The 123,591-nt window shown below is 40.3% G+C and overlaps 3 protein-coding genes across 6 annotated transcripts; 1 reads left to right on the top strand and 2 right to left on the bottom strand.

Moving 5' to 3' along the window:
* Nucleotides 1–34,909: 34,909 nt before the first annotated feature.
* Nucleotides 34,910–77,681, bottom strand: LOC125086058 (torsin-1A-interacting protein 2-like). 4 transcript variants are annotated; one of them, XM_047705109.1, is made up of 5 exons: nucleotides 77,528–77,681; nucleotides 48,056–48,234; nucleotides 44,444–44,923; nucleotides 41,612–41,713; nucleotides 34,910–38,659 (listed from the first exon to the last, which is right to left on the bottom strand). In XM_047705109.1, the coding sequence occupies exons 2-5, from the start codon at nucleotides 48,087–48,089 to the stop codon at nucleotides 37,893–37,895; spliced, it is 1,383 nt and encodes a 460-aa protein (XP_047561065.1). In that variant the 5' UTR covers nucleotides 48,090–48,234; nucleotides 77,528–77,681; the 3' UTR covers nucleotides 34,910–37,892. The 4 variants fall into 4 exon arrangements, with proteins under 4 accessions (XP_047561065.1, XP_047561064.1, XP_047561063.1 ...); XM_047705108.1 differs by lacking the exon at nucleotides 77,528–77,681 and adding an exon at nucleotides 72,920–73,224; XM_047705107.1 differs by lacking the exon at nucleotides 77,528–77,681 and adding an exon at nucleotides 72,916–73,044.
* LOC125086059 (torsin-1A-interacting protein 2) lies at nucleotides 56,723–59,023 on the bottom strand. Its single transcript, XM_047705110.1, has one exon. The coding sequence runs from the start codon at nucleotides 58,516–58,518 to the stop codon at nucleotides 58,123–58,125; it is 396 nt and encodes a 131-aa protein (XP_047561066.1). The 5' UTR covers nucleotides 58,519–59,023; the 3' UTR covers nucleotides 56,723–58,122.
* Nucleotides 76,485–119,697, top strand: TOR1AIP1 (torsin 1A interacting protein 1). Its single transcript, XM_047705104.1, is given in 12 exon segments — nucleotides 76,485–77,427; nucleotides 77,430–77,687; nucleotides 79,289–79,366; nucleotides 83,183–83,242; nucleotides 84,168–84,212; nucleotides 94,285–94,326; nucleotides 95,156–95,242; nucleotides 97,707–97,763; nucleotides 101,068–101,109; nucleotides 101,633–101,701; nucleotides 114,381–114,437; nucleotides 117,294–119,697. Coding segments are annotated over 12 exon segments (1,797 nt in total). The 5' UTR covers nucleotides 76,485–77,210; the 3' UTR covers nucleotides 118,079–119,697.
* Nucleotides 119,698–123,591: the final 3,894 nt, after the last annotated feature.

Here is a 123,591-nt window from a genome sequence, read left to right on the forward strand (position 1 = left end):
CGTTTCTCAGGTGTCCCTCAGTGAAGAGTACCCCAGCCAGCCGTCCCGCCCAGCCTCGTCCTGTCAAAGCAGGCCAGATTCCTCCAGCTTTACCTTTGTTCTGTGTTAATTGGCATGATTTCAAATCCACTTTTTTATGACAAAGACAAGAAGTGTATTTAGAGGTTGTTTTCCTAGAGGAATGAAGTAAGTCGTGCCAAGATGTCATCATCTCCTCGTTCTCACTCATGAGAACTCAGTAGCTCAGCTGCTGAGAGACCCCTGTGAGGGACTTACCGATAAACACCTAAGAAGAGGCAAATGTGGCAGGACGCTCCTGCTACAGATACTGAGATTTGGGAGAATTATCCAAGAGACTTCAGTCTGGGCAAGGCTACCCTTTGCTGATCAAAAATAGCTCTCCAGGGGCACCTGAGTGGCTCAGTCGGTTAAGCATCTGCCTTCGGCCCGGGTCATGATCCTGGGGTCCTGGGATCGAGCCCCGCATCAGGCTCCCTGCTCAGTAGGGAGTCTGCTTCTCCCTCTCTCCGCCCCTCGCCTTGCTCATGCTCTGTGCTCTCTCTCTCTCTCAAATAAATAAATAAAACCTTTAAATATATATATAAAATTTAGTCTTTTACCCCCCCCAAAACATGACCAAGGCTAAAGTACAGTTTTAAACTATCCCAAGCATGAGACCTTTTTTTTTTTTTTTTAAAGTAGGCTCCACACCCAATGTGGAGTCCAACACAGGGTTTGAACCCACAACCCGGAGATCAAGACCTGCACCAAGATCAAGGGTCCAACACTTACCACCCAGGCACCCCAAGATGTGACCTTTTAAATATCAAACTGAAATTTGCTTATTAGCACCAAAGGAGGTAATCTGCATGAGAGAAAACCAAGATGTTCTCTTCCCCATGAAAGATGTCCTGGCCTGAAACATTCTTTTCCTTTGTAAATAGCTTCTTTACAATGCCTCCTTCCTATAAACAAACAAACAAACAAGGAACCAACCAAGCAACCAACCTTACATGTGTGCAACGCCTCCCAGCATCTCTCTACTTGCTGGATGGGATGCTGTCTGATACATGAATTGCTTACTATAGCCAATTAGATCTTCAAATTTACTCAGTTTAATTTTAACAAAAGGTACAGCTCAACTAAATTTGAACTTTGTTCCTTTCACTTCCCCTTGCTGAAACAATAGTGTGATTAATCTTTCATTTGTTTGGAATATGTTATTTCTTTGTTGGCTTATTAAAAGACATTATCCTTAATGCTATTGGCTCATGAAATTCCACAGTGAACCTGTGCTGACTATATTTTTGGCAAAGACAAAATCAGTCTCTGAGTGTTAATTTGCCTCCCGAAATAAAACATTTGGCGATGTCAGCAACCCAACCCAAAGTAATAATTAGCATTGGTCAGTGCCATGGGATATATCATACTTCATGCCAAATATGAAATTATAAATATAAATGATGAATTATCTTAAATTTGTAATTGACCAAAACCTGCTAGAGCCCATTACTGGGGTTTGGGTTTGCTATTTGGGTTTGGGTCTTGAGTTTGACAAACTTTAAATTTAATATACTGTTTACCATCTATAGCAACCTCCTGAAATTATAAACAGCTTTTGAATAGGCAAAACTGATAGAGCTGTTTTATAGCTTGGATGCTAATGTTGACCACAATAATTTTTTTTTAACAAGACTACATCAGATTTAAAAGCATACAGACAGAAAATCCACACAGACGTGGAAACTCCAAAGACAGGCAAAATCAATTATTTATGTCATCTTGAATTAAGGAGAAGTTAAGGATCTGTGTCTTCAAAGATAAGGAATGTCATCTTCAGAAAGAATTAAAAAGAATAAATGGTATATAAATGTTTGCTGGGTGACTCAGAAACAATGAGACAGAGAGAAGACCTTGATCTAACAGGCCCTGCTGGGTTCCTCCCTGTCCGCCATATCTAGCTCATAATGTAATGTAGTTATCTCTGGTGATAGCCCTCTTCCTGAAGTAGGTTCTCCATTTAATTTCTTTTTTAGGCAGTTATGGGGGAGGTAGAACTTTTCCTGAATCTGCTGGGATTTGAATGCTTTTTGCTTATTTATTTATTTATTTTTAAAAATTTTTACTTATTTATTTATTTGACAGAGAGAGACCCAGCGAGAGAGGGAACACAAGCAGGGGGAATGGGAGAGGGAGCAGCCGGCTTCCCACAAAGCAAGGAGCCCTATGTGGGGCTCCATCCCAGGATCCCGGGATCATGCCCTGATCTGAAGGCAGACGCTTAACGACTGAGCCACCCAGGTGGCCCTTGATTGCTTTTTAACTCAAAATAATCTTCATGCCAAAGTGGCCTGTCTTAGGGTAGCCCACCCTTGGCCCCTACAGTCCCTACTCCAAAGCATCCTTGAAGTTTCACAGATAACCGATTGAGCTGGTCAATAGCTTCATCTCGTTGAACCCACAGAAATTATCTTAATACTGCTTTAGTATATTATAAACTATTTGGAACTTTCTATTAAGTGTCTCTGTAGGAGTGCCCACAATACTGACTCCATTTTTGTCCCTCCGTCTTGCTCATGTTCACATGATGACCTATCTTTGGGCTATGTGTTCTAGGCCCCTTGGAGATTAGTAGACATACTTTAGAAATATCCACCAAGGCCAGGATGGGGAAGCTTGCTTTGATCTCCCATGAATCTGTTAGAGATAACATAATCTTTCCCCCTTCCTGATGCACAGATGGTGCCACAAGATCTAATTAAAGGTTAGCTGTCAATTAGGTGTGTACAAACTCTTTAATCTCACTACAGTGCCCTTCTGCATGTCCCCTCACTCTGTAAAATTGTTACTGAATGATCTATCACAGCCACTAACTTAGGAAACAAATGGTAAGTCTTGGCATGCTGCCCTGGCCAACTGCTCCATCCTAGAGAATCCCAAAATTCTGGACAAATAAAAACATGGTTCTTGGATGGGTTTGCCAACAATGTTACTGAACAAACTTGGAAAAAAACATTGCAACAGAAGCCAATGACTCAAGAGATAAGGGTTTGGAAAAGAGAAAGGGAGCAATTTATTTCATGTGCCCCCAATCAGGGGAGGTGGCAGGCTCAGGCCTTAACAACCAATGCCTCCACCACCAAGATGGACACCTAGAGTTTTATAGAGATAGGTTTGGGGAGGGGGATGTTATATGCAAGACAGCAGCCAGAGAGCATAAGATCGTGGGTGGGTATCAGTGTATGTTCAGCCCATAATCGTAGGCAGGGAAGGGATCATGCAGGGTGTGGTCTTCTAGACATTCAGTCATTGCTATCAGGGAATTTACAGTCTGGTGGGTGGAATGTTCTAGTCATTGCAAAACATCTTCATCAATGTCTTAAGGTCTTAAGTGCGATATGAAGTATGCACAATGGGTTTTAGTTAGAACATGAGTTAAGTGGTCTTGTCTATTTGTGGTTCTAATTACTAGGGACTATTTGAGTAAGAGGGTCCATTGACAAAATCTGTGGACTAAAGTCTTGACTTTGCAGAGAATATGCAGCTGCCACGGAGAGCCATCTGCCTGATTTCCTGTCAGTAAGTTACCTTGAATAAAACTCTGTGCTAAGTGTACGGGGTTATCTGCTTCGTGTTCTGGTCTCAAAGTGCCTTCTCAGCTTGGGGGATACATTACTGTCTCTCCCCCACCTTCTAACAATCTTCATAAGAAAACGTATTTGGAGCACTATTGTTAAAGGCAGGAGGACAATACCAAATATGGCTTCCTCATTAACCCTACAAAATTATTCAAGAGGTGGTTAGAGATAGAACAGACTATGTATATTGATTTCTGAGAATCCCTGGAGTCTAAAGCACATGACTTCATCATTCTTTCACTCTCAATTTCATTATTGGGTCTCCATGCACATATAACCAAATTTGGGGGGTTCTTCCTCCTATTAATCTCTTTCATGTCAATTTCTTAGACCAACTAGAAGAGCCTTGAAAAGTAGAAGAAATTTTCTCATCCCCAAAATCTGGAGTCAAGACTCCCAGTTATCTCTTAATGAAGGGTACCCCAGCTAGCCTACTTGGCCCTGCCCTAGCAAGATGGTTCAGATTCCTCCAACTTTGCCTTCAGAGGAAATATGCGCATTTGTTGAGTTTAGGGCTTGAAATAGGAAATGCCATGGAACCCGATGGCCCATTCCTGAGATCTGGCCTCACCCTAAACTTGATCTGTTCCATCCCCTGCCTACCATGACCTGTATGACCTACCATGACATATGCACCCTACATACCCTGTCAGCTGACCCTTGGCTGCCATGGTACATTTGTACATTTGCAGGCCTGGCAGAGATTTATTATGTAAATGTAATGTCACTCTAAACTGCAATGGAAAGAGTGTTTTTATTTCCTTGCCATCAGACCAAGCCCCAAATTTTGTTTTTACTGTGTTAAAAAGAAAACCACAGGCCTAAAATGACATCACTTAAGCCAAGTCCAAAAACCAAGACTTACTACCTAACTGAACTGCAAGTTCACTCCCAGGAGGGTAAACTTTCATTAGTCAGCAAGGAAAATCTGGGCCAATACCAGCATAGACCACTTCCACTCCACTTGAGGAGGACAACCTTTCCTAAAAAATGCATTCCTTGCTAACAAATTCCTTCTTTCTTCCTTTCCTTTCCTTTCCTTTCCTTCCCTTCCCTTTCCCCTTTCACCTTTCTCCTTTCCTTTCCTTTCTTTTGCCTTGTCCAAGGAACACTTCTTTTAATAACTTTCTTGTCCCATCCTTCTTCTATAAAAACCTTCCATTCTGTACAACTCCTTGGAGCTCCCTTCTCCTTGCTAGATGGGATGCTGCCCAATTCATGAATCATATAATAAAGACAATTAGATCTTCAAATTTATTCAGTTGCCATTCTGTCCTTTTAACATATTTGGTGATGGCATTGGGAACCAAAGTGAACTTCTGTAGGCATTTGGGGATAATAAGAGACACAGGAGTGGTGCCTCAAGAACCCTTGTAAGTCCATTATCTTTCTCACCATTTCTGAGAGCTGTTGGTAAGCCCCTCTCCATTTCAGCTCTGTTATTTTGCATTCAAGCTACCGATCTAATTGGCTTTCCAGTCTAGGTTAATGGGTGAGTCTAGATTCTGACAGGAGGCTCTAACAGAGTCCTGGTCCTTAGCTCTTGGTTCAGTCCACAATTCCACTTTGGAATCTTTGTCCCAATTTCCCATCTGCAGTCTCCCTGAAGGGAGTCTGTTGGTGTAGCCCATATTGGGAATTGCTCGTGGTGCCTATGGCCTTCTCTTGGCCAGCCTGCCATGACATTTTGGTTACTGGTGGTATGGTGAGGTGTGCATGTTTGTCTTGTGTTGTGTAAATAAAGGCTAGTGCTAGCTGAGATCTCAGAGGTGAAAAAGCCATAAAAATTGGGGAACACAGCTACCCATCTAACTGGTAACAATTAGCTAACATTTAGGAGTTATTAGAGGGCCTATAACCTCCAGAAAACTCCCATGTTAGATTAAGTTTATCACGGACTGGATTAGATTGACATTAGGTCATCCACCAACTAAGAAAACTACTGTGCAACAAGGCGCACTATAAAACACGCGCGATCCCCAGCCCCACAGCAGCTGTTTCCTAGTTTTAGTTTGCCTCCAAGAAACCCAAAGACCTAGCTAAAGAACATGGGATTCTTTTTATTCGGAAGTGAGGAAAGGGATTCTTTATATCCAGTACCTTCTGGCACACTTACTTGTTTTTTGTCTCAGAATAGAAAAATTGTACTGAAAACAACATGGAATTACAATGGCCATTATGGGGAACATTCCAACTAGATAAGATCATTTAAAAAGTGCACTTGAAAGCCATTCCCAAATTAAGTGGAATGGGACACCTGTTTTAACTGGCAAGCAGAAGCCTCCCGAAGGTTTCAAAATTCGAAAAGTTTCATTAAAAGATTCATTGCAAAAAGTGAATGAGAAAGGGAAAGGACACCTAAACAAGACTATAGGACTGACATAACTCCTCCCACTGCTCCCCTCTCTCCTTTGTTACAGGCTTTCCTTCTCCTCCGGTGCCTGCAGTTCTTGGTCACACCGATTCAAAGAGAATGAAGAGGTAGACCAGACAGAGTGGAGGGCAGCAAAGCAAGGTTTATTAAGAGATAGTAAAGTTTGGGGCGCCTGGGTGGCTCAGAGGGTTAGGTCTCTGCCTTCGGCTCAGGTCATGATCTCAGGGTCCTGGGATTGAGCCCCACATCGGGCTCTCTGCTCGGCAGGGAGCCTGCTTCCCTTCCTCTCTCTCTGCCTGCCTCTCTGCCTACTTGTGATCTCTGTCTGTCAAATAAATAAATAAAATCTTAAAAAAAAAAAAGAGATAGTAAAGTTTATTGAATGATAGGGTACAAAGCTCCCAAAGGGGAAGGGGACCTGAGAGGGCTGCCACTGGAGTTTCTAAGTTTAGGGGTTTATAGTGGGCTGGTTGGCAGGTTATTTTTTTTTTTTTAAGGATTTTATTTATTTGACAGACAGAGATCATAAGTAGGCAGAGAGGCAGGCAGAGAGAGAGAGAGAGAGGAGGAAGCAGGCTCCCCGCTGAGGAGAGACCCCGATGTGGGGCTCGATCCCAGGACCCTGGGATCATGACCTGAGCCGAAGGCAGAGGCTTTAACCCACTGAGCCACCCAGGCGCCCCTTGGCAGGTTATTTTAATCTGATTCGTCCTCCATGTGCCTGTCATCCAATTAGGTTTTTGTCATCTATCTGTCACGTGGGAGAGGATGGGGGGCTCCTTCCAGGAGGGTGTTAGAGCCTTGTAAGGGTGGTTTCCTCTTAGGGTAGGGGCCTCTAGTCCCTGCCTGCTTTTCTTCCAACTATCTTCATCAATATTCATCCTAGGGATCCTGTCTGAATTGCTTTTCTACTCTTGAGAGGCTGGTAAAGTTAATGTTTGTTTGTTTGATTGTAAGTACGGTCCACACCAGCATGGAGCCCAACCTGGGGCTTGAGTTCATGACTCTGAAATTAAGTCAGATGCTTCCCAGACTGAGCCACCCAGGTGTCCCAAACGTTACCTTTTAAAATAAGATCCTGTGAAGAAAAAAAAGACAAAAGAGAAAATTTATTAATTAATTTGTGGATTCATTAAAATAAGACCCCCTCAGGCTACAGGTGCTCTTCAGATCTATGTTGCTTAGTCAACTTAAAGAATTTCTTAAACTTCAGGAGGATTCTCACAAGCTTGGGGGCGGGGGGTGGTTGAGGCTTTTCTTTTTTAATTTTTAAGTAATCTCCACACCCAACATGGGGTTCAAACATATAACCCAGAGATCTAGAGTCACATGCTGTACTGAGAGCCAGCCAGGCACACCTAGCTGTTTGTCTTGTTTGTTTGTCCCATTTTACACCCTAAGAACATGACTTGGTTTCTGCCTGCTTGGGATGGGTTCTGTCTGTGGCTGCCTTTGGGAGTGACTCTAGATCTTACAAAGATAGTATCTTTCACACTCTCTTTAAGGACACCTCTTTGGTTCATGAGGTTGTTTGATACCACCAGAAATATTAACTATTTGTCCTGGTTGAAACCTGGTAAGATAGTTTAAAGGATTTAATAATTCTATAATCAGAAATCTGGCCAAATTGGAAGCTGATATCCAGAGCCTTACAGGAGGTTGGGGTTTTTTTGTTTTTTTGTTTTGTTTTGTTTTGTTTTGTTTTGTTTTTAGGTCTTCTTCCCTAAATTGTATATACCCAGAGGGAAAGAAGGCATTTTCATAGATGGATGGTCCTTTGATACCACTTAGGTGGCAATCCAGTTCTTTGAGGAATTAAAAAATAGTTGTCCTTGTTTTACAAATCTGGTGTTCAAGCAGGATCAGAGGTGTAGTTCCAGAAACAATTCAAAGACCACATATCCTTTTTACAGATTCAAAAACCTTGCCTTTTTTAAATCTCAAACAGCTTGGGAGTATAAAGATTCTGGTCCTAAGGGAACACAAGTCCTTCTAGGGAAAAGTTGCATTTTTTCCCCCTGTGCTTTTAAAATGTAAATGTTCAATATTCTGCCTGGTACTTTCCAGGAACCCTATCTAGTGCACCTCTTTTAAATGCAAATTACAAGGAGGTAATTCTTATCAAGAAAAAACAAACAGGGGGGGAAATTATTTTGGAACTTGACTTGCCAAGGACAAATATGAATCTTAAGTGTCTTCTCTACAAATGGAAAAATAAGAAAGCTTTAGCCATCTAAACAGGTATTATCCCATCCACCAGAAAAACAAACTCAGATCCAACTTCTGTAACTAGTAAATTTTGTACCTATTTCAATATGGCAATAATTTTAAAACAGAAGCTGTAAGTTCTCTATATCTGTATGTTCATCTGTGTATATATATATATATATATATATATATATATATATATATATACACATTATAGTTACGTGGTATTTTCTACCTCTAGATGGTATTGCTAAAATTAATTTGTAAAAGATCTCTATTTAGTTGGTTTGGAGGCAAATGCTTGTAAGGATTGGGCATTCTGAAACTCTCAGGCAGTCACCTGGGTGGCTCAGTTGGCTAAGTGTCTGATTCTTGATTTTGGCTCAGATCACCCTCTCAGAGTCCTGGGATAGAGCCAAGTGTCAGGCTCCCCACTCAGCAGGGAGTCTGCTTGAGATTCTTTCTCTCCTTCTTCCTCTGCCCCTCCCTCATTTGAAGCCCCCCCCCCCAAATAAATAAATAAATAAATAAATCTTCATTAAAAATAAAACTCCAGGGGCACCTGTGTGGCTGAGGTGGTTGAGCATTTGCCTTTGGCTCAGGTCATGATTACCAGGTCCCCACGTCAGTCTCCCAACTCAGCGGAGAGTCTGCTTCTCCCTCTCCCTCTGCCTCTCCCCCTGCTTGTGCTGTCTCTCTCTCACTCAAATAATCAAAATCTTAAAAAAAAAAAAAAAAACAAGAAAAGAAAATACACTCCTTGTACTAAGAAGTAAAAAGACATCCTTCTCCCCAGAGATAAGGACTATGAAGCTAAGAAAACTATAGAAAAAAATTTATGACCTTTTTTCTAATCTACGACCTCAGCCCAAATTCTGCTTAGAATTCCTTATGAATAAAAGCTTCCAAACATGCTTTCTTTATCCTGCCAATGTCTCACAAATTTATTGTCTCTTTGTCTAAAGTGCATAAACACTGCCTACCTTGGTCATTTCTTTAGATCTCAAATTCATTATCTAGCCTCTGGGGGCATATAATAAAACTTTGGGTTGTTTTTTTTCTCCTATTAATCTTATATGCATTTCTTACTCCAACTGGAAGACCTTGAAGGGTATAGAAAGAATTTTTCCTTCCCTGCGTCTTAAACTAATCAGCCACACACACACACACACACACACACACACACACACACTTTTTTCTTTCTCCTTTAAATAGGCTCTAAGCCCAAAGTGGGGCTTAAATTTGCAACCCCAAGATCCAGATTTGCATGCTCTACTGACTGAGTGAGCCACGTGCCCCATCAACTAATCAGGCATGATATGTAGATTACACGGAAAACATTGTCAAATAAGTAATACTAAGCCTTCTTTCTACTGTATTTTTGAGACGTGGCACATGTGGATAAAGTCATTCTGTTTCTGCAAAAAACGGCCCCTTGTTGCCAGACTTTTGCCATCCTGGTGTCCTGGTAACAGTCTCCTTCTAAATTAGAAAAAATAAGGTACATAATCAATAGCTACAAATTAAACAAATATTTGGAGCTATGGGAACCCCTAGATGGCCACTTGGTTCTTCCCGGCTCCCTGGCAAATACTATTTTCCAGTTTTTGCGTTACGTTACCTTCCACGGGGCATTAAGATGAACTCAAATTATGAACTGACGTTGGTAGAGAGACTTCTGTAAAACTGTAGAAATAGTTTACCAGCAATGTCGGATCTGCCGGCCCATAGGCCTCCTCCCTCTGGACCCCTGAAATGCCTACAGTGGGACTTCATTCCGTTGCCACTTAGCATGGGTTATCAATATGCTTCTGTTATGATGCGTGTGTTTTCTGGATAGATTAAAGCCTTCCCCTGCTGCAAGGCTGTTGCCCCCACAGTAGCAAAACAACAACAACAACAACAACTTAAAAGTATGTTTCCCACTTGGGGAAATGATCTCCTGTGATCCAGCACCCACTCCCCTGGAAAAATCATCTGAATCGTAACAAAAACCTTGCAAACTTCTTGAAATTCTATCAGGGTACAACCTCTCACTGACCCTTCTTTTTTTTCTTTTTTCTTTTTTTAACATTTTATTTCTTTATTTGACAGAGAGAGACACAGCGAGAGAGGGAACACAAGCAGGGGGAGTGGGAGAAGGAGAAGCAGACTCCCCGCCGAGCAAGGATCCCAATGCAGGGCTCAATCCCAGCACCCTGGGATCATGACCTGAGCCGAAGGCAGCCTCTTAACCAACTGAGCCACCCAGGCACCCCACTGCTGACCCTTCTTATCTCCTGCTATGATGCCCAGCTACTGTAACTCTCTAACATCTTATCCTCAAGCCAGTCATCCACAGGTCAGAGAGGCCTCTCTGGATCCCAGTTCAAAGGAACCTGTTGGTCACAGCCTGGAGTCTGGTGACTGGGTATTCTAGAAACATCATCAAAGGAAGACAGCCTTGAAGCACACTAAGAAGGGACCTTAACAAGCGCTCCTGACCACTGACACTGCAGCAAAATGTAAAGATGCTGGAGACCTAAATAAAATTGATGAGGAAGAGAAGGAGGGGACATCAAGGTAGACTCCTTCCAAGATAGGTCCAAGATGACACATGAAGACTTCATACTTTATTTTTTTAATTTGTATTTATTTTTTATAATTTTATTATTATTATTATTATTTTAATTTTGAGGGGCCCCTGGATGGCTCAGTGGTTTAAAGCCCCTGCCTTCAGTTCAGGTCATGATCCCAGGGTCCTGGGATCTAGCCCCGAGTTGGGCTCTCTGCTCAGCAGGGAGCCTGCTTCCTCCTCTCTCTCTGCCTGCTTCTCTGTGATCTCTGTCTGTCAAATAAATAAATAAAATCTTTAAAAAAATTTTTTTGAAGTCTTCATACTTTATTTTTTTAATCATTTTTTTTTATTTATTTTCAGCTTAACAGTATTCATTGTTTTTGCACCACACCCAGTGCTCCAAGCAATCCGTGCCCTCTCTAATACCCACCACCTGGTTCCCCCAACCTCCCACCCCCCCACCTCTTCAAACCCTTCAGATTGTTTTTCAGAGTCCATAGTCTCTCATGGTTCACCTCCCCTTCCAATTTCCCCCAAATGCCTTCTCCTAACTCCCCATGTCCTCCATGCTATTTGTTATGCTCCACAAATAAGTGAAACCATATGATAATTGACTCTCTCTGCTTGACTTATTTCACTCAGCATAATCTCTTCCAGTCCCGTCCATGTTGATACAAAAGTTGGGGATTCATCCTTTCTGATGGAGGCATAATACTCCGTAGTGTATATGGACCACATCTTCCTTATCCATTCGTCCATTGAAGGGCATCTTGGTTCTTCCCACAGTTTGGCAACCGTGGCCATTGCTGCTATAAACATTGGGGTACAGATGGCCCTTCTTTTCACTCCATCTGTATCTTTGGGGTAAATACCCAGTAGTGCAATTGCAGGGTCATAGGGAAGCTCTATTTTTAATTTCTTGAGGAATCTCCACACTGTTCTCCAAAGAGGCTGTGTACTCGAGGAACTATGGAACACTCATGAAAGAAATTGAAGAAGACACAAAAAGATGGAAGACCATTCCATGCTCTTGGATCAGAAGAATAAACATTGTTAAAATGTCTATACTGCCTAGAGCAATCTATACTTTTAATGCTATTCCAATCAAAATTCCACCAGTATTCTTCAAAGAGTTGGAGCAAATAATCCAAAAATTTGTATGGAACCAGAAGAGACCCCGAATTGCTAAGGAAATGTTGAAAAACAAAAATAAAACTGGGGGCATCATGTTACCTGATTTCAAGCTTTACTACAAAGCTGTGATCACCAAGACAGCATGGTACTGGCATAAAAACAGACACATAGACCAGTGGAACAGAGTAGAGAGCCCAGATATGGACCCTCAACTCTATGGTCAGTTAATCTTCGACAAAACAGGAAAAAATATACAGTGGAAAAAAGATAGTCTCTTCAATAAATGGTGCTGGGAAAACTGGGCAGCTATATGTAGAAGAATGAAACTCGACCATTCTCTTACACCGTACCCAAAGATAAACTCAAAATGGATAAAAGACCTCAACGTGAGACAGGAATCCATCAGAATCCTAGAGGAGAACATAGGCAGTAACCTCTTCGATATCAGCCACAGCAACTTCTTTCAAGATATGTCTCCAAAGGCAAAGGAAACAAAAGCCAAAATAAACTTTTGGGACTTCATCAAGATCAAAAGCTTCTGCACAGCAAAGGAAACAGTCAAGAAAACAAAGAGGCAACCCACAGAATGGGAGAAGATATTTGCAAATGACAGTACAGACAAAAGGTTGATATCCAGGATCTATAAAGAACTCCTCAAACTCAACACACACAAAACAGACAATCATATCAAAAAATGGGCAGAAGATATGAACAGATACTTCTCCAACGAAGACATACAAATGGCTATCAGACACATGAAAAAATGTTCATCATCACTAGCCATCAGGGAGATTCAAATTAAAACCACATTGAGATACCACCTTACACCAGTTAGAATGGCCAAAATTAGCAAGACAGGAAACAACGTGTGTTGGAGAGGATGTGGAGAAAGGGGAACCCTCTTACACTGTTGGTGGGAATGCAAGTTGGTGCAGCCTCTTTGGAGAACAGTGTGGAGATTCCTCAAGAAGTCTTCATACTTTAAACATAAAACCCTTTCTCTTTCTTTTCCTTTCTTTTACTCTGACGTTGCCCTGGAAAGATAATGCCCTTATCTTTATCTGCCAAGCCATTGCTGGGGGCAGCGCTGGGGGCGGGGGTAGGGATTAGAAAGTGGGTGACCTCTGGAATTTAAAACAACCTTTTATTTTAGCCTAGGAGAAAATCTAACTGTGCCCCTAACTTTTCACAAGCAAAATAAGACATCTCATTGGTCACCTACCCTTAATTTACATTGTTGAGCTTAAAAGGACCTACCAGGAGGCTTTCCGGATTCAGGATTCACTCCTTTTGGCAGGTCCTTTTGTCCCTAGTTAGACAAAGGTAGATGAGGCTATGATCAAGAACTTCTCCTTAATCCTGAAATTATTGCAAAATCTACCGCTAGAGCAATCGCAGCCCAGCAAAGGGCCTCACACTCTCTAGCCAAAGTCATCCTTGATAATCGAAGAGTCTTGCTTGTCTGTTAGCTAAGCAAGAAGTTATCTGTGCTATGGCTAGTACCTTCCAGGCCTGGATTAACACTTCAGAAGAAGTGAAAACTTGATTACATAAAACCAAAGAGTAAATCACTTGGTCTAAAAGGGTGACTCCTCCTGTAGAGAGCAAGATGAAATGTCTGATGTCCAGCAGGGGCCGGGGTCAAGCCGTGATAGCAGCAGTTACGGCACTGCAGCCAGAGATATCGCTGAGACCAGCGCCAGTTGCAGACACCCCAGGGCTGATCGCGAGCACAGGCACAGGAGGTCCGCAGGGGCCCCAAACCCATTCAATCCCTTTGAAAAGGAGAAGGTTTTTGCAACAAACTGTCAGCCTCTCCAGACACTGAGCCCACTATGTCTGACCATTAAAAGAAAAGCAGCTGCCCCGAAGGCTCAGCTCCATGGATCTGTTAAAGAGCCCAGACCGGTCACTGCCTGAACATCAGAAGCAGTGTGTGCCCAGCGCTGACCCGGACCGGACCGAGGCCTCATCTCCACTGCGCAGCCACAGATGGACTTTGCACTTGGTTCACTAAGTTCCTACACCCTTCTGTTACCTTGCTTGTCGCCTGGCTTGTCTTAGGTTCTGCTCTGTGCGCCGTGTAAGAAGTCAAATTTAATTACATGGTGAAATGTCATTGAGTTTGGAATCCCGAACCTGCTTTATAATTGTGGTTCAGTTTCCTTTACGAGGGAAAAAAGCTGTGGACGTTGTGGGAAGACACAGCTCATGTGTGTGCCTTCCTAGAGTGCTTATGACACTTTCCATGAGTCTCTCTATGATTATTTGATTTTGATTTGTTTGGGTCTTGAGACTATGGCTCTCAAGTGCAGCCCAGGGATGCCTGGGTAGCTTAGTCAGTGATGCGTCTGCCTTAGGCTCAAGCCCTGATCCCAGGGTCGTGGGATAGAGCCCCGCCTCCGGCTTCTTGTTCAGTGGGGAGCCTGCTGCTTCCTCTGCCTCCCCTCCCCCTGCTTGTGTTCTCTCTCTCTTTCCCTGACAAACAAGTAAATAAATAAATAAAATCTTTTTAACATTTTTTAAAAAGTAAAGTGCACTCCAAATATTAGGAGTAATCCTGTTTATAGTAATCATGATAATCCCACTCGCACATCGCCTTCTCTCACAAGCTGTAACCGCCTGATTGCCATCATTAACCCTCAAGTAAATGATCTGAGACGGTAACGTGTAAGGAACAAAAAGAACAACCAACTTAATATGAAACTGAAGCCATGGGGCACCTGGGTGGCTCAGTGGGTTAAGCCTCTGCCTTCAGCTCAGGTCATGATCCCAGCGTCCTGGGATGGAGCCCCACATCGGGTTCTCTGCTCAGCAGGGAGCCTGCTTCCTCCTTTCTCTCTGCCTGCCTCTCTGCCTACTTGTGATCTCTGTCAAATAAATAAATAAAATCTTAAAAAAAAAAAAAAAGAGAGAGAGAGAAAGAAACTGAAGCCATGACCTGTGAATATCAAGGAAAAAAAGTCATGATCCTGATGGGAGTTGATATTAGGGTCTGAAAGTGAACTGTCAAGAAAGAATTCTTGAGACGGTTTTGGTGCAAAACCGTGGTTTCATTAAAGGATGGGGGCGGGACCTGCAGTTAGTGGGAGTTGGGGATAGGGTTAAGTCTCTAAGGAATTTGGAAGGAGGGCTCCCAGGACCTTGAAAGGCTAGCTGTTGCTAAGATAAGGTTATTTACTACTGTCTAGTGAAACATTCGGCATGAAACCCTTCGGGAGTGTATCACTGGGTGGGCCATATGCTTGGAGGATGACTCCTAACATACATCTTGGGGGGGTGGATACGGTTATCAAAGTGAAGTTACATTAAGCAGAGCAAAGCCGCAGTAGGTCAAACATGAAGGGAAATCCTTGAGGAAGGTGTAGGAGTGTTAGAGTCCGAGTGCCTCCAGAATCCTGCTTGGAGACCTTGCACCACAGCAAAGTCTGGCCTTTGTCCCATTTTCCCGCATCAATACCGCTCAAAAGAACAACAAAAACAGTGAGAACTTCAGTGGTAGCCAAGAGGGACGCTATGCCTTAAATTTTTACAACGTCTTTCAGTTAAGCAGAGAGCTGATCAGAAGGGGTGAATTCCTAAAAAGAAAATCACAGACCCAAAATGGTATCACTTAGGCTGAGACTCCAAACTGGGGCTTAATACATCATCTCACTGTAGTCTCAACCTCCCCCAGAAAAGTAGTTTCAACTGGTTAGTCAGGAATTTTTTTTTTTTAAGATTTTATTTATTTAACAGACAGAGATTGCAAGTAGGCAGAGAGGCAGGCAGAGAGAGAGGAGGAAGCAGGCTCCCTGCTGAGCAGAGAGCCTGATGCGGGGCTCGATCCCAGGACCCTGAGATCATGACCTGAGCCGAAGGCAGAGGCTTAACCCACTGAGCCACCCAGGCGCCCTGGCACAATGGGTTCTTAAATTCCGCAGGCATTTCTATCACTAATGGGCATATAATTGCTATTTGCCTTCCTTCTAAAATCACTGTTGTTCACTGTTCAGCCCATACGAAGGAAATGGATGCTAAATCTTTAGGAAACAATAGGGCTGACAGCTGCTAAGTATGAACCCCAGATGGGCCCCCTTATCCTTTCTCCACTCAATTTTCAAACCTACCTTCATCCCCGACTAATACTATTATTAGGCAGGTGCCCCACAATCTGAGAAAGACAGTTGGATATAAAAGGGTGTTGAACAGTTATCAGATGGATGACACGCTGGGCCAAGCAGAGGCCCTATTGCCTTCTTCTGTTAACCTATTGACTCGCCACCAAATGGGATACAAGCACTGATAGGAAATAGTTAAGGAACTAAAAAAACAATTGGTTTTGTCTCTCATACACACGATTTCTGACCAAAATACTTGTCAAGTTGTGTACGATCTCACCAAAGTTCTGGAAGAAATCAGCATACCTCAGGAAAGTTTTCCAGCACTCCAAATGGATTTGAAAGGTTTGCCACCAACCAGTCTCAAGGCTATTCTCACCGTCTGGATATTGTCTGTCTGTTTAGTGGATGGTCTGACGCTAACCAATCAGACATGCTCGTGCCACAGCAATGGTAAAGAAATTAGTAACTGAGAGGTGCCTGGGTGGCTCAGTGAGTTAAAGCCTCTGCCTTCGGCTCAGGTCATGATCCCAGGGTCCTGGGATCGAGCCCTGCAGTAGGCTCTCTGCTTGGCGGGGAACCTGCTTCCCCCTCTCTCTCTGCCTGCCTCTCTGCCTACTTGTGATCTCTGTCTGTCAAATAAATAAATAAAATCTTAAAAAAAAAAAAAGAAATTAGTAACTGAGATTATTCCTCATGTTGACATTCCTTTATGGATTGAGTTAGACCAAGAAATTCACTTTATGACAGAGATAAACCACTTGCTTACAAAAACTTGGGGTCCTCATGAAAATTTCATACTCCATATCATCCTCAATCATGATGGCAAGTAGAACATTAAAAATCTAGACATAAAAGGGACATCAGGAAAGTTCTGTCAAGAAAATTGGACTAAAATGGCCAGAAGCATTGCCATTGGCCCTTACTAAGACCCAGAATACTCCAAACAGGAGACACTATTTTGAAACAGTGTTTTGTTCCCCCAATACCTACTGACATGGCTGAACCTGTCGATGTGACTACCTGGTGGATGAAATATAGAAGATGGATAAATGACAAGGTATGATGTCCATGACCAGAAGAACATTTCCCCTGATGAGCTACTTGGGCTTTAGACAATCTCTACAGAAGCTCAAGGATTATCCCTTGTCTTAATAATGACAACAGTCAAATTTTTTTTCCCTTTGCATTGAAAACAGACCCACCATTGGACTTCTCCTAAGTGATACACCAAGACTATATTGCAACCAAACTCTGTGGTTTGATGCTAAAAATGGCATCTTCATTTTTTTTTAATTAGATTTTAAAACTTGGGTATAGTTGACACACAATGTTACATTAGTTTTTGGTTTACAACTTAGTGATCTGGCAAGTTTATACATTATGCTACATGTACCAAAGTATAGCTACTATCTGTCCCATTACATTGCTAATATGATATCATTGACTATATTCCTTATGCTCTGCTTTTTATTCCTGTGACTTACTACTCATTCCATAACTGGCGACCTATATTCCCCTCTCCCTTTTATCCATTATGCCCAATGTCTCATCCTCCTCCCCCCATCCACCATGTTTGTTCTCTGTATTTGTAGTTCTAATTCTTCTTTTCACCTGTTTATTCATTTTTTAAAGATTCCATTTATGAGTGGAATTATATGGTATTTGTTTTTCTCAGTTTGATTTATTTCACTTAGCATAATACCTCTAGGTCCATCCATGTTGTCCCAAATGGCACAATCTCATTCTTTTTTATGACTATGTAATATTTATACATACACACACACACACACACATTTTCCTTATCTAATTATCTATTGATGGACACGTTGCTTCCATGTCTCGGTTATTGAAAATAATGCTGCAATAAACATAAGGGTACATTTATCTTTTTGAGTTAGTATTTTCATTTTTCCTGCATAAATACCCAATAGAGCAATTACTGGATCATATATTTCTATTTTTAATATTTTGAGGAAGCGCCATACTGTTTTCCACAGTGACTATACCAATATACATTCCTACCAACAGTTCATGAGAGGTCCTTTTTCTCCACATTTTGCCTATAGTTACTGTTTTTTGTCTTTTTGATTTTAGCCATCCCCACCGATGGTGAACGTGACGCCTTCAACTCTGACAAGAGTAAAAGTAACTGTAGCATAGAAGTTTGCCAAATCACCATCTATTTTACGGATCAGCCCTGTACAATATGGGGTAGCTCAGCTGATGCCTTGTTAGATGGCCCAATACCACAGATTATATTTGCCTGGATCAAAATTCTGGTCTGATTAGGCCAGGGGACAAAACTAAGCTGTACAGCTGCCTGAACGGAACCACAGGCCTCCTACATCAGATGTTTCCCAACTGGTTTTGCTCTCACAGATTGACAGAAGCACATGGAAAAAAGGAGATGTATGGATGTTAACATTATCAGTGGAAAAGGTCATGGAATGCTCTAGACCTTGAAGAGTATTGGTTCCAACCTAACCTTCTATAAACCACACTAGTCTTTTTTATTTCATGGATCAATCATGTATATACAGAGTTCCCATCTAAATGGTCAGAGTGATGTGGAGTTGGATACCTAGCTCCTTCTCTCACTGCATACTCCTCTCCAAATGCCAGCCAAATTACAAATGTGGGCTCCTTTATTCATGAAGTTGTGCCACATGGATGTGCCATTTGAGAACTTATAGAAAACTGCTCGTGTATCACAACTCCAAGGTTTTGTTTTGTTTTGTTTTTTTTTCAGCCTTAAGCTTCTTACTCCCAATCTTCGGAGATTATGAATCGAAACAAGCCATTCTAAATCTCTCTATGGTAACGGAACAAGAGTCAATATCACCATGCAAACTTTGAAAATACTCTAGTCAGAAGTTAACAGCTTAGCCTCTGCAGTACTTCAGAATTGTCACATCTTAGCTACACTAACTGCCCAGCAAGGAGAAGTTGGTGCAATTGTCAGTGAAAACTGTTTCTTCTGTGTAAACTCAATGGGACAATATCTAACTTAAATCTACTAAGGGAAAGGATTAAAAATTTTCATCAGATAAATGAAGCACAGACATTCTATTAGACTAATTTATTTCCAGGGTGGGGGGCGGGGACTGATTTAATGGGGTGTGGGGAAATGTGTTTTGGTTTGTTCTTTTCTTTTGTTCATTTTCATTCTAATTGGTGATCCTTTCTCTCTTTGCCAATCTCTTACCACTCAATTACTAGCTCGATTTCTTTTTCCACTGTGACCTCCTCTGCTTTCAGTATAGGAAACTTCCAGGAAAGTTTCAGAGGAGAGAATTGTCCAGTCCCAGGGCGGGCTGCCTCAGGAGGTGCCCCAAAGGCATATTGATTATGTTGAGTTCAAATTACCTAAGAAATGACCGGTGCAGGAAGAGCACTCTGACCTTCCTTTTTTTCTAGGAACCAAGAAATAGATCTCTCATGTGAAAAGTACCCTTCCCCTTCCCCTTCCAAGAGGTAGAAAGAAATAGGGAATTCAGGGCTGAGAAGGCTGTATAAACCAACCTCATTGCTTTACCAATTTACAACCCAGCCCCAAATCCTGTTTAGAATTTCTTACTATTTGAAGCTCTCAAATATAAGTTTTCGTTGTCCTATCAATTCTTTACAAATGTATTGTCTCTTTGTCTAAAAAGTATATAAGCTAGATGTCCTGGTTATTTCTTGGTTATTCAACTTAATTCTTAGACAAGCTAGAAGAATATTGGAGGGAAGAGTAAAAATTTTCCTCCCCAACAGGGATAATAGTAAGACACGTTTATGAAATAACAGAGAAGAGTGGGGAATTTAGATGGACAGAGGCTCAAAAAACAGCCTTTACTTATTTGAAAAATGCTCTCAGAACTGTTACTACATTGGCACCGACTAATGAGGACTTTAGTACCTATACTCGCAAGAGTTTGCAACATGGTCACTGTGGACTAAAACAGCACAGGACCTAAAATCTTATCCAATTGCATTTTGGACTCAGAAATTCCCATGGTCCAAGAACAGATAACCCCCAATTCAAACATTCATCTGGGCATCCTATAAAGTCCTACAAAATACAGAGCCACTAACAGAAAATAAAGTAATTATACTTGAACTGCAACACCCCATCCTGGAGTGGGTAAAGCAGACCCCTGACAAACAAGGGGGAACTCTTCCTCACAATAAGGTCCTAACATGGAAATGTTATATTTCCAAGCAAGGCATACAGATGGGGGGTTGACCCTCCCAAATAAATAAGGAAATCTCAGCAATGCTGTTGGTAGATTTTTCTGGGATATCTAAGCTCAGGCCATTGGGCAGTTGGGACTATCCTGGTCCATGACGCTCAACAAGGCATGGTTTATAGATGGGTCAGTCCCCATAATGCCACATGGAGTACACTGACAAGCTGTGGTCTTAAGACTAATGATGGTCTGCTGAGGAGAATCAGTTCAATATGCTGAACTAATAGCCATAAAATTGGCTACCAAACTATTAAGGAGAATCAGAATAAGATATTTCTTTTCTTAGACTCATGAGCAATCACTAATGAAATAACTCTTCGGTCAGGAACATGGTCAGAAATCAAGTGGAAAATAGGAAATAGGAAAATATAGGTAAGGACATATGGCAGAAAATATGACTGGCTGAATGCTCAGTTTCTTCCCACGAGTCTCTGCACATCAGAAGAACAAGTCTGAAGTAACCACGTTTAATAACCAGGTAGACAAACTCACTAGGAAAATGAGTGAGGTGAAGATTCCTAAAGTTTATGTTTAAAAAACACACTGAGGGACACCTGGGTGGCTCAGTGGGTTGAGCCGCTGCCTTTGGCTTGGGTCATGATCCGGGGGTCTTGGGATCGAGTCCCACGTCGGGCTCCTTGCTTGGTGGAGAGCCTACTTCTCCCTCTCTCTGCCTGCCTCTCTGCCTACTTGTGCGTGCTCTCTATCTCTGACAAATAAATAAATAAAATCTTTAAAAAACAACAACAACAACAACACACTGATTTGTGACTGAGGAAACCAATTAAAAATGTAACCACGCATGGGGGCATCTGGGTGTCTCAGTCGCTTAAGCATCCAGCTCTAGATTTCGGCTCAGGTCATGATCTCAGGGTTGTGAAATTGAGCCCCTTATGGGACTCTGTGCTGGATATGGAGCCTGCTTGAGGTTCTCTTTCTCTCTCTCCCTCTGCCCCTTCCCCCTGCTCACCATATGCATGTGCACATGTACTCTATTTCTCTCAAAAAATACATTATATATACTGTATTTTATGTAGGGTATATATAAAATACATTATATATACATATTATAAACTGTATATTATATATATAGATAAACCATACACAAGAAGGGCAAGGGATCATGCAACCTGAACAGAGATATGCCAAATGATAGGGTCCTTGCCTGGGCACCTCAGCAAACAGCTCATGCTGGCACACGTACCACTAGAACATGATTAGAAAGAAGAAATATGTACATACCTACCAAATACCTCCAAATTCAAATTAAGAAATGTGATTGCTACTGAATATTTAAAGCTTGGAGTCCTTTAATGAATATTCCAGATGTCATGAAAACGGCAGACCCCTCCAAAATAAACAAATTGATTCTATAGGAGCCCTGCCTATATCGGGATAGAGTATACACGTGCTCCATTGTAGACACGTGGTGAGGAATAGGATTGCTCAATCCCTACAGGAAAAATGATCAAAAATGCACCATCAGAGCATCAGAAATCTAGATGCTTGCTGTGGTATCCCAGCCATCGAAAAATCAGACCACAACATCCACTTCCCAGGAAGGGGAATATAAGAAAGTGCTATGGAACCAGGCCTAATATGAAACTCCCTCTTATCCATAACCCAACTGTCTTTGGAGCAACGAAACGGTATAATGGTTTATTTGAGCAGAAGTTCAGGTTGCTTACTGATAATCTAGATATGAGAGCTTATACCAAAACAATCTGGGAGGTGGCAAGAGCTTAAACCACAGATATAGAAAGGATGGAAAATTCCTATTGAATTAGTACTGCAGGCACCCAAGAGAAAAGAATTAGCACTAACTAATTAATCTAAATTAATACCCTAGAATCTAAATTAAAAGGTAAAGAACTGATTGTTATTAGCAGCACGCGCAACTCATAACACCTTTAGGGAGATCAAAGGAGAAAGCCTATTACATCAATTAAAGAAAATAATTTGATGCCACAATAAAAATTTCAGGCATGAAAAACCCCATCTTTGACAGTAGACGCCTAATATTTAGCCTAGCATGATGCAGAGCAACTGTGCTTGGGCCATCATAACAACAGATTTTCTTGGGCAGCAAGAAGAATAACAATAAAGAATAAAAAATGGACACTATTAAAATAGGACAGTCCCTTGGGCACCTGGGTGGCTCAGTGGGTTAAGCCTTAAGTTTAGGTCCTGTGCTGTTTTAGTCCACAGTGACCATGTTGCAAACTCTTGCGAGTATAGGTACTAAAGTCCTCATTAGTCGGTGCCAATGTAGTAACAGTTCTGAGAGCATTTTTCAAATAAGTAAAGGCTGTTTTTTGAGCCTCTGTCCATCTAAATTCCCCACTCTTCTCTGTTATTTCATAAACGTGTCTTACTATTATCCCTGTTGGGGAGGAAAATTTTTACTCTTCCCTCCAATATTCTTCTAGCTTGTCTAAGAATTAAGTTGAATAACCAAGAAATAACCAGGACATGCTCAGGTCATGATCTCAGGGTCCTGGGATCGAGTCCTGCATCGGGCTCTCTGCTCATCAGGGAGCCTGCTTCCCTCTCTCTCTCTCTCTGTCTGCCTCTCTGTCTACTTGGGATCTGTCTGTCAAATAAATAAAATCTTTTAAAAAAATTAAAATAAAATAAAATAAAATAGGACAGTCCCTTGATGTTACAGGCATGAGACTATGCTGCACGGTTAGCTAAGCTACGCTTGCTATTAGCTGCCATACCCACTGCGGCTACCGAGACTCTGGCCATGCGGGCAAGAGCTGTGCGCCATGGTTCCAAAGTGCAGCGCCACCTTCTGGTCCAGATTCAAGGCCACTGTCTGTGACATCCTCACTTCCTTCGCAGATCACCGTCCTGATCACCTGATTGCCAATGAGGGCTCAGCATCACCGACATCGCCAGCATCACCAAGCCCAACCCCCCCACTCCACCCTTCTTTACCAGCACTGCCGACTTGCTGGGAAACCTTCACTCAGTGGAGAAACCAGATACTTCGGGAAGCTGATGGAGCAGGGCAAACCTCCACTTCAATAGGGATCCCGAAAGTGGAAAAATGTCTACTGGATTAGTACTGCAGGCATCCACAGTGGTAAGAATGAGCACTAATTCGTTAATCTAAATGAATTCCCTGGAATATAAATTAAAAGGAAAAGGGTTTTGTGGTTTTGTTTTTGTGTTTATGTTTGTTTTTGTTGAGAGAGAGGGAGAGTACATCAGCATTAAGCGGCAGAGGGAAAAGGAGAGAAAGAATCATAAGCAGGCTCCATGCTCAGCATGGAGCCTGATGTGGGACTCAGTCTCAGGACGTGATGTCATCACCTGAGCCGAAATCAGGAGTCAGAGGCTTAAGCAACTGAGCCACCCAGGCACCCCCCAAAGGAGAAGTATTGATTAAAAAACATAATGATACATATAGTACCAGGGAAATTATAGCACCTGCTGCTATAGTACCCCCAAAGGATACTGAGGTGTGGGATGAAGATTGGCCTGAACTACTAGCTGGCTTTTGGTGGTATGACCCAGCCCAGATACCAAGACGACAGGCAGTGACCTTTGTACTTCTCCCTCATCTTGCTGAAGCAAGAGGCACACAGCACACATGGCAAGAGACTCCATAAAAATGACCCCAACTTAATTCCCAGTTTTCATTACGTTCTAGCATTTCGTTGGTAAAAGAGCAGTGGCTGATTTTGCAGAACGGGCAATTAGATCTTTAAATATAAATAGGCCAAAAAATGGATCATATATGCACTTTTTAATCTATATCCACTGTTAGAAAAATAAGAATAGATCCTTAGTCACTATATGGAGACATTAAAAGAGCAGGGTCACCCTATAAAGTGTATGGAGGACTCATAGGAAATGCAGCATAGAACACATATCTTCTGTCATGGTACTTATCAGGCTCCTCACACCCCAGATTTCTACCCCAATACTTATTATATTGGAACCTACAGTGGTAGCCTATACCTTGAAATTTAATATAGAGAAATTTCAAGCCAGATATAGATCTCCAAATGTTGCTCTATTTCATCTACATTTGTTTATGTCCAATTTATACTCTACGACCAAACCAGATTTGCTAAAAGGAAAGAAACGCGTATGGGCGCCTGCATGGCTCAAATGGTTGAGTGCCTGCCTTCAGCTCAGGTTATGACTCCAGGGTCCTGGGATCAAGTCCTGTATTGGGCTCCCCACTCAGCAGGAAGCCTGCTTCTCCCTCTCTCCCTGCCTGTGCGTGCTCTCTCTCTCTCTCTCAAATGAATAAATAAAATCTTTAAAAAATAAAAATAAAGGAAAGAAACACTTATAGTTCCTTATTGGACTTGTAGGAGGTTTAATTGGAGGAACAATGACAACCACTTTTTCTCAATTTCAAATTGATCAAATCACATTTGATTTTAAAAATTTTGAAACCAAACAATCTCAGTTGAACATATATGCATGGCAGCTTTGTCAACGTTGTATACACAGATGGATAAAATTAGCAATACATCACAGAACAGAAATGAATTTCACATGGAAGTAAACAGAGCAATGGAAGTTTGACATAAAGCAGTTGGAGAAAATGCTAAAAAAAATGAAACACTTTTAAAAAGTTCATAAACTATGTTTCTCCAAGTGTGGATTGTCAATGTGAAAGTTAAGCTTGGTTGATATATGAAATCTTTAAAAAGCTATAATCTCAGGGCAGTATTGGTCACCTGAGATCATAGACAGCCCAACGAGAAGCAGAGTAGACACCACACATCCCTAGTGGTTCTGATTCCTTGGGCAACTGTGAAATCAGATATTGACACCTGAAGGATGAAACGTGACATTGGGTCCCACACTTTTGCAGTTCCCCAGTATCGAAAGCGAAGGTGGAGTCTACAGGCCACAGAAAGAGCCCTTACGAGAGAAGGAAAACACATTCCTGAAGGTATGTTGTTGGAATGGAACCAAAACACCTTTATGACTGTTGGACTTTTGGATATTCATACCTACGAAACAAGGACTGGTGATCATGGCCTTGGTGCCTCCTCCACCAGTTAATACATAACACAGAAACTAGACCAGGATAGTAGGCTCTAAGCCAAATCTCATGCTAGCCTATTGGGGTCAGGAAAACATAAGGAGCATAACATGATAGGATGTGTAAAAATAGAATAGGTAATGAACACATCAGTAGAAGAAAAAATATATTTGAGGTCAATGGGTGATAAAGGAACTATTAAAATAACCAGAGAAATATTTCACATTAGACCTCCTAAAATTAATCTAGTAAATATAGGGGTATCTGGCTGGCTGTTGGTGGCATATGTGGCTCTTGATCTCAGGGTCATGAGTTTGAGCCCCACATTGGGTATGGACATTAAGGGAGAAAGGAAGGAAAGAAGAAAGAAAGGGAGAAAGGGAGGAAGGGAGGAAGGAAGGGAAGAAAGAAGGAAGGAAAAAAGAAAGGCATTTTGTTTTTAAAAATATCTAATAAAGGTAAATCATACATTAGAAGTAAAATTGTTTTGCAATTGATTAAGGAAAACTTCAACTTTTAAATTTTTATTTATTTTTAAGTTTTTATTTATTTACTTGACAGAGAGAGAGAACACAAGCAGGGGGGGAGTGGCAGGCAGAGGGAGAAGCAGACACCCTGCTGAGCAGGGAGCTGGATGAAGGGCTTGATCCCATGACCCTGAGAAGGTGATCTGAGCTGAAACCAAGAGTTGGGCACATAACAGAATACACCACCCAGGCACCCTGACATCTTTAACTTTTAATATTTGCGGGCTGTGTTCCTAGACTCCCAGGGAAGCTTTACTTCAACATTTAACAAGATCACAGTGACTTGGCAAAACCTCAAAGCATGGGCTCTCATGTCTCCCCTGAGCACACAGTGTTCATCTACTACGTTAAAGAAAGTAATCAAAAAGGAACATTCTGAACACAAAAGAAAAAGGAAGAAAGTTCCCCGGTTTCCCTACGACTGAAGTCATTCAGCCCCGCGTATACTAGAAACTTAAGGTCTGCAACTTTATGAAATGTTCTTTGTCTAATAGTTTGTAACTTTTTATGTAAAAAATGTGGATAACCCTACCCCCAAATGTTCTTTTCCTGGATCTTTGTGAAGATTGTGTAGCCTGAGCAGCAGCTTGGCTGGGCTTGGGCTCCAACAAAACTCTCTTCTTTTTTTTTTTTTTTTTTAAGGCATTCTAGAAGGGTTGTTCACTTGGCACTGGCAATACAAACACGAAGTAAATGGTGTCAGGATGTCCTCATCACATCTGTCCTCAAGGATGAGATCTCAGTCCAACAGCTGCTGAGGGGCCTGCTGGGGTTTGTCAAAAGCGGATGAAGTAACTACGGCAAGGGGACATGTAGACGGCAAACACAGAGTTTGTGAGGACCAGCCGGCAGTTTTTGGTCTGGGCAAGCCTACCATTTGCTCATCTGAAATCACGACCTGAAAACCACGGGTCCCAGGGAGTAAAGGCAGTTTTTTCACGAGCAGTGGCCAAAGCCATGCTGCGGCTCCTGGCAGATTCTCTCACCCTTCAACACCATCCCCCTCATTCTCTAGCAACGGGCGCTGCACTCGGTCACGAGGGACATCTACTTCTGCACGGGCCGCACCTGCTCCCCCAATGCCAACTCACGTAAAGGAGCATCTCAGCTAAAGCTGGACTTGATCCCTTTCATCTCCCTTTACAGGAGTGATTAGTGTGATTAATCGATCATTGGTTTGGATTAGGTCTTCATGGTTTATGAGGAGGCCTCCAGTAGGCTTGTGAAATTCACAAACACAGTGTGTGGTGTACATTAATTTGCCTCCCCAAAGAAAATGGTCTTCAGCAGGAATATGTGCATTTGTGTTTAGGACCCAGGATTACTCAGCTGCCCGGTGCCATCAGCTGCATCAGTGGCCTGCCCTCACTCAGCACTTTCTCTATAAATTGGTTTCTGGCTGCTGTGAACTGGGAGGCCCATTCATGTACCGGGCATGCTCCTTGGGCTGGCCAAGGGCAATCAGACCCTCCACGCCTGCGGAGCCTGGACCATCCCCAGGCATCTGCATAACCTCCTGGACAAGGGATTCCCACCCCCCGCCAAAAAAAAAAATCTTTCTGAGGTGGTACCTTTAAACTGGTGACAGTCCCATCTGGACTGGCCGCCTGGTGGGGTCCCAGACTTGCCAATAATCAAGATGCCCAGGTGTCTTTTATTTATTTATTTTTAAGATTTTATGTATTTATTTATTTGAGAGAGAATGGGGAGGGGCAAGGAGAGAGAGAATCTGAAGCAGACTCCTCGCTGAGCTTGGAGCTCGACCCCTGAGACCACGACCCAAGCCAGAATCAAGAGTCAGACACTCTGAGTCTCTCAGGTGCCCCTAGACTCTCAGGTGTCTTTTCGTGAAGGACCCCCAGAGCAGCCCACAAGGCTCCACCCTGGCCAGGTGGTCCAGATTCTTCCAGCAGAGTCTTTTGAGAAAGGAACATCTGTGTAGATCAGGGCTGAGAATCAGGCAGGTGGCGTGGACAACCAAGAGCCCACTCGGAGTCCTAGATACTCCATACACTTCCCCAGTTCCGAAATCCTGCCGGCCCTGTCCTGCATAGCCTGCCTATGAGCGACACACATCCCATTAACCAGATCTGGGCATCAAGGCCCTCAGCCTGAGAAACTCAGGCAGTCCCAGCCCTCTGTAGAGGCTCCGTGGCAGAGTAGCCCACTCACTGGATGTCTTCCTAAAGTAGCAGAGAGAGAGAGCACACATGCGAGAGCAAGCGAGGGTACCATCAGGGGCAGAGGGACGTGGGACTCGATCCCAGGACCCTCGGATCATGACCTGAGCTGAAGGCAGATGCTCAGCTGACCGAGCTGCCCAGGTGCCCCTAAAGCAACAGCTTTAAAGGGCCAGCACTCAGGCCCCACGTGGCCTGACTGCCGAATTTCTGTTGCAATCAAGGTGCTAGGTGTCTCTGAGGTGCCCTCAGAAAGCAGTGCTGGCCAGGCAGGCCAGATTCCCCCAGCTCTGCCTCCCACCCTATTCTAGATCCCCGGCTGTCCTGACCTGTGCAAACTGCGTGCACAGCCTACCCTGTGTCATTGGACCTTGGGCTGCAGGGGGCTCTCCCGGCCTGGGGGGCTACACCTGGACCCTAACCACCTGGTCGGCCTCATGGTAGAGGGAGCCCACGCTCTGAAATCTTTCTGAGATGACAGCTTTAAACTGGTGACAGTTGATCCCCCTGTGAACTGGCTGCTTGAAGAGATCCCAGGCTTCTCCAGCATTCAAGGCTCCCAGGCGTCCCTTATTGGAGGGTACCCCAGCCATCCTGCCCAGCCTCACCATGGCAAGGCAGTCCAGATTCCTCCACCACTGCCCCAGGGGAATATTCACATTTGTGTAGGTTAAGCCTTAGGATTAATTGGATGCCATGTTCTCCCAATACCCCGTCTTGTGACCTCGCATCACCCGACATGGCCCTGTCCCAGGTCACCGGCTCTCCAGGCCTGCAAGGCCTGCTCATGTGCAGTCCGCACTCTGTCAGCATTTCTCTGGCTACTGAGGCCCTCTGGCCCCTGGAGCTCAGGCAGGATGCCCACCATCCAAATAGACTTTACAGCAGAGGAAGCCACCTTCAGCAACCACTCTTGAGCCCACAGTTGCAAACGGTGCTAGTGCGTATGTGGACCTGCTGCCCGATGCGGTGCCAAGCTTCTCTACAACCCAGGGTTCTCAGGTGTCCCCAAATGGAAAATAGACTTTCCTGCCAGCCTGGGCCCTGCCTGGCCCTGCTGAGAAACCTCCAGCTCTGCTTTCGAGGGAAATATTCCAGCATGGGTGGATAGGCCTTGTGCATCAGGCTCTGCCTTCTACCCCCCACGGCCTCCTCCTCTGACCTGGCCTCACCCAGCCCTGCCCTGCCCCAGATCACCGGCCCCACTGACTTCCATACTCACACAGCATACATCCGGGAAGTTGGCCTTGGGCTGACCTGGCCCTCCGAGCTTATGAAACTGCCACAAGGCCCCAGCCTTGGGAAAATTGCTTCAAGCAAACAGCTACAAATGAGAGACAGTGAATCTCAACATGGACTTGCTGCCTGATGGGGTCACAGGCTTCACAAAAACCAGGCCTCCCGGCTGTCTCCCCGACAAGAGCTTCTCTGTCCTGCCTACCCAGCCCCTCCTTCACGAGGGAGCTGTAAAACTTCCATATCGGCCTGTGGAGGAAGATAACACAATGGTAGGTAAGCCACGTGATTAGGCCAACATTCTGGACCCCTATCAGCCCTCTCCTGGACCTCGGCCTCTCCTGATGCCTGCTCTGTTCCAGGTTCCAGGCAAGCCTCACCTGCACGTCCCCTCACCCACCACTGGGTAGCCAGGGCCCCCCAGGCCTGCGGAGCTAGGACCCAGGCCCAATCACCTGCATTGCCTCAAGGGTGGAGGTAGACCACCCCCCATGAAAATCGAGGGGACTGAAATGGGCTCCCCTGGAGGACCAGCTGCCTGATGGGGCCCGGGCTACAGTGGCTGCCCAGCTCCCAGGTGTCTCGTAGTGGCAGATGCCCCAATCAGCCCACCAGATCCAGCCCTGGCAAGGCAGCCTGGATGAGCCCAGCTCTGCTTTTGGGGGACCATACCTGTTTGTGTAGGTTAGGGATCAGGGTCAGGAAGAGGCCAGTTATCCCCATAACGTCCAGGCCTGTCCCAACATTGCACTGTTTCAGACGCCTGGCTATCTGACCTTCAAGGTTTACTCACATGCAGTCTAACGTCTTTCAGCTGACCTTGGCCTACAGGGCCGCTCCAGGCCTGCGGAGTTCCACCCGGGCCTCAACCACCTGCTTGGCCTCAGGGTGCAGAAAGCCAGCCACCCGAAAATCTTCGAGAGGCACCGGCTTTAAACCAGCCACAGTCAGTACCTGTCTAGACTGGCAGGCTGAGGAGGTGAGGCTCCCACAGCAAGTAGGGCCCCCAGGCGGCTCTGACTGGAAGGTACCCCAGCCCTCCCGCCCTGCCGCCTGAGCCCGAAGCACACATCCCTCCAGCTTGGCCTCTGGAGGGAATATACACATTTGTGTAGAGTGGGACTTGGAGTTAGGCAGATGCCAGGTACTACCAATAACCTGGTCCTGTGACCAAGCCTCTCCCAACACTCGCCCTGGTCCAGGCCCTGGGCCAGCCTGCGCTGTGTGTCCCGTGCATGTGCCGTCCAAATCCATCAGCCACTCTCCAGCAAGCAGGGCTCTCCACGCTGGTAGAGTAGGGCCCATCCCCAACCGCGTGCATAGCCACAAGGATGGAGAGAATCCACCCCCCAGGCCTCACTGTGGCAGCCGCTGAGATGGGTGAAAATCAATGTCATGTAGTCTGACTGTCCTCAGGGGGCCCTGGCTTCAGCAGCAGGCCAGGCTCCCAGCTGTTCCTCTTTGGAGGCGACCCCGGCTTGTACAACCCACTCCGGGCAGGCAGCTCAGGTGACCCTGGTTAGGTCTTCAGTAGGAACATGCACATTTGTGTAGGTTAGGTCTGAGCACCGGGCAGTTGCCCTGTCACCCCAGGAGCCCACCCCAGTGCTCTTGCCCGGTTCGGATCCTTAGCTCCCCTGATCTGCACCATCCGCGTACGTGCCGCATGCACCTGTAAGACGCCCGGCAGCCCCGCCCTGCAAGCCTGGGCACCCCAGCCCGGCCTCACTCACCATCGCTCTGGGGTGGCTGCGGCAAGAAAATGGGTAACAGTCAGTCCCCGTGCGGTCTTGCTGCCTGACGGGGTCCCCGGCTTCACAGGTGACTCCTAATGGACCAATACCCCGTCCTGCCTGGCGGCCTCTTCCTCACAAGGGAGTCAATAGACTCCAGCTGTGACTTAGGGCGGGGCAGGGGCCATACCCCACCGGGGTAGGTAAGCCTTGCCCTAAGGCCGAAGTTCCGACCCCTAAGGGCCCTCTCTTGTGACCTGGCCTCTCCTGACAGGTGCCCTGTCCCAGGTCCCAGACAACAACGATCTGCTCATCCAGGAGATGCACATTTCATATCGCATCAACCGCCCTTGGGCGGTCGGGGGCCCCCACGCCTGTGGAGCTACAACCCGTCCCCAACTACTTGCTCAGCCTCAAGGATGAAGGGATCCCACTGCCCCCCTGGGGACATGGCTCTGTGGCGGCTGCTGAAATGAGCGACAGGGCCCACCTGGACTTCCCGGGACTCCCACATGGACTTCCTCCCAGGTGGCTCTTAGTGGAGGCTACTCTGGCCCATTTGGCGGATCCGACCCCGGCCAGGCATTACAGATGATGCCAGGGAGGCATTCCTGGGGAATAGGGACATTTGCATTGGTTAGGCCTTGTAGTCAGGCAGTTGCCTCGTAACCCCAAGAGCTCTGAATGCCGGAATTCCCCTCGCCCTGCTGGCTCACTGGCTACACTGACCACTGGGATCCACGCACATGCACACTTACACTATCAGGGGCCTTTGGCAGCCTTGGCGCTCCAGGCCTGGGAGCTGGGCCCCCACCAACTGCATCGCGTCTCGGGCGTCAGGAGCCCACCGTCCAAAATCTTTCTGAGTTGGGGCACCACACTGGCCACAGTAAGCCCCTATGTGCAATTTATTATGCCTTTTGGGTCCTGGGTGGATCCGTTGTCAAGGTTCACGGGTGTCCCTTAGTGAAGGACACCCAAGCCATCCCGTACCCCCTGCCACACCCTGGTAAGACCGTCCAGATTCGTAGAGCTCTGCCTTCAGGGGTAATATGCGAATTTGTGTGAGTTGAGGCTCACAATTAGACAGGGGCCTTGTATTCCCAACAGACTGTCCTCATTACCAGGATTCTCCCAACGTTGCCCATCAAGGGCCCGGCTTCCTGACCTGCAGGGCCCACCCACGGGCAGTCTGCCCTCTTTCAACAGTTTTGAACAAGTGGGGGGCCACTCCTAGTCTGTGGAGCTCAGACTGGTCCCCAACCATGTATATAACGTCCTGGGTGTAGGGAGACCACCCTTTGAAAATCCTTGTGAGGCGGCAGCTTTATCCTGGCAACGTTCTGTCCTCATTCACGCTGGCTGCAGAATGGAGTCTCTGGATTTCCCAGTTATCAAGGCTCCAAGTGGCGCTCAGTGAAGGAGACCCCCACTGGGTGGGCCAGGACCAATCCTGGAAGGGCAGTCCAGATTCCTGTAGTTTCATCTTCAAGGGAAGTATGCCCATTTGTGTATGTTAGAGCTTGGAAGTACGGAAGAGACCACGGACTCCCAAGAGCCAGCTCTGGACCCTAGATTCCCCTGATGTTGCCCAGTCCCAGTCCCTGGTTTTGCTGATCTATATGATCTGCGTGTGTGCAGTGTCCAGCCCATCAGCCCCCCCGTCTGCATCATGGGCCTCTGGGAGCCATGGCCGAGGCCAGCCACCTTCATGTAGTGTCAGGTGTGGAGTGAGGCCGCCCACCATTCAGTGCTCTGAGACAGCTGCTGAAATGGGTGAGCCTGTCCCTTTCAGACTTCCTGCCAGCTGGGGTCCCAGGCTTCTGCAGCAACAAAGGCTCCAGGCGTCTCTGATGGAGGATACGTGGGCCAACCGCATTTTCCACTCCCTGCCCTCCACAGCCCTGACAAAGCAGCCCAGAATCCTCCGTGTGGCCTTTGCAGAGAATATACACATCTGTGCAGGTTAGGGCTTAGAATCAGGCAGATGACTTAGACCCATGGTAGCCCGCTGCCATGCCTGGCCTATCCTTACACTTACCCTGTGCAAGTGCCTGGTGACCTTGACTGCCGTGAACTGCGCATGCACAGTACATGCCCTGCCATCCAAACTTGGGCAGCCAGAACTCTCCAGAACTGTGGAGCTCGGGTTCATCCCTAGCCACCCGCATGGCCTGAAGTGTGGAGGGAGCCCACCTGAAAATCACTCTGAGGCATCAGCTAAAATGTGTGGCAGTCCCCATGTGGACTGGCTGGCTGTCGGGTCCTGGGCCTCTGCTGTGATCAAGGCTCCCAGTTGTCTCTTACTGGAAGATACCCTGACCAGGCCTTGAAATCCAGCCCGGGCAAGGCCATCCACACTCCTCCAGCTTTGCCTTTGGGGGAAATATTCACATTAGATGCCACGGATCCCCAAGAGACCCTCCTTGCGATCTTGTTCTCCTGACACTGCCCAGTTCCAGTGACCTTGGCTGCCCTAATGAACACAGACCTTATCAGCAGTCCTTCCCAACCACCTGCACAGCCCCCGGGCAGAGGAGAGTGCCCCTCGGAATCTTTCAGAGGGGACAGCTTTAAACTAGCAACAGTCCCCATGTGGACTGGATGCCTACTGGTATCCTGGGGGTCTCTCAGTGAAAGCTATCCCAGCCAGTGTGCCCACCCCACCTTGGCAAGGCCGTCCAGGGTCCTCCAGCTGTGCCCACAGGGCAGTATGTGTATGAGCATAGATAAAGGCTCAGAATTAGGCAGAGGCTTTGTGCTCTCAACAACCCACTCTGGGAGCAGCCTTCACCCAGCACTGCAGGGAGCCCTCGTGAAGTCCGTTACACCCCTGCAGCCTGCCTGGGGCAGTGGAGACCCTCCAGCCCTGCAGAATGCCTACTGGTCTTTAACCATCTGTATGGGCTCCATGGTGGAGGGAGCGTGCTCCCTAAAATCTTTCTTAGCCGGTTGGTTCATACTGGAGAAAGTCCCCATTTGCTGGCTGCCTGATGTGGTTTCGGGTTTCTCCAGCAATCAAAGCTCCCAGGTGTCTCTGTGTGAAGGCGAGCCCTACCAACAGCCCTCCTTGGCAAGGCAGGACTGAGTCCTCCAGCCTTACCTTCAGGAGAACTACTGAATTGCAATTGTGTAGCTTAAGGACTGAGAATTAGGCAGATGCCATAGTGCCCCAAGATCCTGCATTTTAGACCCGGCCTCTCCCAACACTCGCCAGTGGCAAGTTCCATGGTTTCCTTGACCTGCACCGCCCATACACGCACAGCACAAGCAGTTGGACAGTCTTGGGCAACTAGAGCCTCTGGGCCTGTGGAGTTCAGGCCCATCCCCCATCACCAGCCCTAACTTGATGTAACATCAAGTCCTCGTTTTGACTGCTTGATGGAATCCAGGGCTTATCAGGAATCTAAGCTCCCAGGAGTCTCTTGGAGGATCTCCCCGATAGCTTGCCTGGCCCTGCCCTGGCAAGATGGTTCAGATTCCTCCAGCTTTGCCTTCAGGGGGAATATGCATATTTGTCGAGGTTAGGTCTTGAAATAAGGCAAATGCTGTGGACCCCCATGGCCCATTTGTGACATCTGGCCTCTCCCTACCCCTGGCCTGTTCCATGCCCCTGCCTACCATGACATGCACGGCCCATGTATGCACCCCCATGAGTTGGCTCTGGCTGCTGTGGTCCTGCAGACCCATGTTGCTCAGGCTGGTCTCCAACCACAGTATAGCCTTGTCCAGTGGGAGCCCACCTACGGAAATCGTCGAGGCTACAGCTTAAAACTGGCAACAGTCATTCCCAGTTGTGGTGGGCTGCCTGATGTGGTCCCAGGCTTCTCCAGAAATCAAACCCCTTGGGTGTCTGTAATCAGAACACACCCAGGCCAGCTCTGCAGGTTCAACAGGGTCATGAGCTGGAGGGGGATAGGTCACAGGCTTGCTGAGCCTTACCACAAAGCTTGGAGGCTTTCAAAGGAAATACATTTAAACTATTTTATTAATTTTTAAAAAATACAAACAGAAACAATAGCATTATTACTTTCAGTGATAGGAAGTCCCTGGAACTTCTCTGCCAATCTTTGAAAACGAACTGGGAAACGTAAATTTACCGCAAAGATGAAAAACCTCCAAAGTCCAGAGACAGTGTCTGATTCTACACCAGTTTCTTCTAGAAGTCTGCGATCACTCAAGAAGTAATTCGTCTTAATGCAGAATGTAATTAGAGTTTTTCTGTGATAATAATTAAACAGTGACGTCTGGTATCATGTATGGTATCATATGCCCACAAGTCCCTGTTCTAAGTCAAAGGAACAGACTCCGAAAGTAATGAAAGATTAACTACCAGATACCCAAAAGAAAATCTAGAAACTTGAAAAACAAAACAACTGAATAAAAATTAACTTAAGAGGACATTAGATAATAAATTTTAATTATTTCACATTTAAAAAATATAAAGTTTTATGTTTTAAAAATAATCACTTTATTCATGAACAGAGCCAAAACTAATATACTGCTTCTTTTTAAAAAGTAAGTTTTGAAATAGTAGACAGAAAACTGACAATAGTTTTAGTTGATTGCACTTATACAAGGAAGGAAAAATGTTTTTTTAACAAAGCCTGAACATTAAAAAAAAAAAAAGTGCCATTTTAAAAGCTTTTGCTAAATTATATTGAAAGGAAGTGATGAAAAACCACATTCAACTGAATGAAGAAACAAAAATTTTTGTTTCATTGGTGATTCGAATCACTGATAGAGGAAATAGTTATACACATTTCATACTGGTTCTTCATAGATCTGAGGTAGCACAGGTCAGCAGGCCAACAGAACAATTCTACAAGGCACCATTGGTTTTGTGTGACAGAATACTAGCTGGCACCTGAGATCTAGAAATACAGAAAAAAATTCAAACGTGGTATATAATTTTTCTTCAATTTTCTCTGATTTTATATTGGATTGATACTGATATGATATTTACTATGCTTTGTCTTTTTGTTCAGGCAGGTCTTTCCTCAAATCTACTTGAGAGATTCCTTCACAAAGTTGCAAATGTAAATAGCTCTTTCAGGTACGTCCCTACACTCAACTGAACACCACCTTAAGGCCCTGGTTAGAACAGATTTGTATGTTTTTCCTGTGACAGATATTTTCCAATAGGTTCCTCTCCCATGTCTCCGTAATCTCCTTTTTGGGATCAATAAAGATCCCTGTATCTTCCTAGTGTTTCAAAAAATCCTTCCATGTTTTAATCATGTGACTTCCTTCATGCTTTAATCGTCAAAATGCTTAAAGCATGAAGGAAGTCACATGATTAAAGGATGGAAGCATTCTGGAAACACTAGGAAGATCTATATACATACACACACATATATATTATATATACATACATATTCCACTCTCACAACAGCAGAGGCCAAAACTTAGTTGCAATATTCCAAGATCATGGTAATAGTCCCCAGGTATGCCGTGTCATGGAACAGACCTTTCCTTAGGTCAAGATAATTTTAGTAGAGTTCTGCCTTCAGAGCTGCAAGGCCCATCAACTACTATCTCCATGAACACTGTTCTCAATCTTTCTTATAATCACAGAACACGGTTCAACAACTAATATTGGTCACTAAAACCTCTTAGAATCTATTTACCATGTCTGCTTCCTTTTGCAAAGTATAATACCTCTTGCATTTCTTTAATTGTTAGCCTAATGGTATTTCTAACCATCTAGTCAAGAAATGAGCTGCATTATATAATGTTCCATCACTGTGTAACAAGTAAACAGCATGGTGCAGTTAGTTACTGTACCCATATAAAACCTACTGTTCAATTAGTTCTTAAAAAATCTGCGTTCTGCTTAAATGGCACTCAAACTCTCATCCTAGACAATTATAAAATTCCATTCAGGGGAGACAGAAATGATGATCAACAGAAACTAACAACAGCGTCAGAAATATGCTTACCAAATACTAACTTATACATTCTTCTTTTCATCTGTACGTCTTTATCTTTCATAAATAGCATGTCTGTACAATAAACCTATATTTCATCTTCTTCCAACTCATAAGATTTAATACATTCATTATTTTCCTATCTTCTAAGTTTTTTTTTTCACTTAATCAGCAATTTTCAAATTTCATTATCAGTGGAACTCTTTGTTCCAACGAAATCTTATGGAGGGAGACTTCCACTGTATAAAGTGGTCAAAAGCAGAACTGCTCTGATCAGAAGGGGAGGGCTGTCAGTAGACACAGCTTAGAAACCACTGCTCTAAAACATTCAAGAAGCTGAAGAAAAGATATCGTCCACTGGAACTTCTTCATTTCCAATGATTATAAACAATCTGCCCCTTGTTTCCACTTTTTAAGAACATTTCTTAAGGACAGCTACTTTTACCTCAGCCCATTAATGGAATAAAAAGCATAGAGCCTTACATATAGCTAAGTATTTGAATTCATATTTCTTTTTAAACTATTCAAAAATGCAAATTAGTGTAAGATGTAATCCCATGACTGGTTATTAAAATCAGTTTTAAAAATATTTAAGATGTGATAGAAAAAAGTTTTTAATTACCATTGCTTTGTAACTGTAATTGCTCTAGTCCAAGTCCAACACTAGCCAAAAGGCTCGTTAATCAACAAAACAAAAATCACTCTGTAGTCATTCTGAGAAGATTTTATCTTCTCATGTAATGATTCTGTGGCTATATTTTTGGATTAAAAAAAAAAAGTTATATATTCTATGCATATTTTAAACCTGATCGGCTTGAAAGGCCAGGAAAAGAGGTCACGTTTTGTCAAACTTAGAAAGATAATACAAAAGTTAAAAAATGAAAAAAATTTTTTTTCTAAAATAAGCTCCTTTGTGCTTGCCAGGCTTTTCATCAACCTCCTTCCACAGAAACAGGTTTTTAAACTGACTTTTTAATAAATCCGTGCCTTCCGAAACCGACTCGGTGCTTAGCTTATATATGCTTAGCTTATAAAAAAACACCCCTGTTCTTCTATGTTCCTCACAGGCTGGACGGGCAGCACCAGGTGTGAAATGCGGCTCCAGAGCCCACTCAGCTTGTCCGAGTCCATGTGGTTGAAGGAGCGGGGAGTGTCGGAGTTGGTAAACCTGGCCCAGAGTAAATCTCTCACTTTTTCCTCAGTTTCTCTTGGGCCAACGCTTGCTTCTAATGTTTCCTCCTCCAGGAGAACAGTCAGCACCAGGGCCACATCTTTGAAGGCGGCATTCTCATGGTCACAATACTTGTAGAAGATCAGGGTAGAGCCCGCGGGAAGGGATTCGAAGTGGTGTACCACAGCAGCCTTCTGGCCATTCTCGAATCCCGAGCTCAGCTCCACGTCAACCAAGTGCTTGACCGTGTCACTGTCCTCCAAGGTTCTTCCAGCCCCGTCGATCTGAATGGCGGAGACTTTCTGGGAGGAGGTATAGGCATCTGCGACGAGGTGGCTCAGGCACTTCAGGGTCTCTCTTCCTTCTTGAGCTGCTGTAAATATGATGGTGGCTGGCTCGGTGGGGTTCGAAGCATTGAGGTGCTTCTGGAGAAATTTACGTCCTCTCTGCCACAAGAAGGAGCTCTGGCCTGGGAATTTATCCTTCAATTGGCTAAACTGAGCCAAAAAGGCCTCTAAAGCTGGATTTTTGGGCACTTGCTGGGCTGGAGAGGAACAGTAGCTATTAACAAAACTTATCAAAACAACAGTCATAACCAGGAAGCAAAGAAAGATGGAGCCTGTCAGAAAATAGAATAAAAAAATACAAAATTAGAACATCGACCAGAAACAAAACCTGAGGTAAACTGAAGTGCATTACAGATACTGTCAGATTTTCCTAACCGTGGAGAGTTTCTTTTGCCTATATCCTCTAAAGTTTGAGATATTAAGGTCTACCAAAAATACTTACTCTCTAAGTTCTTAAGTTATTTGAAGATAAAATATTTTTGTTAAAAGGTTTAAGTTAAGTTTATGTATTTGTTGCTATGACTAATGATGTGACTTGGAACTATCGGGACAGTCTTCCACCTTCTCGAAGTACCTGTTACCCACAATAAGCCAATTCGTTCTTTATGGGTCAAAATGTGGAAATGCCACTTGAGAAGTTAATAAATACTCTGTAATAAAAAGCAGTTTTAGTTTCTTATTTATGAAAAGCCTTTCCTCCTATGGGAATTCCCATTTTGTTAAGGATGGTTAAAATATCTGCCACGGCCCCTAAAGGAAAAATCCTTAAAACTCTATTGCTCTGGAGCGCCTGGGTGGTTCAGAGGGTTAAGCCTCTGCCTTCGGCTCAGGTCATGGTCTCAGGGTCCTGGGATCGAGCCCCACATCGGGCTCTCTGCTCAGCAGGGAGCCTGCTTCCTCCTCTCTCTCTGCCTGCCTCTCTGCCTACTTGTGATCTCTGTCAAATAAATAAATAAAATCTTAAAAAAAAAAAAAAAACAAAAAACACCTCTATTGCTCTATTTCACTATTAGTTATTATCAAACACTTTTTAAAAACATATTAAAACAAGCCACAGTAATTAGACACCAAAGAGAAATAAGAGGCTTCTAAATTGGTAAGGAAGAAGTAAAACTTTCACTATTTGCAGATGACACAATATTCTATATAGAAAACCCTAAAGACACGACCAGAAAACTACTAGAACTCATAACTGAATTCAGTAAAGTTGCTGGATACAAAATCAATGTGCAGAAATCTGGTGCATTTGTATAGGCTAATAATGAGGCCACAGAAAGAGAAATCAAGAAAACAATCCCACTTGCACACCAAAAATAATAAGATACTTTGGAATAAAACTAACCAATGAGGTGAAAGACCTGTACTCTGAAAACTAAGGAACACTGATGAAAGAAATTGAAGATGGCACCAAGAAATGGAAAGACATTTCATGCTCATGGACTGGAAGAAGAAATATTATTAAAATGGCCAACTGCCCAAAGCAATCTACAGATTTAATGCAATCCCTATCATGACATCAACAGTATTCTTCACAGAACTAGAACAGATAATCCTAAAATATATATGGAACCACAAAAGGTCCCAAAGAGCCAAAGCAATTTTGAAAAAGAAAAGCAAAGCTGGAGGTATTACCATTCCAGACTTGCAGGTACATTATGAAGTGGTAGTGATCAAACAGGACAGTACTGGCACGAAAACAGCCACGCAGATCAATGGAACAGAACCGAAAACCCAGATATAAACCCATGCCTATATGGTCAATTAGTCTTCGACAAAGAGGAAAGAAAATCCAATGGGGGAAAAAGATGATTTCTCCAACACATGGTGATGGGAAAACTGGACAGCTACATGCAAAAGAATGAAACTAAATCACTTTCTTACACCACACACAAAATCAAATTCAAAATGGATTAAAGACCTAAATGTGAGACCTGAAACCATAAAAACATAAAATCCTAGAAAAGAACACAGGACAGTAAGACCTCTGACATCAACCATAACCACATTTTTCTAGGTATGTCTCCTGAAGCAAAGGATATAAACGCAAAAATAAACTATTGGGACTACAACAAAATGAAAAGGTTTTGCACAGCAAAGGAAACAATCAACAAAACTAAAAGGCAACCTACCTAATGGGAGAAGGTATCTGCCAATGACACGTCCGATAAAGGATTGGTATCAAAAATTTATAAAGGGCTTACACCAATCAACACCCAAAAAACAAATAATCAAATTAAACAGTGGGCAGAAGAAATGAACAGACATTTCTCCAAAGAAGACATCCAGATGGCCAACAGACCCATGAAAAGATGTTCGACATCATTCCTCATCAGAGAAATGCAAATCAGAAGTACAAATAGGTATCACCTTACACCTGTCAGAATGGCAAAGGTCAACAACGTAAGAAACAACAGGTAAAGATGGCGAGGATGCGGACAAAGGGGAAGGTTCTTACACTGTTGCTGGGAATGTAAGCTCTGGTGGTGCAGCGTCCTCAAAAGTTAAAAATAGAGCTACCCTACTACCCAGTAACTGTGCTATTGGGTATTTACACAAAAAATACAAAAACATTAACTCAAAAGAGATACACGCACCCCCATGTTTACTGCAGCATTGCCTACCACAGCCAAATTATGGAAGCAGCCTGAGTGTCCAGCAGCAGAGGAGTGGATAAAGATGTGGTGTGTGTGCATATGTACACACACATAATGGAATATTATTCAGCCAAAAAAAAAATGGAATCTCATCATTTGCAACAACATGGATGGAGCGAGAAAGTATAATGCTAAATGGAGTCAGTCAGAAAAAGGTAAATACCATATGATTTCAGTCATATGTGGAATTTAAGAAACAAGACAAATGAGCAAGGAAGAAAAGAAGAGACAAACCAAAATCACAGACTCTCTAAAGAGAACAAACTGATGGTCATCAGAGGGGAGAGGTGGGGGGACGGGCACACAGGTGACGGGGGTTAAGGAGGGCATGTGCCGTGATGCAAACCGAGTGATGGATGGAGTTGCTCAATCACAGACTGTACACCTGAGACTAACAGAACACTGTAAGTTAACTGTGCTGGAATTGAGACAAAACAGAACAACACGACATAAAACAATGTTAAAACTGTTGGAATCTGTTAGTTTTCTAGTTCTAGTTTTCTCCTTTTCTCTGAGGATTTCTGAATGTGAATCAACACAACAATAAGACCAATTTTTTTTTTCTCCTACCATAACTCAAAAGATCCTTTTTATCCATCTTTCTTATGGTATCCAGTGCATTCTCTTTGTTTTCTTCCAACTCTTGTGTTTCTTGCTGATGACTCTCAGCCTCTGGGAAGAAAAGGAATATTATTTGCAGAAAATACACTAATGGGGTATCATATACTTTAAAACTCTTACCAAACCATGGGGGGAGGAGGCTTGGGAGAGGGGGGGTGGGGTTATGGATATTGGGGAGGGTATGTGCTATGGTGAGTGCTGTGAAGTGTGTAAACCTGGTGATTCGCAGACCTGTACCCCTGGGGATAAAAATATATGTTTATAAAAAATAAAATTTAAAAAAAAAAAAAAGTCTTTATGTGAAATAATAAGTCCCTCCAAATTGTTTTATAAATAGACTAGTATATAAATAGAATAAATAAATACAATGGACTCCTACTGATAAAAAAAAAAAAATGAGTAGCAGGAAAAAAAAAAAAAAAAACACCTCTTACCAAACCAAATCATTAGATTGAGAGGATTTCTGTACTTTGTAAAATCTTATACAAAGCTAACTTTTTTCCTGTCTTTTCCTTAAGGCTAATACTTTTACTCTACTTAGAAGAATAAAATCAAGTGCTGTAAATTCATGTAGGGTTACTGTTGCTATAGTCACTATTCCTCACTGGTCTTCACGTCAAGGACAAAGAAACCAGCATCCTAATATTACAGCCAAACTTATCTACAATGTGTCTCGAGAAAATGTTCAAAATTAAAAAGGGATTTAAGAAGTGTTAGCTGCGGGCACCTAGCTGGCTCAGTTGGGAGAGCATGCAACTCTTGATCTCAGGGTCATGAGTTCAAGCCATACACTGGGTATAGTAGAGCTTACTCAAATAAATAAAGCGTACATAATAAAACACTTAAAAAAATTAAGTGTTAGCTGAACACAAGACTCATTATCACAAGGCAATGGTACTCTAACTCCAGGGTTCAAGTCATGTGGCAAGACTCCAAGTACACAAAAACAGAGAAGACTCTAAGTTTAGAGAGAGGAGAGATTGCTGTACAGTTACAAAACAGCTTATAAAAGCAAGTTTGAACTTCTTAGTGAAGGAAGTACAAAAAGCAAGGAATACAAAGTAAAGAAAATTGGTGAAATACATAAAAATGTAGGTGTGGGGCGAGATATCAATCTTAAAATGTGTGGGTGAAAAGGAGGGCAGTATTTTGTAGCCCTCTCGGTCACTCTACAGCCGAGATGTGTGCTTACGGTGTACTCCATTAACATAAAGAAATAAGATCATCTCCACCTATAAAGGGTCATGTATTTAGTCAAAGCCCACCCCAAAAAATGGACTTTAAAATATCATATCACAGACTATAAAGGGGTCTTTACTGATCCCCTACTGTAGCCTCACCTTACCTATCATGGCAAAAGGTCTAGCGATGTTAAGGGCTTTGCCCAAGGTCACATAAAGCTGAGATTAGAACAAGGCTTCTCATCTGCTAGGTCAGTTCATTCCATTATATTAAGTTGCTTCCCGTGCACAGCCTGCATTTTTAAAACAATATTTTCTTCCTCTACTCAGTGAACCTGCATACTGGTGAAAATCTGATGGAAGATTAATAGTTCATATAAGACATTCATTCATTTATGTAACAACTATTCATAAAGTTGCTTCTCTGTGCCCGGTGCCACAGAAACACAATGAATGACAAAGACATAGTCCTTGCCTTCACTGAAGTTACAAACTATGCTAATTATTAGTGAATGAAACATATTGAGATGTGTCACTGATTTATTGTGAAACATGAATTTCCAGTCCTTAGTCGAGTCCCTGATGAACAGAATGTCTTACATTTTATATTCCTTTGCACTTGGCAAATAGGCATTTTATACTTAGCTCTTCTGTGTACTTACGAAATACAAATCTGACCGTGCAATTATAGACAGTGAGAGCTAGGAGAGACCAGCTTTTGGATAGCTCTTATCCAACTTTTTCATACTACAAATAGGAAACTGAAGTACCAAGGAGTTAAGAGACCTGCCCAGGGTCACCCAAGTTAGCAAATGGTAGGGCCACAACTAAAATTCATGTCTCTTTTGTGTTCCAGTTAAGGACTTAGCCATTGCAACTATTATCTTCACAGAAGATAGGATGTTTACTCTCCTTAATATACAAGTGGGGAAAATCATTTAGAGAGAAATTAACTGACCTGCTCAAAGTCCTATAAAATATGACTGAGTTAAGGGCACTGGACCATTGATGCTGGTTTTTAAATATACCCATCTCTTGATTTATGTAGCATTTAGTTAAAAAAAAAAAAAAGATTTAAAAAATGTTAAGTAAAAATGTGTTCCTAAAAAATAAATAAAAGCCAGAGGTGAAGTTTTAAAAAGTCAATCTCTTTTTAAAAATCATACTACATTACTACAAACAGTAAGTAAAAAAAAATAGTCTAAGGGCACCTGGTGGCTCAGTCGGTTAAGCGCCTGCCTTGGGCTCAGATCATGATCCCAGGGTCCTGGGATCGAGCCCCCACATCAGGCTCCCTTGCTCAGCGGCGAGTCTGCCTCTTCCTCTGACCCTTCCCTCTCTCATGCTCTAACTCTCTCTCTCTGAAACAAATAAAATTTTTTTAAAGTTTAAAAAGGCAGTTTATGTGTTGGAAGCTACTTAAGTAGTGCAATGAGCTAGTCAATGAGATGAGAAACCTCACTATAACCTCAGCTCAGTCATGTCTCTTTAAGTGGCCTTGATCCTATGAAGAGAAGTTCTCTAAAAAGAAGGCCCCTGACCTATGCTGTGTCCTCAGCAACAGAGCAAGACAAAACAGAAGTCCAACGGGCTTCCTCACCTGGTGCCAGCAGTCGCCTTCTCACGGTAGCCTGGCTCTCCGGCGCTGCAGGGGAATGCTCAGGGCTCGGGGCACCCCGAGGGTCTGCGGCAGGTGGCTCCGGTGAAACTCCAGGTCCACTGCTCACCTCCTCAGGCAGGGCTGCAGAGCCGCTCAATAAAACTGCATCTTCTCTTTCTACCCTGTCACTTGGAGATCTGGTGGGTTCTGGTAGGCTCTGTTCTTCCTGAAAACTCTGGTTGTTCTCATGTTGTGTTTTAGGCTTTGGATAGTTCCCATAATTTGTCCCATCTGGACTGTCTGATTGATCATCTGTGTCTGCACTTCCTGTATCTATGATTTCTACCTCTTGGTGGACGACGTCATTGAGACCAGACGCAGAGTCTGGGGTGTGAGCTTCTTCAATGGTACTTTCAGGGACTGTGGTCTCCTGTGCCTGAGGGCTTACTGATACGTCATTTTTCAAATCCTTTTGAGGGGCTATTGAGATAAAAATTTATAATTTTTATTGAAAAAAATTCCCTATGTTTTTGTAGTTTAACAAGGTCCCTGATTAATAATGAGTATGTGTATAGATTTGATGGTTTACAGGCACTCTTCCCAAACATTACTTCTCTTGATTTCTACTCAAGGTGGTTAAGAAGGACTTACTATGTGTTAATAGATCTAATAATACTAATGAACTATTTTGAATGACAGAACCAATTTTTGGTAGTATTAAATACATCCTCTTCCCTAACAAAATAATGAACCTAGGCAAAAATCGTCAAGAACAATTAAAACCACTATGCAAAAACCTAATGAGACATTTTATAATGAATGAACCAACTGATCAACCTTAACATCACAGAAAGAGGGAAAAAACAGACATCATTAACCTCCCAATTCAGTGCAATGGGAAGTACACTATACCACCTATGAAGTATTCTTGGCAAATGAACTGGTATCTGATCAAGATTCTAGAGCTAATTACTGGCTTCCATGAAATATATGGATAGAGGAACATATTAAATCATGCCTCAAAAAAATTAACATAATTAATAATTACTATAATAAAATCGATTATTGATTAAATATTTTTAAAAATCATGCCTCAGACTTATAATCGGTAAAACCCAAAATGTGAGAAATTCAAAGAGACAAGAGACTTTGTTTCTGAAATAACAGCAAGAAATAAAAATGGCAAGAAAAGGAAAAAATAAAAAAAAGAAGGGTGACCTATTAAGAGAAACTTAAACAGAAGAAATATGTCAACCAAATGCGATGTGTGACCACCTATTTAGATCTAGTGTTGAACAAACTGTTGAAGAAATATTTATGAGATAATCAGGTAATGTGAATGCCAGATATTTGGTGATACTAAGGAATTACTGTTCATCTTTCAAGTATAATATATTGTGATAATTTTTTTAAAGATTTTACTCATTTACTTGAGAAAGAGAGCAAGAGTGAGTACAAGCTGGGGGAGTGCCAGGCTGAGACAGAGGGAGAAGGAGACTCCCTCCCCCGCCCCCCCAGGAAGGGAGCATAATATGGGGCTTGATCCCAGGACCCTGGGACCATGACCATGTTCAAGTGACTGAGCCACCCAGGTGCCCCAGCGATAATTTTCTTAAAGCATCCTTTTTAGAGATAAGAATCGCATATTTAGGGGTGCCTGGGTGGCTCAGTGGGTTAAAACCTCTGCCTTCAGCTCAGGTCATGATCCCAGGGTCCTGGGATCGAGCCCCACATTGGGGTTTCGGCTTGGCGGGGAGCCTGCTTCCCCCTCTCTCTCTGCCTGACTCTCTGCCTACTTGTGATCTCTGTCAAATAAATAAATAAAATCTTAAAAAAAAAAAAAAGAATCGCATATTTATGACTAAAATTACATGATGTCTAGAATTTGCCTCAATTCAAGAATGTGGGAGAAAGGAGCAAGACTACAGATGAAATAATGTGTTGACAGCAGATGAAGTCATTTGATGGGTATGTGGGATTCAGCTCATCTCCATCTCCACGCTTATGTATGTCTCACATTTTCTATAATAAAGCTTAAAAAAAAAGCAACCTAAAAGATGTATCAATCAAATATAGTGAGTAGCCCACTATTAAAAAAAAAACCCCAACCCCAACTGTGGAGAAAAAAAAGATTAGGGAGGAAAAAAAAGATATGAGGTAAGCGGGGAAATGTACATACTGATTAAATATGTTATGATAGTAAGGAACAACTATTAATATATTTTTCAGGTGTCATATGCTATTTTGGTTACTTTTTAAAAAAATAATCTTTAAGAGACATAAACTGAAGTATGCACAAACAAAATGATATAATGCCTTGGATTTGCATTTAAATATTCCAAGGCAGGCAACATGATCAGCATTATAGGAATGCCTCGGTGGCTCAGCTAGTTAGGCATCTGCCTTTGGCTCAGGTCATGATCCTGGGGTCCTGAGATCGAGTCCTGCATCCGGCTCCTTGCTTGGCAGGGAGCCTGTTTCTCCCTCTGCCTGCAGCTTCTCCCCCTACTTGAGCGCACACACGGGCTCCCTCTCGGACAAATAAATAAAAAAAATTTTTTTTTTAATCAGCATTCTGTAGGTTATAATTGAAATTTAGATGTTGAGGGGTGCCTGGGTGGCTCAGTGGGTTAAAGCCTCTGCCTTTCGCTCAGGTCGTGGCCCCACGTCGGGTCCTAGGATCGAGCCCCACGTCGGGCTCTCTGCTCTGCAGGAAGCCTGCTTCCTCCCCCCTCTCTCTCTGCCTGCCTCTCTGCCTACTTGTGATGTCTCTCTCTCTCTCTGTCAAATAAATAAAATCTTAAAAAAAAATAAAAATTAAAAAAAAAAAAAAAAACAAAAACCTCTGCCTTCAGCTCAGGTCATGATCCCAGGGTCCTGGGATCAAGCCCTCGAGTTGGGCTCTCTGCTCAGCAGGGAGCCTGCTTCCCTTCCTCTCTCTCTGCCTGCCTCTCTGCCTACTTGTAATCTCTGTCAAATAAATAAATCTTTAAAAAGAAAAAAAAAAAAGAAAGAAAGAAATTTAGATGTTGAAATTACCATATTGTTTGCCTGAAACTAGTATTACACTGTATTTCAACTAACTGGAATTTAAATTAAAAACTTGAAAAAAAAAAGGAATTAGATGTTGAGTATGTGGGAATTCATTATAGTACTAACTTTTATATATTTTAAAATACCCTCAATAAAAGTTTTAAGTAAATATGCCCTCTTCTGAAATACCTACTTATTTTGCCTATTTTTATCTTCTACCTATACAAGCAAGATAAAGAATTTAAAGTTCATCTTTCCCTATAACTGAAAGTAGATGGAACGTCAGTTTTCTTGATTTTTAAAAATATAACTCTAAAAATTAGTCTACTGTCCCTACTGTATTTTTCCTAGGTTTCTACTACTGGAATCTCTAAAACATTAATCTTCCTTATAATTTGGGCCGGATACTATGGTAGACTTCTAAATACAAAAGAATAAGAATAATCATACCAAACTATCAAACTAATCTTTTTTACTTCCGAACTTCAGGTTTCCATCATCTGAGATCCTCCCTTAGAATAGGTCTAGATTCCTACAGCACAAATCTGGACAAACCAGTGCTGTACAGACTAGTCTTACCCTCTGCAGGATCCCTAAGTCCTCTGTCCGCCATGTTTGTTTTCTAGCTCTTCAGACTTTGGGATACTTTTTGTTAGTGTCTGGTTTTTCTTGTGAAGATGTCTTGTTTTCTTCTTGTCCCAAGTCCCAACAGACTCATGCTTCCCGTGGACCCAGGAAACAAGGCATTTATACAGTGACTAAAATAAAATGAAAAAAATTAAATGACTTTTTATTCATACATGGAAGAAATGCCAATTTCAGCTTTATTTATTCAATCTGTTTAGTTTAAGTAATAGTTCCTCTTTGAAACTTTTCTAGTGAAGAAGAAATGTTTTCTGGCTTTGGTGAGCATCTTCAAATCCTTGACTACATGTAGAAAAAAGCTTCAGATTATTAAATTTTGCATAGATGCCATAGTCTCCTAATACATTCCAGTGAGTTGAAAGGATGGAAAATGCAAAATGACCAGAATCTTAAAGAGAATGTCTTTGAAAATGGAATAAAATGTAATTCTAAGAGTAGACATTTAAGTCACTGCTCAGTTAATCATCACTACAGATTTCCTTTATGTCTTCAATTTCTGTCCCATACAAATCTCTCAGCCCATCAGCAGCTTTCACTTATCATTACTAAATAACAATGCACAGGGAGTACACTTACAAACTAAGGTAGCTGCCTTAGTATCAGGAGTAGGAAATACACATTAGGAGTTTTATCATTGCCTTCTCAGAGATTCCCTCACAGTATTTTCTTAGATCTCTTTAATGCCTTTCGATATGGTGCTCAAAGAAGACTGATGTATAATTATGAGTTATATACAAAAGGAATCAAAATCAGAGGCAATTCATAATCATTAAAATATTTCTATTATCATATATATTATATATATAGCATATATATAATATATATAAATATTATATATAAAAAATCACATTTTTTTGTCAGGAAAAATAATACCTAAAATTATTTAACTTGCCTTTATCTGTAAAAATGATTAAGGACTGCTATGAGGATTAAATACAAAAGTATATGTGAAAGAGGTTTGGAAAGGGTTACATTTTTGATGGCATAGTTGAGAGGCTAGCCAGTTAACATTTTGTCTTTTTCACCAGCACTCCTCTTTAAAATTTAATTTTACAAGTTAAATACTTTAATCCCAAATGCCTAGTATAATGCCTAGGGTAAAGCAGACTCCCTATTTTAATTTAAAAGAATATGGATAAATAAATGTATGAATGTATAGAGTGGAGCCAATTATAAACGTGAAAGGAAGGGAGGAGTTAGAGACAGGCCTTCTTTCTGCTGGTGTAAACATTCAGAGAGAACATGTCTCAGATTTGGAGAGTTCATGGTCACCCTTTTATCTTCTTCGATCTCCTAAGACTAGGCTTTCAACTCTACTTTTCATTAGCATGATACGTTGCAATGAGGGTTTCTCTCCTATCCTAGGTTCATAATAGGAAATAAAAAGTCCCCAGTCTTTTTCAGATTTGTTACAACACTTTTTTTCTGTTAGCCCAAACCAAGAAAACGATGGGTAAAACTTTCTTATGCACCAGTGACAAAAATTTTAGAAAGCAAAGATGCTATTCATTATAACAATAAGGAATCTCATAATAAAAACTAAAAGATACCTGGTAATAAATCTAACAACAGATATGTAAGAAATTTAGAATGGGGTGAATTTTATGGTATGTAAATTACACCTCAATAAAGCCGTATTAAAAAAAAAGAACTTTAGGAAGAAAAGCATGAAACTTTATTGAAGGACATAAAAAAGACCTAAGTAGAGAGATACATCACGTGCATAGACAGTAAGACTAAACCATTGATGCCAATTCTCTCCAAATTAATCTATATACTCACTGTAAATTGAAACAAAATTGTAAGACAATTTTTAGATTGTTGCATGTTTCTTAGCGAATGGACAGCTGACCCTAAAATTCACACAGAGCAGTAGGACTAAAAAGAGGTAAGATAATTCTGAGGGAGGGGGGCTATCTTTGCCCCATACATCAAGACTTATTATAAAACTTACAGTAAATAAAAACGATAGGGCAATGGTACAAGAACAAATAGAACATACAGAATAGAGAGCCAGGAAATATATGCACACATAGATAAAGGAAACTGGCTAAGCGACAAGAGGGAAAGAATGGATTAATGAGTAGTTTGAGGACAAGTGAGTTTAAATGGGAAAAAAATAGATTTCACCCTGCCACCTGACACAAAATCAATTCCAGATTAGAGACCTATGCGTAAAGAGAAAAATTTTCAATTTCTTTATAATCTCAAGGTTTTCTTAAAACAAGATATAAAATGCACAAACCATAAAGGGGAATTCTGATGTGATCACATTTTAAATGTTAATTTCTATACAAATCATCAAAATCGAAGTTAAAACATAAATTCACGGACTAGAAAAATATCAGCAACACATATAATCAGCAGGGGATTAATATCCAGAACACATAAAGACTCCTAAGAGACAGAAAATGCTATGAAAAATTAAGTGGACAAAAGAGTTTAACAGTTTTAACAAATTGTTAAAACGAAGAGGAAACCTACCATTCTAATTAATCAATAAGAAGAGTGATCAAGGAAATGCAAAACAAATTAATGACATACAACAGCTTTTTACAACCATTGACTGGCAAAAATTTACAAACAGGGCAATACCAGGTGTTGGTGAGGATATGGATATACAGAGTTCTTAAATGCTACTGGCACCGAGGCAAACTGTTACAACTTTGGAGAGCAATATGGCAATATCTGGCAAAGTTAAGATGTGCATGTTCTACAAATTGTCAATTGCACTTTTAGATTTATGCCTCAGAGAAACTTTCCCGCAAGTGCCCACTGAGTGAGGTTGGTGGCAGCATTGCGTAAAATGAGCAAAAATGAGAAAACCACCTAAATGTCCATTAATAAGGAAGTGGATTTTAAAAAACTGTGGTATATTCTTACAATGTAGTAGTATATATGGCAATTAAAACAATGAATTCTGGATCTCAAAAATTTGTAGAAGTACAGCATTATCATTTTTACATACAACTTAAAAAATAAATTTATACTACATAGTGTTTCAAAAGAAGTGAACAAATGGCATAAATAAGAACTACTGATACAAACCACAACACGGATATTATCTAAAAAGTGTAAGTGAAAGTCACACATAAAGGAGTATTATGCCAAATGGTTTCATTTATATGGACTTCCAGAACAGGCAAATCATGGTCTATGGTGACTATCAGTGGCTCCTGGGGAAAAGAGTGCTGACTGGGAAAGGGCATGAGGAAACCTTTTGGGGTTAAGAAACTTTCTCATATCTTTATTGAGGTGTTGGTTACATTTGTCATCAAACTTAAAATCTGTACCTTGCATGTACCCTCAATAAACTTTATTTCCAGAACTGAACATTATTTCCAAAGACTGAATGCTTTCAAAAATACATTGCCTGCTAACTAGAATGCAGCCAATACACATTCTGTAAAAGGAACCATCACAGATCTTTCTATAATCTTACAAATGCTCAGCATATACCTTTCTTGTCACGAGGCACACATTCCTGCAGCCCATTTCATTCAGGCCCTTTGTAACATATCACTGTTCATAGCTGAAAGGGTATCCCCTCAAGGCTACAAGGAAGAAGTGGTATAAACATGGAGGTTCTCGACACATCCTTGCAAGAAGTCACATGGTGGCGCAGCTGGGAGATCTTGAGGCCACTATTCCCAAAGCAGGTCACCTTTTGAGCGTTGTCCAATCCGTATGAGAAAATGGAACCTCTGGACTGATTAATGGAAGTGAGGCAGAGCCTCATCCTGATGGAAAATGGGAATGTTGGAGACATTTTGCAGCGGCAGTAAAAACCCTTCCATAATCATGTCCACAAAAAGATTCCTTTGATGGTATCATTTGCAAAAAGAACTGATGAAGACCCATGTGCTTCATGTGGCACAAGAGATATTTACTTTCAGCAAATCCCTTACAAGTTTGTGAAATGTTGGTTTTCAGTGCCCCATACATGGGATGTTATGATTCATTCTGCCACTTAAGTAAAACACAGCCTCACCAATGGTGACTATCTGCACTTCCCTGCGACTCTGAAGCCTGCAGCAAAAGTTGTATCATTTTACTTTAACAGTCTCTGCATGAAGGCTTTAAATAGGATAAAGCAATAAAGTTTTATTCTCCCTTTATGGAGAACGCCATAGATGGTATCCTGAGGGATGCCTTCCTTCATTTCCACATCCTGGGACTTCTCTAAATAGGGACACAAATTTGCCTCCCTACTTCCTCTGCTGCTGTGATTGCCTTGGGCTCTTTTAAGATGTATCCTTTCTGTTCCATCCATTGTACCAATGGTAATGCTCTGACAGCTTGGTATGTGTTCACTGACTGGTACACTGCCTGACCTTTGCACCGCAGCAATTCAACCAAGTTTAGTGGACTCCGACACACAAAATGAAGTGTCGTAAGGGGAACTCTACAAACTGGTGCACATTACATCTTTATGCACAAATGTTACTGATGTTACTGAGTAGTAACATATTTAAAGCAGTCGATTGTCTTTTATTGCTCTGTACCATTGTTCAAATACATATAAAATAAAAAATTAAACACAGGAACAGGAAGGATACACATCAGCTTCCATTTGATGCTTGCTTCTGCTGATGGAAGGACCGGAACAGGATGAGGACAAGAAAGGGTTCCAACTCTATTTGTCAAGTATCTTAAAAAAAAGAAACTGAGGCAAATGTAGCAAAACATTAATATATTTTAGATCTGGGGACCTGGTGAATGTTATTTTCTGGACTTTTTCTATATGTTTGATATAGTTAATAATTTTTAAAAATGAGTAATACAATGTATCAGCCTCTGTGAGGAAAAGTTTAAGAATCAAAAGGCAGGGCCTATGATGCTCTTTGAGCTCGCAAGCAATGACTTTATGTTACACAGGCATGCTTCAACCACAGCCTCCCGTACATTTTGTCACAACCAGCTGGGAGGAGACAGGACAAGAAAAAGCTGCCTGTGAGAACAATATCAGGGCTGGGAGAGCAGCAGGACTTTACCCAACTTCTACTCATCCTGAAAACCTCTGGTCCCACCATGGGGATCAGGCAGGAGGGAGGGAGGGGACAGAGACCTAGAGGAGACCTGGGGAATAAGGGGGAGGTAGCAGGAAGCACGGGAATCTATAACACTTAAGTGATAATTCTTTTTTTTTTTTAAGGATTTTACTTATTTTAGAAAGAGGGAGAGCAAGAGGGAGCATGAGTGAGCATGAGTGGGCGAGGGGCACAGGGAGAGAGAGAATCCCAAGGTGGGGATCAATCTCACGACTCCGAGATCATGACCTGAGTCAAAACCAAGAGTCGACGCTTAACCAACTGAGCCACCCCAGGTGCCCCTACGTGGTATATTAAAAAAAGAGAGAGAGAGAGAATGAATCAGAAGCTTAGCAGCTAAGGACAAAAGAGAATCAGTCAATTCAAGATGGTAATTTAGATGCAAATGTCATCATGACTAACATGGCAGTCAGGGCCCAATAAATACATATTATCTTTTTTCTATTTTTAAACACTTTTATTTTTTTAAAGATTTTATTTATTTGAGAGAAAGAGACAGCGAGAGCAGAAACACAAGAAGGGGGAGTGGGAGAGGGAGAAGCAGACTTCCTGCCGAGAAGGGAGTCCTATGTGGGGCTCTGGGATAATGACCTGAGCCAAAGGCAGATACTTAATAGACTGAGCCACCCAGGCACTCCTGCTTTTATTTTAGTAAATGGTGTCATTTTAGGCTCTAGGAAATACAAGCAGGTATCCTGGCCCTCAAACCATTTATAATTCTGCTGTAGAGACAACATACAAAACATACACAACAAAAATAACTGGTAACATTTATTGAGTGCCTTGTTTATGCCAACAGCATCCAAAGCACTTTATGTATTAATTCATTTAATCTTCACAACAGTCTTATGAGGTCTGGACCATTAATATTCTTACTATTTTACAGACAAGGAAACTGACAAACACAGAGCTTAAGAACCTTCCCCCAAAACACAACTAGTAAAGGCAGAGTCAGGATTGGAACACAATCTGACTGTGTGACCCAAGCTTTTACCCATGCCACTAAAACAAAAACAAAAACAAAAAACGAAACAAAAAATGCCTATTGTAAACATAGTATAAAGCGCCCGGTGTCTAGTTCTGAATTGTGACTCTGGCTCCTATGACCTGGTTCAACCTACACATAATCTTAAAGTTTTCTCAAACTGCTTGTTTTGGTGCTGCAGAAAGTCTCAGGTGATGTAGTAAATCACACAACAATTACATCTACTACAATAATGACTGTAAACAAGCCTGAGAAATGTGATAAGGATTTGCTTGGGGTCCTCCATCCCTGTAGACTTGTCTTTACACCTAAGACGTACGGCTTAACTCGACTACAGACTCACAGTTATCTTCACTGGAAGGTACTGGTCCTTCATTGGAAGGGACTTAAGAAGTTTCCAGTAATTCAGCATCAAGCTCTAACAATTGGCTTTAATCCCTCTTTCTGCCTCATTCTCCTGTACCTTTTCTAGTTCTAAAGACTTACCACGTGCCCTAGGATTGGCATGTATTATCCCATTTCAAACCCAGAGTAGGAGGTAGATGTTACTGCACTACCTATGTGGCAGATAAAGTAACTGGAGAGAGAGAGGTTAAAATGCCCAAACTCATCTAACAGTACTAGAATTTGAAAACACACATAGGCCAGCTGGTTGCAAGACCATTATTTTTCCTATATAATAAGCAGTTTTCATGCTGTGTTCTCAGGACTTCGCAGACAATTCCAGGGCCATCAGGGAAGACTGAAGAAACAGAAGGGGTATGGTTCATCACACTCTTACAGATAAGTGTATCTGCTGACTGCTACACATTCTTTGGATTCCATGGAATTCTTTTATGCTTCTCTGCTTGCCTGGGCTTGTTTCTCCTCCTATCACTTAAGGGATAATCTTAACTCAGTTACCCCCAATGCAGGAGAGCCTCCTCTTCAGTAAGGTTATTTCCTTCCCACGTTACCCCAGCACATGTCTCTCAATATTCCACTCCCAGGTCTGCCATAAAATAACTGGAAGTGGTTTGAACAGTCATTTTAAAAATGGCCACCAACCCATGTAAGTAATAGTATCAATTCTGCCACAGTATGAAGATGATTAATACGGCTCATATAATCTAAAATAGCGGATAACCCTCCACATCATTTGTTGTGAGACTTAATTTTAGGAATATATTTATACTTTATAATTCACCATCTGGAATCATGAATGAATTGGAACACTGTGGAGTACTTTAAGCCAAGTAAAGTCATACTGAGAAGACCAAAGCAGAAGAGCTACAAAGTCCCCTGGATTTTCTGCTTTGCTCCATTTTATGAACTGTGCCACATTATGTTATTTCTGAGAGCTGACCATGTAACAGGTTATGCGATAATACAATCATGTCTGAAGGTATTCTTAATTTTTAATATTTTTGATTCCTTTCTCCTGTCCATATACTCACAAAGCTTAGAATGACACCACACAGAACTACAGCAGTCCTGATTATTTTAATGAGAAACATGTGACTAATAATCTGAACTAGCACAGTCACCTACCTGCAGTCCTACAGGAAACCTCTTTATGTGGTAGCGGCAAAGCACAAGAACTATCAACACCTTGTGGTATTAGGAGTACTCAGTTCCCATCCTTTGAAGCCAGATAACTAGACACCATGGGGGTGCTACTGTTGAACTTCTCGAAGTAGCCATAGAGCACCTGGGTAAGAATCTCCTGCACCACTACTTAGAAATGAAGATTCCTGGGCCCTGTGAGCAACCTAAGGAATCAAAATTTCTCTAAGATCAAGAAATTTACATGTTTTGACAAACTCATCCAGGTACTGATTTGGAAATCAACAGTACAAATCCGTCTACTTTTTCTTAACTTTTTTTTTTTTTTTTTTAAGTTAGATGCTGATTTTTGACTGTTGGGGGGGGGGGGTCAGCACCCCTAACCCCTGCTTTTTTTTTTTAAGATTTTATTTATTTACCTGACACACAGAGAGAGATCACAAGTAGGCAGAGAGGCAGGGGGAAGCAGGCTCCCTACTGAGCAGAGAGCCCGATGCAGGGCTCGATCCCAGGACCCTGAGATCATGACCCGAGCCGAAGGCAGAAGCTCAACCCACTGAGCCACCCAGGCGCCCTTTTCTTAACTATTTAAAGGAAAGACTGGTTAAAACAATCTTTGGTTGAAACATTTTGTTGAGGGGCACCTGGGTGGCTCAGTGGGTTAAGGCAACGTCTGCCTTCAGCTCAGGTCATGATCTCAGGGTCTTGGGATGGAGTCCCGCTCTCTGCTCAGCAGGGAGCCTGCTTCCCCCTCTCTCTCTGCCTGCCTCCCTGCCTACTTGTGACCTCTCTGTCAAATAAATAAAAATCTTAAAAAAAACAAAAAACCATTTTGCTGATACTTAAAACTGCACGCATGTAGAGTGTTTGTCAGTATGTGTTTGAAAAAAATTTAGGGACCAATAATATTGGTCAAAAGCATTACCTCTAAGTAAATTTTCACTTTTTTAGAAAGAGCTTTAGTACCTTAAAGGAGTTCTTAACGGAGGGTTAATGATAAACTAACTCATCTTCACTCAATTTAGCAGTCCACACAGTTTATTCCGCAGTAACAGGAGAGAACTTCCATTGCAACAGACATAAGGCAGATACAGGGTAGATCTCTGGGGTACATCCTTTATACAGATGAACAAATAACTTTAGGTTTCACATGTGGCAGGCATGATTTGTTGCATACCAACAGCCATTCATTCTTCCCTTCTCCCTTCCTAAAAGGGCCATGATTTTTATTAGGGGAGACTATGTGCCCTACCCACCCAAGCACTGCTAACCCCATTCCCCTTTGCCAGGTTCCCCCAGCTTATGAACCAGTACTTTCTAATGACACATAAGAAGAAATCTGTGAGGGACTTTTAAGATTTTTTTTCCCAAATAAAAGACACAGACTTGAAAGGCAAAAGCTTTTGCTTCCTACTTCCAGCCTTTGGGAATGAAATGTCTGAATAGCAACAGCCACACTTATGCTCACCGAGGAAACAACTATGAGGACAAAAAGCCACCATGATAAGGATCCCAGTGGCGAAGAACAGAGCGAGCCTGGGACCTTAGAACATTGTTGAGCTGCTACACAAGCAACAGATTATCTAGGATCTTAGGCGGAATTTAAAAATTGTTCAGTGGCCTCTGAGATGTTTTCAACAGATATTCTAAGTTTTCTCCTGTACTCTAAGTTCCATGATTCTCATCAAGTGAAGGCCAGCATGTGGTCATTGTCCAGCAAGACATTCTTAGTTCTCAGAAAGACGCTTCCTTTAGACCATTCATCTTGTCTGTGGAGTCAAGCTTGGTAACTCCTTGCCACCTATCTCATAGCACAAGTACTTTTCCATTTCCAGGGGAGGACATTCTAAGTTCACTCACCACTAAAACAGGACAGCCTTTGTTTATGTGGCGTCAAGTAAGTAAAGACAGTGGCATTTCTGCATGTTTTTGTGTATCGTATGTAGGTATTACCACTGGTTGATGTATGAGAGGTGGAATTTAGAACAATGCAGTTTCTAATCAAAGTATCTAGCTGTTTTACTGGAATAATCTATAATCCAGCTACAAAGTTGCTTTCCCTGTTTCAAAAGTTATCACTAAAAGTATCATTATGGTACACACAGTACAGGGCCTCTCCTCCAAGACTATCCTGTCATAGATCCATAATAAGGCTGTGGAGCTTTTTAGGATGGGGAAGCTAATTCCAAAACATGGGGAACATAGATTAGACTGGTTCTAGATGAACAGCCTGGCTGGAATACTGATTAAATTCATGCTGAACAAAGTATGTGTAGACAATGGGAATAGATCCAACAATTTAAGCAGTTCCCCAAGGTAGTGACAGTTTAGATCAGATTTAGAAAGGAGACATTTTCCCATTCTCCCTTGGGCTACTAGTACAAACTCTAGAGTCTCCATGATTTTGACTGCTTAAGAAGTTACTTGTTTTGGCCAAGTTTTTTGTTCAAGGTTTTGTCCGTTCTGGTCAAGATTAACTGCAATGCAGGGTTAAAGCCAGCTACTCTAGAGTCATGTATCCTTTTTCTAACCAGTGGAGGACCCAGAAGAAACGGGTGGCAAGCTTTTTCAAAGGTCCATCTGGTAAGATTTTGGGGAGCCCACTCAAGTGGGAAAGACCAAGGCAGAACAAGGCTTCTATTAGCAGGATTATCAGGGTAACATTCAGGGCAATAATCAGCTCTGTTAATGCGGTCTAAGAACACCTGGTAACATTCATTTTCAACAAGTTCAGTTTGGTACAACCAGTGGCCTAGTTCTAAACTAGGGAACCACTGTTGTCCACAGTCTGGGCAATGTGAATTATCTGAGAACATCTGGGCCTAGAGAGGTAACACAGAAACCAACGTAACAGTAAAAGGCAACAATGACAAAGAGAGATACCCAAATAACCAGTCCTGGTACAGGTCTGGTTGAGCAATTTCTCAGTCCAACCAATGATACTTGGCGACCGGAGTAAAATTTGGCTTGCACCTCCGTGCAATTCTTCAAGATTCCGTTGTCTATTTTTCACTCAATTGCAACTCAGTCTCTGAACTCAGGGGCCGATCCGTCTACAATGTGATCAGTCACTCACTAGCAGCACAGATCTCAGAATAGCTCCTTCAAAAATCCCAGCTTCTCGAGAAAAGACAGGGCTCTAGTCTAAATTGGTTATTTTTTCTTGTGTGTTATCAGCTGGTGGTGTCATGCAGAGGCACTTGGCTTACTCTGCTTTGCTGGTAAGTTATTATATCTGCTTGGTGAAACAGAGCAGCTGACAGGTCCAATGGGTCTTTTGTGGGCGCTGGCACTTGCCGTTGTAATACACGTACCCAAGTCTTAAGGCCTTGGCACTTTACAGCGATGTAGGGGGGTCAGGAAAACCTGGTAGAGTCCTCTTGAATGTGGATCCAATGAAGTCTTTCTTGGGAAGACCTTAATCGGGACCCAGTCACAGAGAAGTAGCTGATGCTGAGTTGGTTGAAGCCTCTGGGAATGCTTCACATACCTGTAAATGATAAAACTTCAGACGACTCATATGGGCTTTGAGTTGCTCATATTATTATTAGAAACATGCATTTGGAAATCATTTGGACCAGTCAAGGTGGATGAAAATCGTCTTGTGGGTCTTTTTATGACAATTTCATAGGGGTTCACACCAATTTATCCATTGGCAGTTATTCTTATGCTTATTTTGGGCACCAGGAACGGTTTTTTTGGTTCACTTAGGATTCATACTAGATTGGGAGGCCTGGGTGGCTCAGTCGGTTAAGCGTCTGACTTCAGCTTAGGTCATGATCTCAGAGTCCTGGGACTGAGCCCCAAGTGGGACTCCCTGCTCAGTCAGGAGTCTGCATCTCCCTCTCCCTGCTCACGTATGCACTCACGCTCTCTAAGGCGCTCTCTGTCAAATAAATAAAATCTTTTAAAAAACTCCTGTACTATCTTAAAATTTTTAGGACTGTATTTCTTCTACGTCCTTCTGCACTCCAGTAATAGTAAAGTCTATATAATCATATTTAATCTAGTAAAACTCTGAGATTTCTCGTGTATCTTTTCTGTGAAATGGGTACCATATATGGCATTCCTATAATGTGTGGACTAACATTAACAATGGTGACAGCTTTTCTATAATATACTTTAATCCATCCAGGAAAATGCTTATAAAATCATCAGGAAATATTCTTAATAGCTAACTGTAGGAAGTTGGGAGGAAATCTTTCTGAAGGCTAAAAAAGAAACCAAGAGGGGTATGTCTCATTACCCATATCTATCTTCATAGGTTTATGCACATTATATATTTAAGAAAGTAAGTAAGGTATAATCTTGAGCAATAGTTCTGAGCAATTTTTGGAAAATATTTAGAAAATCAGTTGGAATTTGCAGATGCTATCATTATTTTTATTCCCCTTCATGACACTTAATATAACAAGTAAAAAAAAGGTGGGGTTCTAGATGTATGAACAACTACATAGCCACCTAGGGAGTGCTACATATCAGAAAACAACATAAACCTTGCTTTTCTCCAGTGCTCTTTTTTGTGAATTCTGAGGCTTGATCCTGTGAAAGCATGTAGAGACACTGGGGAAGGCATGAGTACTAAAACTGTATAAAGATTTGGCCTAAAAGCAGAGCAGTAACAGCCTTAGTTGTGGTCAAAGCATCTTTCTTGCAGACCATCAATAGTAGCTGTGACTGTCAGATTTTAAAATGGAAAGTTTAAAAACGGAACCAAAGAGCCTCTGACAGTGCTGCAACACAGAGCTCCTATTCTGATGAGAGCCCAGGCTGAGGTGAGGCGGTCAGTGAAGGTGCGCTGAAGTATTTTCTGAGGTGAGATAACAATGTATGGGTGTGGGCTACCAACTCAGCCCCTCAGGCAAAGTTAACAGAAGGTGTGGCAGGGTTCCTGACTCAATACCTTTGTAGTGACAATATGGGGCATAAAAGATTTCCCCAAGGGCCTACTGACAAGAGCCACCACAGTAAAAGTTTCGGTTGCTGAACTGGGAAATCTTCCATGTTTAGTACATGGCACAGACAGATAATGAATAAAACCCACACAACCATGGGGTTCAACATAAAAGTTAGTAGTAAAGTTATATGGCTAAGTCTAACGTTGAAAAGATAAAGAATTTTGGATTTTTTGAGTGAAAAGGGGATATGCAATTGAAATCACAACAAGATATTATTTCACATCCACCAGACTGGCAAAAATTAACAAGGCTGACAACTGGGGCTGTATACACTCTAGGCAAAACCACCCTCAGGATTCCACATCTCCACTGGCAGTGTCAGGAGGGAGCCCTAAAGCTGGAAATACTCAGAATAAACCCACCTTTCCCCCAACTTTTATCTCTCCAACTTCAAGAGTCAACAAAGCATTAGAGCTCCAAATACTCCTCCATTTAAGAGAATTCTAGTGTTCCTTATGTTTCAGACAAGACAGCCCCTCCCCTGGTCCTCTAAAAACCACTATGGGCAAGCGTCAAAAGGGGAACCCAAAGCACTAAGTGCTCACATTAAGATTACTTGCCACCATCCTCCTTGTTCACTCTTAGCCTTACCACTAACGGATGAGTGAAGAGGGCCTCTTGAAAATGGTCCTGGCGTTATCCTCAAACCCCACCCCAATCCCACTCACAGCTTCACTACCCTTATGGCCGACCAATCTCATCATACTGTATCTCTGTTCATACTGACCACTAAAAGAAGCTCAGGGCTTCCTGGTTGTACCTCATCCCCTTAATCTCTAATCCCCATATACAGCCAAGAGCAGCCAAGGTAACATCCCCTTTTCCTTGCTTTATATTTTCCATTTTGATATATTAAATATTTTAGGTCTTTGTTTCTACAAAAATACACACTCCTTGAGAACAGCGCTTTTTGTCTTTATTTACTGTTGTACATGACCATTAAACATAAAAAGAACGAAAAAACATCATGTGAATCCTTATATCATAGAAGCATAAATTAGTACAACCATTTTTGGAATTAATCTGGCATTATCTAGTAAAACTGAACATATACGTGCCTCCTATAACTCAGTAATTCCGCTCAAGTATATACCCTAGAAAATTTGCACATTTGTGCTTAAACATGTGAATGAAAATATTCATGGTAGTACTGCATGCATTAACAAAACAGCCAAAATGGCCATGAACACTAAAATGGATAAATAAATCGAGGTACAGGCATACCTCATTTTACTGCACTTTCCTTTACTGTGCTTCTCAGATACTGTATTTTCAAAACATGAAGGTTTGTGGCAACCTGCATCACCAAGTCTGACCGCACGATTTTTCCAACAGTATTTGCTTGCTTTGTATCTCTGTGTTACATTTTGGAAATTCTCACAGTATTTCAAACTTTGCCATTATTAATTATATTTGCTACGGTAATCTATGATCAGTGATCTTTGATGTTATGACTGTTACTGTTTTAGGGTATCTGAGACCATACCCGTAGAAGATTGTAAACTTGATAAATGTCTTTTTGTGTTCTAACTAACTAACTTGCTCCCCTGACTCACTGTTCCCCCATCTCTCTCCCTCTCCTCAGACCTCCCTATTCAGAGACACAACAGTACTGAAATTAGGCCAATTAATAACACTACAATGGGCCCTAAAAGTTCAAGTCAGAGAAAGAGCTTCATGCCTCTCACTTTAAATCAAAAGCTAGAAATGATTACACTTAGTGTGAAAAGCATGTCCAAAGCTGATAGGCTGAAAAACAAGGCCTATTGCCCCAAACAGCTGAGCTGTGAATGTGAAGGAAAAATTCTTGAGGGAAATTAAAAGGGCTGCTCCAGTGAACACATGATAACAAAGTGAAACAGCCTTCTTGCTGATATGGGGAAAGTTTAAATGGTTTGGTTTGAAGATCAAACCAGCCACAACATTCCCTTAAGCCAAAACCTAATCCAGAGCAAAATGCTCCCTTGAATTCTACGCAGTCTGAGAGACAGGAGCAAGCACAGCAGAAAGCAGAAGTCTGAAGCCAGCAGAAGTTGGTTCATGAGGTTTAAAGAAAGCTGTCTCCATAACACAGTAACAGTGCAAGGTAACGCAGCAGGTGCTGATGGAGAAGCTGCAGCACGTGGTCTGGAAGATCTAGCTAACTTACTGAATGAAGGTGGTTACACTAACAGCAGATTTGCAATGTAGATTAAAGCAGCCTTCTACTGGAATAAGATGCCATCTGGGACCTTCAGAGCTAGACAGAAGAAATCAATGCCTGGCTTTAAAGGACAAGCGACTCTTGTTAGAAGCTAATGCAGAGGCGACTTTAAGTTGAAGCAGCCACTACTCATTCCAAAAATCCTAAGGCCCTTACGAATGATGCTATATCTACTCTGCCTGTGCTCTAGAAATAGAAAACAAAGCCTGAATGACAGCACATCTGTTTACAACATAGTTTACTTAATATTTTAAACCTACTGTTGAGGCCTACTGCTCAGAAAGAGATTTCTTTCAAAATACTACTGCTCCTTTAACAATGCACCTGGTCACCCAAGGGCTCTGAGGGAGATGTACAAGGAGATTAATGTTGCTTTTGTGCCTGCTAACACAATGTCCATTCTGCAGCCCATGAATCAAGGAGTAATTTAGACTTTCAAGTCTTATTACTTCCGAAATATGGCTATGGCTGCCACTGGAGAAGGATTCCTTTCATGGATCTGGGCAAAGTAAACTGAAAACTTTCCGGAAATGATTCTCCATTTTAAATGCCATTAAAAACATTCCTGATTGGGACGCCTGGGTGGCTCAGTTGGTTAAGCAGCTGCCTTCAGCTCAGGTCATGATCCCAGCGTCCTAGGATCGAGTCCCACATCCGGCTCCTTGCTCGGCGGGGAGCCTACTTCTCCCTATGCCTCTGCTGCCACTCTGCCTGGCTGTGCGCTCACGCGCTCTCTGTCTCTCTCTCTGGCAAATAAATAAATAAAAAATATTAAAAAAAAAAAAAACCATTCCTGATTCACGGGAAAAGGCCGAAGTCAACATTAATAGGATGCTGGTAGAAACAGATTCCAATCCTTATAGATGACTGAGGGGTTCAAAACGTCAGTCGGAGGAAGTAACTGCAGATACGATGGAAATTGCAAGAGAATGAGAATTAGGAGTCAAACTGAAGAGATGAGTGAATTGCTTTAATTTCGTAATAGAACTTCAATAGATGTGAAGTTGATTCTTATGGATGAGCAAAGAAAGTAGTTTCCTGAGATGGAATCTATTCTTGAAGATGCTGTGAAGACTGTTGAAATGACAACAAAAAAAGTTAGAGTATTACATAACTTCGTTGATAAAGCAGTGGCCGGATTTAAGAGGATTGAGCCCAGTTTGAAAGAAGTTCTACTGTGGGTAAAGAAGTTCTACTATGGGTGAAGTGCTGTCAAACAGAATCACACGCTCTACGGAAATCATTCATAAAAGGAAGACCCAACTGATGCCCCAAACTTCACTGGTGTTTTATTTTAGGAAATTGCCACAGCCCCCGCGGCCTTCAGCAACCATCACCCTGGACAGTCAGTAGCTATCAACATTAAGCTAAGACCCTCCATTCATTAAAAGCTCAAATAACAGTCATTATTTTTTTAGCAATAAATTATTTTTTATTAAGGTATATACATTTTTAAAAAACACAATGCTACTGCACAATTAATGTACTACAGTACAGTGTAACTAGAATTTTTAGGTACTTTGACTTGACTCCCTTTACTGAGATACTTGCTTTACTGCAGTGATGAGGACAAAAAACCCTCATTATGGCTATACAGTGGAATACTGTATATACAGACACAGATGAAACTCAAGAATATTAAGCTAAAAAAATTAAAAGTAGCAGAACACCCCATTCCACCCACCCACACACTTATACAGTTTGCATTTACATTAAATTTCAATATATTATCTAGGAATACTCAATAAAACTATAAAAGAATGAAGGATAAGCAAAGGACGACCATTACCTTTGATGGGAGAGGAAAGGGGATAGGGCTGGGGAGGGCATACTAATGCATTTCAAAGATAATAATCTGGGGGGATGGGCAGATGGTGTAACTGGGTGACAGACATTAAGAAGGGCACGTGATACAATGAGCACTGGGTGTTAGATGAGACTGATGAATCAATAAACTCCACCTCTGAAACTAGTAATACACTGTATGTTAGTTAATTGAATTTAAATTAAAAAATTTTTACAAAGATTAATTTTTTTTTAACTCAGTGGAGGTACGAGGTTCATTGTATCACAAGTTGTTAATGGCTTACAGAATCTCTCTATTCAATATGTTATAATTTTAAAAAACAGTAGAGTGGAAATAGCAATGGGCTAGAAAGAGATTTAGCAAAACCAGAATTCCACATTGTGGACAAGAAGAGCAGCAGTAGTTACTTTGCCCAGAGGGTAAGTAACATACAGAGGATAAGAGCCTACAGAAGGATATAGATGCGGGCACCTGGGTGGCTTAGTCTGTTAAACATCTGCCTTCAGCTCAGGTCATGATCCCAAGGTCCTGGGATGGAGCCTGCTTCTCCCTCCCTCTGCCACCCCCTCCTGGTTGTGTTCCCTCCCTCCCTCAAATATTTTTTTTTTTTTTTAAAGGAAGGATACAGATCTTCATTTTTCTCATAAAATTGTAAGCAACTATCTCTTCATAGATATAAAAGAAGCCTACCTGATGCTGGTGTGGAAAAGAAAGTTCATCTAAGCATATTCCCATAAAGGCATGCATCTGCGTGCAAGGATTTTCACATGGTGACTTTGTGCTAAATTAGAAAAAAGAACTCTTCCTGCAAGTAAGCTGTAGCCCAGAGAACCTCACATAGCCCGGTATTCCACAGTAATCCTTTGTCTGTGAGATAAAAAGGCTTACTAACAATAACTAACACCAAGTACCACTACCCGTTCTAAGCACTTTATATATATTAACTCATATAATCCTTACAATAATCAATTTTATAGTTAAGGAAACAGAGGTTGAGCAACTTGCACAGGTCACAGGTCACTGCAGAGAAATCAGTATCTGAATCCAGGCAGACTGGTTCCAAAGCCTGTATCTTAACTACCAAAGATAGTACCTTTTTTTTTAAAGTACATAAATGATGTTTATTTTTTTTAAATTAACATATAATGTATTATTTGCTTCAGGGGTACAGGTCTATGAATCATCAGTCTTACACAATTCACAGCACTCACCATAGCACATACCCTCCCCAGTGTCCATCACCCAGCCACCCTATCCCTCCCCGCAATGCCCCCGCAACCCTCAGTTTGTTTCCTGAGATTAAGATTCTCTTAAGGTTTGTCTCCCTCCCCGGTCCCATTTTCTTTCTTTTTTTTTTTTTTTCTTTTTTTTAAGATTTTATTCATTTGACAGAGAGAGAGAGAGAGAATGAGCGCGAGCTAGCTCACAAGTAGGCAGAGAGGCAGGCAGAGAAGAGACGGGGAAGCAGGCTCCCCGAAGAGCAGAGAGCCCGATGCGGGGCTCGATCCCAGGATCCTGAGATCATGACCTGAGCCGAAGGCAGAGGCTTAACCCACTGAGCCACCCAGGCGCCCCCCATCTTCTTTCATCTTTTTCCCTCCCTTCCCCCCCATGACCTTTTTGAAGCAGAAACAGTTAACCTTTAAAAAACCCCTTCAAAAACTGTTTGCTACTCTTCAATGGTATGTATGTACTGAGGTGCGGGTGGAGAAAATCACCTACCACAATTTTCCATTTCCAGACAAAAAATCTAGGATAGGTTTAGGGAGTCCTGAATCCCTTGAAATTACATCAAAATTTTTTATGTACACTTGTGCTTTTTTTCTGGAAAGAGAATAGATATTTTTAAACTCCCCAAAACCATTAGGTTGTTAATGGTTCCTAATCATTTTACTACCAAATGTAATTTTTATTCCAGCACATCCCTCCTCAGATCTCATTTTGGAAGGATGTCTAAACAATGAGCATTCTTCCAATAATTTCATTTTCTCATTTTTTTATTAATCAGATGTCTGCCAATGTCAATCTGCCAATCAAAACTTCAAAGAAGATAATTATTGTTACTAGCCCTAGTTTAGAAATTTTCAGTATTTTAAACTGCAGATAAATATTCAAAATGCCTCTATCATAAAGTCGGAAAGATTTAGATATTTTGGATTTGTTTCCTCCCTCAACTCATTGTTAGTTTATGTTAAAAGCAGTTGATTTAAAGTAAATATATGATTACTACTTGGCTTGTAGAAACGCTGAAAATACCTTGACAACCACCATTCCTCTACTGATTACTAAATATAATTAAGTTACCCAGGAAACTAACCATGTAGTTGGCTCAACGCCAAGTACTATGGATATATAAAGAAAAACCTTACAGGACTTCCAGATGTCCAGGGAATCCAGATTGGAAACAATGCTTTGGGTAAAGGTTAAAAGTCTTCAGATGGATATTAAAAGACTGCATGTAGAGTTCATAGGAAATTCTGGAAGGCCCACAGAAAAAGCAAGGTTTTCAAACCTTTTAACCAGCAACAGTGGGTAAAAACCAAAGTTTAAAGAGTTTCCCTACTACACAAATGCTATACAAGAGGAAAACAAAAATCAGGTTTTTCTGTGTGTAAGAACTACAGTAAAGTTAGGATTCTTCCTGAAATTTTGAAGACAATTTAGAAAATAGCACTTTAACTGCAAAATGAAAATGCAATTCTAACCCACTGAAATCTGTATCTACTAATAACGGCAGCTTAATACACATTAAATATTTATCTTCTCTAAATATTCTATTTCATTCTTTGCTATTTCCTGAATGGCTGTTAGTAAGCAAGCTCAAATCTGCCTTTGTCAGACAAAAATTCTCTTGTTCTTTTTATGGTAGGATAATGTAAGTCTCAGACTGACTGAGTCAGGATTGGGGTGACTTCTCCAGGCAAACATATTCCTTAGAATTCAGCCTCCACTAACTCTTTAAATATATAAAAAAAGAAGACAGATATACAGAAAAAATATAAAAATATAAATTAAACCATGAGTTCCCATTTTAATTATTTTCTTCCATGGAGTATTATATTCTAAGGTTAACCAATTAAAAAAAAATACCTCTTTTTTATATGAGACAATTTCTCTGATAAGTTTCATACACAAAGTCAAACCATTCAAGTTTCATATTTTTTAGTAGTTTGGAATTTATAGGCAGGAGATTAAGGAGCATGGGCATAAACAGGAACGTTCTTTTTAAGTTCTCATAATCTAAAATAATTGTGTTAAATATATCATGAAAATAAATGCTCCTTAGAAAGTCTTCAGACTGTTTTGTGAGAAACTATTTCTAATTTGGCAGTGTTGGAATCAGTGAGAAAAGACATATGGATGACAATCTTCAGCACAACTTACCACATACACTGTTCCCTCTTACAAAGAACACATGACCCAAACAAACAAATAAAAAAACGATCCTGAGTTGGAAAACAGCTGCCTCTCACTCCGGCAACTGACAGACAAAACAGGTGTATGTGTGGCCTGCAAGAAGACCTACAACAGAACAGCTGCTTCAGACAAGGTCACATTTCAATTGACCTTGCCCTAATGGCCCAAAAGTCACGTTCAAATTCAAACACCAGCAGTAAAATCTTTAAGGTTAATACACAACTTCCAATAGTGGGACCTAGTGCCAAGTTCGGGTATTTCTATTCCTATAAGTATGCTATTTGTGTCTGTGTTTAAAACTAAATTTCTGGAGCGCCTGGGTGGCTCAGTGGGTTAAGCCGCTGCCTTCGGCTCAGGTCATGATCTCAAAGTCCTGGGATCGAGCCCCGCATCGGGCTCTCTGCTCAGCAGGGAGCCTGCTTCCTCCTCTCTCTCTGCCTGCCTCTCTGCCTGCTTGTGATCTCTCTGTCAAATAAATAAATAAAATCTTTAAAAAAAAAAAAAACTAAATTTCTAAGTCTTGCTCACTCCTCTGGACTATATTTATTGTCTTAATATGCCAGTATTATTCTCTATCTCGTAAAAAAACTAAAATCTTAAATAAAAAAACCAAGAAACTAACATTGGTATGACATCAGTTAACTAAACTACAGACTTTTTAAATTTCACCAGTTTCTCCATTAATGTCCTTTCTCTGTTCCAGATCCTATCTGGGATCTCGTATCACATTTAGTTGTTAATTCTCCTGAATCTCTAAACTGTGACAGTGTCTTAGTCTTTAGTTTCTTTTGTCTTTTGTGAACTTACTTAGTCTTTGTGACCTTGACACTTCTGAAAAGTAACTGTCACTTATTTTGTAGAATGATCCTCAATTTGGGTTTGTATAATGTTTTCTCGTGACATTTCTCATGCATTTTTGGCAGCAGTATCACTGAAGAAATGATGTTGTATCCTTCTAACTGCATCATATCACTGAGTTCATGATGTCCATGTCCTGCTATTGGTGATGTTAACTTCAATCATTGGGTTAATATGGTATCTCCAATGCCAAGTTACTGCTTTTCCTTTCCAGCTGTAATTACCTTGAGAGAGCTTTTCAGAACATTCAAATATCCTGATTTTCCTCAAACTTCCATCCACTAGCATTATAAGTGAATTTTGTCTGCAGTAATTACTACAAGGGCACCTGGGTGGCTCAGTGGGTTAAGCCTCTGCCTTCGGCTCAGGTCATGATCGCAGGGTCCTGGGATCCAGCCCCACATCGGGCTCTCTGCTCAGTGGGGAGCCTGCTTCCTCCACTCACTCTCTGCCTGCCTCTCTACCTGCTTGTGATCTCTGTCAAATAAATAAATAAATCTTAAAAAAAAAAATTACTATAGTGCTGTATGCCTGATGATTTTCTACTTCCTGCTTTTCATTCATTTCATTCACTGGACTTCCTCAGTTAAGAAAGAGTTGTCCCTATTGCCCCTGCCTTAAAATTCAATACTACCATTATTCATTTTGTTGCTTAAATTGTTCCAACTTTGGCCATTTGAAGCTCCTTCAAGTAGGTTCCCGTGTCCTTTCGACAAGCCTCTAAATTTTTTTGAGCATTTCCTTAATTTCAAGCACAAGATGTTCCAGGCTCCCTGCTTCAGCCCTGGGATCAACAGTGTTTCAAAAAAATCCTCGGTCCTTTTAGCAAAAGATAATGCTTAAAAACCAAAGTTTCACTGTCAAATCAACAATTTGGATAGCCACCACTATTTGTTTCCTTACTAAACTCATTAGCTGGAAATCATTAGCGTCATCTTGGAGCATATTAGAAATGCAAATTCTTGGACCTGACCCCAGACCTACTTTAACCAGAATATTTGAGAGGCTGATGCAGGCTATGTTTTAAGAGGTTTGACAAAAGATTCTAATGCTTCACTACGAAGTTTGAGAAACACTACTTTGAAGAAGTTTTCTTTCAGTGTAGACCCTTTGTTTAATAAACATAGGAAAATTTACTCTTAGTAACTCACCTTGTATATAAATCATACTTTTACTGACACAGCTAATAAAACTATAGGTGAATGCTTCACTTGTTCAGTCTACACTTCCCTATTCTTCACTATTTTCCTATAAAAAGATTTTTAAAGTGGTTACAGTAATTATAGATACTGTTATACTTTTATACAAAGAAGTGTTAAGTCAGCCTCCAGGATCAATTCCTGCCTACATATACAACCTAGCTTCCAGACACTGAAGGTACGAAGATAAAGCCCTTGCAGCACTGTACTCTAGAATCAGACTGCCTGGGCTTGCACAGTTGTTGGTGAACTCCTCTCTATGTCTTCTGTTTTCTTAACCACAAAAAGGAGTAACACTACCTAGAAAGAAGAGGCACTGAGGGTTAAAAAGATAATGTACCACATTTGTCACTATGAGGACACAAAAGAAGCCCTCAAAAACTATTATTATTTGAACTTGGGCTAAAATAAAGTTCTGCTGTTTCTTCGCTAGATCAGAATAAAGGCAGACCCAGAGAGCTTTATTTATATAAAACTCTCAGAAGTTAACACACCATTCTTTCGAATTTGACTTTTTGTAAAAAGGTTATTATATTTACATTATGTATACCTATGGTGAAGGGCTAAAGGAATATATTTAAAAAAAATTGATCTGTTGAGGTAGTGGAATTATAGGTGAATTTTCTTCCTTTCTGTTTTGATTATCAAAATCATGGACCAACTTCCTCCGTGTTAGTAGCCCAATTAGTATTAACAGTTCCCATCTATTGAGTCCTTAAACTATCCTATTTAATACTCCAAATAACCCTATGCATCTCAATTTTGGAGATGAGGAAAGGAGCTCAGAGCAATACAGCCACCTGCCCAAGTCACACAGTGACAGAACAGGAATTCAAACTCAGCTCTGACTCCAAACTCAGTCATGTTCAATGATGGGGACAATCATTCTTTATTCACAAAAAGCTTGAGGGGTGCCTGGGTGGCTCAGTGGGTTAAGCCTCTGCCTTCTGCTCAGGTCATGATACCAGGGTCCTGGGATCTAGCCCCACATTGGGCTCTCTGCTCAGCGGGAAGCCTGCTTCCCCCTCTCTCTGCCTACTTGTGATCTCTGTCTATCAAATAAATAAATAAAATCTTAAAAAAAAAAAAAAGCTTGATTTGCTGTGCAAAACTTAAAAGTGTAGTCGCTATATGGACTTACGTCTTGTGGGACACAATAGTAGTCATAAGATGTAAAACACTAATGAGATTTTAACAGAAATTCTATATGCAAAATGAGAAACAGAAAGCAGATAGGGCTACTCTGAGCAAACTTCCCGTAAGGAAATTCAAATGGAGCTTCAGAGAAAGGTGGAGTTCCATGGTATACAGTTTAAAATAACGTCTCAGGCAAAAATGAATTACATACAAGACACAAGACATTACTAAAATACTCCAAAATCCTCAAGTATTATTAGCTAAATTTGTAAGTTACTCTATTCATCAAGTTACAGGAGCTCTCGGGCTAGTATTTTCTCTATGGTAGCAAGGAAGATACGTGAAATAGAACTTAAGTGAGTCACTCGTGGTTATGTGATGAACCAGCAGTGAAACTGGTAGTCAGGTTGTGGCCTCTGCCTTCAACATAATAAAAAAATTACTGAGGAGAGGATCTCAAAGTTTCCATAGCAAATACCAGTTTTTCAAACCGTTGTAATCCACGCAGGTGCTTCCAAGGACATTTTTAGTTCTTCTACAATGAAGTTCCTTTTTTTCATTAAATGATTTTCCACTAGCCATGTATATGTTAATCATGTACTTAAAAAATAAAACTGATAAATATGGATAGATTCCATGGCCCTAAATCTTTTCCTTGCCCCCCAACAGTCCCAATTCTTTAAAAAAAAAAAACAAAAAAACAAAAAAACAAACAAACAAACAAACAAAAAACAGACAAGTAAAGGGTTTCTCATACAGATCAAAAATAAAACGTTTTAAAACTCAGAGACATGGGACGCCTGGGTGGCTCAGTTGGTTGGACGACTGCCTTCGGCTCAGGGCATGATCCTGGGAGTCCCGGGATCGAGTCCCACATCGGGCTCCCAGCTCCATGGGGAGTCTGCTTCTCTCTCTGACCTTCTCCTTGCTCATGCTCTCTCTCACTGCCTCTCTCTCAAATAAATAAAATCTTTAAAAAAAAAAAAAAAAAAAAAAAAACTCAGAGACAGGTAAAACTGAAACAAAAGCAGTATGTAGAATCAGATTAAGAAAACTCTATGTAGAAAGTCTAACAAGCCTGACTGATAGAACACTACACACTTTCCTGAAGGAAGAAAAAGGGGTAAACTTTCACAACAGGTATGGAATTCAACTGAGAAAAAATATGTATGTACTATATAATATGTAAACAAAATAATAAATGTAAGTTCTTACCAAAACTTCAAACTTAGCCCTTTTTAGCACCATTAAGGCCAAAAAAGCGGGGGGAGAGTACTGTTTTATAGGATAAAGATGACGAAATAATGCGACCCTGTTAGGCATGCAGGTAAAGAGTGTAATCTCCACCTGCACTGGCCGATTTCCCGTTTATATTTTGAGACTTATAGGAATTCTAATTCTCGTCTCAAAGTCCAAACCAAACAATTATTCCTACCTTAATTTGTTTAGTGTTTGTAACATCTGATTTCTCTTGTTTTACTCCAAAACAAAAATATGCCCCCAAACTGCTCCGCTTAAGGTTTTTTGCAGTTCGGAGGTGGGGGTGGGGAGAGATTATTTCAGAAAAATCTCTCCAAAGAAGATATCAGATAAAATATTAGCACACGGAAAAGTTGTATATACATTTTACTTACTTACAAATTCTAGCAGGGTCTTAAACTGTGAACTGTCAACGTCAGGGGAGCCCTTCGGGTGTTCTTTCCGCTCCACGACGCCAACGGGCTGCACCCCTCCTTGGACGCGGCCGATCAGAACGTCGCCCCAGCTCCTCTCCACGTGACACGACCTCAGTGGGGAGGGGAGGAGCCCGCGGAATGCTGGGACTGGTAGTCGGCCCGCCCCTCCTCCTCCTCAGGACGCACGCCCGCTTCCTCCATTCTCCCCCCTCCACCCGCCAAAGCCCGGGCGAGAGGCGTGGCGAGTGCGCCCCACAGAGGCGCCCGGGACCAGGTCCCCTGCAATCCCACAGGAAGGCACCCATCTCTGCAAAACCACCAGACTCTAGTCCTTATAAATTTACAGGCTGGAACAACCCATGGCACCAACTCTGTGAGGGGCACTACCCAGTAATGGCAAGCACCAGGCAGACGTGACTTGGAACCTCTGCTAGGTGTGTGTCCGCAAACGAGTTGCTTAATCCAAACCTCCGTTTGCTTGTGTCAAATGGGGGCAAGGCTCTTACATACATACCTCATAAGGTTATAGTGAGCAAACGTGCTAATTAATAAACGTAACGGTATTTGCTAAATGACAGTAGTAAATTTTTTTAAAATAACTATTATTTCGATTATATAAATGTTAAGATTGAGAGCAAGGAATTTACGCTAGAACGCATGATCAGCCAGGGGCAGCCAAGGAAGTCTAAAATTCCTGTTCCTGATCAACACCAATTCAAAACAACACAGAAGAAATCCCTCTTAAAGCTCACTCTTCCCTTATTTTTTCCTCGTAACATTTCTGACCAAGACACTATTTTACTTACTTTTTTATCTGACTCCCATAGAATATAAATTCCAACGCAGGGTTGGTTGTATTTTAGTCTAGTCTTGCACTGCTTTATCCCCAGAACCTAGAGCAGGATTTGTCTAGAACAGAGCAGAAGCTCAAGTATTTATTTGGTTAATGATTCTTCATGTAGTGGTGATTTTGGGTGCCTTCATCTCTCATTCTTTCTGCAGAAATCACAGAAACACTGTGATTTGGGAACATTCCTAGATGCTGCAATTTCTAATTCAACAAAGAATAAGTATTATATCCCACTTACTTTAACTTTTTTAAATTTCAGTATAACATTTCCAGCTAAACACTTTCGTTTGTATTAATGGTCTTTAAAATATTTTTACTTTTACTTGTGAGAATGGGGAATGAATGGAGTAAGCTACTATTTCTTTAGTTTACTTTCTGAATATTTTAATCTTTAACTTATAACAATGTTGCTTTTCTACTAAGATACAAAGTTCTTTCCCTACTGACCAGAAATGTGATTATGCTCAAAGAACTGATTGATGCTTTCTCAGTAAATAACTGATTTCTGCTTACCCTAAACAAAAAACTCTCCTACAAAAATTACATTATTTTTAAATGTTTCTTTTAGAACAGCTGCTTTAGAAATCCAGTGTCAACAACACTAGACTTCTAGACCTAGGCATGAGAGCTGGGTATATAAACGATGCCAGTCATTTAATCTGAATTATAATTTTTTGTGAATGTCTTTCTCCGAATAAATGGCAAATTTCCTAAGGATAAAGAATACACATTAATTTAACCCATACATTTACCAAACGTCTATTCTGTGGCAATACGGATGTTTGATAAATAGGTAAATTAAATTATTTGTTATAATCATTTCTTCTCTTCCCTGACTTTTCTTGTGATCCACTGAATTCCTCTATATACCTCAAATTCCTGAAGTAACTGTCTAACCTCCAGAGCTCAGGCTCCATCTTGGGATTGGTGACCCAGCAAGTCCCTTACACTATTGGCTATGAATCTACTGCCTCTAATGTCACCTCTTATGGGCCAGCCTTGTAGTTTGGAAAATATCTACAGCAGCAAATCTGGTTTGACAAGAGCTTAGCTCTACCTCACAGTTAGTGATGAAAGCTGGTATTTGTAAGGTTGCTAGGTGTGGGAGGCAGGTATGGCAGAGCTAGGAATACATATCGTTACCTAGACAAAAGAGAGAAAATCCTAAGCAAATATAGGTGTTATCATCAAAGTTACCATACCTGTGATTTTATGATTTCCCCATTTGTTTCTTTGGAAAGCCAAAGCCATTAGTTTCTTTCCTAAGCCTTTACAAGCAGCTAGTGTAACACAGTACTGATTATTCAATGATATGAAGATCATTTTCTTTGATTGTTCACTAACATATAGAATCTCTCATCCTTTCTTTCTTAATATGTCCCCAAACCTAAATTTAAAAGGCTGTGTCCAAGTTCCTACATAGAAACTGTACTGGTAAGTGTTTGAAAGAGGTACTTACTATGCATTAATGTTCATAATATGAATTTTGTATATTAATACTATAAAGTTTTATATTATTTAATAATTACATTATGAAACTTTATGTTAATAATGAGCAATATAATAGGCACCTTATAGAGAAATCATTACTTAAATAAAAGCCAGATTAAAAATTAAAAAATAAAAAAAAAAAGCCAGGTATTACCAAGTATCAATCTTTTCAGCATTTTATCAGAGAAGAATTAAGTCCCACAAATTTTCCAAATACTCTATCATTTTATCCAAGCTGATAAAGGAGAATACACTTTTAATTTTACCTTAAAAGATTAAAAAATAAGTAGCACCTCCTTTGTTATTCTTCCTCCAATTTCTTTGGCTATGCTGTATATTGTAAACAAAACTAAACTAAGCTCCTGACAGGCTAAGCATGTAACCAGGTCTGAAGCCGAATTTATGAACTATTAGTGAAAACATAGTAACACCTGACGATTAAATTGAAATTTTTGCCCAGTTATGCAACGGAGTTGCTGAAAAGCATTCTAAGTGATTTAAAACACCTGAAGTAAACATCTTCAGTTTTCAGAATCATTCATTTTAACTGGTGCCCGAAATTACAATTTTTAAAAAAGATTTTATTTATTTATTACTTGAGAGATCACAAGTAGGCTGAGGGACAGGCAGAGAGGGGAAGCAGGCTCCATGCTGAATAGAGAGCCCGATGCGGGACTCGACCCCAGGACCCTGGGATCATGACCTGAGCTGAAGGCAGAGGCTTAACCCACTGAGCCAAGCAGGCGCCCCCGAATTACATAATTTCTTCGCTCACTAAAATCAATTCTAGAAAGCCCTCCAAGAAGACAAGTGTGTATGTATAAGGTAACATTACTTTCTCCCAAATACTGACCACCTCTATGTCTAAATTTGGCTAAATATCTGCAGATTACCCGCGTCTGTAAACATGGTATAGAGAGGTAAAACAAGTAACTCTTAGCACGTTCTCTTTCTCGGTAAACTAAATACAGGAATCCCTAAGCCAAATTCAGTAGATCACATCATACCCAGAATCAAAATAAAAACAACGAATCACAAGTTAAAATTATATTGCTCTTACTTAATCCGAGTATTTATTCCTCAACGTCCATAACACGGCACCACTTGGGTTTCTGAACAGTGCTACCGGAACAGAGCTTTTACAGGAAAGCCAGAGAGAAAACTGCATAAATTCTGCAAATGGAAACCCACCCGAGTGCGTGTGCGCCTGCAGATACGATTTTGGACTCTCAACAGGTGACTTAAAATTTAAAACTCGCTGCCTTCTTAAGGAGCTCAAAACTGAAAAATTTTTCCAAGAAAAGACGGCACTTGTCGACCTATCTTTAAACCATTACTCCTCCTAGAAACACCTGGAAAGGCACGGCTAAGGTAGCAGTCGCTCAAAAACGTTCCAGGAAAACTGCGCCACAGCCTGGGGGCGAGGACAGAAACTTCCGCACCCGACTTTCGCTCGGCCTTTCCCAGAGACTCGGAACCCGGTGCCAGGACCGGCGTCTCCTGCGTGCGGGTAACACTCGCCACGAGCAGCTGGGTTCAGGAAAGGCAATTTGCCCGGCCAGTTGTCCCTTCTTCGTTGTCCCCTCCCCCCCCTCCCCCAAGGCCAAGGACAGCGACGTCGTCCTCCCTCTCCTCCTCTTTGGTGCCTTCAGCCAGGAGGCGGGAGTGACCCGCAACAGCTGACCCGGCATAGGCACTGCCTCTCCCACAGCCCTCAGGACACACCATGGGCCCAGAGGCGGGTTTGCAGCACAGCAGTGACGACGCCGGCGGCGGCCCCGGCGACTCTCAACTGCCTCCCTGACCACCGCGACCACCGCCCAACACCACGAGAAGTCGTCGCCACCAACGACAGGACAATCTACGGACCCCCAAACCACCTTCGCGATCGACTCAAGCTAAGTCAACAACTATGGCGGGCGACGGGGGGCGGGCGGAGCCGGGCAGGGAAGCTTGGGGGATGTACGTCACAGCCCGGGCCCCCCTACGGGAGGGAAGACGCCGGCTCGCCCCTCAAAATGGCGGTGGCAGTGACGCGCCTGCGTACCGAACTCCTTCGCCGTCGCGCCACGGCCGGCGGGAAGTGAGGTTCTCAGAGGAGCCGCCAGAAGTGTACGGCGACTTCGAGCCCGGGCGGCCAAAGAAAAGTCTCCGGCGAGAAGACGAGTCCCGCTAGAAGAGTTCCGGCCTGATTCTGCAAAAGAGGAAGTGAGAGAAAGCGCCTACTACCTTCGGTCTCGGCAGCGGAGGCAGCCGCGACGCCAGGGAGCCGAGGAGATGAACACGCGAAGGACTATCCGCCAGCAGCAGCAGCAGTCACAGCAGCCCCTGCTCCAGCCGTCTCCGGTTACCACCAGGCGAGGGTTACGGGACTCTCATTCCTCCGAAGGTGAGGCCGCCGGAGGGAACAGTCTCAGCCGCGAGCCGGGGAGCGAGCGCAGCGCGCGGGTGCTAGCGGCGCGTGTGCGCGTGCCGGGCGGGCGTGCGTCCCCGCGCAGCTCATCCCCGCCCGGGCTCCTGTGGCTCCGCGGCGCAGATGGGCGGGCGCCCCCACGCGGGGTCCGCCCGGACCGCAGGCGGGGAAGAGGCGACGGCGGGAGGCTTGGAAAGGCGGTCGGGCGGAGCGACCTGAGCGGGCAGCTGTGCGCATCCCTGGGCATCCCCTTGGGGGCTCCGAATGGCCTCTTTCTGCAGGCCTTCACGGGGGGACGGCGGGTTGGGGGGCGGGCGGGACAGCGGAGCACTTCAGGCTCGGTTTCACTTCGGTCCCCTCTGTCCTGAGGATGTTGCTACCAAAGCCACTTCCATTTCCTCTCTCAGAGGCCACAAGTCCCCAGCCGAGAGTTAGGGTGCCATGTAACCCTCCAGTCCTTTCCCATCGCCACCCAGGTCGGGGGAGAGAGAGGAGAAATTTGGTCAGTGGGCGTTTCGAGGGATAGCGTAGTGGGTGAATGCACTGGAGTCACGCCCTCCCCCCAATATTTACACCGAGGTGGGTTAAGGCAGTTATACGGAACTAGATCCCTAATGCCTGATAAACTTGAACTCTTTCTCAAGTATGGTGGTCTCTGCAAAAATTCTTAATTAGTTTTCCTCTAAATGGGCAGAAAGGATGTTGGCAAAGCGAGTGTATGGTTTTAGGTAAGTCACTGGGGAAGAAGCCATCCACTCCCACCCACCACCTCTTTCCCCATCTAACACTGAGTCACAGGTGAAGTTTGGTGTTGGCCCCCTGTAAGGCACCTATGAGCTAAAATTCCCGGGGTTTGAATCACAATGGAATTACATAGTTAGTGGTAGCCCATTGCCAGATTCAAAGAGGAGGTGGATTGTCAGCTCAGCAGAGTACTAGACAACGCTTGTACCTGCTGATCCATGAAGTGCGGACATATTTGAAGATGCGTTGATTTTGAAAACTTTACGTTAAAGAGATGTAAGCTGTTGTTGGGTGTAGCTACTCAAGACAGTTTAGCCCGCTTAGTTTTATCTCTCTTTCAAGATTAGAAACTTCCTGAAGACAAAAGATCCCATCATCTTTGAAGTTAATTTTATCTCCTTCGATATCTGAAGACCGCTTTGCGCTTTCCATCGGCCCGCAATAAATAGGTTACATTGTATTGACTCTGCCGCAGAGCCCAGTGCAGTTGTACAAGCTAACTTTTTTTTAATACATAAAGGATTTATTTCTATATTAGTCAGTCTATGAGGATCTAAACATTCTTCACACTTCTGCTTTCTTCCACATCATTTCTGAAACTCTGGCCCATCTTTTACATTTCTAAATTAATATACCTTTTTTGTAAAGCATCAGAGCTGAATAGTTGATTTTAATGCTGCGTTAAGAGTAGTTATACCCGAATTCCTTTGTTTTGGTAGATCTAATTACACATTTCTAAAGAAATGAATTACTTGCATTTCTGCTTATGTATTGCGTAAGCTCTACCCACGTCATATGTTCTGAATATTGACAAATGTCATGTCTGTTTTTAGAGGATGAACCATCTTCACAAACTATTTTAAGCCAGACAGTCCCAAAGAAAACTATCCAGAGAACACCAGAAATTCCAGGTAAGAAAAGTGATTTTTGTTGCCTGATCTGCCAACTTCTTTGTATGTACACATTATAGCCTGGTTCATCAAGGATCCCATATCATAACTTAACTCAGAGGTTCAGCGAATCTTCTCTATAGATTGTTTCTGGGATTAAATCATACAGGCATATGTCAAGAAAAGATGGGATGGATACTAATTACCAGCCACTTTGCATATTCATTCACATAACTCTGCTGGGTAGATGTACCCATTTTATAGGTGAGGGAACAGGAGCTCAGAGAAGCTAAGACTCTTCCCTACAATTACATGATGTATGATGGAACCAAAATTTATGCTCAGGTTTGTCTTCTCCAAAGCCTTTTCATTTTCCCCCAAGTACCTCATTGTCACTCTGCTCTGTAACAATTAGCATCTCCGTGAAGTTCATTAAGTGTATCTTGCATGAATATGTAGCACTACTTTCCATTTAAAATGGATTAACTGGGGGATGCCTAGCTGGCTCAGTCAGTAAAGCATGGGATTCTTGATCTCAGGGTAGTGAATTTAAGCCCCATGCTGGGCATGGTGCCTACTTAATAAAAAAATAAACAAAATAAAATAAAATGGATTACATAGTCTGGATGATAAAATCATGACATGATATGGTCAGTATTTCATCAAATCCAAAATGTCATCAGTTGTAAGATTCACATCATTGTTTTATGTACCACCTAGAAGGAAGAAATGCTGCCAGTTAAACTCCTAATATGCCAGAGGTGGTCTGATACCTCCCAATTTCAGAGATATTAAAGTGGAAGAATATTTGTGTCTTAGTATCTATGTAACATAGAAGTGGGCTACATTGATCGTCTTAAAGTCTTTAAAATTGAGTTTTAAAAAACTTTAAACTATTTTAAAAAGCAGGGGAAAGGATTTAGTTCAGTTATTAATGTTTAGTATCCTTTAGTTTTTAGTTCCATTTATTTTCAGTTTGCTTTTTTTGATATCAGGAAAGTCCCACAATCATAAGTAGTGGTAACTATGAAATTGACCATCCCTGACCTTTTTTTTTTAAACTCATATCTTGACTTGTTTCCTTATCCATTGCTCTGATAAGATAATGCTTTGGGGTGCCTGGGTGGCTCAGTCAGTTGAGCATCAGACTCTTGTTAGCTCAGGTCATGATCTCAGGGTCTTGGGATTGAGCCCCACATCAGGCTCTGCACTCAGCGTGGAGTCTGCTTGAGAGTCTCTCCCTCTTCCTCTGCTCCCCCTCCTATGGATGCACACACTTTCTCTCTCTCAAATAAATAAATAAATCTTTTTTTTTAAATTATGCTTTATAATTTATTCTGTTCTCAATTTAGAATAAAGTTCAAATTTAGTTCCAAATAAACATAACCTTTATATTTAATGCCTATGTTACTATGTTAAGATTATAAACTCTCTTAGGAAAATGCTTTGAGGGGCACCTGGGTGGCTCAGTCAGTTAAGCGTCCAATCTTGGTTTCAGCTTGGGTCATGATCTCTTGGGTGGTGAGATCAAGCCCCGCTTAGGGCTCCCTGCTCAGCAGGTAGTCTGCTTAAAGATTCCCTCCCTCGGGGCTCCTGGGTGGCTCAGCCAGTTGAAGCCTCTGCCTTCGGCTCCGGTCATGATCTCAGGGTTCTGGGATCGAGCCCCGCATCAGGCTCTCTGCTCAGCGGGGAGCCTGCTTCCTCCTCTTTCGCTGCCTGCCTCTACCTGCTTGTGATCTCTGTCTGTCAAATAAATAAATATAAAATCTTAAAAAAAAAAAAAAAAAGATTCGCTCCCTCTGTCCCTTCCCTCATTTGCACGCATGCATGCTCTCTCCCTCCTCCTCTCTCAAATAAATAAATAAATCTTTAAAAAAAAAAGACTAAAGACCTAAACCAAGGGGCCACCTTCTAAAGCAGCCTAATGAAGACAACTACATTGTTTGTCATCCTGTTTTTGTAAGTCATGGTAAACATCAATCATATTAATTAAGAACAGGTATACAGTTTGAACTCTTCTTATTGTTCGAAGTTCCAGAATTGATTTATTTTCACATTAAAATAGCCATTGGATTGTTCATTCAGGTTACTCCATGTACACTTATATAACCGTTTTGTAATCAGATTCATTCTTTTCTGGAAATCATGAAGCTGGTGTTACAATGTGAAATTATATTAGAATTTCACTTGTTGTTATAACGATGTGGTTTCTAGCTAAACCATCATAGAGAAGTTTTTCTTAATGCCTACTATTTTGTCCCAAACATTTGATTCTTTGGGTGCCGAACATTTGATTCTTTGGAACATTCTTTCATTCTTCAGATATTTGTTGAGCACCTGCTTTATGCCGGTCCTCATGCTAGGTGCTGGGCATGCAGTGGTGAGCAAAAGCAGTCACGGGACGAAGATTGCTACAAAAGAAGGACACCTGCTATTTTATTCTCTAATTCCTCTCTTTGGTACTCCTTCTCCTTTAAATATCTTATACAAGGCTGTATGTATCATAGAGCATGGGGAAATTGCTTCTTAAAAGATGGAACTGAAAATCCATTGATGTCTGTAGATTAAATTGAGCTTCAGGTTTTAAACCTGAAAGGGTGGGAATACAGAAGAGGAAAAGAGGAAAGTTGTAATGATGGGATTATGAACGTGTACAGGATTTTTAAAGCTGTTTCTTTAAGTTCCAATACCTGATGTGTGAAGCACGAGCAACTAAGGTAGATAGTTCATAAAATCCGAAAGCTGGAAGATTGAGGGAAGTCATCTACTCAAAGTTTCTATCAGGGCAGGTTGTCAGCATCCATATGTATAGTCCCTGATCATTTTCACTGAAATCATTGCCTCACTATCTGTTCTGTTTTGGAGACAACAGCAATAATTTGTTTAAGTAATGAACTAAAATCTACTTTGTTGTAACTTTCTCTTATTGATCTTAGTTCTGCCTTTTTTGAGCTATGTAAAATCAGTGTAATCACTTCTCTACATCTCTGTCTTTAAGATGCATAGAAACATGCTCAGTAAGTATTTTTTGAACAAACGAGCAGCTGATCCTTCAGAATATCTCTTCTAGATACTTGAAAGGGGAAATTAGGTTAAGTCCGTTTTGTCAAAAACAAATACAGGCAGTTAGTGTAACGGAGGGGACCAGTGATATCCAGTTCAGAATGATTTTCACAATTATACCGAGACAAACAGAATGCTTTTCACAGAGACAGATGAAACAAACGTATTATAATCCAAATTTAGATGTATATTGGACTTTTAGTTCACTGTTGTTTAGGGCTCTCTGATAAAACACACCTTGGTTTGCTAGGTTAACATTTTATCTAATGGGATTGGCTTTTCCATTAACCCTATGCCATTGAACCTTAGTCTGAAACAAATCCTGGCTGAATTAACATTTCATTTAAAATTAGAGCTTGAATTTCTTGAGTACACCCAAGGTTAAAATTTGGATGGACTATATTAACTCTAAGGAAGTTAACCCAAAAATTAAAATATGCCAGGAATAATCCCTAATGAGGATAAGCCCCAAATGGAATAAACAATTGAGTTGCTGTTGCAGTGAAAATTTTGGTTCTTAATTGGAACTATTAGAAGAGTTTTATTTGGTATTCTTTTCTTTTTATATAAATGTGGTCTGTTCAGAAAAACTGCTTATCTTTCCATCATGTTCATAAACTTTTTATGGCAGGAAACTTATCGATAGTTGACTATTATATTCCCATACTTAATGAAAGGCTCAGAAAAACCTTTGTGGAATAAATAGATGATTGTATAATAAATTTGTGTGTTTGACATTTCATATTTTTTTAAATGCTTTTTCTTCTATATTAGTGGTGAGTGAAGATCCTATAATCAGCCTGCGTAGACCCCCTCTAAGAAGTCCAAGATTTGGTAAGAGATTGTTTGTCTCTTGGTTTAACTGTTTTATAAATATAGTTTTATTTTTAAATAGGTTAGTACGTGTATTCGTATGTTTCAAAATTTTAAAGTTACTAAAATATACGATGAAAAGTCTCCCTACCTTCTCTGCCCTTTACCTACTAAGTCTCCTCATCAGAAGCAACCAATGTCTTCAGTTTCTTAGGTCTTTTTTAGAGATATTTTATGGAGATACAAGGAAATTCATGTATTAATGATATTTTCCTCCCTTCTTAACACAAATGTTAGCCCAGTTAACACTCTTATGCACCTTCCTATTGTCTGTTTTTATTTTTACTTATTTTCCATTTACATATATAAAGGGCTTCCTCATTCTTTTTAAGAGGTTGTTCTTATATGTTGCTATGATTCTTTTTGCTAGCATGATGATTTTAAACTAGGATTGGGAACTTTTTATTCTTCCCAGCATAATGCTACTAAAAAAATCAAAACTGAGGCTTTATAGCTCAGGGCTATAAAATTTTTCTGCCTCATTTATATTTCTTTTTGACTAAGACCTCTAAAAATGTTGCCGTTAAGTTGATTTCATGACTATGAAAGAAAACTAGTAAAGTTATTCCAAGCAGCTTACTTCTGCTTCATTTTCAGAGTTTATTAGTCAATAAGGGGGCTTTATCATGGGAACTAAGAAAGAACCTTATTTATCTTCCCATTAGGTTTTTACTCCCCAGTCCTTTTCTTTAAGAAAAAGTTAGGATGGTTTGCTTTTTTTTTTGTTTTGTTTTTTGGGGGGTTTTTTTTGATGGATGGATAACTGTTATTTTAAGTATTGTAATGATAAAGATCTGTTAAGGTTTTGATGATGAACCTGTGGTAGAGTACCATATGATGCATTTCCTTTTAAGCTCTAATCATTTTCTTGCTATCTCTCTTGCAGATTCGGCATACAAAACAAATGGAAATACTAAAATGAGTGAATTAGGTTTGTTTACTTCTAATTTTTATAGGGTTTTTTTTTGAGGGTTTTGGTTATCAGAGTACAGGAATATACACATTTAGTCCCGGGCTTGAAAATATTATTTTGTTCATTATCTCAGATTGTGGGACACTGTCCCTATGGCCTTTATCTTTCTTAATTGCCCTTCTTTGAAATTACATCATTTGTCATATTATTTAAATTCATAAATGAAGATGTAATAACAAATACATTTTAATTTTTATTAGACTTTGTTAAACTCAGACTCCTGGGAGAAAAGGGATATCAACTTTCACGTTCACATTTTTTCTTGATTTAGAAAGTAAATTCAAGATGTCTTTTGCAGTAAGTTCAGCATCCTTTCCGATGTTTGCTGAACTGGTTTAAATGCTTTTCAGTGTTTGCTTTGGTGTAGGACATGAGATACCAAGAGTGAACCTACATTGATTGTGGTTGGACTTAGTTTTAAATTTAGAGATGAGTCAAAAAGGAAGGAAGTCTCCTTTTTTTTTTTTTTTTTTTTTTAAGAACTAGTTGCAACTTCTTTGAAATTCATCTTTCACTTAGGTTCAGGCTGATTTCTTAAAGATTCAGGATTTAGTGTCTGGCTACCAAAAACGTTCGTTACATTATGCAACTCGTGCACTCATGCCCACCAGAGTTTCTCAAATGCTTTATTTAAACCCCCCCCCCCAAAAATTTTCTTTAAGTTATAATCTCTTAATTGGAAGAGGAGTTGGGAGTTGAAATAATTCAGCACTTTTACTTTCTATTGTAGATTTAAAAATTACTTTTATAAATACTTCATAATAAGAACTAACTTTTTAAAAACGGCTTTCCAGTTTAAAGAAAAATTTCTACACGATTGCCAGAGAATGGCATCTTCTGATTCTTTTTTATGGTAATATTCTTAGAGTATTAAAAGTGGCTATTCATGGAGCTTCAATATTCTTGATATCCCCAAACTGTTTTTTACACTCTCCTTCCTGCTGCCCCATTCTGACCCTTTCCTCAAAAGCATGGTTGACATGGAATATAAAGGTACCTCTCTTAAAGGTATCTGGATGGGGAGTCAGCCTCTGAGTAAAATCTTACTTGCAATCCTGTTTTTGTAGAGTCTATGAGCTAAGAAAAGAGACTTTGTGTGGCTGGCAGAGTCTCAAATATTTACTATTTGGCCCTTTATGGAAAAAGTTTACCACTCCCTGGTTTATATCAGTGGCAGGAATAGAGACCACAAATCACCCAAAGTGGCATTTGTTTAAGAGTAAATTCAGATAGTTACATACTTGCCTGGATGTAGATTTATTGTAGCACCCCATTATTAGCCTCTGTGGACACCACAAGAAGACAGGAGATACAAGGGCTCCTGTATTCTAGCTTGTCTTCTCTTTGAGAAAGCATGAGAGTTTGATTTATGAAATCTTTCTTTGTCCTCAGACAAAGCACAAAATAAAAGTTTAATTTCCTTGCATATCCTTCACTTCTCACACCAACACATTTGATAAGTCTCTAGGAATAGAAACTCTGTAATACTAATATACCTGGAACTTTGTATTTTCCTTAAAAACTGTAGCCAAGCAAAAGAAGGTGATACAGTTAGTAATTGGTTTCCACCAGAAGAGATGGTTGTAAGTGATCTATTCTTATAACAAGCAAGTTCCTAAGACTTTTGAAAGTACCTTTCCCTAATTGGTCGAGATTATTGGAAAAGTAGTACCTCCTTAACAGCTCCTTTAATTATTGCCATTTGTCTACTAAATGGCACAGCTTTTATGATTTTTTTCCCTCTTGGGCCCACTTTATTTGGAATTGGTGGCAGGGGGGAGTGGCTCTAGGCCTGCTGGGTCTGCAGCAGTGCTCACACTGAGCTGATCTGCCTGTCAACAATAGAGCCCACTGTGCCACTCAAGGTAGTATACTGCTCCGTGCTGTGTCTGTTGTACCACAGGCAGCCCATGTGGCCCACGAACAATGACCCATTGGGCTAATGACCCATAGCTCCATCGGCGATAACTGGTTGAGGGCAACCCCTTTGGTCTTGGCCATGAACACGGCCTTCTTGGAGATCTTGTGGTCCTGAGGGAATGGCATCCCTTTGCGGACCAGGTAGTAGGTGATGTCAGTGGCCAGAATGTCTAGGCTAAGACCTGTACCATGTTCTCACAGTGGATCTGAGGGACACCAGGGAATGCTGAGTCCTGCAGATCCTGGGTGGTGAAGCTGCCAGCCCCAGGCCCAAGCTCTACTCCCCTCAGCCAGGATGTCCCCAGCTATGGGCAGATGTACTCAGACCTAGCCTATTCTCTCTGTTTTGCCACAGCTTTATAATATTTTAACTATTTTTTTTTCTAAAATTAAGGGTATTACTGCTCCAAATAAGAGTTTAATTTCTCAAAGCTTCTGTGTAAGCATAGGGAAGAATAATACCTTTAAAAAAAATAAGTGTTTTTAACCTTCTACATGCAGAAGCCAAGGAGTTTAAAAAAGAGGAAGATGAATACAAAAGAGGGAAATGAAATTAAAACTTTTGTATAGTCCTAGATGCTGCTGATTCATCATCAGTTGTATTTAAATATTTATATATTCTTTGCAGCTTAGGTTAAAAAGATGAAAATGGAATGTTTAAAACCTTGCATGAAACCTAATTATTAAGCACTAATTTCACACTATTTTCTTGAGTTAAGTAATGTTGTCATGGTGTGAGAAATATTAACGAAAGCCTTAACTTAAAAATTTATTCTGTGATATAAATATCTATTCATTTATTAAACAAACATTTTATTTTTAATAACCTTCTCTATATCAGTGACTGGCCTAAATGCTAGAACCATAACGAGCCATGGGATTTTTTTTCTCTAGCTCTTATACTCATGATCTAATGGAAAAGAAAAACATGTTGGAAAAATTATTATAATTTTGTAAGTGTTAAAATGGTGCTATGTGTATGTGATAGCGTGGAGGAGAGGTTGGGAAGGTTTCATGAAGGAAATGGCATTTGACCTGAATTTTGAAGGGTCAGTAGCAAGCAGAGTGGGGAAAGAGATTTGCAGGTACTTGTAAATGTCGTGTAATAGACATCTCTGTTTATCTTCAGAGTCTGTGCAATATGAGAAATTAAACCCTTTTGCATTAGAGACAATAGTCTCAGATTAGCTGTGACTCTGAGATATGTTAAATAACTTATAGGATGACATTCTAACAGTAGACTTGGAATTCTTGACCTTCATTTACTAAAATGAAAACCATGTTAATCATCTGCCTTCGGTTTGGGTCATGGTCCCAGGGTCCTGGGACCGCGCCCTGCATCAGGCTCCCTGCTCAATAGGAAGCCTGCTTCTCCTTCTCCTACTCCCCCTGCTTACATTCCCTCTCTCACTGTCTCTGTCTGTCGAATGAATAGAATCTTAAAAAAACAAAGTTAGGGAAACTTAGTTTTAAAAAAATTGTAAATACAGGCAAGACAATGGGTAGACTGACATAGTGATGATTATTATCAAATCAAATAAATGTATAGGTTTTATTATTATTTAGAACATCTGATTCATGACATATCATTGGATTATGCATAAAGCATAAGGATATTAGTGATATTATCAAGATAACCTTGTTTAGCAAGTTACTGTTCATGTCTTGAATACTATTGATAAATATTGTTAGAAACATAAAATTCTATAGAAAGGGCTTTTAAAGACTAGAATCAAAGTTTTAAAAGGGTTCAAAAATCGATAAAATCCATGATATATTGAATACCTCAAATATAATGATAGAAAAAATGGGAGCTCCCTTATATAAATTGGTTAAAAATTTTTTTAAATTATCCCCCAGACTGATTAGATAATACATACATAAACAAAACAAAGGAAATCGAATTTTAGGCAACCTGTATATGAGGGATTGATTATTAGGTGAATTGGCTCTAAAGAAATTGACCTGGAGTTTAAAAAGTACATGGAAATAAATTAGGATCGAAAAGGGAAGGATAACTGCACTATATACCCCTCCCACTGGTAGCTCAATGAAGGAATATACAGATTCTGAAATCAATTCAGCCTTAAATTTTGCTATACCAAATATTTTTTAATTATATTTATAATTTATATATTTAATATAATTTAATATAAATGTGACTTCAGCAAAACTGCTTTGTAAATGAGTTACACTTAGAAGTTGTTGGAACCTCAGAAGAGTTCAGCACTCTGTCGTTTCTTTATCATTAATTTATCTTAAAAATTGAGGTATTTCTGGTTTCCCTCCTTTTCCACATGTAAGAAGCTTGGAAGTCACCATGCCAACCTAACAATAAATAAACACAACTGAAAAATCAAAAGCTCTTTTTGGATCTGTGAGAAAGGAGAGAACACAGGGCAAATCCCTGCCTCCCAGAGTAGAGAGACAAATACAGGATATCTTGGCTTCCCAAGAGCAAAGACTGAAAAGTGGAGACCTCTGCAGGAACCAGTTCTGGGGTAAAAAAACCTGAGCTATAACTGATCAATTGTAGGAGGCTCCATGTGAAGTCTGAGAGTGAAAAATGCCAAGGGGACCCAGTCATTATGGTGCCCCCACTGTACTGTGAGATTTACCTCCAGGAGCTTGACCAAATCCCCATAGTAAATATCAGAGAAAAATTCTCTCATGCTTTGGCAGGGAGAGGGGAGAAAGGAATCATTTGGAAATAGTCCAATTAACAAGGCCTGCCTTCAGGGCAGTCTAGTTAACCAGAGCCTGACCTACTGGAGTATTATCAGTATGCAACTGGGGGGGAAGGAAAAGACCATACTGCAGGCCACTCTAGACAACCTGTCCCACCTAAGGAGGAAAGAAAAACATTGTAGAACCACTTGTGAAGTTCACAGTTCAGAGGCATAAACTCACTGAAAGACTAAGAATTACAGGACTATGGAGCCCCTTCCCTCCCCCCAGACCTTATCACTGCATTACTGAAGGCTTGTTTACAGCAGTTCCTGTTACCCAGTCCATCATGTTCAGCTCTCAGGACAAAATCTTGAGATTAAGATTTGGTGTCAAGACATACACAAAGGTGGGTGCCTGATTTCGGCTCTGGTCGTAATCTCGGGGTCGTGAGATCAAGCCCTGCATCAGGCTCTGAACTGGTTATGGAACCTGCTTAAAGATTCTCTCTCCCTCTTCCTCTGCCCCTCCCACATGCATGTGCATGCATTTGTTCTCTCTCTCTCTCTCAAAAAAAAAGGAAAAGACCTATCAAAGGGAAAAAATAATTGGAAGAGCCCACCAACATCAGAACTGGGTATGACAGGAATGTTAAGAGTTATAAGATCGGGCGCCTGGGTGGCTCAGTGGGTTAAGCCACTGCCTTCAGCTCAGGTCATGGTCCAGGGTCCTGGGATGGAGTCCCGCATCGGGCTCTCTGCTCAGCAGGAGACTGCTTCCCTCTCTCTCTCTCTCTGCCTGCCTCTCTGCCTACTTGTGATCTCTCTCTGTCAAATAAATAAATGAAATCTTGAAAAAAGTTATAAGAACAGAAATCTAAAACAACTATGATTGATTTTGCTAGAGAGTCTAGAGTAGAGTAAACAGCATGCACAAACAGACAGGGTGAACAAACAGAAATCCTAAGAATCAGAAAGAATTGCTAGAGATAAACAAACACTCTAATAGAAATGAAGACTGCCTTTGACGGACATTGTAGATTGGATATGGCTGAGGAAAAGAAAGTTCTGTGCTAGAGGGCGTATCGATAGACTACTCAAATAAATGGTAATGTGATGTGATAGAGGTGTTAACTATGCTGTGATCGTGGTAATGCAGTATATAAATGTATTAAGTCAGTATGTTGTAGACAGACTTACACAATGTTTATGTGTCAGTTACATCTTAATTTTAAAAACCAGAATTCTCAACCAAAAAGAAGTATCAAGGTCTGAAAAAAAACAACACCCTAGGGCTATATAGCTATAAAATGTTTAACACACATAATGGGAGTGGCAAAAGAAGAAAAAAGGGACACAAGAAATACTTGAGACAATAATGATTAAGAATTTCTTCAAGTTAATATCAGACACCAAATCACAGATTCAGGAAGCTAAGAGAACACCAAGCAGAATAAATGCAAAAAAAAAAAAAAAAAAGAGAGAGAGAGAGAGAGAGAGTAATACACCTAGGTGTTTATCATTTTCAAACTACAGAAAATCAAAGACAAAACCTGAAAGAAGCTAGAAGAACTGACCTATAAAAGAAAAAAGATAAGAATTACATTCAAATTTTCTTCAGAAACCATACAAGCAAGGAAGGAGTAGAGTGAATGATTTCAAAAAAAGTGTAGAGAGTAAAAGACCAAGCCTAGTACCTTGCAAAATTACCATCAAAGGTAAAGCCTTTAGCCAGGCTAACCAAGGAAAAAAGAAAAAAGAAGAGATAAAACTAAGAAAAAATGTCACAAATTACTATATATAGAAGCAGAGGAATTGCTTCCCAGCTCATCCTGTGAGGCCAGTATTCCCCTAATACCAAGCCTAGACAGATACAAGAAAACAAAACTACAGATCAATATCTCATGAATATAGAAGCAATAGTCTTCCACAAAATATTAGCAAAATGAGGCCAAACTACGAAAAGAATTGGGCACATGACTGGTTCAAGTCAGTAAAGCTTGTGACTCGATCTGGGGGTTGTGAATTCGAGCTCCACATTGGGTGTAGAGATTACTTACAAAAGATACACTACAACCAAGTAGAATTTGTCCCAGGTATCCAAGGCTGGTTCCACATTTGAAAGTCTATCACATCAACAAACTAAAAAAGAAAAGTGACATGATCCTATTGATAGATGTAGAAAAAGCATGTGACAGAATCCAACACCCATTCGTGATAAACAGGAATAGAGGGGATCTTTCTCAGTTTCACAGTACTACAAAAAATCTAAACAGCTAACATCAAAATGGTGAGAAACTGGAAGCTTTTGTATTATTACAAGTGCTAAAAAGGAATAAGCTGTCAATCCATGAAAAGACATAAAGGAACCTAAATGCATACTTAGGCAGAGATGGTCCGGCTCACCTTTCCTTATTAACATTGTGCTGGAAGTTCTGGCAAATGTAGTAAGACAAAAGGAAACAATAGGTATACAGGTTAGGAAGAAAGAAATAAAACTGTCTTTGTTCAATGGTAATATAGTCATCAATGTAGAAAATCTAAAAGAATGGACAAAAATAGGAACTGGTAAGTAATTATATAACAAGGTTACAGGATGCAAGGTTAATATACCAAAGCTAATCACTTCTACATACCCGCAAAGAACAAGAGAAACTTGAAATTAAAAACAATGCAATTTACAATAGCATGCTCTCCCTAAATGACATACTTAACTATAAATCCAAGATTTATACAAGATTTATATGGGAAAAACTATAAAACTGATTAATAAAATCATAGAATTTCCCAAAAAATGGAGATATTCCACATTCACGAATAGGAAGACTCAGTGTTGTCAGATACAGCTTCTTTTCTACTTAATCTATAGATTCAGTGTATTTACAATGAAAATCCCAACAACTTATCTGAAGTTAGAAACCTCTGCTCTGCAAAAGACGGTAACGAGAGAATAAGAACAAAAGGCACAGACTGAGCGCAAATACTTGCAAGTGACACATCTAATAAAGGACAGTTATCCAAAATATACAAAGAACTCTTAGCACTCAACAATAAGAACACAACCTGATTGAAAAATGAGCCAAAGACTTAACAGACACCTCAATGGCAGATACACAGATGGCAAGTAAGCATATGAAAAGATGCTCTACATTATACATCATCAGGGAAATGCAGTTTAAAACAATATACCACTACATATCTCTTACAATAGCCAAAGTCCAAAAAACTGGCAGTGCCAAATGCTAACAAGAATGTGGAGCAAGAGGAAAGCATTCAATGTTAGTGGGGATATGAAATGGTACATACGCTTTGAAGACAGTTGGATGGTTTCTTACAAAACTAACCACAGTCTTACTATATGATCCAGCAATTACGTTCCTTGGTATTTACCCAGAGGAGTTGAAAACTTAATGTTTACACAAAAACCTGCACACATATATAGCATCTTTATTCATAATTGCCAAAACTTGGAATTAACCAACATGTCTTTCAGTAGGTGAATGGATAAATGACCTGGCATGTCCAGACAATGGAGTATTATTCATTGAGACAGTAAAAAGATTAGTGGCCATCAAGGATTTGGTGGTGGTGGTGGTGGTGGTAGGGGAAGGATCAACAGGATGGAGACCAGGATTTTTTTAGGGCATGAAAATACTCTGTATGATGCCGTAATGATGGGTACTTGTCATTATACATTTGTCTAAACCCACAGAATGTGCAACACCCAGGAGTGCACTGTAATGTAAATTAGGGTCTTTGGGTGATTATGGTGTATAAATGTAGATCCGTCAGTGGCACCACTTTTCAACAAATAGACTACTCTAATGGGGGATGTTGATAATGGAGGAAGGAAACTATGCATGTGTGGGTCAGGGACCATATAGGAAATCTACCTATCTTGCCCTCAGTTTTACTGTGAATCTTACTGCTCTTTAAAATAAAAGAATTAATTTTAAAAGTAATGATCATTGCTGACCATATGCCATTATAAACAAGACTAATGCAGTGGTAGATGGGTAGTAGACTAGAAATCAAAAGAGCCCTGTGATCAAGTCTTTTTTTCATCATCTGTTCTGACTCCCTTAGAAAAGTCATTTAATATCTATGAGCATTACCTAGGAAATTATTCCCTTATGACCTTGTGAGAATCAGATAGCAGACATGAAGGTTTTTAGAAAATTAACTAGCAGCATGTAAATATCAAGGGCTTAACTATTAAGAAGATAACAACGAAAGACATGACCACTGATTTTTAAGAAAACATCTGTTTGCATGCTGTGGGGTAAGTTATATATATATACAAAAGACAAGTATAGAAATACTTACATGCCTAGAAAACTCCAAAAAGGGAATGATATCTTTTTATACGAATGGAAATATTCATGAAAAAAATTTAAGAGAATAGCACTAAGGCATATTTGGCTTTCCATTTTTCGTTTTGGAAAAGAAAATTGAAAAGACAGTCTCCCTAAAGATCCTAGATTAAAGTGGAATCTAATATACCAAATTCTAGCTTTTTAAGAGTAACATAGTTACTATGTGCAGTTACAGTTAGTTATACCAAAAATTTTGCAAATATATTTCACATATTGATTTTCATTTGCCACTATTATAGTAGGAATAGTTTGACCAATGTTATATTAATATAATTAAACTGACCTGAACAGAAGATTCCTAAATTCACCAACTAATTTGTTGACACTTGTCTTTTACAGTAGTTTTCCCTTTTGGAAAGCAAATACAGGTTAAGATAATTAGAGGGAAAAGAAACAGATTTCGGCTTTGTGAGCAATCTGATTCATGCTACTTCTCAAATGATCACTCTGCAATATTTTAGCCCAATTAATGCAAGGCCACATTTGGATTTATCTCCCTTCAATTAAAAACCTTTCAGAATACCCCATATAAAAATACTACATTTAAAATTTGTTTGATACATTGTGTCATTTATCTTTGTCCAGATTCTCTGCCTCTGAGAAATAATGGTGTTCATGAACTTGCTGGAGCTAGACAGAGTTTGTTTCCCTCTTTCTTCGTTTTTGGCTATATCAGTGCAATAAAGAACTGATTTGTCAGTTCTACCAGGATGGTGGGTGTCTTAAGAGTGTAGGGACTCTGGCAAATAGGAGAATGAGAATACAGTTAACCTATATAGGGACTGGAATATTTGTCCACAGAGAATTTAATGTTTTCTGCAACAGGTTACATTTTAGAGTTCAAATGGACCTGGCAGCTAAAGGAAAAATAAACTTTCTGATCCTAGTTTGTGTCAGACTTATTTCTCACATAACCTAGAGGTAAATGATGCATATATTTTCAAGATTTAATAGAAAAAAAGTTAGTTGGTCTGTCTTTATGTTCCCTTTCCTAAATTACATGCTCTTACTTATTTCTGAGCTTTAGCTTTTGGTATTACATGTGACATGTCTGCTTTTCTTTTCTAGAAGCCACCAGTATCCAACAGAAAGTCAATTTTTCCGAAAGAGGTATTTTCTATTAAAATATTCTAAATGGTTGTTTTTTTGTTTTGTTTTGTTTTGTTTTTTGCCCATTAACATGAGGTATAGTTTTGATAGTACTTTAGAAAGAGTAGAAAATAGTGTTTTTCTTCGGGAAAAGAAAAAAATCCATGCTTATCTGAACTCATAATTGGGCAGGTAAAATAGGATAGAGTGAGGGATGATAGTCTTTATATGCATTTTAAGCATCTTTTGTCTGAGTTAATAATTTTAAGCAAAGTTAATAAAAAAAAGATTCTGGCATATGCTGGCCTCTGACTATGGTATTAAAATCATCATTTTTCCAAAATCAGCCTGTGAATAGTACAATAAAATTTAGTCCTATTTTAGAACCCACATAATCTAAGGTTAACTGCATACTAGATGTTTGTATATGGATGTATGTGTACATCCCCCTTTCAGAAACACAGAGGGACATATGTATACATGTGTGTGCCTATATAAATCTTATTGTATTTACACACTGACTATATATAGTTCCCCCCAGAATGTAGAACTTTTCCACTACTTAATGCTCAATTGTTTACTCTTTGACTCTATAGTAAAGCCTCAGAATAAAATCTTGTAGATATTACTCTGAATATTTGTTTGAGAGATAATTATGTGCCTCAGAGAACATTAATGAGCTCATTTTAGCTTGTATGAAAATTTGTGATCCAGAATAGTAAGCATAATAACAATTCTATATCTGATAATTTGAGAGGTCTCATTTTACTGTTGAATTATTTGTTTTTTAATCTAGATCGTTAAAGTATTGAGTAAAGACTCTACTAGTGTATGATTTACTTCTTTTTAGGAGAAACTGAACAGGACGATCAAGACAGCTCTGACAGTGATATTACTACTGTTAAGGTCAGATCCGGGGATTCTCTTGATTCTGGAGGTAATATTGCTTTATATACGTATGACTTTATCTTAGGAGCTGTCTTTTTAGTTAAAATATAAAGGTATTTGTGAATTTGTTTTTAAAAAAATACTTCAAAGTGTTTTATTAAAAGTTGTGTACTTTTTACTATTTATTAAAATTACTGATTTCATGTGTACATCTAGTTAGTAGTAATGCCATGTAACATGTAAATAAATAAGTCACTTTTTAGCCTATTTTGATATTAATGGAATAGAAGATACTTTTTGTGCTCGAAAGAAGAGTTATTTGTAGTTTTTTAAAAACATATTATGGAGAGGGATGCCTGGGTTGGCTTAGTGGGTTAAGCATCTGCCTTCAACTCTGGTCGTGATCTCAGGGTCCTAGAATTGAGCCCCATGTCAGGTTTCCCTCTTAGGGAGTCTGCTTGTCCCCCTCTCTCTGGCCCTCCCTCCTCTTGCATATTCCTGTGTGTGTGTGTGTGTGTGTGTGTGTGTGTGTGTGTGTATGCACACACTTGCTCCCTCTCCCTCTCAAAGAAATCTAAAAAAATTTTTTACATCTTACAGAGAAACTGATCTCATTGGCATTGGTACTCATTACACCAACAGGAATGTTAGTTAGATTTTAGGAAGTTTTAATATCCCTAGGTAATTGCTTTTATCTCTGGATTGTTCAAATTCACACCAGGTCAGTAATAACAGTTTATGATTGTTCACGTGGATTTGTGTAGTAAAGGAAAGAATTGACTAAAGAGGAAAAAATACCAGTTGGGTCTTAAGAGGCTTGGGAATCAATTGTAAACTCTGCAGATAATGAATTTATATTTTAGTCCTATGAAAGAGTAATTTTTTTACTTTCCCCTCACCACCTTTTGAGAATTTCTGTAATTCCTGTTTTACTTCATCGTTCCATTTTAAAAATAAGCTCATAAGCTGGCCTATGGGCATTTGGTATTCGCTCTATTTTCCACCCTTCCTCATTTTCCCCCATTCTTTCTTGATACAGAAATCCCAAAGGAGATATGCACCATTCTAGCATAGTGGTTAAGAACATGGGCTCTGGAGCCTGAATCCCGGGGTTCCACTCCTCCTCTACTAGGTTGGTGCCCTCGGGCCATTGTTTAACTTCTGTGTTCCTCAGTTTCCTCATCTGGGTTTTTAAGAGGTTAAATTAAGTCACATGTGCAAGCACCTAGAAAGTACCTGTCACATAGTAAGCACTGAAATTCATCGTTCTTATTAGTTTTGGTATAAGTTTTGGTATAAGTATACATAAGGCTCTAAAAATTAGAGACTGATTAAGCCATTCATATAGCCAATAATTTGACGCCATTGCTACTAGCATATAGCTCTTCGAAACTACGTAAACCACAGGCTCTGTGATCCCTTTAGAATTCTAGTAATTCTTAATGAAGCACATACCCGCATGTGGAAGAAAACTCTAGCTAAAGAACAAAAAGGGGAGCATATTAAGAAGAATACATATTTTCCTAGATTATTTCCTGGGCTAATTATCACAGAAGAGGTACAAGAAGAAACAAATGAGCCAAGGGGGGAAAAAGAGAGGGGGGGGGCAAACAAGGAAACAGACTCTTAACTATAGAGGACAACCCGACCAGTAGGGGAGGGTGGGTGGGGAATGGGTGAAGCAGGTCATGGGATTAAGTAGTGCATTTGCTGTGCTGAGCACCAGGGAGTATGTGGAAGCGTTAAATAACTTAATCCTACATCTGAAACTAGTACTATACCATATGTTAACTAACTGGAATTTAAATAAAAACGAAACAAAAAACAGATCCATTGGAGTGCAGGAAGAAAATACTAAAATTTCATGTATATTTATATTTCATCCATTTAAAATGTCTGTTTTTATTTTATAATAAATGCAACACATTAGTTAATATATTATTTCAGTAATATGTTTTAGAGATTGATGCTTGGAATTTTTTAGTAATAGAATATGGTAAGAAAAATATTTAGCCACCACCTTGAATATGTCAAATGCTCCTGCTTCCAAGATAACAATCTGATTGCTTTTGAACAGGTTTAGTTATGATTCCCATCTTTATATGAAAACAAGTTTTTAAAGAAGAGTAGACTAAAATATATAATGTATTGGCCACTTACAAGAAAAATTTGAGGCAAAATGGGTAGTAATGATTTCAAGAAGATCCATCATAAACTAAATGTTCCCAACTCAAAGCTTTTATTATCTCCCTTACCTCATGGCATGTTCCATACCTTACATTTTTCTCTTTAGGAAGTGGTTAGGGAAAGAGATAATTAGTTAATTTTTTAGATACAATATGACTCTTTAGAAACTTTTTAAAAATAAATTGTGTGCCCAAGTATTGAATTCCCTGGGGTTTTACTGAATATCTTTGCTTCTTTATTACTCATTGTTCTCCTATAAAATATGCACTTAAAAAGTATACTATACTTTATAGTGTACTGTATTTATTTTTGTTGCTGTTTTTTAGATCAGACCACCAGATCATCAACTCAATATCCAGAATCATTTTGGCAGCCATCACAAAGTAAGTAAAACCGTGTCTTCCGTTCTTAAAAGTCTATCTGTGTGTGTGGTCAAATGCTGTTCTTTTTTAAAGATCCTCTTTTCCAATTTAACATGCAGTGTTCAAAAAGAGATCTCGTGAATGCTAAAAAACTCATTCAGCATCTTGAATTTGCTTCAGTTCTGTACTTAAGCTTGAATTTAAAAAACAAGCATCTGCATTCTGTGACTTATTGAATGTCCTTGCTTCCCATATAAATTTGTTGACTGTTTTCAGTTTAATTTAACTAATGTAGTTTGAGTCTCCTTACGTGTACATATTGTAATAAGGATATAAAATTTTATATGTAGTATGATTTGAGCTCTGTTGCAAAAGTTTGGAAGGTTGAATAAGTAATAAACCAAGGTATAGTAAAAAGTTAATGATAAACTAGGTGGTAGGTATATAAAAATCTTATAGCCTCACTTACAATCTTAAAAATTTTCACAATGTGTTGAGAAAATTTAACAAAAGAAAAGATTAGAAAGTAATACAGTAAAATGCTAATAACAGTGATTTGTTTAGGATGGTAGAGTAATTGGTGACATTTTTCTTTTCCTTCTGTATTTTGCAGATTATATACCGTGGATATGTATTTCTTGGGTTAAGCAGAAATGATAGTTTCTTCCCTTCCATTTATAAATCAAGTCCCAGAATTTGAGTTATTTTTTTTTTAAAGATTTTTTATTTATTTATTTGACAGAGATCACAGGTAGGCAGAGAGGCAGGCAGAGAGAGGAAGGGAAGCAGGCTCCCTGCTGAGCAGAGAGCCTGATGTGGGGCTCGATCCCAGGACCCTGGGATCATGACCCGAGCCGAAGGCAGAGGCTTTAACCAGCTGAGCCACCCAGGCGCCCCTGAGTTAATTATTAATCAACCTAAAATATCCTTGTATATAAAATTTTCAAGGACTTTTTTTCCTTTCCACATCACCTTTTTTTTTTTTAAGATTTTATTTATTCATTTGACAGAAATCACAAGTAGGCAGAGAGGCAGGGAGAGGTGGGGGGGAAGCAGGCTCCCTGCTGAGCAGAAAGCCAGATGCGGGGCTCAATCCCAGGACCCTGGAATCATGACCTGAGCCAAAGGCAGAGGCTATAATCCACTGAGCCACCCAGGCGCCCCTCTACATCACCTTTTTTAAAATAGGAGACTGTCTATTTACTTAATAAATAAATAAAGATTTTTATTTCTTTATTTGTTGCAGAAAGAGAAGCAGGCTTCAGCCAGATACGGGACTTGATCCCAGGACCCTGGGATCATGACCTGAGCCAAAGGCAGAGACACTTAACTGACTGAGCCACCCAGGTGTCCCATGAGACTGTTTTTAAAGAAAAAGTCTTTAGAAATCTGTTTTGTAATTACTGTGTTCATAGAATTCCATTTTATTTCACTTTTTATATATTTAGTTTTTGGAAGGTTTGGGTTTGAACTTAAAACTGCAATAAAACAAAAGCCACTGAGACAGGAAAATAAATCATTTGTGTAAAATTACTTGCTGAATCATCTGGTATCTTTGCCCTTTGTTATTCTATATCTTTGATCTTTGGACGCTCTTAAAAGTATCTCCATATAGGGTGCCTGGGTGGCTCAGTGGGTTAAGCCTCTGCCTTCGGCTCAGGTCATGATCTCAGGTTCCTGGAATCGAGTCCCGCATTGGGCTCTCTGCTTAGCGGGGAGCCTGCTTCCCCACTCTCTCCGTCTGTCTCTGTGCCTACTTGTGATCTCTCTCTCTCTCTTTCTCTGTCAAGTAAATAAATAAAACCTTTAAAAAAAAAGTATCTCTGTATATAAATTATGCTACATGCATACAGTAGAATACTTTTTAGTTATGAAAAATGAGTACTCCGTATACTAATGAATGGGTGATTGAGATATATATCCTCAAATCTAAGATGCCATTATTTTATGTGTCACCAATTAAACTATGACACATCCTTGATTATAAGATACAGATCTAGGGATACCTGGGTGGCTCAGTCAGTTAAGCATCTGCCTTCAGCTCAGGTCATGGTCCCAGGGTCCTGGGATCGAGTCCTGCAGCATCAGGCTCCTTGCTCGGCAGGAAGCCTGCTTCCCCCTCCCCCTCTACCTGCCTCTCTGCCTACTTGTGATCTCTGTCTGTCAAATAAATAAAGTCTTAAAAAAAATAGATACAGATCTAAGTCAGAGATTTTTTTTTTTTTTTTAAAGTACTTCTTGGGGTGCCTGGGTGGCTCAGCCGGTTAAGGGTCTGATCATGGTTTCAGTTCAGGTCATTCCGGTTGTGGGAATGAGCACTGTGTTGGGCTCTGCACTCAGTGCAGAGTTTATTTGAGATTCTCTCCCTCTCCTGCTCCCTCTCCTTCCCCTTCTGCCCTCCCACTTCCCATGCTGCTCCGTCTCTGCTCCCTCACATGCACATAGGCTCTCTCAAATAAATAAGTCTTTAAAAGACATTTTAAAAAGCATATGTCTGCTTTTTTTTTAAAAAGTATTTTGTTGGTATAGACTGAAAATAAATCTGAATGTTCATACGTCTTATTCACTATGGTATTCCTGCCCATAGTATGTACTTAATAAATATTTATGAATTTTTAAGTTGTACATTTCTAAAATGTTTTATTTCTTTTACAGCTAACGTATATTGCATTTGTATGCTGAAAAAAATTGACAAATTTACTGTGACATTTGTATCAATCTGTAGAAATAACTCATTTCTTTAGGGCAGATTTGAATATTTATTTTGTTATAGTTGTTTGAAATACCATTTCTAGTTGTCCCATTGTATCATTTTACAGTTGTCTTTAGGTACCATCCCAAAACAAAAAATAGCATCTTTCTCTCCATAACTGCTTTGCAATGCCCACAACATTGCTTATATAGTATATATTAACATATATGGACTGCCTGGGTTTATATCTCAGCTCTGCTACCTCTAGATATGTAATCTTGGACAAATGATTCGTTTCAGAGTCCTGATTTGTAATTAGGAATAATGGGATCAACCACATAAAATGTGAAAATTAAGTAAAATTATACTTCATACTTGGTAAACATTCACTGCATGCAGCCATTATTTCGATGGTATTGGTCCAAAAGTTGACTTACTAATATTTAATTCTTGAATACTTTCAAGTTTAGAAAAGGGAAAAAATGGGTATATTGCATGTTTGGGACTGATGAAAGAAAGGTTTGATTTTGGGGGGATTTTTTTGGTTTATAGTATCCATATTATATAACTAAAATGTCTGTGCAGTTCTTATTTCCATATGTTGTATGACCTTATCTTTCTGGTCTGTTTTAGGTCGAGACTTCATAACTGTTGATAAGCACCCTTCTGTGCTAAGTATGTGGTTGGTTGTCTCTTCTTTTATCAGTCAAGTAATGTTGACTTTGTCAAATTTAGATTTGAATAGCATTTTAAGTAATTTTATCCTCTTTGCTTTTTAATCCCAGCACACATTGGTACCAAATGTGTAATTACTCTGTGATGCAGAAATGTGTTTAGGACTATTTGACCTGAAGTAACTTAATTTACAAGAATAAATGGTGAACTTTTTCTTCTTAATACTGAAATCAAGTTCAGTTATTATTGAATTCAGTCATTCTCAGACCAGAACAAAGGTCTTGTACATAGGTTTGTCTATTAGGTGATTATATATTTATTTGCTGCCTATTTTACTTTAAGTAGTGGTTCATCCTTCATGGTATGATATTTTAACGTTATCTTTTACTTCTGAACCTATTGATTTTGTTATTTTCCTCCCCAAATTTGTTTTGCCTTTCTGATAAATTTACCTTGTAAATTTGTATGGTATACATTTTCAAAGTATGTGAAATGATAATCTTGATATATGTATTTGCTTCAGGCTCGGGATATCAAAAAAAACCTCAGGAATGGTTTGAACAAGCTGCAAGAATAAGGGCTAGGACACAAAGTAAGTTGATAAATCTCTACCTATCCCTGAAGTAATTTTATTTGTTGTCTTTATTATTCAACATACAAAAATACTTAGTTCTTCAGATAGGGATTTAGACTGTGATTTCATTAATAAAGAACAGCTATGGGGGCGCCTGGGTGGCTCAGTGGGTTAAGCCGCTGCCTTCGGCTCAGGTCATGATCCCAGGTCCTGGGTTCAAGCCCCACATCGGGCTCTCTGCTCAGCAGGGAGCCTGCTTCCTCCTCTCTCTCTGCCTGCCTCTCTGCCTACTTGTGATTTCTCTCTGTCAAATAAATAAATAAAATCTTTAAAAAAAAAAAAAAAAAAGAACAGCTATGATTACTGGTTATTTCCATCTGCTTGGAGGAGCAGAAGATGGTGTGGGAAAGCCGGTGGATGATGGGTCCAGACTTCACAAGTTGTCAGTTCTGTCTACTCTCCTGACAGTACCTGGTTTTTATTTGTAGCGGACTTTGTTTCCTTTTATATAAATAACCACTTAGAGCAACTCTGCCTGCCCATTGTATTAAGTAATAAAGATTGAAACCTACAAATAGTATATTCATGTTTAGGTTTAAATGTCACAAAATTTGAGAAATACCATAGATAGATATGATGAAATAATCATGCTTTGAGTTCAGTATCTTTCATAATTTCTATACCTGTGTCTGGATTAAATCTTGACTGTGTTAAAAAAAAAAAATAAGTCACCCTTAACCTTTTATTCCTTCTTTATTCATCTAACCACAAAAAATCTCAAGGTCATCAGGTACTCCCTTACTTTTTGTTTAGATACTATGAAAATTCCCATCACATATTTCTTGCTCAAGAAATGACTAGCTGTAGGGGGGCATCTGGCTGGCTCAGTTGGTGGAGTGTGTGACTCTTGATCTTGGGGTTGTGAGTTCAAGGCCCACACTGGATGTAGAAATTACTTAAAAATAAAGTCTTAAAAAAAAAAACAAAAAATGAAAGGAAAGGACAAACTGTAATAGGACAAGATTACCTTGTAGTAAACAAACCTCTGTGGCTTCGCTTTTCTATCATCAGCAAAGTAGTGACGGTCACAGCTCATTTTTTCCCACCAGTGAATTTATATCCCACATGTGAGTTCTTCAGCCGTCTAAAATTGAAAAAATATTCTATCCTTGCTTTATTGTTGGCTGTCATTCCATATTGTATGTACCTTGCTATCAGAAAACCATTTCTTGGGGCACCTGGGTGGTTCAGTTTTAAAGTGTCTGCCTTTGACCCAGGTCATGATCCCAGGTTCTTGGGATTGAGCCCCACGTCAGGCTCCCTGCTTGGTGAGAAGCCTGCTTCTCCCTCTCCCACTCCTTCTGCTTGTGTTCCTGCTCTTGCTGTCTCTTTCTATCTCTCAAATAAATAAAATCTTTAAAAACAAAAACATTTCTTCTTACAGTTTGCTCTTTCTGACCTATTATAATAAGAAAGACAAATATTAATTATTTAGCTTACTAGGATTATATTTATAACAGGTATCAAAAATTAAAACTTAGGGGTGCCTGGGTGGCTCAGTGGGTTAAGCTGCTGCCTTCGGCTCAGGTCATGATCTCAGGGTCCTGGGATCGAGCCCCGCATCGGGCTCTCTGCTCGGCGGGGAGCCTACTTCCTCCTCTCTCTCTGCCTGCTTGTGATCTCTCTCTGTCAAATAAATAAATAAAATCTTTAAAAAAAAAAATTAAAACTTATAGGGTGCCTGAGTGGCTCAGTTGGTTGTCTGATTCTTGACTTCAGCTTAGGTCATGATCTCAAGAGTTGTGAGATCGAGCTCCAGGTCAGGCTCTGTGTTGGGTGTGGAGCCTGCTTTAGATTCTCTCCCTCTGCTCCTCCCTTCCCCCACTTCTCTTAAAAAAAAAATTAAAACTTACTTTATAGATCTGAGAAATATATTCTTAGAAGTAAAAATGGTTGGGGCGCCTAGGTGACTCAATGGGTTAAAGCCTCTGCCTTCGGCTCAGGTCATGATCCCAGGGTCCTGGGATTGAGCCCCTCATCGGCTCTCTGCTCGGCGGGAAGCCTGCTTCCCCCTCTCTCTCTGCCTGCCTCTCTGCCTACTTGTGTTCTCTGTCTGACTTGTAATCTCTGTCTGTGAAATAAATAAATAAAATCTTCAAAAAAAAAAAAAGTAAAAATGGTTGAGTTTAAGTATATACACTATATAAATCTGGGAGATCTGTTGTGTTAGTTCTTAACTATGTAGTCTGTATAATTTATAGCAGATACATTTCTTCCAAGTAAGTGAAGTATAATACACATTGTTACCAAAAAAATGTTTGTATAATTTTTATTTCCTCTGATAAGACACTGTGCAAATGCAGTGCAGAAAGGAAAATAATGATGTTGAAGATCTGATTGGAATGTAGAAATAGATCTTTTTAGTTGCTAAATTGATAGCTAAGTCTTGGTACTTTATCTGTTTGCATCCCTACTTTATCTTAACTTAGTGTACCTAATATGGTTTAAGTAACTGTATACTGATTAATAGCCATCTACCGTATATAGTTTTGAGAGTTATATAGAAATTATGTACCAGAAGTAGGATGCAGATACCAGAATTTTTTAGACACTTAACCACATGAGGATTTTAAGATAAGAACAGTGAACACGAAGAAAATATTTTCGATGAAAGTGGAAGACTGCAGTGATTGTCATACAGCCTTATAGACCCTTTCAGTCCAAAATCATTTTAAAAAATTGTTTGCTTAGCATTCTGAATTTCATATTTCATTAAATTTACATTTCTGCCTGCTTTAGTGCTAAAAAAATTAATTTTCATATTTAGGTGTTCAGGAATCTGGGATTTTAATTTTTTTTTTTTTTAAGATCCCATTCATTTATTTGACAGAGATCACAAGTAGGCAGAGAGGCAGGCAGAGACAGAGGAGGAAGCAGCTCCCTGCCGAGCAGAGAGCCCGATGAGGGGCTCCATCCTAGGATCCTGAGGTCATGACCTGAGCTGAAGGCAGAGGCTTTAACCCAGTGAGCCACCAGGCACCCTGGGATTTTAAATTCTTATTGTCATCCTGGGGCGCCTGGGTGGCTCAGTGGGTTAAGCCGCTGCCTTCGGCTCAGGTCATGATCTCAGGGTCCTGGGATCGAGTCCCACATCGGGCTCTCTGCTCAGCAGGAAGCCTGCTTCCCTCTCTCTCTCTCTGCCTGCCTCTCCGTCTACTTGTGATCTCTCTCTGTCAAATAAATAAATAAAATCTTAAAAAAAAAAAAAAATTCTTATTGTCATCCTGTGTTAGCACCACTTCCCTGGGTAGACAGGTCCCAGTTTGGGTTTCTGTCTATGTCCTACCCTTTTGGGGAAGATGGTACCACTATCTTTATTTTTCCTATTTCCCAGATGATAAAATGGTGAGAATAGGGAAGAGTTTCTATGCAGGGGTCAGACCTCTGAATCAGTGGTTCATCAGTATACGTGCTTTGGAACTTCTCTAAAAGTAGTGCAGAGACACGAAAGAGAGTTTAGAGTTAGAGCTCCAGTCCCAACTCTATTACTTACTAATAGAGTGATCTTGGTAAAGCTCCTTAACCTTCGTAAACCTCAATTTTCTTTCCTTTAGAGATAATAGTGCCTATAATTAGGTTACTCTAATTAGCTTAAGATGTATGTGAACACAATTTTTAAGTCTAAATAATAAATGAATAATTACTAGTGTTTATTGTTAACAATATATTGTGTAATAATAATGACTATGAAAGAGTCATGCCCTCTGCTCTTGACATTTATAGAGTGATTGATTGTTCCTGTACTCTTCACACTGGAAAATCTTGAGCTTTATCCTTTGTGTGTGTGTTTTTAAGGAATTTCTGTCACTGGTTTTTTGATTTTTTTTTTTTTATATTTTATTTATTTATTTGAGAGAGAGAGAGAACACGAGCTAGGAGAAAGTCAGAGGGAGAAGCAGACTCCCCATGGAGCTGGGAGCCCGATGCAGGACTCGATCCTGGGACTCCAGGATCATGACCTGAGCTGAAGGCAGTCGCCTACCCAACTGAGCCACCCAGGTGCCCCTCTGTCACTGTTTCTAATAATATTTTTTAATAAGAGGGATAGAGATGCTCTGCCTGAGCAGTAGATACCTTATTAAGTTTGTTCCTGTTCTGTGAAGTTTATATTGCATGTTATATAATAACTGTTCTTCAGCTGTCCATCATTAAAATCATTATAGAAGGGCGCCTGGGTGGCTCAGTGGGTTAAGCCGCTGCCTTCGGCTCAGGTCATGATCTCAGGGTCCTGGGATCGAGGCCCGCATCGGGCTCTCTGCTCAGCAGGGAGCCTGCTTCCCTCTCTCTCTCTCTCTGCCTGCCTCTCCGTCTACTTGTGATCTCTCTCTGTCAAATAAATAAATAAAATCTTAAAAAAAAAAAATCATTATAGAAGACAACTTAACAATTTTCATACATTATCTCATTTGAACTTTGTAACCATGGAGTAAGATATTCAAGATAAACATTTTTTTTTTAAGATTTTATTTATTTATTTGACAGACAAAGATCATAAGTAGGCAGAGAGGCAGGCAGAGAGAGAGGAGAGGGAAGCAGGCTCTCCACTGAGCAGACAGCCCCATGCGGGGCTTGATCCCAGGACCCTGGGATCATGACCTGAGCTGAAGGCAGAGGCTTTAATCCACTGAGCCACCCAGGCGCCCCAAGATAAACATTTTCTTGATGGCTTTTTTTTTCTAAGACAATTATATTAGGTTTCACATGTCCTTTCACTGCAGTTTCCTCTGCTGCCATCCTCATAACTTTTTTAGTCATTTTATTAAAGTATGATTGCGTACATTTAATGTATACAACTCAGTGAGCTTTGATATAAATATACATCTGGGAAACTGTGACCATCTGGGAAACTATGCCATAAGTATATCACCTCCAAAAGTTTCCTCCCACCCTCTTTATTTATTATTATGTGTGTGTATGATAAGAGCACTTAACATAAGATCTACCCTCTTGGCAAATTTTAAATATACAGTACAGTATTGTTAACTATAGGTGCTCTGCTTTATAGTAGAGTTTTAGGACTTACTCATCTTGTATAACTGAAGCTTTGTACCCTTTAATACCTCCTCATTTTCTCCTTCCCCCAGAAATCACCATTCTACTCTCTGCTTCTGTGTATTCAACTATTTTAGATTCCTCATAAAATGAATTGCTTGTCAGAACCTACCACTCTGTTGTTTTATATGATGCAAAACATTGTAGATTTTATATGTATTATTAACACTATTAAAAATTAGAGGATATGGGATGCCTGGGTGGCTCAGTTGGTTAAGCCACTGCCTTTGGCTCAGGTCATGATCCTGCAGTCCTGGGATGGAGTCCCAAATCTGGTTTCTCCTGCTTTGCGGGGAGCCTGCTTCTCCCTCTTTCTCTCTGCCTCTCCCCCTGCTTGTGCTCTCTCTCTCTGTGTCAAATAAATAAATAAAATCTTTAAAAAAAAAAAAGGATAATGTGAAAAGATACTTGTATTTACTTACAGGTATAATGATTCATACAGGGGCGCCTGGGTGGCTCAGTGGGTTAAAGCCTCTGCCTTCGGCTCAGGTTATGATCCCAGGGTCCTGGGATTGAGCCCCACATCGGGCTCTCTGCCTGACGGGGAGCCTGCTTCCTCCTCTCTCTCTCTCTTCCTGCCTCTCTGCCTACTTGTGGTCTCTGTCAAATAAATAAATAAAATCTTTTAAAAAAAATAATGATTCATACCTTGATAATGAAGAAGCAGCAGTATGATTGTTTTATGGTAGCCTGGTGTAACTGATTCCTTCCTAGTAACCTAACCTATATTCTAATAAAGGGATCGTTATAACATTTCTGTAGCATACAGTATTACAGTCATATTCATAATACAGTATTGGAAACATTATTACCTTTGAAAAAACATTTACCGAGGCGCCTGGGTGGCTTAGTGGGTTAGGGCCTCTGCCTTCGGCTCAGGTCATGATCCCAGGGTCCTGGGATCGAGCCCCGCATCGGGCTCTCTGCTCAGCAGGGAGCCTGCTTCCTCCCTCTCTCTCTGCCTGCCTCTCTGCCTACTTGTGATCTCTATCTGTCAAATAAATAAATAAAATCTTTAAAAAAAATAAAAATAAAAAACATTTACCTGTGATGATAGGCCAATAGGCAGTTTCTTCAGTTACTAGAGAGTGAGGTATACAGTATCCTATTTCTTTGAAAACAAAGTTATGAAACAGTAAGAAAACTGACATTATGAGTTTTATATGAAGTATCACTCCTTTTATGCCTATGAAAGGATAGGCTATCCTCTTCCATACAAGTCTTGTGCACCATGTTCTACACAGTGACTACTTAGGAGAAGACAATGACACAGAAACATCTCCTACAGTTCTTGTACAGTTAATTAGATTTTCACACCAAGACATTCATACACATAAAACAGATAAGCTCATTGACTGTACAGCATGTTGGTTATTTATTGTTCATTAGGTGGAAGTGCATCATCATAAAGGTCTTCAACCTCGTCTTTGTATCAAGTAGGCTGAGGAGGAAAAGGAAGCGTTGATCTTGCTGTCTTAAGAGGGCAGAGGCTGAAAAGGTGGAGAATGTAGAAGGGGAGGCAGAAAAGGCAGGCACATACCACAATACTTAATTTCTGTCTGATTTTTTGCCTTCTCATATCTCAAAAAATGTGTCTATATGGCACCAACTTTCTTCCACCATAACCTTTAGTTCCCGTGCCTCTGTCATAAAAGAGTCCATGTTGTAAAAGAAGTCAAAGGCAGTCTTGAATAATTGGAAGCCTTCTGCCAGATTATCTAACGTCAGTTTGTTTTCGGACACTTCTTCTCCGTCTTCTGCCTTCTTCCTCAGTGCAGGCACACTCATCTCCATCAGGTCATCTTTTAATTCCTCTGGTGTGCTCTTTGCTCATGAGTGTCTCTAAGATGCATATCTTTGTTTTTAATTCCAGTATAATTAACATACAGTGTGATATTAGTTTCATATATACAGTATAGAGACTCAGCAGTTACTCAGAGCTTCTCACAGAAAGTGTACTCTTAATCCCCTTCACCTGTCCCCCCTCCTCCCACCTACCTCCCCTCTGGTAACCATCAGTTTGTTCTCTAAGAGTCTGGTTTTTTCTTTTGTTTCTTTTTTCTTTGTTTGCTTTCTTTGTTAAAGTCCACATATGAGTGAAGTCATACGGTAGTTGTCTTTCTCTGACTGGTTTATTTCACTTAGCATTATACCTTCTAGATTCGTCCATGTTGTGCAGATGGCAAGATTTCATTTTTTATACACACACACACACACACACACACACACACCCCCCAGATCTTCCTTATCCATTCATCTATCAGAGGACACTTGGGTTGCTTCCATAATTTGGCTATTGTAAATAATGCTGCTGTAAACATAATGATGAGTGTATCTTTTCAAATTAGTGTTTTCATATTCTTTGGTTAAACACCGCATAGTGGAATTACTGGATCATAGGGTAGTTCTATTTTTAGTTTTTGGAAGAACCTCCATACTGTTTTGCACAGCGGCTGCACCAGTTTGATTCCCACCATTAATACAACGAGGATTATTTTTTCTCCTCATCTGTGCCAACACTTGCTTCTTGTGTTTTTGATTTTCTCCATTCTGACAGGTGTGAGGCGATATCTCATTGTGGTTTTGATTTGCATTTTCCTAATGATGCGTGATATTGAGCATCTTTTCATGTGTCTGTTGCCATCTGTGTCTTCTTTGTAGAAATATCTAGTTCATGTCTTGTGCCCATTTTTAATTGGGTTATTCGTTTTTGTGTGTGTTGAGTTATAGTTCTTTCTCTATTTTGGGTACTAATCCTTTATCAAACATGTCATTTGCAAATATTTTCTCCTATTATGTAGGTTGTCTTTTAGTTTTGTTGATGATTTCCTTTGCTGTATAGAAGTTTTTTTATTTTGGTGGAGTCCCAATAATTTATTTTTGCTTTTGTTTCCCTTGCCTCAGGAGTCCTATCTAGAAAAGAAGTTGCAGCAGCTGATGTCAGAGACATTATCATCTGTGCTGTTTTTTAGGATTTTTGTGGTTTCAACTCTTACATTTATTTAGGTCCTTAATTCATTTTGAGTTTCTTTTTGTAGATGGTTTAAGAGAGGGGTCCAGTTTTATTCCTTTGCGTGTAGCTGTCCAGTTTTTCCGATACTGTTCGTTGAAGAGACTGTCTTTTTCCCATTGCGTATTCTTTCCTCCTTTGTCGAAGATTGACTGTGTAATAATGAGTTTGTTTCCGGGCTCTTTATTCTGTTCCACTGACCTTTATATCTGTTTTTGTGTCAATACCATACTGTTTCGATTACTACAGCTTTTTAGTATAGCTTGAAATACAAGATCTATACCTTGAAACCCTTCACCCCTTACCTTTTCTGCCACATCCATGATTTCTTTCATGACTTCCTTGGTTGGCTGTATTGTAAATCCTCTGAGGGCATACACATCTGGACACAGTTTTCTCTGGCAGGAATTTATTGTTTTGGGTTTGATGGCTTTTTCTGTAATACCTATGGCATTATTAAAGTATTAAAGTCGGTTTTTTTTTTTAAGATTTTATTTATTTAGTTGACACAGAGAGAGAGAGAGAGCGATCAAGTAGGTAGAACAGCAGGCAGAGAGAGAGAGAGGAAAGCAGGCTCCCTGCTGAGCAGAGAGCCCGATGTGGGGCTTGATCTCAGGACCCTGAGATCATGACCTGAGCCGAAGGCAGAGGCTTTAACCCACTGAGCCACCCAGGTGCCCCTTAAAGTCGGTTTTATGCAATTATTAATACTGCATCTTTATGTTCATTTACATTTCTTTCAGCTGCAAATGGCACCATGTACAGTCTGTGTGCATAAATTCTGATAAATTTTTACTTTTGTCATTTGTGTGTATTTTATGATAGCAAATGATAGAAGAGTATCTACATATATGTTATGTGTTCACAAAATATCTTTTTCTTAATATTTGAAAATACTTCTAGGCTATCCATTTCTACTGTAAGTTTTTTCAAATTGTTCCAAATCATTAAAAAATTTTCCAATCTATTTATTTTAAAAAATAAACACATGGGGGTACCTGGGTAGCTCAGCTGGTTGAGCGTCTTCCTTCAGCTCAGGTCATGGTTGCAGGGTCCTGGGATCGAGCCCCGTATCAAGCTACCCGTTCAGCAGGGAGCCTGCTGCTCCGCCTGTCCCTCCTCCTATTTGTGCTCTCTCTTTCTCTCTCTCAAATAAATAAAAATCCACATATAAGTGGACCTGCACAGTTCAAACCTATATTGTTCAAGAATTAAGTGTGTATGCCACATTTTTTTATCTATTCATCCATCAGTGGACGCTTAGGCTGCTTCCATGGCTTGGCTATTGTGAATATTACTGCAGTGCACATGGGCACACAGATATCTCTTCAAGACCCTAATTTCATTTCCTTTGGGTATACCAAAAGTGGGATTGCTGGATCATATGGAAGTTTCATTCTTCAGTTTCTGAGGCGCCTTTATACTCTTTTCCATAGTGGCTATAGCAATGTAAATTCCTACCTACAGTATACAAGGATTCCCTTTTCTCTGCATCCTCTGTACGTACCTTGCTCTTGTTTTTTGGATAATAGCCAATCTTAACAGGTGTGAGGTGAATCTTACTGCGATTTTGATCACATAGCTCATCCTGTTTTTTAAGTGTGCTGTAATCCCGTGGCCTGTTTTTGCTTTTGTTTCCTGTGTTTTGGTGTCATATATAGGAAATCATTGCCAAGACCAATGTCAGGAAGCTTTTTCCCTGTCTTTTTTTTTCTGAGAGTTTTATGGTTTGGGGGTCTTTTTTTTTTTTTTCCTTAAGTTTTCTTTTTTTAAGCAATCTCCACACCCAACATGGGGCTCAAACTCACAAACCCAAGATCAGTTGTCACATCCTCCTCAACTGAGCCATCAAGGCACCCCCTATTTGATTCTTATGTTTAAGTCTTAAATCCATTTTGATTTTTTGTGTATGGTGTAAGAGTCCAATTCATTCTTTTGCTTGTGGATATCCAGTTTTCCCAGCAGCATTTATTTTAGGAGACTGTTCTTTCCCCATCATTTATTGTGGGTACCCTTGTTAAAGATCACTTGATCATATCTGCATGGTTTCATTTCTGAACTCTGTTCTCTGCTGTTGGTCTCTGTTTTTATGCCAGTGCCATACTGTTTTGATTACTCTAGTTTTATAATGTATTTTGAAGTTAGGAAGTGTGATACCCCCAGCTTTGTTGTTCTTTCTCAAAATTTCTTTAAACTATTTGGAATCTTTTGTGTTTCCATACAGATTTTAAGGATGTTTTCTATTTCTGTAAAAGATGTCATTGGAATTTTGATTGAATTGTCCTGAATCTGTATATTGCTTTGGGTAGTATAGACATTATAAGAATATTAATTCTCCAATCCACGAACATGGGTGTCTCCATTTAGTTGTGTCTACTTCAATTTTTACTTTAAGATTTACTTATTTGGGGGCGCCTGGGTGGCTCAGTGGGTTAAGCTGCTGCCGTCGGCTGAGGTCATGATCCCAGGTCCTGGGTTCAAGCCCCACATCGGGCTTTCTGCTCAGCAGGGAGCCTGCTTCCTCCTCTCTCTCTGCCTGCCTCTCTGCCTACTTGTGATTTCTCTCTGTGAAATAATAAATAAAATCTTTAAAAAAAAAAAAAAGATTTACTTATTTGAAGAGAGAGCATGAGAGGGGAGAGGGTCAGAGGGAGAAGCAGACTCCCCAAGCAGAAGCTGGGACTCTGATGTGGGACTCAGTCTGGAGCTCTGGGATCATAACCTGAGCCAAAGGCAGTCACTTAACCAACTGAGCTACCCACGCGCCCCGTCTGCTTTAATTTTTTATTAGTGTTTTATAGTTTTCAGTGTACAAGTCTTTCACTGCCTTAAGTTTATTCCCAAGTGTTTTATTCTTTTTGAAATGAGATTATTTTCTTTGTTTTTTTTTAATTTTAAAATTTAAAATATTCTGAGTTATGTAACTATTACATTTGTTACATAATAACTGTATAACTAATGTTATAAGTATAGTATTATTATAGTTATATATTATATGGTAGTTAGGTATTACATAAAAATATATCTCATTTGATCTTTTTATATAATAATGTATAGTACAGTATTATAGTTTTATATTATTATAATTGTGTATTATCATAATATCATACATTGTTTCATTTGATCTTTGCAACCATAGAGTAAGGTATTCAAGAGAAACATCATTTGATGGAATTTGTTTCTTTGTTTTAGTAATAGAGTTGTTAACTTTGGTGACCTAACTTGGAAGTTTTAAATAATGTAATTTCCTAGGCTAAACCAGTAATTATAGAACAATATGCCTTTAGAATGCAGGTTGATGTCATTTTGTTTCATATGAGGTTTTTTTGTCATATGACCAAAAATAAGACTATTTCTGGGGCGCCTGGGTGGCTCAGTGGGTTAAGCCGCTGCCTTCGGCTCAGGTCATGACCTCAGGGTCCTGGGATAGAGCCCCACATCGGGCTCTCTGCTCAGCAGGGAGCCTGCTTCCTCCTCTCTCTACCTGCCTCTCTGCCTGCTTGTGATCTCTCTCTGTCAAATAAATAAATAAAATCTTTAAAAAAAAAAAAGACTATTTCTGTATCTTAGCAGTACTAATTTTATACCTCTAGTTTAGTCCATTGTTTCTCAAATGAAAGCTCTTGGCAAACACGTGGAAGGTCATTTATAGATACATAAGTTATAAAACTCCAGCAAATGATGGGTAGCAGTATTGGTAAATATAGGCCATACAAATTAGTAACTCAGCTTCTTCACCTTCTGAACCCTGTCTTTCCATTTCTTCTTTCTTTTATGTTAAAATCTGTGGTCATGCCAAGAAGTATGGAGGGGGAAAGTAAAGAGTTAGGATAGTTTTTGTTTGCTAAACTAATGATAGAAATAGAGATTTGGTGGAGTCATGATAATATTATTTTTAAAATCTGTGGTTTAACCATAAACCTAAATAAAACTGAATTGTCTATCAATAGAAATGGTGAAGAATTTTTAATATAATTTTTAAAAATATTACTCATACTTGAAATGATCAGAGGCACCAGAGTAAATATTTGTATCAGTCTGAGGTAGAGAATAGAGGTAGAGGTAGAGAATGCAATTAACATTGCATTTTACCTAAAACCCTTGTCCAGTTAGCTCAGTAATCCGTAATCCATAATCCATGTTTTGTCCTTTTTTCCCTTTTACAGCATCATCACCAGGCAAGAGCTCAATATATGGAAGTTTTTCAGATGGTATAACATGTTTTCTTTTCTTTTAGTTGTGCTTATTTTCTTTGTTCTCTTAACTTTGTGCCATAAGTTTCACTACTTCCACTAAATAATTTGGGTCAAATACTTTAAGGCTTTCTCACAAAACAAATGTATTTTATGCTTTATACTAGACCCCATGGCATGCTGTGAATAATTATGAAAGAAATAACTCTTGAGTCTCAAGGAGCTGTCAGTCTAACGGGCATTTAGATCTTCCCACATTTTCTTCTATTTCTGCCTGATTTCTGCCTTATATTCTCTTGGTGGAATTTGTATTTTCTTTCTCTGTTGGAAATACTTAAATTATGAACCATAAATTGATAGTCTTTATTATTCCTATCATTAGATGACAGCATTCAGAAACCAGAGCTTGGAAACCAGTCTCCTTCAACCTCTAGCCAACGTAAGTTTGTGTATTCAGTTTCTATTAAATGAGTTTCTAAGATTGGTCATACATAATTGTTTTAAACTTTTTTGACAGCAAAAAATAATGCTATTTGAAGAGTTGTATTTTAAGCACTTAGGAGGAAAATGTATATATTTTACTAGCAGTGAAATTCTTTAAGGTCAAACTACGTGAAACAACATCTGGTTTTCCCTTTCACTTAATTAACCATAAGACCAAAGTAAAAGCAGAACTGCTAATACCAATAGCCAGGTGAACCTTGCTGTGTCAAAAGAAAGATGGCACATGGCCTGATGTAATAGGATTACCACGGGTTTTAGAGTCCACAGACCTGTATTTGGATTAGATTAAACCACTTAACCTTCTGTCACAGCCTTCCAGCAAGTTTCTTTAATTCTCTAAGCCTATTTATTATCCCAAAGAGTACTAAGAAAATAACAGTGACTCTCACTTTGGTCTCAGTACTACTTTCCACTAGCAAAATTAGTACCTTTAAAGAACTTTTCTTATGTAATATGGGCTATACCTATCCATATTTACCTAGAAATTAAAATGAAAAATATTAAATTTAATTAAAATTAAAAATACCTACTTATTTTTAAATAATTTAGTAAGAATAGTGACAGATTGCTTATATTTTCTAATCTCTTCAATGTCTGGGTTAATAAAATAGAGCTGCATTCTCATATCAGCTTCTGTATTCAGTCTGTTAAATATATTGTTTTGGTTGCGGTATATAGAAAAACACAGCTTTATACAGATAATGTGGATTTTTTTAATAGTCTAAATATAATTTGGGATATTCTCTTTTGATACTGTCCAAACTCAAAAAGTTACTTAATATCTAAGATCTGAAACCAAATTAATGAATTTTTTGTGTTCTATTAAATTAAAATTGGCCTTTCTTGCACTTCGAATGGAATATCATGCACTGATCATTGGGAAAATACTGGTTCACTAAATTATGTAGATCTTCCGAATGTTGACACATTTCTAATACAGTATAAAAAGATCACATTTGTTAATATCACCACCAATGTCGAGAGAAAAAGTCTTTAAGGGTTCAGGAGCTATCGACTTTATAGTGTCAGATACAGTATTTCTACAATCCTAATTTTCACTTTAAACTGTGAATTTTATAATTGGCAACAAATATTGTCAGTTGTTTTCCTAGAAACAACAGACTCACTTTGTTCATTTTCAAGAAACTGTCTGGCAAATAAATACTCAAGTCTGACCATAGTTTGTCCCTTGTTTTTAAAAATACTAGTTCAGCTCAATTCAGTTGCACAAAATTCTTTTCCCTGAGAAAACTACTGTACTGTGCCAGGTATCAGAAGCTCTTTATGTATATTTCCCAGTTCTTCGCATAGTTTATCGAGATTTGTATTCAAGGGTTGAATTTTAATATGATAAATAATTTTAACTGCTTTATGAAGCAGTTTCGCTGATAGCCTTAAATGCATGGCTGTGAGTACGAAGACTACGTTAGCACTGCCCTGTGATCTATGCTAAGGTATCATTTGTTTTTCCCACCATGGCTTTGCACCATCAATGTAAACGTCAACATGGTGGGAAAAGTCAGATAACATCTTAGTGTTACGAGATTAACTTTTTAACCTCAAGGACCCTCTTGGAAGGATCTAGAGGTACCCAGCAATCACAGTTTGACAACCATTGCTCTAAAAGGTTCATAGTACAAATAAAATAGAAGGTGTAAAAGTATTGTTCCTATTCTATTTAAATGAAGTGGTATATGAGAAAGTATTTATAAACTGAAAAGCACTAGATAAATGTAAATTGATATTATTATTGCCAGTAATAATTAGGAATGAATTGCATAATCAATTTTACTGGTATTAACTTGCATTCCACAAAAGGTGGGCATCAGTGCAATTAAAGGGACAGCTAGTTACTATAAAATATGGAAGACTTTCACTTACAGTGCATCCTTTTTTAATCCCTTTATATACTTCAGAAACATTGCATGTCTGGATAATAAGCTGTATGAATTTGGGGTGTCTGAATTTAAAACTATATTATCAAGTGACTTTTATTATTGTTTGCCTCCCAAATATTAGCAGTAGTAATAATAGTTCGGCCTTAAAAATAATATTATTTCCGACTTGCTTATGCCATTTCATATCTTTGAATTCTGCTTTTTCCTTTTAAGGCTTTTTATTATTTTGACATTGAAGAGACACATACATACTTATATGCCTAAAACCTATGGGTGTGAGATTTTCTTAAATACATGTGAGGAACATTTCTTTTTTTTTTTTTTTTAAGATTTTATTTATTTATTTGACAGAGAGAGAGAGAGAGATCACAGGTAGGCAGAGAGAGGGGGGAAAGCAGGCCTCCTGCTGAGCAGAGAGCCCGATGCGGGGATCAATCCCAGGACCCTGAGGTCATGACCCGAGCTGAAGGCAGAGGCTTAACCCACTGAGCCACCCAGGCGCCCGAAGAACATTCTTTAAGAAAGTAAATTCTGGGGCACCTGGGTGGCTCAGTGGGTTGGGCCTCTGCCTTCAGCTCGGGTCATGATCTCAGGGTCCTGGGATCAAGCCCCGAATCGGGCTCTCTGCTCAGCAGGGAGCCTGCTTCCCCCTCTCTCTCTGCCTGCCTACTTGTGAGTGCTCTCTCTCCGTCAAATAAATAAAATCTTAAAAAAGAAAGAAAGAAAGAAAGAAAGTAAATTACTAGCTCCATTCTTTAAATTCCTTCCTCTTTTATCTAATGTTTATGAAGAGTAATACTGATTTTAAGTCACTTGTCCTTGAATCTAAGAAAATGGTATTCGAATCTGTCATTTCTTTCTTTTCTTTTTTTTTTTTTTTCTGTCCTGAGCAGAAGTGACTGGACAACCCAAAAGTGCATCTTATAGCAAGATGTGGTGGTGGCTACTTGTTCTGATAGTTTCTTTGGCTCTTGGGAGTTACTTGTTCCCTCATCGTCCTGAGGTGGAAACCACTGCTGTTCAAGAGTTCCAGAACCAGATGAAACAACTTATGAATAAGTATCAAGGTCAAGATGAGAAGCTGTGGAAAAGGAGCCTTACATTCCTGGAGAAACATCTGAACAGCTCCCAGCCCCGGCCTCAGCCTGCTATCTTGCTGCTCACTGCAGCTCGGGATGCGGAAGAAGCACTCAGATGTCTGAGTGAACAAATTGCCGATGCCTACTCTTCTTTCCGGAGTGTCCGTGCCATCCGGATTGATGGGGCAGGCAAAGCTACTCAGGACAGTGATGTTGTCAAACAAGAGGTAGACTGGGAACTGAGCAATGGATTCCAGAATGGCCAGAATGCTGCCGTGGTACACCGCTTTGAGTCACTGCCTGCAGGCTCCACTTTGATCTTCTATAAATATTGTGACCATGAAAATGCAGCCTTCAAAGATGTAGCCTTAGTCCTGACTGTCTTGTTGGAGGAAGAGACACTGGGAACCAGTCTAGGCCTAAAGGAAATTGAAGAAAAAGTGAGAGATTTCCTCAAAGTCAAGTTCACCAGCTCTGACACACCCAACTCCTACAAACATATGGACCCAGACAAATTGAGCGGGCTCTGGAGCCGTATTTCTCACTTGGTCCTGCCTGTCCAACCTGAAAATGCCCTGAAAAGTGGCATCTGCTTATAAGTGTGACAGAAGACAAATCATGTCTCAAGTTCTGAGAATTTTTCAGACTTTCTAGCTAGAGACGGGATTCAGAGCTCTTTTTGAAGGAACTGGTTTCTTTTTAAAGGAAGTTAAATTCTTATATAAACATGGAACATCTAAATCATTTATTCAACCTAATTATCTGTTACCTGAGAGAATCATTTCTCTGTTTCCATTGAGATCTGTGTTAACGATCTCTGAGGACTATAAATCATATGGGATCCCATAGAGGATCTGTTTAGGTTCAGGGTTGAAACATTATTGCTATGGTATGACCAGACCAGGTTGTGGGGGCGGGTTGGGGTCCTTCCTATGAATCCTCTCAATTTTTAAATTAGATTTTTCACAGAGTTTGCTATTAGTAAGGCAGCTCTCTAAATGCAACTGTGGGTTTTCCCATTTTGTTCTCTTTTACATCATTAGGTGTGAGTTCCTTAGCTTCCCCTTATAGGAACGAGAGTAATGAAAGGTCACCAGAGTGTGTTTTGGGATTTTTTTTTTTTTTCTTTGTTTTTGGAGGGCAGGAGAAGGAGACAAGGCAAAAGAGAAATTGTGGAATGAGGAAGGAAAGGAGGGGAAAATCTTCAAGATGAAATTTAAAATAAGCCGCTGAGACAGGTCTCTCAGACATAGCCATATGAACTCCATTCTCGGTGAATTCTGTTCGGGTTTATTTTTCACATATCCTTTTCTTCCTTTAAGAAATTTTTGGTCCTCCAAAGGATTTTGAAGCATGTATATTATAAGGTTTAGCATATTTGTTCATTTGACTCTGAAGGGTGTGGTCAATTCAGAGTAGTTTATTTTTGACATATCCCGAAGCCCTTGTTTTGAACTCAGAAATGCAGTTGCATTTGTTCACCAGCTTTCCTAGACTGCTGAAGAAGGACTTGATTCTCTGCGTGCAGTCCTAAGTCCTTTAATGACACTCTTACGACAAATGTAAAGATTTACTGTACATGTGATAAATTTTATTAAGAGTGCCTCAAGCCAAAATGAAAGTAAACTTGGCCATATGTGAAGAATGTTGAAATGTACTATTGTGCATTCCTGTGCTACTGTTGTGTTTCAGGTGTCACTTAGCTTCTGTAACTGAGCTTTCTCAAAATTTATCGACCGCTTTGCTTTTCTTAAAATCTTAAGATTCTGGATCCACCATGGTTTTGTTTAGTTTTTTATTGTCTACAAAACTTAAAATGAAAATACTGTTTTTAGAATACTAGAGGCAGTCATTGACTTAACCATTTACCTGTTGAGGATCCCATGCCTGGTAGTGGGGTGTGGTCTGGTTTCCTCCAGCTAGGACAACCAGTATTCCTAAATTTATACCCTTTATTGAAATTTGCTCCTGACTGTCAGAAGTCAGGCCATCTGATTTATAGAGGATTCTAAAACAAGAGTTTTTGAAAAGGCTTATTTTATACACATATATTATATGGAGAAACAAATGTTTTTATTAAATGTTTCGCTGACCAAAATAATTTTAAAGAAATTAACGTTAGTTATATCTTTCAGGAAAAATAATTGTAGCAGCTGATCTGGAAATGACTTTAGAAGCTATTTTAGTAATTTAAATAAATTTACTTTCTTGGTTTGTACTCTATGTCTTGTAAACTTAATGATTCATAAACTTTTGGGTTTTTTGCCAGTTAATCCTAGAGCTTTCTTGACACTTGAACAATTTTAGTAACTTCCGCTAACAGAAACAAAGGCCAAAGAACTGGAGCCATTCACAAGTGTATTGGTTAAAGATGTAATCACCATGGTTTTCTGTTTCGTGCAGGTGTTTGAAGTATCACTATGTTGGAATTAATTTAGGTTTTCCTGGCTTGGCAAAAGTATCTACAGCAGTGTTGCTCAAATTTTTTCTTCTTACCTTGGTAAAGAGCCTTATTAAGATACTGTTTTTTCTACTTGTCTACCCCCTGGAAATTCTCATACCACACATATACACTGTATCTGTTCATGGACTATTTATTTTTGTCCTTTATACATAAGAAGATAAGATTTTTTGCCCTCCAAGAACCAGTATTTGTCCCCGCTGAGAATGTAAGCTCAAGAACACCTGTATTTGATTTAATTTATGTATGTATGTGTGTATTTATCTATTCATTACATAGACTCCACGCCCAGCATGGAGCCCAATGTCAGGCTTGAACTTAGAACCCTGAGATCAAGACCTGAGCTGAGATCAAGAGTCAGGCGCCACCGGGGCATCCCGAGAACATCTGTATTTTTGATGTTGCCTGAAACGTTCTATTTTCTGTTTATGTTATCACCCTTTTGGGAGGGAAAATTTAGTAAGTCATCAGCTTGAAAATAGGAGCTAGGGTTTCTAGCAATTAAGCACATTGTGACTTTGGGTGGCAGCACTGGCCCAGGGAAAACCACAACACAGTACTGGTCTTAGAGATTTCTAGAAATTAATTTGCTTCCCTTCCTTTAATGACTTTCTTATCTTTAGGGAATTTTTCTAGCTCTAGTTCTCAAAACAAAGGTAGGAAGTAAACTTGATTTTTATTCTATGAAGAGAACTGTAACTTCTTTGCATAGTCCATGCCCTTAGTTAATACCTAAAGACACAAAATCCAGTTTCCCTTTGATCTTAGGTCTTTGGAAAGTGGCCTTTATGTTGGCAATGTAAGGAAGCATTTCTAGTGACTGGATAATGGACTGTTCTGCTACATTGTCTCTATCAAGGTCATAGAGTAAAATCTTACAATATGAGGATTCTACTGGCATTATCCACCTGGGAAGAAGATCTGAGTCCTGAGTTGGAAAACAAGCCAAGAAGGTTGTCGTCGACTAAAACAAACTCCTGCCTTGAATATCTTTCTCTCTTTGGCCTGGATTCAGAGAAGTCCTGACATGCTTGCAGCCTCTTGGGGATTGTAGGGAAGATAGCCTGTCACCTGAGTATATATAGACAGAAACCCTTCACCATTTACATATTGTACCATTGTCTTTTGCCCAGTTCTAGACACGTCTGGAATATTTCCTCCTCTCTTGCCCTCTCCCTTTCCCCAATTTTATGCTTTGCTAATTCTTGTTTATTTGTTCTTCGGACTCAGTTTTTTAGGCAGACTGCTCAGATATTTGTTGAATAAAAATTGCACATCCTGCCTAATTAGCTGAAATAGGTTTAGTCACATCTTAGTACTTCACCTGCTCTTTTTCTGTTATTCCTGAGCCTTTTTCTAAAGCTGTAGAACTCTTTCACGGGGCACCTGGGTGGCCCAGTGGGTTAAATATCTGCCTTCAGCTCAGGTCATGATCCCAGGGTCCTGGGATAGAGCCTGGCACCTGGCTTCCTGCTCAGCGGGGAGCCTGCTTCTCCCTACTTGCTGCTTCCCCTGCTTGTGCTTGCTCTCTGCCTCTTCTCTCTCTGAGTCAAATAAAATCTTAAAAAAAAAAAAAAAGGTAAAGCTATGTAACTACTCCAGTATGAGTAATTTAAGGAAGAGGACTGATGCCATGGGATACTGGTTCTTTTCTGGTGGAAGCAAGAATTATTAGTGAGGGGTCTCCAAGGGGAAGGTGAATGGTAAGAGACAAAACTGGAAGGCCATGAGGTCTTTATGCTGAGATTTGAAATTTGAGTTTCCTTTAAAAAGCAAGTTTTCGTTACATCTTCTTATATTGCCTAAGAGGGAAGTATAGTCCGAATAAGGTATGGCTATAGGTGTGGAGAGAAGAAGGATAAGAAAAAATATTTAGGTAGAAATGACAAAGTATGGTTAATTGAATGTTAGAGAAAATACCTCATAGAGGACTTTTCAAAGTGTTCTACTACTAAAAATACCTCTTCAATCAATTTAGCCCCTATATCTTCTTTCCTCCAAATACTGAGCACACAGTGGTAAACTAAACTCTTACCTCTGCATGTCTTTGTTGACTTTTAGCAGTTTGAAGTAGAGATAGACACATATTTCGTCAGGAATTGTTTGATTGTAAAATATCCTGTCTAACCAGAAGAGAAGAGGAGGGTGTTGTAAGAATGCATTGCAGCCTCCAAGACTTCAGAGGCTGGTGATGAGAGGACTGTTGACGGACAGCTCAGCTGCCATTTCCTCTGCCTCTCTACTTCCGGCTTTCTTCACCTTAGTAACCTCGCCTTTGTGATTTAACTACATCAAGAGGGTGAACTTGATTGGCTCAATTCAGTGTATGGATGAACCCCGAAAAAAATATATAATGAAACATAGCTGCCTAGGTCACTCCTTTAACAGGGACCATGAGGTGGGAATGGGGAATGGCATTCTCCTGAAGTCAGGCCACCAAGTGGGCAGATAAGGCAGATAAGGCACAACTAAAAACATCTTCAAATCTATGAAGACCTTTATATGACATGATGCTGGTTATTTCATTTCATTTTCACTTTAAAAAATGAAAAGGGGCTCCTGAGTGGCTCAGTGGTTTAAAGCCTCTGCCTTCGGCTCAGGTCATGATCCCAGGGTCCTGGATTTGAGCCCCCGCATCGGGCTCTGTGCTCGGCAGGGAGCCTGCTTCCTCTCTCTGCTTGCCTCTCTGCCTTCTTGTAATCTCTGTCTGTCAAATAAATAAAATTTAAAAAAAAGATTTTAAAAAATGAAATAAAAGGTGATGGAAACACTATTAAATTTTAAAATCTGGGTCTTGATCATGGCTCTGTCTAGATGAATTTGACCTAAGCAAGTCATTTATGTGGCTCTGCTACAAAAGTGTGCTGGTTTCTTCCTATTGCTTCTGTGTTTTTTTTATGCTGAAAAAAGAACAGTTATCAAAACTTCAGGTGCTATCTTAATATGCAATGGCTACCATTAATTTGTTATAAGTCCCTCATAAGAACACTAGGTTTTCTTTAGTTTTCGGACTGTGTCTTGGGCAAGTGTGGTGGTGGGAAACTATGTACCTGATTCAAATTTGATTTTTTTAAGTTTCTCCCCGCCAACCCCAATTTTAGAGAGTACCATTCTTGGGCTAAACTTGAGAATCTTCTCCATGCTATAGAGCCCTTTACAGAGAACATTCACTCAGTAGTTATTCTTGGTGGACAATTTTTTAAAAATCAATCTCTCATAGTTTAAGTGGACTTCTCTCATTTCATCTACCATATAGATGGAAAAGATCTACATAAAGGTCTTCATATTTGAATATGTATCAAGTTGTCTGTTACCCTTTCTTATTTTTTGTCAACTACTTGCTAAGTGTTTATTAAAGCTGCAAGCACTGTTTCAAGTGTTTCACATGTATTAACGGGTTCAAGTCTCATGATAGCTTCAGGAGGTAGTAGTTATCCCAATTTAAAAGACAGAAAGCTGAAGCACAGAAAAGTAAAGTGACACTCAAGAATACCCATGAAAAAAGTGGTGAAGCAGAAATGTGAATTTAGACAATCTTGAATTTAGGCAGTCTAACTTTAAAACATCTCTTGTCAACCACGATGTACATAGTCTCTAAAACCCCCACATATGGTATTTCTCCCCAGTCTATTGAGGCTCTATACAGGTTAG

The sequence above is a fragment of the Lutra lutra genome, chromosome 15 (assembly GCF_902655055.1).
Source record: "Lutra lutra chromosome 15, mLutLut1.2, whole genome shotgun sequence".
NCBI lineage: Eukaryota > Metazoa > Chordata > Mammalia > Carnivora > Mustelidae > Lutra > Lutra lutra.

Coding starts and splice junctions, on each gene's coding strand:
- LOC125086058 (XM_047705109.1), bottom strand. CDS start 48,089: ATGGCGGACAGAGGACTTAGGGATCCTGCAGAGG. Junction 44,924..48,055: donor ACTTAGGGATCCTGCAGAGG/GTAAGACTAGTC, acceptor TTATCTCAATAG/CCCCTCAAAAGGATTTGAAA. Junction 38,660..41,611: donor AAAGGATCTTTTGAGTTATG/GTAGGAGAAAAA, acceptor ATTTTCTGACAG/GCTCCATCTTTCTTTGCTTC.
- LOC125086059 (XM_047705110.1), bottom strand. CDS start 58,518: ATGTTCTCAGATAATTCACATTGCCCAGACTGTGGACAACAGTGGTTC.